We start from the raw sequence: 124807 nt of genomic DNA, 5'->3' as shown, positions 1-124807 counted from the left end.
GTAATATTTAGCAGCAGTTAATATATCCTTGATAGTTTTAATAACAAGGTTGCTGAACTGCCTAATTTAATTGTAAGAAAACAAAGACAGGATTATATTACAAGGAACTGTACTTCTCTGCTCTTTCCATAAAACAGAGCAGCAAAAAGAAATAACAGCTATATTTAAATAGCAATCAAAATGTATAACAACTTCACTACATATGTTAAACTATGCAAATCGAATTATTTTAAAAAAGTTGCACACCTTCTTGTTAGTGAACCAGGTTCATCCTCCAGAAGAATTTTTGAAATTTCCGACATATATATATAACCCTGGATAGCTGATACCAGTATGAGCAAAATGACTAATGTTGTGTAGGTTGACAACACATAATTTTTAAACTATGGAAGCTTGGCACCACGCTCTCCGATTGGCCGTAGGATTGCCCTGTTGCCAGATGCTCTGCCTGCCGGAAATCACGATGTATCGAAACCGGCCGACATGCTCGGTGGGAACGCTCCAGCCTTCCACTCTGGGGGCCTGGGGACGAATCTGCCGGGGTCCTGACACATCCATTGTAGTTTCATGGTAATACATACAGGGAAAAAACCCATCGACAGCTGTTAGTTCGCGTGTAGAAAGTCTTGTACAAATTGTGTCAGCACTGAAAATTACTTTTTTCATAGCTAGGATATTGTTTACTTAAAGCAGGTGCTCGTACTGGCGACCCTCTGACGCAACACAAGCTTGGTAACGTCGAAAGTTGTTTTGCCGAGCTCTTTCAAAGAATCCTGGCATTGTTCTGATGTGATTCGCGGCATGTTGAATGTGATCCATTAATTCCTCTGCGTTTCTAGGTGGTTCATGTGGGGGGGGGGGGTGAGCTAGAACCTCGAACAATTCCCACAGAATAATGTCCAGTGGTGTGAGGTCTGGTGATCACAGGGGCCATGCCTTACTAGCACCTCTGCCAATTACCAAGCTGTCAAAGAGTTCATTTAAATATCTGCACACAGCACGACTATAATGTGTCGGTGCCCTACCATGCTGCAACCACGTGTTTAGCCATGTGTCCAGGGGAACATCTTCCAGCAGGCCAAGTAGAGTTTCATGCAAAAAGTGAAGAGATTTGCACTGGTGAATCAAGGAGGTAGACTGACCAGCCCAGTCAGATGATCACCCACAATGCCTGCCTGAATGTTGAGCGAAAATCGTTCCTAGTGTCTGTGGACATACGGGACGTGAGGATTTCCCCTTGCCCAGTAATGAACATTACGAGTGTTGTAAAGGCCATCCCGATGGAAGGTCCACTCATCAGTAAACAACACAATGGCGGGGAGGTTGGGATATCATGCAACACATTGCAGTAGCCACCAGCAAAACACTAGCATGTGTTCATGGTCCATCGTGGGATTTAGGTCTTGGAAAGGGTGGAAACTAAATCAATGTCAGGCATAATCCCTCAAAACCTCCTAGACTAACCAATGAGCCACCTCCATGTGTTGTCCAACCCCTCGAGTACTTGTCATATGTGCTTCCTCGAAGCGCTCGAGAACAGTCTCTTCAAATGCAACAGCCCGTCAACCGATGAACGTCAACAGATGCCAATCGGAGTGCGTGGCGCCAAAATCCAGTACTTTAAATATGATATGTTGTCGACCTACACAACATTAGTAATTTTGGTTCCTACTGGCATCAGCTATCCAGACTTAAAATTAGGTGACACAGTTTTTCTCCACCCTGTATCTCTCTCTCTCTCTCTCTCTCTCTCTGTGTGTCTGTGAATTTTTATGAAATTAAATATCCTAACAAACTATTTTGCATATATCAATCCAAAATGACTAAATAAAAATCTGAATCTGAACAATTGTCAAGTTGCCACTCGCAACCACCACATAAGTTCATGAACCATAACATAACAATTTTTCAGTTAAATGAAACTGATAGTTTTGTGAACAGTGAAGTGACACAATACTAATAGTTTCATAACTGTAATAATTTTTGCTAATCGGGAAAGAAAAAGCTTTGTCTCTATTGGACTATGTTTTTTGAGATATATTATCTCACTGTAGAATCTGTTGTAGCCTAGATGTAGAAATGTTGATATTGATGTAGCTTCAGATGTGTTAAAATTAAACTTCTGTAACTATTCCACTGTATATGGTAGCACTTGAACTATTCATTCATCTAATCATAGAAGTACATCATTAATAAGTTTTTTTTCTATCCTCAGCTATCATCAATGAGTGCAACATAGCAATTAAATGAGACATAATAATATTCACATAAAGAGCTAAATGAACTATTTACAGTTCATACTGTAATTTAGAAGATGGTCGACAATTCGATATGATGCTGCTATGCATAGCAGTGTTGACAGTAAATAAATAATAATATGATCTGCCTAGAGGCATTCAAAAAGGGAAATAAGCTCAGCCACTGTGCACATTCATATGACCTCAGTGCACAGTGGAAGGCAATTCTATTGAATCATATTATTTTCTTTATTTTCTTTTGTTGTACATAAGCTACATGTAAACCAAGTGATCTATAAACCAAAGACACTGGAAAAAGTAAATTAGTGAGTTATTTTGTGTTAAGTATAATGTATGAAACAAAGTAAGTAGTACGATCTACAGCTTATTAATTCGTATACCTTCACCTTTTTGTTTCACGAAGTTGTAATGTACAGACGTATGCTTGGATCCGTCGTACCAGCATTGTTAAAAATGTGTATTTCAACCATTCATTATAAATATTAGAAAAAGTTACTAGAAAGGGAATATTTATTGACACGGTTAGAAGTTCAACTCCTATCTGTTCATCATTTCACTCGCCAGCCGAGATCCTGCATCAAGTGGTTCTGTGTTGACAAGAATACTTAACGCTATATCTGGAGGAGTGTTCCTGCATCGATATTGTCACAGTTAAGACTAAACTTAATGGAATTTATGTGAAGATAACGACTAGGACTTGATAGCCACCTATAGAACTTGGTTTACTTATACTAAAAATATTGTGCTTCGTGTGCTTAAGAACTTACAGATATATCGACAATTTCAATAGCTGCAGTAATTGTTTGATACCACACACTACTGGAAGCAGTAGTATGGAATGCAAATTATGTTTGTTGACTGTGAATCTAATGATATTCAAGGTCTTGGTATGAGTTAAAGTTCACCCAAGATTGTGCGCAGAAACCTTCAGAATTTTCCCAACTATTCTTTCCAATATATTTTTCCAAATATTTAAGCAATCATCATTTCCGTTTCTATATCCCTATTCACTACCCATACCATAACACCTGGACCACCAGAACGACTGTGCTCTGTTGTGTTGTTATTCTGGACGTCCCCTCATCTGGTGAGAGGTGGAAACACCTAATGCACCAGGAATATTATTCAACATGAGACAATTTAGGCAACTGGCATTTATGTCTCACAGCAGAATGATTCTGCTGATATCAGTGTACATTATGAGTAAGGAATGTGAAGACAAAATAAGAGAAATTAGTGCTCATATGGAGATATGTAGCCAGTCGTTTTTTACTTGCTCCCTGTGTGAGTGGATCAGGAAAGAGAGTGACTAGTAGCAGTACAAGGCACCATGCACAGTGCATTGCATGGTGGCCTGCAGATGCTCTATATAGTAGCTCTGTCACTCATTTGATCAGCACATTCATTAAATGTTGTTGTTACTTATTGGTAATTACCAGAATTTGCTGACATTTAAACTTTCTTTCTGTATGAGCTACTCATTGTTCGCATGTACTAAGATACTAATATTCTGCTATAGAAAAGTGAATTTAATTTTGCGTTTTTGCCATATAGATACTGTAGTTTATTTAATTTTCAAGGATGATGCCATTTTTAAGATTTTACATACGTCATTTTAAACATTTTTATGTATAACATTCGTTTAAGATGCAGCAATTCACTCTTTTAATGTTCGCATGAATGAAGAATGCATGTGCCTCTAGGACAAGGGCAATAATTTTGCTCAAGAATTTATTCATACACATTGAAAATAAACTAATGGTGCATCTACATATTGCCACTATGATATCAATTGGGATTGCCAACTTATACCAGGTATTTGTGGTTTTACAGCAGCTCATTTTATTCTGGAAACTTCAAAGCTATTTGAAACCCTTGCTCAGTGGATTTGAGAACGAAAGAAACAAGAATTCTGATGGCAGTATTGTTTTAACCGAATGAAGCGTTTAATAAATAAAATATTTCAGACTCCTTTAGTGTGCTTGAAAGAAGCATAGCTCCAAAATTCTGTGTAGAATAAATTTACTATTTTATTGTATGTAACTGATGTGAGATGCAAGAGTGATAATATTAGGTTTTACGCAAGTCTTTACAGTGTTACAAATAGCATCAAACATATCACACAATAACTGTGACATTGTAGCTGTGGAAGCGTGGTATGGGCCTCAGTTTTAAAAATGTTACAATGTTGTTTGTGTGTAAATTCCACTTACAAATGCAATATTTGTGCTTTCTCTTCTTTCTATTTGGTTCTTGGTCCTCAATAATAATACCAGTGTTATTACAAATAATCCCATCTGATGCTGTATTGGAAATAGTGCCACAACAATAATTTGTCAAGAGCATGTGGAAACAACAGCATACGATGCTACTGTCGTATCAGTCGTCATGTCACTTTCTGTTGTGTCATTTTTGTTGCATATGGAAACCCAACTTATTAACCGTTTGTAAAATATCGATATACATGTGTTGTTTTTTAAATTCGTTTCTGAAACTAAAGGAAGATATCAAAGTGCACACTCCATTTGTTTTCAGCAAATGCTAAAATATTTTCTAACTACAACAACAATTTTAGCATGTCTTCAAAGAACGACATTTCTTTAAAACGAACAAAATCGCAATTTTAAGTTGATTATCTTTTTGTAATTCAAGTCCAGCTCCTATAAGATTTTTAATTCCCATTAGTTCATTTTGTAACTCACTTTACACATGTTTTATATCTTTTATGTCATTTTAATTGATATTTTAATAGAGGATGTGAATGAAACGCATGTACAAAATATAATCATTCACAAAAAAACAATTTTTAGGTACATGACTGTAATTTTGCACAGTGGTTAACAATTGTGTAATGCATTTACTATTTCTTTATAATGTCAACAGAAAAATGTGAAGTTTTTTAATTTTTAAAATTTTGTGACACCATGACAAACAAAGGTATCATTTTCTCAGATGTTTTCCAACAAATTATCTTGTAATTTTTGCAGATATATCGTCGATATGTACCGAGGGAAATCCACAGAAGCGTTTTAATACATTGATATTTAATGAATTTTTGTGCTCAGTTATGTTTTCATCTTAAAAATATGCATAAAAGTTCTATGTTACATATCCAGTTTTACAGGAATAATATTGAAATTTACCCCTATACATAATGAAAATGATATGCCAAAAATCATGGCTCTACGCTTCGTAGTTTCTGAGAAAAATGTACCTGAATAATGAAAATGATAATTCTGAGAAAATGTCCCTTAAAGTTGAATTTACTTTTTTCCTTACCATTCCCTGTACCAAAATGCTTCAGAACTGTACTGAGTGTATTCTTTTTCTCTAGGACTTCTCTTCTGGCTTCTTCTTTTCTGTCTCGTGTTCTTTGCAAGACCTTCAGTGGAGTTCTCAGGTGCAGTTATTCGTTTCTAACAACAACAGTAATTTTAATCTGAGATTGAAGAATGACATTACTATAAAAAAAAGAAAATAGCTATTTTAATTTAATTATCCTTTCTGTAGTTCAGGTCCAACCTCCTAAAAAAAATTCATTACTCTAGTTCATGTTATAAATCACATTATGTATGCTTTGTTCTCTTCAAGATGTCTCGAGTGAATGCTCCAGCTTTAAAGCCCATTCTCCTCAAGACATTCATCCTCTGTGTGTTTCTGCCATTAAATACAATAACCGCATCATAAACTGCAATTGTAACTGCTGCAGCTGAGCAAAATGTTGTTTTGGGCCAACGCTTCCACATAAAGAGGTCCAGAAACTCATTAAGGTTTTGTGTTTTGCAGAGAAAACACTTCTTGGGAAGTTTGTGCTTGGACAGATACCTGAATGTTGGCTTGAGGACGCTGAAAATCGATTCAGGAAGACCTTCCTCGTGAGTGTTAGGAATATCAACCTCTCAGCCTGATTATAACGAGACCAACTAATGGGTTACTGATTATGCATAGGCTGTTCATCTGTAGATAACTATAAAAATATGTACCCTATACAGCCCCTCAAATATCTTTAATTCTTAAGAGATATTATACCTGATATTCTTACTGTAATACACTCTTTATTCCAACACCATCAATCACATGATCCACAATGGGTTTTTCTGTATCTGTAATCCTTTCTCAAATCTTCTTTACTGACATTGCTTCTAAGCGGACAGCTTTGATAGTACCTGGTCATTACTTGCATGTTAAGTACTTCACCTACAACAGCACTTATCACATTTGAAGTACTGTATAGGAATGTATGGCCTCTTTTCATAAATGTGTCAACAACTGAAACTCAAGCTTTGTATTTACAAGACTTTCATCTAGGTGATCAGTCTTACTTACTGCCTCTACTGCTGCTGCAGGCAAATTCTCTTTAAAGACTTGTAAAGAAGTTTCTCTAATTCAGTAAATTTCTCCCTTTCCTTCCTACATCAACAAATCTTTGAGCATATGACAATCTCATGTAGGCTTCATAATACTAATTAGTTGATTTTGAAGTTTTCAATGGTGTTTCTGCATAAAAGTCCTTGCATAGAATATGTACATTACACACCTCAAGTACTCTATTACCATCATCGAAAAATTCCAGATTGCTGGAACCACATATCTTAGAGATGTCAATTTAACTGCAGTGGACAACAATTCAATGTCAGTGAACCTATATCTAGTGCTATTTTGACATTCATAACTATTATCACTAATACTTACACTCATAATTTTCTGTCTTGAGTTACTAGGTGGTGAGTTCACATGTTCAAAACATGTGGTCTCATCAGACATAGCCTTGTTTCCATTTCTGGCATTAGTAGCGTATCTACAATTTAAGAAAGCGTGAACATGCTTCCTCCACATCTCAGTAAATATTTTGCTTTGCGTGGTCGGTTTAACATGGATCTATGTGAAGCATTCAAGGCAAGCAATATTTCTATTCGCAAACTTAAAAATCCTATGTTCAAAGGCTTCCTCTGCAAATATTCCTTAAATCAAAATATACCAAATGAATCAACATAGCGTAAAAATTACATACCTTCAATTTATGTAAATTTTCTGCAAGAAGTACGCCATGAAATACACATTATGCGGATTTTAGTTGAGAAAACTACAGACACCTGTTGCCATTACATTGCAAATTTAATTGTTGGTGCTTTAAAAGAAGAGCCTTCTTCTTTCTAGTTAGCGTCCTGCAAAGCATTTGAAAAAGTATACCATTATACGTTCGCCAGGGTATTAGAAAAATATTTCCAGAATCTTCTGCAGATGAAAGGGTATTTGTGTTCATTTCAGATGCTGCTCCCTATATGATCAACGCAGGAAAAGCCCACCGAGTATTTTATCCCAATTTTATTCATGTGATGTGCCTTGCTGAAGGAGTATGTTCCACGTTTGTGAATGTAAATAAACTCATTTCATCTACAAAGAAAGTATTCCTAAAGGCTCCTGCTCGCATAAAGACCTACAAAGGAAAACTACCAAATGTGCCTTTACCTCCAGAACCAGTGGTAATTCTTTGGTGTACGTTGGTCGACGCTGTGTTGTTTTATAATGAATATTTCGACACTATTAGAGGAACAGTAAACGACTTCGATAGTGCAGAGGCTTTGGCAGTTTTAAAGTGCAAGGAAGAATTTAATGATTCTGGTATTAAAAAAGACATTGTTGTGTTTAGCACTCATTTTTCCCATATACCTGCAAGTATTGAAAAGCTTAGAACTCAAGGTCTGGCACTGACAGAATCTATTCAGTTAATGAATAAAATTATTCTAGTGAATATGCCAGAGGTATTCTCAAGAAAACTTATAGAAAAGTTTGAAAAAACATTAAAAAACAATAACTTAGGCTTAATGGGATGGATGAACTTCTACCAGAAACAGTAAGTGGCAACGTAGCACCCAAATTCGAATACTGCCCAGTTACCTCAGTTGATGTAGAATGGTACTTTTATGCTTGTAAAAATGCTTTGGGTGATCGAAGACACGATATTACTAGCCAACATTTGGAACAGTGTATGGTCGTTTATGTTAACAACTGTAGAAAAATGTAAATTAAATAGTAAATGATGCTTTGGTCCAATAGTGTCAATTAAAAGCTAAAATTCATGATTGTATGGTGTTTTTTAAATAAAATGTTACAGAGTTTTTGAGCATGCACACATCTGCCTGCGATATATCGCAAAGTTGGACCTGTACATATCGACTGTTTCGCTGCGACTCACTCGCATTGCATCCGTTTGTTATCGACAACAATACTAAAAAAGGAACAATTCTTGACACACTCTATGAGCCCCCATTATGCAATTTTTAGAAAATAACACCAGGAAGCCTATTTCCTAACCTCTACCAGAAGGTATACAGAAAATGATATCAGCATTCCAAATGTAGCGATTTTTCGCGTGGCCAGCGCTCTTCCTAAAATTGATTTGCACAGCTTCGACTTTGAGATATAAGGCATGCAGTAACTACCATGTTTTCTTATTATTTTATATTGCATATTCCAACACTTTTCATGCACTTTAAGCATTTTTCATACATATTTTAAGGATTTTATGATGCATATAATCCCGTCTCTAGCAATCGTGTATGGAATAACATTCTGTTGGTATGAAACCTGTAATCAAACTACATTCAAAACCCAAAAATGACTCAGCAGAATCATCTATAACAGAAAGAGACAATAATTTAATGTGTCATCATCTGAACCTTTCATTCTTGCACACATAGAAATCAATATCCTTTATTTACAAATATTTAGCAACATGCAATGAATATCAGCGAAACACCTCTGTAAGTAGTTATACAACCAGAAACTGATTAATATTCATATCCCTCAAGACAGAACTTCTTGCTATTAAGAGTCCTTCACTGTGATACACAATTTTGAAACCATTTTCCAAATAATACCCAACTGGGAAAAAAAGAAAATCCTATTAAAAAATCTGGAGTAGTTTAGGCAGTGTAAAATTACTTCATATTGCATTAAAATATTGTATTAACATTGTATTCCATGTACTCATTGTCTATAGGAATCACATGACGTACATGTTATACTGTTCATTGTTGTTGTTGTTGTTGTGGTCTTCAGTCCTGAGACTGGTTTGATGCAGCTCTCCATGCTACTCTATCCTGTGCAAGCTTTTTCATCTCCCAGTACCTACTGCAACCTACATCCTTCTGAATCTGCTTAGTGTATTCATCTCTTGGTCTCCCCCTACGATTTTTACCCTCCACGCTGCCCTCCAATACTAAATTGGTGATCCCTTGATGCCTCAGAACATGTCCTACCAACCGATCCCTTCTTCTGGTCAAGTTGTGCCACAAACTTCTCTTCTCCCCAATCATATTCAATACTTCCTCATTAGTTATGTGATCTACCCATCTAATCTTCAGCATTCTTCTGTAGCACCACATTTCGAAAGCTTCTATTCTCTTCTTGTCCAAACTATTTATCGTCCATGTTTCACTTCCATACATGGCTACACTCCACACGAATACTTTCAGAAATGACTTCCTGACACTTAAATCAATACTGGATGTTAACAAATTTCTCTTCTTCAGAAACGCTTTCCTTGCCATTGCCAGCCTACATTTTATATCCTCTCTACTTCGACCATCATCAGTTATTTTTCTCCCCAAATAGCAAAACTCCTTTACTACTTTAAGTGTCTCATTTCCTAATCTAATTCCCTCAGCATCACCCGACTTAATTAGACTACATTCCATTATCCTTGTTTTGCTTTTGTTGATGTTCATCTTATATCCTCCTTTCAAGACACTGTCCATTCCATTCAACTGCTCTTCCAAGTCCTTTGCTGTCTCTGGCAGAATTACAATGTCATCGGCGAACCTCAAAGTTTTTATTTCTTCTCCATGAATTTTAATACCTACTCCGAATTTTTCTTTTGTTTCCTTTACTGCTTGCTCAATATACAGATTGAACAACATCGGGGACAGGCTACAACCCTGTCTCACTCCCTTCCCAACAACTGCTTCCCTTTCATGTCCCTCGACTCTTATAACTGCCATCCGGTTTCTGTACAAATTGTAAATAGCCTTTCGCTCCCTGTATTTTACCCCTGCCACCTTTAGAATTTGAAAGAGAGTATTCCAGTCAATGTTGTCAAAAGCTTTCTCTAAGTCTACAAATGCTAGAAACGTAGGTTTGCCTTTCCTTAATCTTTCTTCTAAGATAAGTCGTAAGGTCAGTATTGCCTCACGTGTTCCAGTGTTTCTACGGAATCCAAACTGATCTTCCCCGAGGTTGGCTTCTACTAGTTTTTCCATTCGTCTGTAAAGAATTCGTGTTAGTATTTTGCAGCTGTGACTTATTAAGCTGATAGTTCGGTAATTCTCACATCTGTCAACACCTGCTTTCTTTGGGATTGGAATTATTATATTCTTCTTGAAGTCTGAGGGTATTTCGCCTGTTTCATACATCTTGCTCACCAGATGGTAGAGTTTTGTCAGGACTGGCTCTCCCACGGCCGTCAGTAGTTCCAATGGAATATTGTCTACTCCGGGGGCCTTGTTTCGACTCAGGTCTTTCAGTGCTCTGTCAAACTCTTCATGCAGTATCGTATCTCCCATTTCATCTTCATCTACATCCTCTTCCATTTCCATAATATTGTCCTCAAGTACATCGCCCTTGTATAGACCCTCTATATACTCCTTCCACCTTTCTGCTTTCCCTTCTTTGCTTAGAACTGGGTTTCCATCTGAGCTCTTGATATTCATACAAGTCGTTCTCTTTTCTCCAAAGGTCTCTTTAATTTTCCTGTAGGCGGTATCTATCTTACCCCTAGTGAGATAGGCCTCTACATCCTTACATTTGTCCTCTAGCCATCCCTGCTTAGCCATTTTGCACTTCCTGTCGATCTCATTTTTGAGACGTTTGTATTCCTTTTTGCCTGTTTCACTTACTGCATTTTTATATTTTCTCCTTTCATCAATTAAATTCAATATTTCTTCTGTTACCCAAGGATTTCTACTAGCCCTCGTCTTTTTACCTACTTGATCCTCTGCTGCCTTCACTACTTCATCCCTCAAAGCTACCCATTCTTCTTCTACTGTATTTATTTCCCCCATTCCTGTCAATTGCTCCCTTATGCTCTCCCTGAATCTCTGTATAAATCAGTATTCTGTACTGACTTGTCCTGTAGATGCATAAAGGCCTATTCACACTGAATGTTAGCATAGTAGAATGAGGTTTCTTTAGATTAGATAGAACTCTCACACATCCCTTAGATTAACCCAGAACATAAAATGGAACTGAAAGTATAGTATCTGAAGTAAAGGAACAAACAATAACAAAATTCCTGAAATGACAAAGCGAATTTAATTATAGGTCTTCTTAACAAAGTTTGTATGGTGAAATGATGGCAAGTGATACAATAGAAAAAAGTATCATCGAAAAATTTCAGAAGATCGGCATTTATTTGCTAGAAGAAAATGCATAGATATGCATTTAACGATATTTAGAAACAAATACATACAGCCTTTCAGTCTATCCGCTGTATATTTTACGTACTGAATATCAATTAATGTCAAAAATAACTTGTTTTGTCTTTCCATTAAGCTGAATTTTCTGCTGTTTAAAAGTTTAATTGGTAAAAATTGTTTCATTAGTATATGTTCTTAACTGTACACATTGGTATTGTAAAAGTCAATAATTCTTCACTTTGAGACAACTGGCTAAGTTTATGGAACGAATCGCTGGGAAAAATCTCCAAGTCGTCAGGAAACATTTGCAGACTGTGACAGTAACGCAGCTAACTGCAAAGTAAAGATCAAGAAGAGACAAAAGTACAGTATACACAATCAGAACATGATAGTGTTATACCTCTTTGGAGGCATATCCGCAATGACAGTGAAGCAACTTCAACGGTTCTCCATCATGTTTTATGCTGTCAAAACAAGTGGGTGGGGAACAGACAGTGGTAGATAACATGTGGAACAACTGTAGAATTACATCCAACTACTGATGTTCGGTGGTTACAACCAGAACCAAAATTATCATTGATTAAGATGGACAAACATTTGATATGCAAGTCTTTAAGCAATTATTGTGACATATACATGCAAATACTCTAGCCCCAGACGCTTTATTGAGTGACATTGATAATAAGAAGACAGAGTCAGGAAAATTCTGTCTTCATATGGTTTCATACACCCTTTACTATATATAAGATATATCAAACAGACAAAAACTCAGTGTCAGTTGGAAATAAGTATAAGACAATTGTTGGAGAACAGAGTTAACAGAGAAGCATTCTAGAAACGTTTGATTTTCTATAAATGGTGTGTAACATGTGGTTAAATTTTTATTTGAATTTGAAATAAGTGAGTTAAATTGAGTGGAATGTGGGTCAAATACAGAAACTCTGAGTCACAGATCGGGTACATTGTGGTTGAGCCCACCCAGCCAGTCTAATAAAAGGAAATAGTTGGGTGATTATAAGTTTATGTAATTAATACTTCAGACACTACCTAGCTAAACTATCTTTTTCTGAAATTGCTTATCAGTTGCTCTTGATGCAGATCCAGACCTTGCAAAAATACTATCCATGTATCAAAGGATACCTAGATTGTTTCATGGAGTAATTTCCACTTTTTACATTATTTATAAAGGGGATGTATTACGATTTAAAGTTATAATTTAATACAAGTAACTATCTGCTCACAGGGCACTAAGAGTCTACCATCATATATAGTTAAAATATGGCTTCCCGGCCATTGAAATTCTTGACCGAAAGCAAACGCTATGCCCAAACTCGTACAGGACTTGGTAGATTAATTTGCCATGAGTAACGAGTATGATGGGCAAAAAACAATTAGGTGCACTACGAATGTAGTGGTGTGGACATGTTCGGAATGTGGGTCTCACAGGGAGCGTGCAAGGGATAAGTTCCTTCAGGCGCACTATAATCTATGCCCTTGGTGACTCAGATGGATAGAGTGTCTGCCATGTAAGCAGGAGATCCCGAGTTAGAGTCCCGGTCGTGGCACGCATTTTCAACATGTCCCCAATGAGGTATATCAACGCCAGTTTGCAGCTAGGGTGTCAATTTAATTATCAAAAACTTAATCATTGATATTGTAATAACCATACAGAGATGACTTAATTCACTATACCTTCTATCCAGCAATTATGTTTTTGTCCGAAAAATATTAACTTTTAATCTTATGTTCCTAGACTTTGAAAAATGCTATAAATTATGACGTAAATCTTTGTCAAGCTAATCCATTATCACAACATTCTCAGAGTAAATGTGGCTTATGGCATACGCCAAGGAGAACTTAGATGGACCAAACTTTATCACAATGTACACAAAATACAGCACACTTGCAGGATAGCTGTAAAAATGTGTACATCAATCTTATATCTTTTTGTGAGGCATGTTCAGGTATTTATACCCTGAGCACATGGTAAGCACGATTCTGAAAAAAGAAATCAGCATTTTTGTAGCTTACATAGCCATACACAAACTATCTTGTTTGCAGGCCAACTGCAGAATGACCACACAAAATATGGTGGCTAATAGTGTGGTGTGGTATCGCAGGCACTGCTGAATAACAGGTCACAGCTTCTCTATGTGCTCTCTGTTAATTCGGGTGCCTCTCTATAGCATTCTGTCTTAGAGATGTGCATAAACAAGAACTTAAGGATTCTAGAACAATGTCCTCAAGAACCAAAAGGAAGTGAATACACATCATAGAACAGTACACAGGAGATTGTTCCTTTTCTTTTTAGCAATCTACTCGCTTACTTGCAACCTATATGCCATTAAGTTAAAAGAAAGTTTGTGGGGAAGCAAACACTTGTTGCAGAGTAACAGTGGTCCTGTCTCAAGGTCATGTCGAACATGCCCTCAGGACATATTCTTAGCAGAATTGTGCCAGATTGTATCAAAGAAATTAAATATTTATAGAATTTTATAATTTTTTCATAAAATAGTGTAGAATGATGTAGATGCAAGAAATACCAAGCATGAGTTAAATTAATAACTAGTTTTCACAAAAATCTCTGGTTGTCGCAATTTCACATCCGGCAGGGAAAAGAGATACACAGCAGAAATTTTGAGAATATATGTGTTCTGCTGTAAAAATAAAATGTAGAAGGTTTAGTGAAATTATCTTTAATACGTTTTGAGATTTTTAAAGGAATATGAAGTTTGACACAAAAATCGCAGATAACTTAGCACATAATTGTATGGATAAAAATAAGATGATAGGAAACATAGCACATTTTTAGTAGAGTAATTACTGACGATATACCAAACTATAGTGTTGTTGATGGACTATTGAAGGATACAGTAGTAATACAACAGACATTTCAGAGGTTAGAGAACACTAAATATTGCATTAAAAACATTGTAACAGTAAGACAGGAAACAAAAATTAAGATGAGGTGTTCCTCTGATACAGATCTACAACCGGAATAATTGCAGAGGCAATATGATCACAATTAAAGAAACTGTTAATGATTTAGTATTCAAAGGAGGGGATATTGAGAACTGAATCAGGTGCAGTAGCGATTTAGAGGCCAATGTTCTGTTTAGCAGTCGGCATCAAGGTTATTTGAGCAGCCTTGTGGCTCATTCCCTCATTTGTTGCCAATATTAGGTGTCACCGTCAGTGCTGAGCTCCACAATAAAATGCCTTGTGATGTAATCTGCAGCTAGGAAGATGAACCATTGAAGGTCAATGTTCGGACAGTTTCAGTGATATCGAGAAACTTTAACATCACGTGTAGCACATCACTGGTAGAAGTGAATTTTCACTTATGTTACGTTTTACTTCCATTACAACTAGTTTTCACATATGAAAACTCCATCCACTGCAAATGTGATGCTTGATACGCTCATTCTGATCGATACAGGGGACAAGCTCAGAAATGTCACATATTAAAAGCCAAACCTACATCGTACTGGAACCTATGACCACCACTACAGAAGATTAGATTAGATTAGTATTTGTTACATAGATCATGAATACGACACTTCATAATGATGTGGAATGTGTCAGGTTAATAAAAGGTGACAAGATATTACATTACACAAAATATTACATGACACTTAATATTTTTAATTTTTTGGGGGGAGGGAGGGGTTGGGGAAATTACCCACTTACTATATCAAAAATTCATCTAATGAGTAGAAGGACTTGCTATTAAGAAATTCTTTTGATTTCCTTTTAAATGCTATATGGCTATCTGTCAGACTTTTGATGCTATTAGGTAAATGACCAAAGATTTTTGTGGCAGCATAATTTAGCCCCTTCTGAGACAAAGTTAGATTTAACCTTGAGTAGTGAAGATCGTTCTTTCTCCTAGTGTTGTAGCCATGTACACTGCTATTACTTTTGAATTCGTTCAGATTGTTAATAACAAATTTCATGAGTGAATATATATATTGTGAGGCTACAGTGAAGATCCCTAGCTCTTTAAGTCGCTAACAGTACCTCAACATCATGCACACTTGCTCAGCTCTCAAATTTCGATACCTGGGCGGATAATTACTCTTTAAGCAACTCCATTATTTTGATCACAACTTGTTTGCAAAATGTTTTACCCACTTGAATTTTCACAATCGTTTTTGAAGATCAATTGAACATTTTGTTCTGTAATTCTATGTATCTGTTGTTACAAATATATTCACATATTTCAGTGCAACACCCTAAAATTTTTTGCAAATGAATTTCTGAACAATACACATCTGAGAATCAAAATTCTTGTCTCATTTTGATCAATGGAAACAAATACCTAGCCAAGTACTGAGAAGCAAGACGCAAAAACTGAGAACTTAAAAGCAAGATCTGAAAGGTACAGTGCTTCTCTCTCTGACTTTTTCTCATGTAGCGGGTTCAATGAGCGTGTTTGAGATCAGAATGCTAACTCAGAAATAATTTAGTTGCACTCTGATTTTCATCGCTATCGTAAAGGTTTTTTAATATATAAATATATTTCTTCATCTTTGTTATGTGCTGCTTAACAGCTCTAATTATTATCTCGCTATTCCTTCTTACAAACTTCTTCCAATGAAACGAGAAAAAAGTTAACATTAATTATTGTTAAAAACGATCAAATGGCAGCCTGCACGTTCCGTTGTGACACTTGTCCTCCTAACATGTTTGGCCAGCGTGGCAGGCACAAAAGCGCCCAGTCTGCGATAGCAGTTGACGAATTCCAGTCGCCTAACATGAACTAAAACATAAACAACAAGAATCAAATCGTGGATAAACCGTCGGAAGTTAAACTTTATTTCATTTATTAAGGAAGTTGTAATGAAAGAAATTTTCTAAAGGCCTGTGTTTGTAACTTGTACTGCAAAAAAAAAAAAAAAAAAAAAAAAAAAAACAGATCAAAATACTCCATGCAATGGCTGTTTAAGGAAAGGCAGTTTTCGAACATAAATTCAAAATGTCTCAGATTGTGGGGCGAATCCGGGAATTGGCGAAATTATTTGCTGATGGATTTGGAAACAGATAATTATCTTCTGAAACTCATAACTCCTCGCATAATACGGAAAAATACTTGTACTAGGACAGCAATTTCTCCACACGAGCGGCTGATGGTGGTGTTAAGATTCCTGACAACAGGAAGAAGCAACAGGTATCTAGAATCTTCTACTGCAATTTCGAAACAATCATCGAATGAAATCTTACCCAACGCATGTGAAACTATTTCCACTGCTCTGAAGGAGGATTTTATGAAGTGCCGCAGTTGTGTAGCCTAAAATATCAATTCTGATAATTAAAAGATACTATTTTTTAAAGTTTTATATATTTTTAAAACTCAGTACATTCTTAGAAATTGTAGTTGTGGCCAATGAGCTGTAGTGTAGTTTGTCACTGAGTCAGGATTTTCAGTTCCCCACCTGAGATTAGAGAAGGTCGAAATACCACAACTTGGTTGACATGTTTCCCTATCCCCAGCTCCAGATCGAATATTTCCCTATTTTCCTTAGGGTCAACTGCTCGTAATTTCTCTATTAAGGAATTATAAGCTACTGTTTTCTTATCTCGATCGGTGTACTTCTTGTTTTTAATTTTCCAAAAACATATGTGACTCCTATGCATTCCAATAAACTTAGTGATGAATTGTCAAGAGCACTGACACGTGTCTACCACTTAAAATTCGTTGTCCACACATAGGCGAGAAAGGCCAGACTGTTGTTTCAAATACTTGTATGAGCCGTATTTGGGGCGGTCTGCTATCTACACGCTCGGATGTGTCTGCACTGATACGGTTAGTGCCCACAGGTTTGAGCAATTTTGCTTAAACCCTCAACTTCAGATTTGCGCGCATCTCACTTCTGCGCAAAACTCCTGTATTCTTGCAATGATCTGCCTGCGCAGCTTTATATCTGCGCAGTCAGAGCTGTGTGTGTGTACGATCCTTCTACTAGTAAACTTTGGACTGTATTTTTTTTTTTAACAGGAAAAAAATGGTGTGTTGTTTTGATACCAAGAGTGGGGGTAGGTTTAGAAGCAGTAGCGGGACGTGCGTGTTGCGAAATTGACAAATGTGAAATAAGCAAGTGATAACGGTATCGTCTTGGGTTTTACTTTGGTAGTGGCGCCTTCTGTCTCAGAACAGAGATTTATATCACAACAAAAATGAAATTCTGTTTACAAAACGCTACAAAGTGCGGAAGACTTGGAGTTATTACGGAGATTTCACGTTTGCCGGAGATGGCGCTAGAGACACCTCTCCTGCTCTTGTATACGAAGGTATATTGTGCAACAGATGATGCTGGTTTATAAGATTTGTTGCAAAAGCTTTGTTATGGTTGTTTTATCTTGGAAGAAAAGTGCAGTTTACAATCATACTTGTGCTTGTTGCGTTACAGAACTGTGCCGAACCCTAAGTTTTCTCATTTATAGTGCAGTTTATGGGACATAGCTGTAGCAATAAATTTTACTATAGGGCTCTGTATTTCTTTTACAAAATCATGTTGAATTTATTCATTATTTTCCAACTTTTTCTTTTTTAGGGTGGGTCTGTGCCTCACCTTACACATGAAGTCCTGGAGATGGTTTCTCATGAGAAGCATCCTCTGTGTGTTAGCCTACCAACAACTATTCACATGCATTCACCAGTTGCTGAGATAAAGAAGGGCCTAGCCTCATTCATTGGCATGAAGGTTAGTATATATTGATTTCTGTATAAAAGAATTATTTTGTGTGTAGGACTTTTATTATTGAATTGTGTGTTTGACACAGTTGTTACCGCACAGCATTAATACTATTACTTTGAGGATGAGTTTCTGTGCCCCTACAAACCTAGAAGGGAAATATTGGGATTAAGTGAAGCATTCTGTGCTACTTTGCCAAGTAACGACCAAACTTGTCTTCAACATAAACTAGAGCTCAGGATACACTATCAGTAACTCACCAGAACTGGTTTTGTATACACAGTCATTGGCTTCCCCAGCTCACACCCAAACTATCACTTTACAACCTAAGCTAGCCTTGTGCAACAATACAGGTCAGTCATCACCACAACCTGTATTCCTGAAACTAATTTCGATTCAGAATACATATAGTCACTGTTCTGTGCACTTTGTTTCCTCAAGTATGAAATTATATGACACTTTATTATTACATCTAGGAGAAAGCTAACATCTGAGATTGGTAGATTCAGTTGACACAAATGTTGAACTTAGTGGTATGTCCATCTGCTTCAACTCATGAAATAATCTAAATGGAGGACTTAAAGATCCGGCACAAGTGTGCATAAGATGCACTAACAAGAATTGTTATTCTCATAATGTTCATTAGCTTCGCCAATTTGCACATTGTTTGTTCACTTATTACATTATTGTTCAAAGCTAACACGTGTTATCAGTAGGTTTAACCCATCTTACAAAAAGAGCAATGTTTGCTACAAATTGTCAGCTTTCACCAATGATGGAATGTTAATGGCTGTTGTCATGTCACCTTTTGCTGCATATATTCACATTTTTGTTGTTAGTTGACAAAGCCAACAAATTGGAAAGAAAGGAAGAACTGTTTGTGGTGGCAGACTGATCTGTGGCTTAGCCTGTGTGAAAAATTGCCAATAACATCAGTTTAAAGTCACCATATTGTTTATGGCATTTGTGTGTTTCCTGTGTCACTGTTCGAAGCTGATGGCACATATTGAACATTCCCCTACATCCATCCACCCCTTCCAGTTCAGTATACATAAAAAAATAACTGGCATTGTCCATATCAATTCAGACAGGCAAGGAAAAAATCTCACCTTCATAGTCTTGGATGTTACTGAATTTAGCATATGTTAAAATGAAGGACTAAGTAAGGAACATTTATTTGTTTGTTTTCTCCAAAAAAAATTTCTGCTCCAAGATACGGCCCTCCAAAAATGACACTGCGCATACCATTTTGAAGAAGCGGATTTTGGAAAAAATTTTAAAATGCTGTATCTCCGGAACAGTTCTGGATATTTTGTTGGGTTTTTTTATTTGAAAGATAACTGCTTTATGATTACTAAGAAATCCACCATTTGGACCTACATGTCAAAGTTCTTTTACTATAGTGCTCTGAACTTTTTTTTATAATTTATAGAATTTTTTTTTTTTTTTTTTTTTTTTTTTTTTTTTCAAAAATGCCAATACATAGAATTTTGATTTTTTTTTTCTGTTGATTAGTACCATATAGTTCTACATTTCCTGAAAAGGAGAACTTTCACTTTTAGGTCGTACAGGTTTTATAAACAATTGAAATATTTGCCATGCATAAAACCTGTTTTATTACCACATAACGGGCTCATCAAAATCAAAACCTAGCTTTATTTGACTTAATTTTAGTTTTGAAAGATGAGTAAGAGACTCATTTTCCAAGCATTTTAAATGGTTCCAAAATGTATGTGAAAGGTCCAAAGATTTAAAGGTTTCATTTGTACAACTTCTGTGCACTCTGTTTTGTATTTAAATTAGCCAGTCAATGAACTAAAAATGTGTTACACTGCTTATAGAGTGATGTTTTGCTGTTGAACCAATAGTAACTGGAGCACTTACAATCTTCAAAACATTGTGAATAGGAAGTGAATATTGATGGTATTGTTGCTGTCCTTCAGCTGGAAACCCATAATGTGTAGTGGTCCATTGGGCAATCCACAATAGTTGCGCCTCTTTCGGCTGCCGTGTCAAGGAAATGACAGTGATAAGCACCACACTGAAATTCTAAGGTGTTTTGGAGACATACGCAGCTTTACTGCCTCTGTATGTGACATGGCTGTGTGATCCTGCACGGGGGACCTAATGATATGTCTGCTCTCTCGTGCACTTTTTGTGTTGCTGAAATCCTGAACAAGAATTGAGTGTGCCCTTTTGAACTCATCAATTCCATATTCGCGTAACACTCGTGGGATATTAACCACTGCAAGCATCAGTATTGCAGAATGCATTCTCAATAGGGCGACAATCTTGCCGCTGTCAAATTCTGACACTTGCTGATATTCATTTCTCCTTTCTGCAGGAGTTATAACACAGTCTGTCACAAACCACCAACTTTCTAATGTGATTTCTAAACCAATAACCTACTGTGCCTAATCTTTCCTTGTGTACAAAATGTAGGTGGTGTTACTCCTTCCAGTACTGAATGGTTACACAGCAATACTAATCATTTGTGCAGCCAAGCATGTTGTATACCTGGTGTCAATTTGACATTTTTTCGTGCGTTGTCTTAATGGTGTTGCTATTTTAATGGTTAGCTGTTCATTAACATATGTCTTTTTCTGCCAAAACATAATCAGTGTTCAGCAGTAAACACAGGACAATATAACTGTACCAATTTGAGCCACATACATTCATACTCTCCTTAGTAATTATTATATTGTTACCCTAATCTGGCTTTAACCTCATGTGTTTTTTCCAAAAAAACTGATGAGATGGTGCAGTGATAACACCCTGGACTCACATTGAGGTGTGTGGCAGTTCAAATTCTGTCCAGCCTTCCTCATTTAGATTGTCAGTTGTTCCCCTAATCTGTTTACGGCAATTGCCTGAACAAGTCCTTTGAAAGCAACATGGCCAATTTTTTTTATTCATCTTACCCAATCAAGCTTGTGCATTGTCTCTAATGATCTTGTCATAGACAGTGTGTTAAATTGTAATCTTATATGTTAATCTTGCATTTTAAATTCAGGAAGTGAAATGTATGTTTGTACTGCTATAAAAGTAGAGGGGCAAACTATCTAGCTTTCAGTACTAATTGCTGCTTTTCGGGTAGGAAAGTGTGTTGTGTTGGGGAAAGTTAAAAAGGAAAGGCATGTTACTCAGACCCCAGGATGACACAGACTCACCAGTCATGAGGGTGATGGTACATTCATTACAGCTAGGTCTCTCTCATCCTTGGATCTGAATGATCTGTCATTCCTGTGTAACCAACACACCCCTCTCTCCTCCCCGATAAGTAGCTGTTAGTTCCGAAAGCTAGGTAGTGTGTTAGCAATACCATTAATGTTATTTCCTGAATGTATGTTCTGACCAGCAATTATTTATTACATTTTCTCAGTTGAACTGTCCGTTACTCCAATAAACCAACATTGTAGATCATTTAGTGCCCCTAAAAGTGGTTGTTTTGCTTGGTAATTGTTCTTGGATAGTCTCCCCAAAGAGGCATGTTGTTGGACCACTAACCATCAGCTTGAGACATTGCATTAGCACATACAAATTGAAGAAGGTAGTGTGAAGGACTTTTGTATTTTTTAAACTTTCAGAGTAACACACATGATCATGTCTTAGTTTAAAGAGAAAACACAAGAAAAAGAAAAAGCAGAATTACTAATTCATATTAGAAAAAAAATATTGATTGCTAATCATTTCCAATGTGCATTTTGTAATTATAGTTGTCCTGTCCAACAGATGTTTTTATTGCTCCACATGCCATATTTCTTGGACAAAAGTGTGTGATTCTTTTATTTTCTTTAAGTTTTTTATTTATTTTTTATAGGACTACGTGATCTACTGTGGTGTTCAGGACCCAGCAGTAGTCAGTCCCTCAGGATACAACGAGAAGGGAGCGGTCTCTGTGTGGCCCAGAAGTGGTAATCATTCCCTGACACCGGATATGTAAGCGCTGATTTGAGACAAAATTATCTTTTAGCCTAATGTTAAAATTTATATATGAGAACACAGATCTGTTTAACAATTTGTAATATTGGACAAAATAAATGTTTAAGAATGGTAAACATATAAAAATCTTCATTTGGAATCTATCTTTAGTTTCATGCTTGCAAAACACTTGCTATCGTCCACCCCCCTCCCCTCCCCCATTTGCCATTCTAATTGCTTGTATCCCTTCAGCAACCTACCTCTTTACCACGTAAATGTGGCCTGTCATGTTTCCTCCCATCGGTAGGATTATACTCATCTCTCGTGCTCTGTCCTCCATATTCCCACTTACCTCTGTGACTAGGCAACTGCAGCTTTAAAGAAGTGAAACCAGCTACAGCACCACTAAATATGGTGTTACATGCAAGTGACAACTGGAAGATAGAATTGAGAGTATGAGAGTCCCAAGGTATTTTGTCTGTTCAGCATGCACTCTTTATCGTTTACAGTTTCATAGGATGTGTCTTTGTATCAAGAATATGTCTAACAGATTCTTCAGTGTTATATTTAGTCCCTTACACAGTACTAAATAGTATGTGATATCAGTGGATTAAAAAGAATGATGTAATTCTAATGTTTTAGAAAGAAAGGTTTTCCAAACTTTGAAACATAAAATCATACAAATAGAGGAGAATCTTAAACTGAATATTTTGAGATAAGGAGCTGATCATTGGAAATGAATATTTCAGGCAGTATAGGGACGTGAATGAGGTTCTTGTGATGGGGTTTGTATTTGTAAACTGCTGTTTTAATTTTTTTTATTCATGTCGGAACCATCAGTACAAAGAAAAACAAAGAGGAAATACAATGTACATAAAACAAGACACTTTAACTAAGCATTACTGTGTGCGAGTGTTAATGTTTCACAACAAGCAACTCCTTCCACAGAAATGTTGGTGTAGCTGGTCAAGCTATACACAATCAACTGAGATGTGAGTGATATTAAACACTATTTCGAGGCTGTTACTGAGATTACCGTTAATATTGTCTGCCTGGTCATTAATCCTTTCGTGGCTGTGGGTATACATATATGCCCAACAGGCAGGGCACCCTGATGGCTTTGGGCATACATGTACGCATGGCAGGTGAAACAGCCATATGGCTAAAGCATTCATTTACACCTGACAGGCAGGAAGACCTGATGGCTGGGAGTGGGAGCAGGTAAATGTGCACAAAAGAATGGTGACTCACTGTTGTCTGCCAATGTCATCGTTAACTTGTCTTCTTTTTAATGTTGGAAAGTGCTACAGCTTTAACCTGCTCCTGGTGCCTTTCTGCTGACAAGACCATCGAATAGATATAGTTTTGTTTCCTAACATACACAAGACAAATAACACAAATATATATACTCTGAAGGACATGAATTATCCTAATGAATTGATGTATCAGATGTTACAAAAGGAGAACTGTGTAGCAAAATACTTGCAGTTTCTTAGCAACTCTCATGGCCATGCTGAACAGAAAGCGGCACACACAGCCAAGTACCTTTAATCTGATTTTCTAATTTACAAAGTATACATGATCCAAACACACAAAGTGTGAAAGGGCACGTATTATAGTGCAGAACTGATATATCAGATGTTACAAAAGGCAAACAGTGTAGGAAGATGGCTGGCCGTGGTGGTCAAGCAGTTCTAGGCGCTTCAGTCCAGAACCGCGCGACCGCTACGGTCACTGGTTCGAATCCTGCCTCTGGCATGGATGTGTGTGATGTCCTTAGGTTAGTTAGGTTTAAGTAGTTCTAAGTTCTAGGGGACTGATGACCTCAGATGTTAAGTCCCATAGTGCTCAGAGCCATTTGAACCATTTTTTTTGTAGGAAGATGCTTGCAGTTTCTCGGCAATTTTTGCGGCTGTACAGAACAGAAGACGATCTGAGTTTTGGGTGTCTTCATTAGAAACTGCTCACTTCAGATTTATATCTTGACACATATTGGTCTGAAGTTAATGAGACTGTAATGGGCTATGGGCACATGTATTGCTAGTGTAAATCTCAAGTTACAGAATTTCCCAATTGCAAAGAGGAAAGTTTCTATCATTTTTCTAAACTAACTGTTTCTTAACCCAGGTAAATGTACAACAGAAAGCTTGGATTAGTTTTGAAGTTCTATTTCGTGGCTGTACAGTGTGATACTGATTTTATAAAGAAAAGATTGGAAAGTGGTTTTGTGCACACTGGAACGAGGGATTAGCCAACAATGGACACAGTGTACAGTGGTCGTATGGCTAAGTCAGCTGCCCCCTTTAGCCAGTCAGGCAGGATGGACACTCGGCCCTAGCAGCTGTGAAAGGGTCAATATACATTAACTGCAAGGGTCCCAGTCCACTTTCCTGGGTCGCACCTGAATGTATTTCATTTGCTGATGACAGTTCTTTGAAGATAACTTGTTTCATTCTATCTAGAAATCCTTAGTACAGTCACAAAATCTGTTTCATACCTCCTCCATCCCCCTCTCCACCCCCTCCATATGATTGTAAGCACACTGTACAAAAAATTAGTAACCCTCAGGAGATGTGACACTAATACCATGTAACACTGCCACTAGTGTTGATCATGAATTCAGTTCAGTGAGAAAGGAAGTCCACAAGTTTGTTCAGATGTGCCATATCTGCCTGCTGCCAATCATAGATGATTAGATCCCTTAGAACAGTGGTAGTCAACCTGGTCCTACAGCCTGCTAGTGGTCATTGCAAATTTCATGGTGGATGGTAGGTGATAGAGGATTTAAAAAAAATTTCTTTAGGTTTTCATAAAATTTTACATGAAGTATTTGATAAGTAATTGTTATTATATGCTTTAATTTGCTGTAAATATACCACCAATTTTGTAAAGTAAAATTACTTCCCTCTTTTATAAATCATCATTGCTTTGGGACTGGTGGGCAGTTAGAAAATTTTACTACTAATGGAGATAAAAACAAGTGAATGGTAGGTATAAAAGATTGACTACCCCTGCCTTAGAGCTATGAAATCACGGGAATGTTGATTGCTACTTTCCACCCGATACCGTATTTACTGGAATCTAAGCCGCACCTGAAATTTGAGACTCGAAATTCAAGGGGAGAGAAAATTTTTAGGTCGCACCTCCAAATCAAAACAAAGTTGGGCCACTGTAATATGAGACACAATTTAGGTCGAATGAATGACGGTACAGCTATAGTAGTTTGGTTCGAGTCGTAAGCTTAGCAGTTAAGCTTTACCAGGTAGCCATTGCTATGCGTCAGGCGCTCCGTCCATATTTATATGGGTACCCTTCCTTTTTCACATGCTTCGTCTGGTTTGAATTGATTGCTTATTTTTCTTTGGGCCATCAGGGCACTGATGCATCACTTTAAAAGAGAAGAAATTACAACTCATCGATATGCACTTCAGTCAGTTATTTCTTAGAAACAGTTTGAGATGTACCAGCATTAACTGATGGCAGCAATTCCAGTCAATCTTGAAACTCATTGTCATTGAAAATGCGTTAACACTAGCCTCTGGCCCCTTTCAGTTAGGATCTTTCTGTAACCACTGTTCTTATGTCAAGTTAAATTCCTTATGAAAGCTAGACAGTCTCTGTTGATACACAAGCAAATTGAGCAGCTTCATTCACGGGCATTTCCAAACACAGTAGCTCCTTTCTGTCATTCTGTCATGTTGATCCATCTCACAGTGCTCCCATACAACTGACTGTTATACATACATCACTCCACTGTGTAGTAGACTAGCTCCTTAAGTACCTTAAAGTTCAATGCAGCTTAATTGTGCGTGTTTGGGCTGAAATGGCTTTTATTTGTGGTTTGTGTAATGGAAGAGTGACTCTGTTGATGTTATGCAAAACTACCTTAAACAGAAACTGTTGCAACTACTTGTGTGTTGAATACTTAGTATACTGCAGTGCAGTGTCACACTTTTTAAACTGTTTCCCTCCAAATTATTATTCACAATTAACTATTAATTGGACTGGTTGTGACCTATACTAACACTGCTACACATCCAATGACAAGACACAGAAACTACTAGCAAGTACGACAAAAGAGAGAAACACATTATTTCATACATTTGCTTCAGCACAAACATACTACATTCATATGCTTGCAGTCATGCAGCATTGATACATAAAATGGTAATAAGAATGAACAACTAAATAAGTGGAGTGTCAAGGCCTAAAATAAATCTTAATTTCAACAGTAAACTGCCATGTGCAATGCTGCCTGATTCTGATTCGAACCCACAACCTTCAGCATACCAGCCAAACAACTTAACCACTAGGCTGTGCCACCATTTTCAAATTGGTGAACTATAGTCAAGACTCTAATGGTTCAGAAGAAATTCTTTTTTATCAGTTGCTTGAAAATGAGACACCTTTATGGTGAATAGTTGCAGGGTTTGATATCTTGGACTCTAATCTGCTCCACCGTATAGGTGGTTCCAGGACATCGATCCCACCTATTGGGATCTATCCTTGTAAGTACATGTCTGTCCTGTGCTTCATCAGTTTTTCTTCTTATCTTTCCAGTGTCTCAACCTTCCAGTCTCACTGTCCGGCCATAGAGGAGCATTCCCCCCGTAAGTTAGTACCATCCAGGACTGGAGCAACTGAATTACATTCTCCACCAGGGTTTCGACTACCTCTCTTTGTGCCCTGAAATGGGAAATGTCCTGACCACTATCCTTCACACCCCTCCCACAGTGGTATTCCGCTGTCCATGGAACCTACACAATATACTCGTCCATCCCTACACAACCCCTGATCCCAAACCTTTACCTCATGGCTCATATCCATGTAATAAACCTAGATGCAAGACCTGTCCCATACATCATCCCACCACCAACTACTCCAATCCTGTCACCTATCCCATCAAAGGCAGGGCTACCTGTGAAACTAGTCATGTAATCTACAAGCTAAGCTGCAACCACTGTGCTGCATTCTATGTGGGCATGACAACCAACAAGCTACATTAGATACATTATGTTAGACACTGGCACCAATGAAGAACAGGTAAAATGTTAGAGTGCAGTATATTACTTGTAGGCAAAATACTATAGTGGAAAAAATGTCTAATATTAAATTTAATTTTTTAATTAAGTCAGCAGTGTCCAGATTGTGTTTCAGAAAGTCATTAGCATTGGTTGGATATTATGTTAAACAACAGTCTTGCATAATGTGTTGGACTTAGTTAACCAACCAACTGCAATCTGCTGGATAGTTGTGGGTCTCAGTGTAACTGCAAGATGTATCATGCACTTTTTTTCTGTTTGAGAAGGAAGTCCTTGCCTAGTCTATGGTTTGAATGGGTTGTGTTGTGTGTTTTCCATGAATATCAATCCAGGTTGATGCCTTCTGGTTTAGTGCATGTATTTATGCTAGTTTGTACTCTTGATGGTACTTGCTGGATACATATTTGCTCCTGTTTATGGCACATATCAAGTCCTTGATCAAGAAGTTCTATAGCAGTTTTTATTGGTAGTTGTAAGGCTTTCAGCATATCAGATGTAGCACTTGGGACGTAGTCGTGCATAGGAATATTTTGGTTATCCAGTTTCTTCATATACTCATGTAACAATGTTTCCTGGCTTCAGATTTCAAGTGGAGAGGTATGTCTGAGGTTGGGAGCCAGTAAGTTGGTGTAGCTTTTAGAAAACCTGTGATTGTATGCATTGTTGTAAAACAGAGTGTAATACCGCATCCCCATGTAGTACTACACAACATTTGGAGGATGCTGTTTATGTTGTGAATTTGGCGCTATAATCAGTTCATCATAAGATTAAACCTGATGTAAAAAAACACAAATGTAATGATTGGTCAGACACCATAGCACATGTACACTGGCGTTGTTACGCTCTTGGAAGTAGATCCTCCTTATGTATTAGATATCTCATTACTAAGTTACATTAAAGGAAACTCTAAGATATTCAAATGCATTAACAGCCATCAATGTTTTTCTTAATCACACTATAGCTGTGTAGTATTTATTTCAGAAATTGTGTACAGTCACAGCCTTTGCAGTTTTGTGCTCTGATTGTCACACTGTTAATGTGCAGTATAAAAATGACTGAGGCTGCTCGCTGTTCCGTAGTGAAACATGCATGTGGAACACATTAAAAAGTTCCAAGAAATAGGCTGTTCTTAATGTTTTTCATAAATTTATGGAGATAATTGGCTTTGGAAGTTTCTCCAGCTCTGTTTTTCCAGCTCCATATGTAATGCAGTTGAGTAACAAACAGGTTGAATGTTCAGTGTAGTCGGTAGTGTGTGGCAATGTCAACGGAATATGGTTATTCATGCGTTGGTTCAAATCTCGCCAGAAAAAAAAAATTCTTGTTAAAATTGAAATACCTACATCTCATAATTATAAAACTCATCATCATTTCTTATGAATAATGCACGTCTTCTTGTTTCTGAGTACATATTGGAGGCAAAATTTCTGTTTCCATTTCAAATAAGAATTGTTTATTATTGATGTTTTATGAAAGACTGTTCATAAAAGTTGTTTAAATTAAGAAAACAAAACAATTTAATTTTTTAAGGCAGAAATGAGAAATCAAATCCTCTCTATTTGGGCTATGTCCATCGTTTTGTACCACAGAGGTACAAAAGTATCAAAGAAACATGAGAAACAATCATTTTCACAGCATCGAGCACATCATACAAATGCTGCATTTTTACATTTGCTACTGTACCATTACAATATGAACACAACAGAACTGATCTGGAGCCAAGCTGCTGGATTTGGCCCGAGAAGTAACAAGACTGTTAAGCTACCAGACGTACTGGAACTAACACACACAGCTTTTTCACATGTCACTGCCAAACGCTGGAGGGATATAGGACGGCTCGTCATAAAAGAAGAAAAGAAAATGCTACACCGGGTTGGCTTCGTGTATTCTGTTGTCGATAGGCTCATTATCAACGTAGCAGGTGACACTCCCAAAACTGAAATGTATTTCTCGGATTCGGATAAGGAAGGAGTTAAGAGATTACCAGATGACTGAGTGTAAGTAATACCATCAGTGGCTTCAATATTTAACTATACAGTGAAATCCTTCAATACTCTCATATGTTACACTCAGCTTATGCAGAAAAATTACCCTGTAGGTAAGTCAGGAATTTTCATCTTTCTTGTTTTTAATTACAATAGTACATTAGCTAAAAATGATAACGTGTTGCGGTTTTCATCTAGTCATCTAAGGAGTGTATTGTGGGAGATCTGCAGTGTATTATTTCATTCCGCTTATAAATTAATTGACATTCGAAGCTGTATTGCTTCTCTGCTCGTCCCTTTTTACATGTGAACTGCAGCTGGCCACGTCACTGCAGGCTAGCTGTACCAGCTGACTGGCCAGTACTGTCAAAGTTAAATGCGCCGGTAAAGCTGTTGCCCCATATTATCGTTAAGTCAATGTGTGCGTAATGCACAGCACAATACATACCCTTATTATCGTCCTTGACAGTACTCGAGAAAGCTTGGCTGCAGTCCCACGTGAAACGGAAATCCATTGAGGTTCCAGAAAATGTAGAAGAATACGTAGTGCAATGTTTACATCAGGTTCATTCTTAGATGAACACATTATAGTATTATTCAAGTGTGATGAACAGATGAAGGCTCTGTCAAGTGTGACCAGAATGCTTTGGAGGTAGATAGCAATAAAAGTATCTGTCTGTGCAAGCAGCATTTCAAACAGCTTCTTCAATGTTTTTGAAGTTGCAATATCCTAAATCAACCTCAAGTATAGGGTTTTTATGGTTGTCACGTTCAGTGTTTCCACAGCCCTTCCTTGCTGAAGAATTTTTCTATTGTTAACCCTTTAACTGCTCTGGACGTGTTAACGCGCACACCTTTGTACCTGTCCCTGTGTGCTCTGAATGTGTTTACACACGCCACCAGTCCTACCTGTTACTCTGATCGTGTCTATGCGTTGACACATTCAGAGTACCAGGTAGGACTGATGGCACGCGTAAACACGTTCAGAGGACACAGGGACAGGTACAAAGGCACCTGTCCAGAGCAGTTAAAGGGTTAAGCTGACCATAGCATCTTCAACAGAATTCTTCACTGGAATTATATTCTTCAAGGGTAGGATTTTAAATTGAATGGCTTCCAATAGTGTATGTAGATTATAACAGGGTGTATATGCCCCAGGAAATCTGGGAAAAACCCAGGAGCTGTTTCATTTGGAAAAGCTTGGGAATTTTTCATTGTTTTAATTTTCAGTTTAAGTTTTGTAAGAATTGATACTCTAATAAAGAGTTATACTTCAGTCCATTACTACAGAATAATACTCCAACAATAAACATAAATGAGAGAATAGCACCAAAATAAAACTTTAGTTGCAAGAAAATATGCCATTTACGACAACAAAACACAGTGCCCGTGCAGGCATCTACTGACAACAAAATGTGTCAAAGGCTTTAGGACAAAGACTATGCAATAATTTGTTACTACAAACTACTTTTGATGAGCATGACATCACAACTGTTTATGTTTCTAACAGGCCGTGGAAAGATTTTGCAAATGGTGGTCTGAAAAGAGTTACTTTTGAAGTAAATTTCCTTTTACGCAAGATGAATTATGTTACATGTGAGAAAGTGTGAAGAATTTCTTAAATTACAGAGTGACCACCTGCTTGGAAAAATTTCAAACCCAGAAGACCAGCCATTTATGCCATTTATAAATTGCAAATCTGAAAATACTGAATATTTCAAAATGTGTTCATTATGTGAATATTATTCCATATAAATTATTGATGTTTAAATACTGGAAACTGCTGGCAAACTACTGCCTATGGCTGATATACAGTGCAGCTGAGAGAAAAGAAAAATTATTGTGGTGCATTGCACCTCTCCCTCCCCCCACCCCCACCCCCACCCCCCGTCCCACAACACACACTCACCATTAGTTTATCAAGAGCTTCTTGACACCAGCTTCCTGCTCACATCTGGAATTCTCAGGGAATTTTATTGCCAAGTTTGAGTAACCACCCTAAAACTTTAAGTGTGCTATTTCCCTTCTTGTCAACTTTTAACTTTAATGAATAATGTGAAACAGTTGTTATATGAACTGAGGAGGCACTAATGCATTTACTTACGAGGTGTGCTGGAAAGTAACGCTGAATTTTGTGCTTGAAAACTCTGTAAGATTTTTAAATAAAACAAATGTTATTAATATTCTACATCTTTTTTCTTTATGCCTACATATTTGTTTCTCAACTTAGTCACCCTGGCGACAAACAGACCACGAAAGACCAGTTTGTTCATACCATCACTGTAGAATGTGTGACTTTGTTGACGGAGCCACAATATTACCTCTCTTTGTACCACTTCGTCACTATCAAAGTGAAGTTCTCAAAGGCGTTCTCTAGGTTTTGGAAAAATCAAACAACGGAAAATCTAGTATGATGATGACAATATTATGAAAGATAAAAAAAATGACTCTGAGGACTATGGGACTTAACTGCTGAGGTCATCAGTCTCCTAGAACTTAGAACTACTTAAACTTAACTAACCTAAGAACATCACACACATCCATGCCTGAGGCAGGATTCGAACCTGCGACTGTAGTGGTCGCGCGGTTCCAGACTGTAGTGCCTAGAACCACTCGGCCACACCAGCCAGCCTTATGAAAGATAGATTGGTATTCATTGTATAAGAGGAGGAGATGTTGAGTTGCAGACAGCCTCGACAAAAAGAGAGACTCCTAAAAAATGAGCTTTCGGCCAAAAGGCCTTGTTTTAAAGTAGATAACACATCTACATCTACATTTATACTCCGCAAGCCACCCAACGGTGTGTGGCGGAGGGCACTTTACGTGCCACTGTCATTACCTCCATTTCCTGTTCCAGTCACGTATGGTTCGCGGGAAGAACGACTGTCTGAAAGCCTCCGTGCGCGCTCTAATCTCTCTAATTTTACATTCGTGATCTCCTCGGGAGGTATAAGTAGGGGGAAGCAATATATTCGATACCTCATCCAGAAACGCACCCTCTCGAAACCTGGCGAGCAAGCTACACCGCGATGCAGAGCGCCTCTCTTGCAGAGTCTGCCACTTGAGTTTATTAAACATCTCTGTAACACTATCACGGTTACCAAATAACCCTGTGACGAAACGCGCCGCTCTTCTTTGGATCTTCTCTATCTCCTCCGTCAACCCGATCTGGTACGGATCCCACACTGATGGGCAATACTCAAGTATAGGTCGAACGAGTGTTTTGTAAGCCACCTCCTTTGTTGATGGACTACATTTTCTAAGCACTCTCCCAATGAATCTCAACCTGGTACCCGCCTTACCAACAATTAATTTTATATGATCATTCCACTTCAAATCGTTCCGCACGCATACTCCCAGATATTTTACAGAAGTAACTGCTACCAGTGTTTGTTCCGCTATCATATAATCATACAATAAAGGATGCTTCTTTCTATGTATTCGCAATACATTACATTTGTCTATGTTAAGGGTCAGTTGCCACTCCCTGCACCAAGTGCCTATCCGCTGCAGATCTTCCTGCATTTCGCTACAATTTTCTAATGCTGCAACTTCTCTGTATACTACAGCATCATCCGCGAAAAGCCGCATGGAACTTCCGACACTATCTACTAGGTCATTTATATATATTGTGAAAAGCAATGGTCCCGTAACACTCCCCTGTGGCACGCCAGAGGTTACTTTAACGTCTGTAGACGTCTCTCCATTGATAACAACATGCTGTGTTCTGTTTGCTAAAAACTCTTCAATCCAGCCACACAGCTGGTCTGATATTCCGTAGGCTCTTACTTTGTTTATCAGGCGACAGTGCGGAACTGTATCGAACGCCTTCCGGAAGTCAAGAAAAATAGCATCTACCTGGGAGCCTGTATCTAATATTTTCTGGGTCTCATGAACAAATAAAGCGAGTTGGGTCTCACACGATCGCTGTTTCCGGAATCCATGTTGATTCCTACATAGTAGATTCTGGGTTTCCAAAAACGACATGATACTCGAGCAAAAAACATGTTCTAAAATTCTACAACAGATCGACGTCAGAGATATAGGTCTATAGTTTTGCGCATCTGCTTGACGACCCTTCTTGAAGACTGGGACTATCTGTGCTCTTTTCCAATCATTTGGAACCCTCCGTTCCTCTAGAGACTTGCGGTACACGGCTGTTAGAAGGGGGGCAAGTTCTTTCGCGTACTCTGTGTAGAATAGAATTGGTATCCCGTCAGGTCCAGTGGACTTTCCTCTATTGAGTGATTCCAGTTGCTTTTCTATTCCTTGGACACTTATTTCGATGTCAGCCATTTTTTCGTTTGTGCGAGGATTTAGAGAACACACACACACACACACACACACACACACACACACACACACTCGCGTGCGGACGCAAACACAACTCACACATACATAACCAGTCTCTCTGGCCTCAGAGATTGGACAGTGAGCAAGTGCACATGATGGGAAAAACAACTGAGATTCTTGGGTAAGGCCGAAGCTGGTGTGGGGAGGGGCAGAGATAGCAGAATAGGTGTGGGGGACCGTAAAGTGCTGCTTGTGGGAGCATACAGGGACATGATGGGGACAGGGTAGGGGAGCTGGGTGCTATCGGGAGGTTAGACGGGTAGGGGAATGGAAAAGGAGAGAAGTAAAAAGACTGTGGATGTGTTGGTGGAATATAATGCTGTGCAGGGCTGGAGTGGGGCAGGGAAGGGGCTGCAACCCCTCCTTCCACAATAACCTCCATCTTTTCCTTTGGGCATGTCTGAAAGAACAGACACCACACTGAATTCACAGCTGTGATATATGATATGTAAATTGAAGGAGAAGGGGTAGAAAGAAAAGGAAAGGAGAGGGACTAGCTATGTCAGCTGCATTGGGATTTTTTGCGGAATCAGCAGTGCTGAGTGAAAATTTACGCCATACTGGGATTTGAAGCCAGGATCTCCTCACTGCTGATTCTGCGAAAAGTCCCGATGCAGCTGACATCACTAGTCACTTCCCTTTTCTTTCCTTTCACCTCCCTTCTCCTTCAATTTACATACTTTTCAGATTCCATTGGTCGTTAGCTCTCATCAACCTAGTCCTGCCAAACTATGTAAATCAGGTGCTAACCTCCTTGCAGTACCTTCTCTTCATCTGTAAATTTCTCCAATTTTATAGTCCCAAATACAGTGAAACCCCTATTTTAGGTTTTAGTGCTGTCCATATTTAAAAAACGTAAAATTGAGAAAAATGTGTAATCAAGGAAAACATTAAAACCCCCTAAATTTGAGCAAAAACATATATAATTGGCATATACGATTAAAACTCGTAATCCTCTCCAATATATCATATAAAATCTGTATAAGTGAAGGAAATTAAATGTTCAATACAATATTTATACAATAATTTGTAGTAATGAATGTCCTCAGTTCTTAAAAAATCACAGGTGTGTAACAGCAAGAAACGCTCGTCAAAAAACTGAAATTTTTGTCTCGGTACTAGGTAATAGAGCTCTTTTCTGACATGCTATGACCACACATTATAAGTCAAAACACGGGTTTTTTAGAGCTCTTTCCTTTGTGCTCACCCAGAAAAAAGCAAAAATTGATGAACATGGTGAATTGAATGGAAAAGTGAAGTACTGAGAAAGGCATTGGGATCTAACATTTGGGGGTGTGTGTTTTCCTTCTGTAGCCACTGGCAATGGTGACCAGAAACGAGGCTCTCAATTTATCGATTGTTGTACCGCCGAGTTGATGTTTTGTTAAGCTGGGGTCACACACACGATTAAAGTATCTCCGATTGCAGGTGCAGTGCAATTGCAAGTGTGAACTTCCAGCTTTTAATGGTGCAAATTAAGATATACAATTTTTGTCATGCCACAAAAAGTTCAACTTGGTTGTACTTTGTTGCGGCCTTTTTCTTCCATCACTGCTCCCTGGTGGCAGTATTTCGAAATACGAGCGTTCTGTCACAGTCATCATGGAGTAATCGCTGCTATACTGCATTCGATTTTAGTGTTTTAAATACTGAAAAAGTGAAAACGGTGGTCAGCAGGTGCACTTTCGTAGCTTCTGGAATGACAAGAACAGCAACCTACGTTGATTTTTTGCAGCAGAGTGTGTGTGTGTGTGTGTGTGTGTGTGTGTGTGTGTGTGTGTGTGTGTGCGCGCGCGCGCGCCCGTGGGCGCGCACTATATTTGGATGTACGCGCTCACGTGATATTTGCAAACCAATGGCATATCTGACAATCTTTTAGATTTCTGGATGAATAAATAAATAAATAAAATGAAGATGTGTAACCAAAAAAGCGAGTTGTATAAACATCCTGTGTTTCAGACCAAGAATTGTCTAAATTGTGGATTATATGCAGGAAATAGCTCCTGAATGTTATGTAGCTGCTTTTAAACTAAATATTGGTTTTTTGAAATGCCTATACCAAGTAATACAATAGGATTCTAAACTCCTGGGAGAATAGTGTGTCTGCAGGTGATATTTATGTGCCAGGTGTTGGCTAGCTTGCTATTGTACACAGTTTTTTTGTCTCTGGGTGTTATTTCTTTCACAAATGTGTTTGTGGCCCCTGATTTCTCCCTGTGCAAAATCTATTTTTGGATCCAACTTTCGGGTTTCATCTTCATTCTATTTAAGTCTTGTCATAGCTCTAATGCCATAAGCTACACTATAACATTCATACCCAAAAATATGATTTCAACTGATGCCACATTGAAAGCTGTGCAACTATGTAGAATTTATAGCGTCCTATGTGAATGATATCTCACAATACAACTACAGATAGCCACAAGCTGTTGTGCCCCATCAGTTGCATGTGTGAACCCGACTTTAGTGACAGGAGAATCGTAGTTGTAGCTAGAGCTCTTTACCGGAATGTGTCTGTGGTTGCACAGTGTGCGAAATATTTGTAATAAGGAAGAACATGAATGTTTTTGTTTATTGTTTCACTTGCAGTAATTTAGGCTGTCCTCTTAGGTTCCTGCCTAACCATACACTCAGAAATCATCAGAAATTCCTAAACAAAGAGCCAGATATTTGGTTAGAAGGATGAATATGAATTTTGTTGCTACTTGCTTCAGTCTCAGCAATTAAACTAGCTAACTACACACTCAGAAATCGCAACATATTCAGAAATAAACAGAGAAGAATTTGTGACAAGGAAGAATATGAATTTGGTTGCTGCTCATTACACCCAGAGCAATATGGGTTGTTCTCTTAGGTCCCTGCATAACCACACAGACGGAAATCACCATATATTCGGAAATGGACATCCAAATATTTATTTCATCCTTTGTTTTCTAATCAGACAGAAATTTTAAATAAGATCAAATATTGCAGAACATACTTGTATTACTTTCATAACAAAGTCTCAGAATGTGGTAGCAACGCTAAGAAGGAAAATTTTTTTTGCGTATAGCAGGATGCGAACCTACCACTCCTAAATGTGTAAGTCGCAGCATTATTCATTATGTTACAGATTAATTCATGTCAGTTGTGTCTTATCTTTGTTGTTATAATATTTCTTGAAGCCTTATGTTTTTGATGCTTTATTAATGGACAATTAATGATGAAGGTGATGTGTTTGTGATACATTTGCAATGTGCCACTGCTTTGAAACAGCATATTGTGGCATGCACACTACAAAGGAAATGAATAATTGAAATGCACACAGTTCACACTAGGGTCATTCACATGCACTCGCAAAAATTGATGGTCTAAAGCCCACTAGTGGCATCACGACTGCAAAAAGTAGTTCGAAATCTACTCCATCCTAAGCCGAGTGGTCGAAGTGGAACATTCTGCAGTATTTACCAATGTGCAGTGTTTGCACTTCGAACTCTTCACTTGCTGTAGTGTAAACACAGCATGTTTCGAGAAAGTGTCTATATACACACACAAGTGTTCCTTCATGTGTGGTACTTATTTATACTAATCAATATGACATAAAGTTAAGCTGCTGTGATTTCAGCATGTCTCTGTTCCAGCAATCCGTTACGTTTATAAGTTAGTGGAAGCCATGGTCACTCCATTTGCTATAAACCGATCGCATCAGCCATACTTTGGGAAAGGCTGCCAAGTAAGCTTGCTGTTTATCGCTCTATATTCTACAAGCCACTGCATTAGCATGACATCACCATGCTATACAGTTAGTGGCTGCAGCTGGGAAACAAACATATGAGATGTTATATTCTGGCAGTTTTCACCATATTTCACAGTTTTCAGTTTATTTCATCACACAGGCTATCAATTTTTGCTATTTTTGAGGTGAACATATAATTAAATAACCCCCAGAACTGTGTTTTTTTCAGGTATATTTTGTGGCAGTAGTGGGTTGGGAAATGGCTCAATTACCGTGTACATCATTAGCAAAAGTGATAGTCTTTTCAATTACATACTGTACTGTATTACTAGTGGCAAAAACCATTGATTTTCCTAATGGATATATTATATGATGTAAAATTTTGAAATTTCTTTCTTGTTTGCTACCTGGGAGGAGAAAAGTGACATTCTCATACAAACTTTCATTTATAGCTTCCATGCCTGTGTGTACTTTATAATACAGTACTTTTAGTAATTTTGAATGAGGTCTGTGAACTTATTACATAATGAGCTAAACAAAGGGGCGAGCTTATTTTACATGTATTTATTTGATGTTGTGGCTGCACTGGCTGTTAGGGTGGCGTAATAAATCACCAGCCAACAATAGCTCACTAGCTAGAAATGGCCAACAGGCCTTGATTCTGACCAAGCATATTCTTCGAGAATCAGTGTTTGAATTTAAAAGGTTGGCACTCTGTATTGTTGTTGAATACAGTACATCGGAAATACATGCAAAAAGATGAGACTGAGTTACAAGTGGGACACAAAGATGGTGGACGAGACTGAGTTATAAGTGGCACAAGAAAAAGTGGTGGCTGGTGAGCACCTTCGTCATGTATTGGCTTGGTGCGGAACACTTTGTGTAGACTGTCATGTTTTTCCATTATTTCCACAATCTAGCAGTACTTGTATCATAATTGCATTGTGAAGCTAAATGTTGCAAGTTGTATTGGCAATGCGGATTGTAGATTATGTCAGCATTTCCTCTCTCACATCTCCACTTCCCGCAATGGCCTAAAATATGCCTTTAACTCTGCCACCATCTTTGGTGCAAACTGTCTTTTATGCTACTTATAACTTGTTCAGTCACCACTTATAACTCGTTCAGTCACATCAAATGTCAATGGGAAGAAAACAGGATGAAGTCAAGTGAGATGTCGAGTAAGAATGTAGAATCGAGTTAAACCTTACTAGGAAGAATTGTAAAATCAGGGAATTTTTAGCATTGGTATTATGAGTTTTTCACAGGGACTATGAATTTATGGCACGAAATTGCGAAAAATGTAAAATTGGGGAGATGTAAAATTGAAGTTCCACTGTAGCTGTATCCTATGACTCACATTGAAACTCTTATCCTTCAGGACCTAGAGCAGCATATACAACGCCACCTCAGCTCTCCCATGTGTTCACCTTCTACTCCCCACCTTGCACTACAACTGACTACCACCTCTACAACAGTCTCCAAACCTCTTACCCCTTACGCCATCCCCTCGTAGCTGATAAACCCTGCATAGACCTACATGTACCACAGCCTCAGAAACTCCCTCTCACCATCATACTGAATCCAGAACCTAAACCGGCCTGAAACACAGACATGAATCATTCCTCCAAAAGCCTTAGTCCCACAAAAGTATCAGTTCTTTCTAAAGGCCTCAACCTTTGCCCCTCTCCCAAATTCAGTCATGCTGGACTTGGTAAAAACCTTCTCTTCTTCTCCGGGTCCCAGCAGTGGAAATACTTTTTCACCATCAACCCTACTTATCAGGCTCGCCCCCAAACCGATGTTGAATCCTGCCTGACTGAGTTCACTCCTCCGTCCAACCATGATCCACCCCCATACCCCCAAATCACCGTCTGTTAATATTTCAGAATTTCTTAACCTGAAACCTTACCTCACCATCATTCCACAAGCCCCTCAACATGTGAGCTGACCTTACATCCACAGAAAGAACTGCAATCCACCACCTAAAAACTTATCCCAATCTTATAAACCTATCTGCTGACAAGGGTTCCGCTACTATGGTTTTGAACCGCAGGGACTGCCTGACGGAAAGACTCCACCAGCTGTTAGATTCATCCACCTACAAACCCTGCCACAATGACCCCATTCCAGAAATCCAACAGGATCTCCAGACCCTCCTCAAACCTTAGGGCCATACCAGAATCTCTCCCCTGAGTCTGCCTCTTTCTTCACCCCTAGCACTTCCCGCACTCCTACCTTCTACATGCTTCCTAAAGTCCATAAATCCAACCAGCCAGGACACCCCATTGTGGCCAGTTAACCGTGCTGCCACTGAGCGAATCTCTACTCTCGTAGACCAGCACCCTTAGCATATTACCAGCAACTTATCCTTCTATGTAAAAGACACCAACCATTTCCTTCACCCACTCTCCTTAGTTCCTGTTCTTTTACCACACAGTCCCCTGCTCGTCACTGTTAATGCCACCTCTCTTTACACTAACATCCTTAATGCCCACAGCCGTACCGCTATTGAACACAACCTTTCCCAGTGCCCAACAGATTCCAAAACCACAACCTCCTTCCTGGTCACTATCACCAACTATGTCCTCAGCTTCCATTACTTCACCTTTAAAGGTATTACCTACAAACAGCTCTATGACAGAGCAATGGGCAGCTGCATCGCATCATCCTGTGTTAACATATTCGGGTGCCATGTAGAGGTATCCTTCCTAACCTCCCCAAATCCCAGATGCCTCACCTGGTTCAGCTTCATTGTTGACATCTTCATGATCTGCAACAAGAGTGACGACACCTTACCCACATTCCTCCAGAACTCATTTTCTCCCCCATGGCTCCATGTGTCCCTCCTCAACCCAACAAGCCACCCTCCTCAACAATGACCTCCAACTCAAAGATGGCTGCATCAGTACCTCTATCCATATGAAACCTACCCCTACTTTGACAGCCACCACGCATTCCATACCCAAGAAGTCTCTTCGTGTGGCATAGCCACCAGTGGTCGTCTAGCCACCAGTGGTCGTCGCATCTGTAGTGATGAGCAGTCCCTCTTGAAATATGCCAAGGGTCTCACTGAGGTCTTCACACACTGAACTTACACTCCCAACCTTGTACAGTAACTGACCTCCTGTGCCTTATCTCTCTAGTCACCCACCACCTCCCAAACTCTCACTGTGCAGTCACAAAGGAGCATTCCCCTTGTGGCTCAGTACCACTTAGGACTGGAGCAGCTGAATCACACTCTCCGCCAGGGTTTCGACTACATCTTGTTTACCCTGAAATGAGGAATATTGTACCCACTATCCTTCCCACCCTTCGCACAGTGGTATTCCGCTGCCTACCAAACATACGTAATATCCTTGTCCATTCCTGCCCCACTCCTGGTCCCAACCCCTTGCCTCATGGCCCATATCCCTTTAATAGACCTAGATGCAAGACCTATCCCACACACCCTTCCCCCACCACCTACTCCATCCCAGTCACAAGCATTCATCTATTCCATCAAGGCAGGGCCTTGAAAGCAGTCACGTGATCTACAAGCTAAGCTGCAATCACTGTGCTGCACTCTATGTGAGAATGACAACCAACAAGCTATCTGTCTGCACGAATGGCCACTGACAAATTGTGGCCAAGAGACAGCTGGACCAAATTGCTGAGCACATTGCCCAACACAATGTTCTTGATTTTAGTGACTGCTTCATAGCCTGCACCATCTGCATTGTTCCTACCAACACCAGCTTTTCTGAAGTGTGCAGGTTAGAACTCTTCCTGCAGTATATCCTATGTACCTATAAGCCCTCTGGCCTCAACTTTTGACAGCCGCTGTCCTTCAACCACTTGTCCCCTTCCCTGCTCCAACACCAGCACTACACAGCCTTCTATTCCACTAATGCAACCACAGTCTCTTCACTTCTCTCCTGTTCCGCTCCCCCCCCCCCCCCCCCCCCCCTCCACCCACCCACCCCACCACCCCACCTCCCAACACACGCTCATCCCTGTATGCTCCCAGAAGCAGCACTTTACCATCTCCCACCCCGGCCCTGCTATCCATCCCCCTCCTCCACCATGCAAATTGCCTCTACCATCATATGCAGTTGCTCGCAGTCTGGCCTTGGCAACCAGAGACAGTGTTCATGTGTGTGAGTTGTGCTTGAGTGAATATATATGTGTGTGTGTGTGTGTGTGTGTGTGTGTGTGTGCGCACGCGCGTCCACATGTGGGGGGGCGGAGGGGGAGGGGTGCACGCGTGTGTGCGTGCGTGTGTGCTTCTTTGCTTCCTTTTTTTCCTACTTTAAACTGACTGAAGCTCACTTGTTAGCAGTCTTTTTGTTGTGCCTATCTGTGATGTATCATCTCCACTATACGGTGAGCAGTAATCTGTTCTTTGCAATATTGTCATTGAAGCAGATGAACATAAGATAGGGCCAAGTTGGGACTGTGTGGAGGATGATCAACGACAGTGAACCCAAAATGTCAGATTGTGGCAGATGTCGCAGTGCTCGTTGTGGTCTGGCATTGTCATGCTGAAGGAGTGGGTGTTTCATGTGTGGGTGAAGTCTTTGAATTCATGCTTTAAGTTTTCTCACATCAACGTACAGTAGTTATGTTGCACACAGCCATGTTACATGCTGCAATTCTCAGCCCTCTAACAGCAGAGGGTTGCATCTTGCATAAGCAAACTGGGGGTTGGACTGATAAATATACATGACATGTAATACCTAGTCCATATTGAGAACAGAATAAAAAATTTAGCAGCATTAATTTTCACCGCACCCTCATACTATATAATATAGATGAAATTAACTGTTAAAACATTCATAAGATTTGTGCTTAGAACCTTGATCCCCCACACAAATAATCAAATGATTGTTATGAACTAATTCATGAATGCATTAAAATATAATTCTTGTATTTACAAATAAATTTTCTGTGATTTTATTTTGAGTGTATGATGCTTTAAAAAGTTTTAAAAAAACAGAGCGATGAAGTTTGTATTTTCAAAACATTTGTAAGAAATCAGAATTATTCCAACAGAATATAACACTGTAAGTAAGTACAGGGCGTGTTAAAGTGGCCGCTCACTTGTTAGAATCTGTTAACACATGAAATAGTAGGTACAATCCTTTATAAATTCTGCAGTACTACACCATTGACAATTCCTTATCAAAAAATTAAAGAATAATTAAACAGTTTTCTAATTTCATTATTGAAGTAATGTTTCCTGCAACATATGATCTATTTATAAAGTGTTATGATCATCAGCATCCCTGCCAACTGGATGATCTTCTGTATAACTATGTGAATCATTTATTGAAACTATCAAAAGGAATGCTACGAGGACATTCCTTCCATTAGTTGCAATAAACATTTCTCTACTTATGTAAGAGGTCATCCAGTAGTCTTATCCAGATGACCACAGCATTAAAACATCATCATATGGCAACTCTTCCAATTTTTGGCTCAGAAACGGGCAGTTTGGGCTATAAGCGGTATAAGTTTGTGAACCTCTTGTCAACCCCTGTTCACTAGTCTGGGTATTTTGACGTTGGCCTCTCAATATATATATTCTTTACTTTCGTTTCTTGTTAACAATATCATCTTATTCCCAAGAATTAGTGGCTTTCACTCAGTTAATAATCGGCAGAAATCCAATCTGCATTTGGATCACACTTTATTAACTCTTGCGCAGAAAGGTGTGCAATATATTGCTGCATCCATTTTCAATAAGCTACCACAAGAATTCAAAAATCTTAGCAGTAATCCACACACTTTCAAATTGAAACTGAAGAGTCACTCTTTCTATTCTGTCGAGGAGTTCCTTGAAAAATTGAGCTGATTCTTGTGTTACATTGTTGATTGCGTTTACTTATACTTGTGGCTTGATTTTTTTTTTTGGGTCATAAACATTTTATTTTATCTGCTAATACTTTTATGTTGTAATTTCATGTATTGACATGTTCCATGACCTTGGAGTTTTGCTCCTTAATTTGGTCCTACAGAACTAGACGTGAAAATAAAAAATAAATTAATAAAGGAAATAGCAGTCAGCAGTGAATTAATTTTGATCTTAATTAACTCATTTGCAACTGTGGTAAAACAAACCACATGATTCTAAGACTAAATAAAGGAAAGGAAAGTAAATTAATGTATCTGTAAGATATTTATTTCAAGTTAAAATTAGGCAGATGTGTTAGTCATTGTCTGCGAAAGAATAACATGACTGTGTTCTGCTTTCTGCAGAAACTAAAGGATGCAGTCATTATTGGTCATCTAAGGATGGTATACATGGGGTTATTCCAGTCTCAATTATTTTTTAGCATAATGATTTGCAGACACTTTTGTCATTTTGGTGAAATTCTGAAAGCACAGGAAAAAATGGCCAGAATAATCAGCAGAGTTAATCCTAAGGAATGTATGTACGTCCTCTATCATGCTGAAGAATCAATGCAAACATAGTCATTTATGTTGCATTACTTCATGCAACAACAATGTTTGAGGAAGGTGCCAATAAAAACATTTATTATCGCAACACCAGGAGAACTTTGGACATTCATATTCCAGGATAGAGATTCTCAAAGACTAATTAGTCTTAGAAAATTACTTATATAAATATTTTTTGATTAATTATCCAAGGCTGCTCAGTCTGTCTTTTAACTTCTAAGAACCGTAATTTTTTTTTAATGCTCGATCTACATTGTAGCAGATATTTATATTTATAAAATAAAATAGCATTGGCATTAAGTTTTATTAATATCTGTGTAACAGTAGCCTGAGTTTCCTGGAATTATGTTAAAAAATACCCTTGTCATGTATATGTAGCTTACTTAATGACAAAAGGTAACTGAAAGTGGTCAGTGACAAATAAAAAATATACCTTTGCTTTCTCAAGCAAATCAGGAGTACAATTTGAACTAGAAGTAACACTTCACTGTTGGAAGTTAAGTGTTTATTTACAAGAGCATTGATTTACTGTTGTGTGTGACATTATCACAACTCTGGAGGGAGAACGGGGTAAATCTAAAATACCATTCAGTAACACTACCTTGTTCATCTTTTGCAAAATTTAAGCCAAAATAGTGAAAGAGAGAGATTCATTTTTTGTTGTGGGTGTCCATTTTAGTTAAATTTTATATATTGATCTGTTAGTAAAATTGGTTTTATTCTGTAATAAATATTCATTCATGTGTCTGAAATACATATAGTGATCATTGTAAGTGTATGTTTAGCTTCAACAGTAAAATTGGTTTCAGGTACATGGATCTGATTGAAGCCTTCCAGCCTGACATGTACCAAGCACTCTGTGATGGTGATACGGATATCCATAGCAGCAAAAAACGTACGCGGAAGTGTGTTGATCGCACATCAGAGTTTCTTAAACACTGTGTTCGGAGGCATAAGGCATCAAAGGTGTGTGCAGTTTGTGTCAGCTTCAGTGTCAAAGTCTTAGTCACATACACAGGAAAGCAACCCATGTTCAGCAAAATTTAAGTGTTTTGATCCATTAATATATAGGTAAAGTACATTGCATTGCTCTGATTTTCAGCATTCACTGTGGGAATAATTATCTGCTGTATCCTCTATACACAGGAAGAAAGCAATCCTTAGTTTTCAGTGTGACTATTTGAGCATTGAATGGAAATGAGATGGAGTTTCATTGCTGTTCCATAAATCAGCAAACAAGGAAACAAATCCTCACTGAAGCATAAGAATAAGACACTGATAAGTTTCAACGTGCCTGATATTGAATAAATTTGACATATCGGTACCGGCCAACTTGGGTGAGATTCTACTTATACCTTTGCAACTTGCAAAATGATTGTGGAACTGCTTGTATGTGATGACTTTTTTCAAAACAACAAGCTCCTTAGTAGGAAGCAGTGTACACTAAGGCAACAAAAGTCATGGGATACCCCCTGATATCGTGTTGGACCTCCTTTTCCTGGCATAATGTAGCAACTCGAAATGGCATGGACTCAAGTCATTGGAGGCCCCCTGCAGAAATATATCAGCCATGCTGCTTCTATAGCTGCCCATAATTGTGAAAGTGTGGCCAGTGTAGGATTTTGTGTATGAACTAACCTCTCAACTCTGTCCCATAAATATTCAATAGAATTCATGTTGGGCAATCTGGGAGGCCAAATCATTTGCTTGAATTGCCCAGAATATTCCTCAATCTAGTCGTGAACAGTTGTGGCCTGGTGACATGACACATTGTCATCCATAAAAATTCCATCAATTTTCTGGCAACATGAAGTCCATGAATAGCTGCAAATGGTCTCCAAGCAGCTGAACACACCCATTTACAGTCAATAATTGGTTCAGTTGGTTCAGAGGACCCAGTACGTTCCATGTAAACACAGCCCATACCCTTGTGGAGCCATCATCAGCTTGCACAGTGCCTAGTTTATAACCTGGTTCCATGGCTTCGTGGAGTCTGTGCCACACTTGAACCCTTCCATCAGCTCTTACCTGCTGAAAACTGGAGTCATCTGACCAGGCCACAATTTTCCAGTTGTCAAGGGTCCAACCAAACATGGATCCAGGAGAGACACTGCAGGCAATGTTGTGCTGTTAGCAAAGGCATTCACACTTGTCATCTGCTACCATAGCCTGCTAACATCAAATTTCACCACAGTGTCTTAACGGGCACGTTCATCATACGTCCCATGTTGATTTCTGTAGTTCATTTAGTGTTGTTTGTCTTTTGATACTGACAACTCTATGCATACTATGCTGCTCTCGGTCATTAAGTGAAGGCCATCAGCCACTGTGTTGTCTGTGATCAGAGGTAATGCCCGAAAGACAGTGTTCTCAGTACACACTTGACACTAATAATCTCTGAATATTGACTTCCCTAGCGATTTCCAAAATTGAATGTCCCATAAGTCTAGTTCGAACTACCATTCCACGTTCAAGATCTGTTAATTCCCATTGTGCAGCTGTAATCACATCATACATCTTTTCACATGAATTATCTGAGTGCAAATGTTAGCTCCACCAGTGCACTTTCCTTTTATACCTTGTGTACATGATATTGTTGCCATCTGCATATGTGCATATCACTGTCCTGTGACTTTTTTCACCTCATTGTAGTTCCACAAAGACTTGAAACTCAGTTTAGTCTGCTTGTTCACAAGGTTCAGAGTGCCGTATGCAATGGAGTCAAAGTTGATATTATATTTTCTGACATCTAAAATGCCTCCAATAAAATTCTAAACCATTGCCTAGTTAACTAGATATGTGCCTACAGAATATCTGAGCAGATATATGAATGAACTGAAGACTCCCTAGCAAGCAGAACCCAATAAGTCATTCTTAAAGGGGTAACATCATCAGAAGGGAAAACAGTGTCTAGCATTTTTTTCAGAGAAGTGGTTTAGGACCATTGTTGTTCACAATGTATGCAAGCAACCTAGCAGGCAATGAGCTTTTTGAAGCAGTTTTCAGCAGACGCAATTGTGTATAGGGAGATTTCGCTGTTAGAAAATTGGTACAAAAGGCTTCAAGTTCAAGATGGACTGCAGTCAGTGCAAAGGTGGACATACAGCCATAGTAAATAAATATAATGAAAACTATGTTATTAGTCAAAAAGACCCAGTATTACATGGCTACACAATCAGTTATCACTGGAATCATTGACACCTGTGAAGTATTTGTTCGCTGAGATATGGGAAGGTAAACATCGTAGATATTTATTGTAAGAACTTGTAAAACTACACTGTCTGACAAAAAAAGTGCTGCACCTAGAGGGTGTGGTCAGATGTCAGTGTAACTTAATATACATCCACACCATTGATGGATGTCGAATAAGTAAAGCTACAATTCTCTGTAACAGATAGAATGGTCACCAGAGTGCATTAGTGTCCCCATTTGTAGCATTGTCACCAGTCCTGGTAGGGTTATAAGGGGCATGAACAGTGTCACATGTTATCACTGTGAAGGAACTGGTGTGAGACAGCATTATCAGCTCCGGACAGAGTTTGAATGGGGTGTCATGGTTGTGTGCCTCCATTTGGCCGGTTGGTCGAATCAGGAAATATGCAGATTTGTGGGGCGTTTGGATGTGACACTGGCTAGATGATGGACGGCATGGGAGCTTGTGGGGGGCATAATCGGTGAGGTTCTGGTCGACCGTGTCTGACCACCATTAAAGGAAGATCACCATATTGTGCACCTTACACTGCCGGGAACCCTAGACCATTCGAGAACACGTAATGGACTCCCTGCAAGATTCTATGCCATCCCATTCCATTGGCCAGAGAGTAGCAGCAACCAGACCAGGTGATAACCATACCGTGAGTAGACTGCATTTAACGTAACAGTGCAAATGTCTTTATTTAGAGTGGTGCTGTGACTGATGAGAAGCATGGCTTGCTGATGAATGATGTTGCACTGTGTTCAGCAGTGAATCACAGTTCTACATTACCCTGTATGCCTGTGTCGACTAGTATGGTGGTGACCACAGAAGATTCCCATCCTTCCAATGTTTTGTGGAGGCACAGCGGTGTTACTCTTGGTGTCGTGGTGTGGAGAGACGTAGTATGTGACATTAGGTCACAGCTGGTAGTGACTGAGGGAATTTCGATGGCACAGTGGTATGTCATGGATAGCCTACAGTCTCATGTATTATCTCTCGTGCTGAAAAATGACACCATGATACTGTTGCAAAATGCTGCACATCCATGCGTGCCAAATGTCTCTATGAACTGACTACATGATTTGGACATACTCTCATGGCCAACAGAATCCCCATATCTGTCCCTGATTTAACATGTGTGGGACCAGCTTGGATTTCAACTTCATCTCAGTGCTAGTACCCAGGATACCAAAGACCAGTTACAACAGTTGTATACCAGCTTGCTTCGGGAAAGGATACAATGTCTTCACTGCCGAATCAGTGCATACGTCCAGTTCAGAGGAGGTGCAATGCCATACTGATATGTGGGCTGATACTGACAATTTCTTTATATATTTTGCTCGATAATGTAAACACTGAAATAATTTCAAGTCCCCCTCAACCTATGAAGTTCCATTTTTTTCCCTCAGCCACTTCCAGATGCTTAACAGTTTTTGTCAGACAGTGTATTTTTAAAGCAACTGCGCTTTTTTGTGTTTCTGGAACTCAGTAAATTTCAGAAGTTTGGTTCTATGCACCCCGTAGAGACTCTACTCTCAAAGGCTGTGATGTGTTACATCCCAATAAGAAGTAAGAAGTGTACTGCTTCCTCCAGTTTTACCATAATGACCATGACAATAAAATTGAGAAATTTGAATACAGACAGAGAGGTACCAATTTTTTTCCTGCACACCATTCTCAAACAGAATGAAGAGGGAGGGAAATGATTCTGGTACATGTCCGCTCCATCAAGTAAGTTTGAGAGGTGGAAACATTTGAAAAAAATAAGTGTGTGAAGAAAACAATACCAAAATTTACTTTTTGTGGGTATCACATTTGTCAGTTAAGACAACAGGTAGTATAGCAGTTAAGAAGTGAAAAAACATTTATAAGCTTTCAAAGATTTCTTAAACTGGTTGTGTAGTTCAAAGGGGGGAATCGCAAACAAAGATGGTTACTAATGCAAATATATTATTCGTGAAGTAATGACAGATGAGATATAGAAAGCTATTCGAGGTGTGAAGAAAGGAAAGTTAGAAGAAGATTATGGTAGCTCAATAGAAATGGCTGAATTGGGAGGAAAATTAATGAAAAAGGAGCTTGCAAAATTATTTATTGAATGTGCATGCCAGATGATACTTCTCCAAGACTGGAACAATGCAGTAATTGTTTTACTTTAAATTTTCACAAACATTATCACCAATCACCTAGAAAAAAACTCTTGATGTCAGTCTGGCACAGGAACAATGTGGCTCCAGATGTGGATATAGCACAACAGGCCATTGCTGGCTTCAGTTGAATTGCCAGAGACTGCAGTCACGTGCGTGTGAGTTGCGTTTTCGTGTGTGTGTGTGTGTGTGTGTGTGTGTGTGTGTGTGTGTGTGTGTGTGTTTTTTTTTTGTCTATTTTCGATGAAAGCCTTGATAACCGAAAGCTTATTTGTGACAGTCTTTTTTGTTGTGCCTATCTGCAATTCAGTGTCTCCGCTATATGGTGGTAACAACAGGCCACTTGTGAGTCATGAGCAAATTGTAGAATGGAGCATTGAGTCTGAATTGCTACTATGCCTGTGGGTCATAACTTCTGAGAAATATTTTGACCCCATTTTGAATGAAATCTGTATTAACAGCACATGAGTAACAATGCAGTTGATTCTCCTTATGGTAATACTCTGAAGAAAGTTCATGTTCTTACTAGATCTTCCATTAGACTTCATCTCCGTAGCCAGAATTCTCAGTTGAAAGAGTTTTGGAGTATTCAGAGCATTCTTCTTCTTATGCCTGTGCCTTTATCCTGCAGTTTTGCAGGGTCGGCATGGTTAGGGTTGGATTTGGCAAGGTTAATGTTAAGGGGTGGCTGGATGCCCTTCCTGTCACCACCCCGTACCCCCTGGGACGGAATTCGTGTACCCCAGCTGTCTGCATCTAGTGCAATCCATGGAATAGTGTGAACGTGTTGAGATGTATGCGAATCATGTAACTGAGGCAGGACATGGGGGCTGTCCCGGTATTTATGTAGTGGGATGTGGAGAACTGCCTAAAAATCACATTCAGGCTGGCCGACACACCGGCCTTCATTGTTAATCCTCCGGGCGGATTCGATCTGGGGCCGGCGCGCCTACCCAAGTCCAGGAAGCACCACATTAGTGCTCTCGGCTAACCTGGCGGGTATTCAGAGTATTAGACTGGGAAAATGTAGACAGAATATGTTAGTGGAACATATATGAACCACCTTCATTTGCTGATGTTTCTTGAGCAAATAGAACAACTTAATAAAGCAAGTTTAAAAGTAGACCTGGAAATCAGTTATCATAGATCTAAAATAATCTGTTATCAGTGCTTCAGGAAAAAATAGTACAAATTAACACTGAAGTCTCAGAGCTAGTTGAGGAATTTTTATATTCAGAAGACTTGGCTGAATAGCAAAAGAAATGAACAGAATAGTAAAAATGTCTTTGAGGGAATTAGGTAAACTAAGTAGGGTTTTACTAGTTTTTGCTCAGCAGGCAATTTGAAGGTTCATATTGATATCTGTGAGAGATAATAGGCAGTAGACTGGAGTAAAAGGTATTAATGTGAGAGTAATGAACATGAAATGGACGTTGGTAGGCATATAGCCATGTGAATAGATGGTAGATAGATCACAAAAGTTCAGGGTGTCTGTATCAAAATGCTATATTCAAATTGCTCTCAACACAAGATTAAATGAAATCAATTTATTTCCTTCACAAAAATAAGTTGTATGTCAAGTTAAGTTAAAAAATCAAATCAAAACACTTACACTTGAGCCTCTGCAGTGACACTTAGAATGTGTAGTCTGTATTCAGTTTCCATCCAGGTCCTTTGCAGTATGTCTGGAGGGATGGTACCTATGACTTCCACTCTTGAATAAGGAAGTCTTGAAGGTCCTGCACTGCAGTGGCAAACATCCTGCCTTCCACGTAGCTCCAGGAAAAACAAAAATGAAAAAAGAAAAAATAATCGATTGGAATGATATCAGGAGATCAAGGAGGCCAGTTCATGGGTCCATCTCATCCAATTCAGTGCCCTGCAAATGTCTGATTGAGAGTTGTCCAAACAGCCAATGACCAGTGATGTGGTGCACAATGTTGTTGAAACCAAAGGTTTGGTTACAGGCCTTCAGCCTCGGGGAAAAGCAAACATATCCAACACGTCTAGGTACGTCATTCCTTAGCAAAGAACAGTCCAGTTACATTGTTGCACAAAAGTCTCTCCAAACATTCACTTTCATGCTCTCACACACCTTTTCCCAGTGAATTCAGTGGCACCCAAATGTGAACGTTATGCTTATTCACAGTTTCAGATACATGGAATGTGGCCTCATCAGATAACATAACACTTGATAAGAAAGCACATTTCTGGTCGATTCAGTTAAACATTTCAAGTGGAAATCCATATCACTGTTGCAGACTTTATGGCTGCAGAATGAGCACCTTGTATGAATATAGATGCAACCACTTTTTGAAGACCTTACAAACAGTTGCACATGGCATGTGAAGTTCCCATGAAACCTGATGAAATGATTTGCATGGACTTGGCAAACATTCTCAGCTTGTTTTTCAGAGCCACGGCGACCCTCTGCATGCTGCTTCAGAATGTTGCCAGTATCCAGAAACTGCTTGCGCCATGCTTTTATCCTCTTTGCATTTGGTGCTGTTTCTCTGCAAAAAGAACAAAACTGCTTTTGCACCATAACAGTAGGTTTAAACTCTGCATACCAAAGCACAGTTTGTACCTTTTCCTGAACTGATGCAATTTTCACTTGGGCAGACAACAGTGAAAATGTGTCAAATGTTGATAAAAATTAGGCAGCTACTTTAGATCCTTTCGCACCCAACAGACAAGTCAGACCTGAAACGAAGAAAGATTTACTATTTTTAAACTGCGTCAGCTAACATGGTATTTCAGTGTAGACACCTTGTATTTCACTGGATGCCAAGATATAACAAAAGACTAAGAAGGTGACCTAGTGAAATGTGGGTGGATGACACTAAAAACATGCAACAGTAACAAGAAGCATACAATTATACACAGAAATGCATGGCAAATTCTGGAGGAGGCTATTACCCAGCAGTGGATATAAAATGGACAGTACTATGATGATGTGATGAGCATTGCGATGTACCACTTATTAAACAGACAGTAGTTTTAAAAGAAACTGCTTAATTTAATTAGTGCTTATTTTTGTTACTCAGATGGTTTGGCCTGGCATGTAATATCAGAAAAGCCACTGCTGCTCATAAACATGAAGACATTCAAAATAATTGGAGTTTGAACTGTTGTAGTTATGGCTTTAAAGTTAAGAATACATTGATGGGCAGAGACTGATGGATCTGTGATACTTTGTTAATAGAGTAACAAAAATAATCAATTTTTGACTATATAATGAGCCATGGACCTTGTTGTTAGTGGGGAGGTTTGCATATCTCAGTGACACAGATAGCTGTACCGTAGGTGCAACCACAGTGGAGGGGTATCTGTTGAGAGGCCAGACAAATGTGTGGTTCCTGAAGAAGGGCAGCAGCCTTTCAGTAGTTGCAGGTGCAACAGCCCGGATGATTGACTGATACGGCCATGTATGGTTAAATGATGATGGTATCCTCTTGGGTAAATTATTCTGGAGGCAAAATAGTCCCCCCTTCGGATCTCTGGGCAGGGACTACTCAGGAGGATGTCGTTATCAGGAGAAACGAAGCTGCCATTCTACGAATCAGAGCATGGAATATCATATCCCTTAATTTGGCAGGCAGGTCAGAAAATTTAAAAAGGGAAATGGTTAGGTTAAAGTTAGATATTGTGGGAGTTACTGAAGTTCAGTGGCAGGGGGAACAGGACTTCTGATCAGGTGGATGCAGGGCTATAAACACAAAATCAAATAGGGTTAGTAGGTTTAATAATGAATAAGAAGATAGGAATGTGGGTAAACTAGTATGAGCAGCATATTGAACACATTATAGCCAATAAGCATGAAGCCCGCATCCATCGTAGTACTACAAGTTTATATGCCAACTAGCTCAGCAGATGATGAAGAGATGGAACAAATTTATGATGAGATAAAATAAATTATTAATAAGGGATACAAAAATTTAATAGTCATGAGTGACTGTAATTCAGTAGTAGGAAAAGGAAGAGAAGGAAAAATAGTACGTGAATATGGACTGGGGGAAAGAAACGAAACAGGAAGCCACCTGGTAGAATTTTGCACAGAGCATAATTTTGTCATAGCTGACACTTGGTTTAAGAATCATGAAAGAAGGTTGTATGCATGGAAGAGACCTGGAGACACCGGATGGGTTCAGATTGATTACATAAGGATAACACAGAGGTTTCAGAACCAGATTTTAAATTTAAGACATTTTTAGGGGCAGGTGTGGACTCTGAGCACAATTTATTGGTTATTAACTGTAGATTAAAACACAAGAAACTGAGTAGAGATTTAAGGAGACAAGACCTTGATATACTGAAATAAACTGAAAGAAGTAGAGGTTGAAGAGAGTTTCAAAGGGAGCATTAGGAAACTTTTTGACTGACAAGAGCAGGGGAAAGGAATACAGTAGAAGAGGAATGGATAGCTTTGAGAGATGAAATAGTGAAGGCAGCAGAGGATCAAGTAGGTAAAAATGATGAGAGCTAGTACAAATTCTTGGTTAACAAAGAGATATTGAATGTAATTGAAGAAATGAGAAAATATAAAAATGCAGTAAATGAAGCAGGCGAAAAGGTATATAAACTTCTAAAAAGTGAGATTGACAGGAAGTGCAAAATGGCTGAGCAGGAATGGCTAGAGGTCAAATGTAAGGATGTAGAAGCATATATCAATAAGGGAAAGATAAATACCACCTACAGTAAAATAAAAGAAATCTTTGGAGAAAAGAGAACAACTTGTATGAATATCAAGAGCTCAGGTGGAAAAACTGTCTTAAGCAAAGGAAGGAAAGCAGAAAGGTAGGAGTATTATAGAGGGGCTATACAAGGGTGATATACTTAAGGGTAATATTATGGAAATGGAAGAGGACGTAGATAGAGATGAAATGGGAGATACGGTACTGCGTAAAGAATTTGACAGAGCACTGAAAGACCTATGATGAAACAATGTGCCGGGCATATACAAGGACTACTCATATCCTTGGGAGAGCCACCCATGACAAAACTAGTCCGTCTGATGTGCAAGATGTATAAGACAGGTGAAATATCCTTGGACTTAAAGAGAAATGTAATAAATCCAATTACAAAGAAAGCTGGTGCTGACAGGTGTGAACATTACTGAACTATCAGTTTAGTAAGTCACGGTTGCAAAATACTAACACCCATTCTTTATAGAAGAATGGAAAAACTGGTAGAAGCCAACCTTGAGGAGGATCAGTTTGGATTCTGGAGAAACGTTGGAACGCACGAGGCTGTACTGACCCTACAACTTCTTATAGAAGGTCGGTTAAGGAAAGGCAAACCTACGTTTATGGCATTTGTAGATTTAGAGAAAGCTTTTGACAAAGTTGACTGGAATACTCGCTTTCAAATTCTAAAGGTGGCAGGGGTAAAATACAGGGATGTAAGACTATATACTGTCTGTACAGAAACCATATGGCAGTTATAAGAGTCAAGGGGCATGGAAGGGAAGCAATGGTTGAGAAGGGAATGTGACAGAGTTGTAGCCTATCCCCTGTTGTTGTTGTTGTTGTGGTCTTCAGTCCTGAGACTGGTTTGATGCAGCTCTCCATGCTAGTCTATCCTGTGCAAGCTCCTTCATCTCCCAGTACCTACTGCAACCTACATCCTTCTGAATCTGCTTAGTGTATTCATCTCTTGGTCTCCCTCTACGATTTTTACTCTCCATGCTGCCCTCCAATACTAAATTTGTGATCCCTTGATGCCCCAGGACATGTCCTACCAACCGATCCCTTCTTCTAGTCAAGTTGTGCCTCAAACTTCTCTTCTCCCCAGTCCTATTCAATACCTCCTCATTAGTTACGTGATCTACGCAGCTAATCTTCAACATTCTTCTGTAGCACCACATTTTGAAAGCTTCTATTGTCTTCTTGTCCAAACTATTTATTGTCCATGTTTCACTTCCATACATGGCTACACTCCATACAAAACTTTCAGAAATGACTTCCTGACACTTAAATCTATACTCGATGTTAACAAATTTCTTTTCTTCAGAAACGCTTTCCTTGCCATTGCCAGTCTTCATTTTATATCCTCTCTACTTCGACCATCATCAGTTATTTTGCTCCCCAAATAGCAGAACTCCTTTACTACTTTAAGTGTCTCATTTCCTAATCTAATTCCCTCAGCATCACCCGACGTAATTCAACTACATTCCATTATCCTCGTTTTGCTTTTGTTGATGTTCATCTTATATCCTCCTTTCAAGACACTGTCCATTCCATTCGACTGCTCTTCCAACTCCTTTGCTGTCTCTGACAGAATTACAACATCATCGGCAAACCTCAAAGTTTTTATTTCTTCTCCATGGATTTTAATACCTACTCCGAATTTTTCTTTTGTTTCCTTTACTGCTTGCTCAATATACAGATTGAATAACATCGGGGAGAGGCTACAACCCTGTCTTACTCCCTTCCCAACCACTGCTTCCCTTTCATGCTCCTCGACTCTTCTAACTGCCATCTGGTTTCTGTACGAATTGTAAATAGCCTTTCGCTCCCTGTATTTTACCCCTGCCACCTTTAGAATTTGAAAGAGAGTATTCCAGTCAACATTGTCAAAAGCTTTCTCTATGTCTACAAATGCTAGAAACGTAGGTTTGCCTTTCCTTAATCTTTCTTCTAAGATAAGTCATAAGGTCAGTATTGCCTCTACGGAATCCAAACTGATCTTCCCCGAGGTCGGCTTCTACCAGTTTTTCCATTTGTCTGTAAAGAATTTTTGTTAGTATTTTGCAGCCATGGCTTATTAAACTGATAGTTCGGTAATTTTCACATCTATCAACACCTGCTTTCTTTGGGATTGGAATTATTATATTCTTCTTGAAGTCTGAGGGTATTTCGCCTGTCTTGTACATCTTGCTCACCAGATGTAGAGTTTTGTCAGGACTGGCTCTCCCAATGCCATCAGTAGTTCTAATGGAATGTTGTCTACTCCCGGGGCCTTGTTTCGACTCAGGTCTTTCAGTGCTCTGTCAAACTCTTCACACAGTATCGTATCTCCCATTTCATCTTCATCTATCCCCTATGTTATTCAATCTGTATATTGAGCGAACATAAATGAAACAAAAGAAAAATTTGGAGTAGGAATTAAAGTCCAGGGAAAAGAAATAAAAACTTTGAGGTTTGCTGATGCCATTGCAATTCTGTCAGAGACAGTGAAGGACTTGGAAGAGCATTTGAATGGAATGGACACTGTCTTGAAAGGAAGATATAAGATGAACATCAACAAAAGCAAAACTAGGCTAATGGAATGTAGTTGAATTAAATCAGGCAGTGCTGAGAGAATTAGATTAGTAAATGATACAGTTAAAGTAATAGATGAGTTTTGCTATTTGGGCAGCAAAATAACTGATGATGATTGAAGTAGAGAGGATATTAGATGTAGACTGGCAATGGCAAGAAAGGCATTGCTAAAAAAGAAGAATTTGTTAACATTGAGTATAGATTTAAGTGCCAGGAAGTCTTTTCTGAAAATATTTGTATGGAGTGTAGCCATATATGGAAGTGAAACGTGGACAATAAACAGTTTAGACAAGAAGAGAATAGAAGCTTTTGAAATGTGGTGCTACAGAAGAATGCTGAAGATTAGATGGGTAGATCATGTAACTAAGGAGGAGGTACTGAATGGAATTGGGGAAAAAAGAAGTTTGTGGCAGTGTCTGACTAGAAGGAGAGACTGGTTGGTAGGAAACATTCTGAAATGTCAGTGCCTCACCAGCTTATCATTGGGGGGAGTGTGAGGGGTAAAAATCTTAGAGGGGGGCCAAGAGATGAATACAGTAAGGAGATTCAGAAGGATGTAGGTTGCAGTAGTTACTCGGATGAAGAGACTTGCACAGGATGGAGTAGCATGGAGAACGGCATCAAACCAGTCTTCGGACGAAGACAACAACAACAACAACAACAACAACAAAGTAATTGGATAGATAAAAACATCTACCCACCAAACAGTGGCAGGAGAACACACTTATAAAAGAAGGTGTAATGTATGCAGGTTTTTGGAGCCAGTGCAGTCCCCAACAGTCATTCTTTCCTTCTTATCCCTTGTGGTAAGTCTCCCCTGACCTGGGGTTCTGGATGGGTTTTGAACTCCAACCCTTTTCCTAATCCTCTCCAGGCCTTCGCCTCCAACCCTTCTGTTGAAAGAAGGAGCCACTGGCTCCAAAACCTTGCACACGGAAAACAATTTTTGATTTGCGTGGCTTCCTGGTTTATAAATAAGAGTGCAACTACCAGTTGCTGGTAGTAATGAAAATGCCAGCCAAGCTACCTCTGTGTGTCAGTGTTTTATGAAATGGCTAGCTTTTGAGTGATTAATACTGAAAGTGTTACTGGAGCAAAACACTAGTTAGTTCATTGTTGGATCCTGCAATCAGATTGTTGTATTCTGGGCTCAGCAGCATAAGAATTCAGTACTTTTAACAAATCACATTAGAGTAAAATATGTCTTTCTTAATTTTTTTGAAATGTTACTTAGTACTGACATTAGCCTGTGTTGTGATATATTTACTCATAGCTGTGTCGTTTCATCACGCTTCGTGAAATGTGATGTTTTTCAGACATTACAAAGCAGTAGCCTCTTCGCAGTAATTGAAGGAGGATACAGCGTACATGCAAGACAAGAATCAGCCAGAGCTGCAGCTCAGCATCCTGTATCTGGCTTTGTTATTGATGGCCTACATACCAATGGACCAGATGTGGAGAAAATTACATTCTCTAGCATCAGAGAAGTGATCCAGGAGACTGTGGTAAGTCTGAAAAGTATTTCGTTTAGTGAGTAGTAATGCAGGTTTTATGCTTTATGAGTAAGTATGTTTTTTATATGTAGCAGAACTAAATAAATAATCCCAAAGTCTTTATACTGTCATTGGTATTTTTTGTTAGAAAATTTGTTGTATGCCATTCATCATCAGTCCTGCAATGTAAATTTGACAATTTGGACTCTCTTAAATTATCTTGTACTTGTTTCTTTACTGTAAAGAGTTCTGTTAGTTGTTGTGTTCCTTTTTGTCATTTTTAAAATTCATAAGTATCATCCCATGGTGTGAATTGCCTTTCTTCAGACTAATGAAATTAAACTTTTCATATCTAGAAATACATGGTGTCTCAAAATGTACTTACAATTATAATGTGTTATAGTATCCAAACTAATTAAAATGTTCAATCTGTGTTTGGTTTACACGACACACTATCACACATAGTTTTTATGATGTTCAGTCAATTTCAACATGTATGCGTTTGGTGGCATGCACAACATCTAGTTTGTATTCGGGCTCTACCAATGCCTGTCACAACATGTTCACATCAACTGTGGTAATGGCAGCAACTATTCAGTTATTTAAATCATTTATGTGTGGGACAGGCACTTAGAAGAAGTCCATTAGTGTAATGTCATGAGGCCTAGGAGGCCAGGGAATTGGATCACTCCTGGCAATCCAGCGATCTGAAAATACCTGGTCTAGAACATCCCGCACTGACTGAGCTCCATGTGGAAGTGCAACATCTTGTTGGAAAAGATTGTTTCTTAGCAGTCAGCCAGTTGTTGCAATGCAAACGGCTCTAGCATCTCAAGGTAATTGTTAGAATTAATGATTTTTTGTTTTTGCCCCTTCCCCCGAGAAAGGAAATGGTCCTACAATATGACCACTCATCAAACAACACTACACATTCACATACCCTTTCCATCACAGTATCCAGATTGGTTGTCCCCTGGATACAAACATTGTGTTTGTTTACCATACTCCACATGTGGAACATAGCTTTGCCAGGAAATATTTGGTTATTTAGAAAATTTCCATCTTCCCTCTAATCAGTGAAGAACGTCCACAGTGAAAGGCGTACATTGTGGCTTGTCACCTGGTTTCAATATGCGCAACAGTACATTTGTAAATGTTTCTGAAGGACCGAATGCACAGTTATCCCTTGGGATTTGCAGTCCTGCGGCGCCCTCTGAACAGACTTCTGTGGTGAATGTTGGAAAGGCAACTGTATCCATTCTGTGTCAGTGTCATTTCTCCCAGGTGAGCTAGTATGATGCTTCACATTAACACTTCTTGTCTGCATAAAATCCCTGTACCATTGAAGTATTGATATCTGGAAGGGTGGATACTCCCTTAACATGTTTGGGAGTTTGTATGAACCTGTCTGTCTGATTTGGTCTGAATAAAACATTCCATACACTGAGCCTTATATTGAACTGTTGTCATTATGCTTCATTCACAACAATCTGGAACACACCCAAACGAAACTTTGCATGTCAGTCTCATAAGCCAAACATGGTGTGAATATCTTAATTAGTTTATGTGCTATAATGCACTGAAGTTGTAGCATACCTTTTGAGACACCCTGTACTTGTTATGATCAATTTTATCTACACCACCTTTTTACTACTACTTCCATGCTACGTCAGCTTTTCTTGATAGGTTTGCAAAAATGAAATATTTTAGATGCAAAAGAAGCTAGCAATGTATGTCAGGTTCATCGGATGACTGGTTTGTTGAATTGTCACACTTATCCTTTATTGTTATAACAATTATGCTTTGAGATCAACACTGCTAACATTGATAAAATTTGCGATTTTTGCATAGTGATTCACACAAATTACATGTATTTTGTCACCCTCCACAATATTGCACTGCCTATTGGAAAAAGATGGAATGCTCTTCATGTTTCTTATGTTCAGGACTTAGCTATAATTATTTTCAAAATAAATTCTTTTCTGTGCTCACTACAGTTCATATATTTAATATATGTTCAGTTGACATAATAAATTGTTGTATTATTATCTTCATTGATATTTTCTCATATAGTGATGTTCGTTTACCATTACTGTTTCAGAAGCTACTTCCAGAAGACAAGCCCCGTATTACTCATGGTTGTTGGAATCCAGATATGGTTCTTAAACTGGTAGAGTCTGGAATTGATGTATTTGACAGCTCATACCCGTTTATCGTGTCAGAGAGAGGATCAGCTTTAGTGTTCTGCAACTCATTGGATTATGAGCACACCAAACAGCACAGGTTTCAGATTGTCTCTGATCTTTTTCTTAGTAGTCTTCTACGTAATGTCACTCAGGATACTTCATTTCTATATTCGGTTTATTGGCAAAGCAGTATTTCATTTAATTTTCCATTTCTGTTCATTACATGTCATTAATTGTTGTACATCCAGCAGATTTGGGCAAGAAAGTGCAATATTAAAATCTTCACAATTGCTGACAGGGCTTAAGAATGCTCTTCAATACTTGCAGGAAAAAGGTAGTACGGGGAACTACTTTCTTAGGATCGATCATGTCCCAAAGTGGGATATCTTTTGATGAAAGATGAATATAATAAAAATAGAACATTTAGAAGTTTTAAATGATCGCAAGCAGATTCTTTATCAGTTAGTTTAGTAGTCAGTGCAGCATATCTAGAATATTAAGCCAAATAAACTTCTTGTAATACTGGGAGTTGTGAATTGTTGTTATCACTTATTCCGGTCTTATTTATCTTAAAGCCTAAATAAGGGAAGGACCATATAGTTGATGCATTGAGTGGTCAAGAGGTACAAGATTGAAAATAGTGCTGACCTATAGGACTATGGTCTTTTTCAGAGATAACTATCAAAACACACATCCATTTACAGTTGTCTCGTGTATATTTGTCTTCCTGTGTTTATTTCACTTTAATCCTCCTTTGTTTACTTGTCAGTCTTCTCCTGCTGTACCTAACCTCCAATTGTCATACTTTAGGATTATATAACTTCTCTTTTCCTCCCTTTTGGGTACATATCACTTCTATTGGAACATGGTTCCATCTGAACTGTGCCTGTTCAGAAAAGCATCTCTATCCCTAGCTACAACCCATCCCAAATACTATGCCTGAAATGCAGACAATTCCATAAAATCCTCCAAATGATCTTGCCATAAAAATTCCCATCATTGGATGCCAGATATCCTTCCACAATGACTTAAAAATGTTCAGATCCCACCAGTTCCTGTTACTCTCAAATAATAGAAAACCAAATTTTTGCGGCATAGACATCTCTAAACTATCTCTGTTCTCTCCTAGAAGAGCATGCACACCATCCCATAAAAGTTGTCCAGTTTACTTTCACCTTACTCCAATACCAAAACACCATTGCTCAACAAGATGATATACCCTGCCTTGCTGTTATACCACATTATACCACAAAACCCAGAACCCAAACACATGCAAGACACTGTCGGCAATATGTCCACTGCAACCTTAATCCTGCATAAGTCCTATCATAAGGTCCCACCTTAGCGCTGCTCCAAAATTCAGTCATGCTAGGCTGGTCAAAAATTTGCCACCCTTCACTTGGTTCCTGCATTGGGAACACTTTTTCGATCCGTGCAATGGAAACAAATTTTTACCATTGACTTCTCATAATCAAAGCTAACATTGAACCTTACCTCTGCCAGGTTATAAATCTGTGCAGCTATGAAACTCCCCTACTCCCAAACAACCACCCACTGGTTACCTAAAAGAAATTCCGTACCCCCAACCTGGCATTGTACTCAGTTCACAGATCCCCTCACAAAAACATAGTCCCCCAAGGTGGAGGAAAGTGATACCATCCACAACTTAAAACAGATCCTGATCTAATCATCCTCCAAACCCATTTCACTTCCTGCAATGCATAAATCTAACTGTCCTGAAAGGCCTGATGTAACCATCGACTGTTCTCCTCTTGATGACCAACATCTCCAACACGTTACCTCTTGTGAAACTTCCAGTACTGAGGACACAAACCAAGCCCTTCATCTTGTTTACTATTCTCACCTCAGTATGACCCGGAGCCTTGCTCATTGCTGTTGTACACCAAAACTGCCCCTGCCCTTGACCTTGCAGCCATAGTAACTACCTCTCCCAACATCCTGCTGACTCCAGACTCATCACCTCATCCTTATGGCCATGCCCAACTATGTTCTTACCCACAAGTATGTACCCTTTGAGAGATGGTATAAAACAAATCAGAGGCACTGCTATGGGCATCTGCTTAACATCCTCATAAAACAAGCTGATTAAGGGTCATCTAGAGAAAACCCTCCTAGCTACCTGAGATTATGAACCCCTTGTATGGTTCAGTTTCATAGATGATATCAACACGATCCAGATCAAAGCATTCTATCCTCATTACTCAACAGCCTTAAAAGCTCTTTTCATCTTTTTCACGTGGTTCTCATTAGCCTAGTGTACCACCTTCGTGGACGTTGACCTCCACTTCTCATATGGCTCCACAAAAACCTCTGTTCATATTAAGTCTATCAGCCATCAATAGTATCTCCTCTTTGTAGCCACCATCCTTATAGTCCGGCCACACATGAATGGTACATCCGCAGTAGTGACCAATCTGTTTATGTGCCTGTCAACATTTTGAGTGGTTCATGTATACAGTGAATATTTGTTATTTGTATTCTATCCAGGAGTAGTTTCAAAAAGGTATCTGAAAGTGTTTTGGACTCTATTCAAGACACAATGATACATTACTGAAATACAGGAATTATAAATAAATTTCAGAGTACTTCTAAAGCATGATCATAAGCACTCAGGAGTTAGGAGTTTTCAAGATTTTTGATGTATCACATGGATTCGTCATTTTAGGGAGGGAGGAATAATATATTTTCACTTCTTCATTTCAGTTTGATTGTTCTGAATTAGAGATTCACTTGTCAGGGTATTAACTCTTATCTTGTTGTATTGTTTTTATTTTTTCATTTTTGCTTGTGACCTGTCTTCCCCCCCCCTTTTTCCAATTTTCGCATTCCATCTTTTACTTGTATAGTTAGTATACCTCATTTATTATTAATCTGGAATTTGAGTTATAGCTGCTATTACCTCTGACTTCTTACCTGTGCCCTATATTTCTTGTGGCACATTATCTGTGCTATATTCTTATCACCACTAATTGTACTTCTCTGTTTGCCCACACATTACCTAATTTTCCCATCCTGTGCAACAAATATTAATTTTTATAGTCAAGATTTTATATTCTGTGCTCTATATTGAATCAGCTCTGCAGATGTTGCTACTGTTTTCTTTTCTGTTATTTCATACATCTATAATGTATTCATGTGGTCTGTTTCTAATTTGATTATATTCTCATGGTTTACGTATTACTTTTGCGCATAATTAATTAGGTGCTTATTCATAGCCTATCAAAAAAAGTGAAGCACCCAGGAGACATAGTTGGATGTCAATGTATTTTAATACAATACACGCCACTGTCAGTATGTATGAGGTGTGATCAAGAAATGCAGTGAATAATTTTATTAGAAACAAAGTAATAAGCTTACATGGAATTTGATTTAATCTCCTTCAAATTACTGCCCTTGGCTAGCAATGCACTTATCCCATCGTTAAGTCTATGACTGGAAGCATTTCTGGAGGGCTTCTTTTGGAATGGTGCCCAGATGCTGTGTTGTATCCCCCTGAAATATTAGGAGTGGTGTAAAAATTTTTTTTTTTTTTTTTTTTTTTTTTTTTTTTTTTTTTTTTTTTTTTTTTTTTTTTTTTTTTTTTTTTTTGCAATATGCCCTTGAAAAATTTGGTGCTCACAGTTGTTCCCCTTGTAACGAACTCTGATTGCACTATGCCCTCTGTGAGGTCCTGCCCACTCGTCACATATAGGGTGCCTAAGGGATGCTGATGTTCTTGGAATGATATACGACAATTCAACCAAATAACATTAGTAGTTTTATTTCAATAAAGCAGATTGACAATACTTAACTTGGAATTTACAATGTTATTGCAAGTGATGGGCGATGTGCAACATTAATCTTAGTCCTTCGCTATATACAATGTTTATGCAAGTTTGACACACCCTCAATATCAAAAACAACAATTAGTGTGACTTTGATATTTAGTTTTGACTTGTGTGTCTGTTTAGTGTGAAGAGATACACTGGTTTTCCATTGGAAACTCTGAATTTGCATCTCATTATCATACCCATAGACGCAAGTTTCATCTCCAGTTGCAGTTTTGGACATGAAGTCCAGATTTGAATGAAAACAATCTTTCAACTCTTTGCAAACTGACACATGATTTTCGTTCTGTTCATCATCCAAAAGTCTGAGAACAAATTTCACACACACTAAATCTCATATTCAAATTATCAGTAAAATGTTTTTCAAGAATCCTTCTTCGTCAAGCTCGAATACTTATTCCCCTACTTAATGAACAATTTGTGCCACTTTTTGCATATTTTCTTCTGTTTTTGAGGTTAATGGATGCCCCGAATGTTGCTCGTCTTCTTCCACTTTTTTATGGCTCATACCACTTGTTAACAGTCTTCAAGAGCATTATAGCCATACACAAAGTTGAAACAGAACTTAATGTGCATGCGTTGTTTGAAATTCGTGGTGCGCGACAGATGTGGTAAACACCGCCTCACTCTAGCACTTTTGTACACTGACTGACAATTCAGAACGTTTTCCAACTTGATGCTGCCTGTCTCAACAGATCAGACTATCAAACAGATAACATCAAAAGGTTGTAATGTCTGCTGTTGCTGCTAAAAAATTCGGTCACATATGTTTTGATCACACCTCGTAAATGATTAGAGTTGCTGTTCTCTGTGGCAGGTAGAATCGACATCACAGTGGATTATTGTTTTTCATGTTTAGTATTGTTGCCAGACTTGCTAGGAAATACAGCGATTAGCCAGAACATTATGACCACTGACTCACTATTGATATAAACCCGTCCAGGTTATAGCAGTGTCACTTAGTGCTGCACTGCTAGTCAGACACATGCACAGTGCATGTAGTATCAGTGAGCATGTTGTCCATGTGTAGGATGGGGAAGGCGAGCAATCTATCTGAGTTTGACTGAGAGCAGGTTATGGTGGCCCGAAGGCTTGACATGAGCGTTTCGAAAATTGCATGACCTTTCAGGTGTTCTAGGAGTGGTATGGTGAGCATTTTCATCATTTTGCGAAACCAAGGTGAAACCACACCCACACATCATGGAGCTGGGTAGCCACCCCCCGTTACAGATGTCGGACGTCGTAGGTTGGGCAGACTGGTAGAAAAGGACAGGCGGTGATCTGTGGCGGAACTAACATTAGACTTTAATGCTGGGCAGAGTACAAGTGTGCCTGAACACACAGTGCACTGAACATTCCTAATGATTGGCCTCTGCAGCTGATGACTCATGCATGTACCAGTGTTAACACCCTGACATAGGTAACTATGACTGAAATGGGCACTTGACCATCGGGACTGCATGTTGGTGCAGGGGCAGAGTGTGGTCTGATGAATCCCAATACTTTCTTCATCATGCTGATGGGAGGGTGCGAATCCATCATCTTCCAGCGGAACAGCTCCTTGATACCTGAAGACAAGCTGGTGGCAGCTCCATTATGCTCTGGGGAACGTTAACATGGCATCCGTGGGTCCAGTGGAGTGCGTACAAGGCACTATGATGGCCAAGGAGTATTGTACACTGGTTGCAGACAGCATACACCCCTTCATGACTATCATGTTTGCTGACGGCAGTGATATTTTTCAACAAGATAATGCAGCGTGTCGCAAGGCCAGGAGCGTGATGGTATGGTTTGAGGAACGCAGCGACGAGTTACAGTGGGTACGCTGGCACCCCAGCTCGACAGATCTGAACCTGATAGAACACACCTTGGATGTGACTGAATGTGATTTCAGAGCTCATCATGCCCCTCCCTGGAATTCATGGGAAGTAGGTAACTTGTGTGTGCAGATGTGGTGCCAACTGCCTCCAGCAACCTACCAGGACCTCATTGCTTCCATGCCATGATGTATTGCTGCTGTTATCTGTGCCAGCTATTGGGTAGGTGGTCATAATGTGCTGGCTGATTTGTGTATAAGGGATATGAACAATGTCGCATGTTGAGTGAACACTTTGAAGGGCATGAAGGTGGGCTCTCCATTTGGCTGGCTGATCGAATCACACAGTATCCAAATTTGTGGGGCATTTGAATGTGTCAGTGGCCTAATGTAGGACTGTAGGTGACACGAGGGCCAGCATATTAATCATCAGGGTTCCAGTTCCCTATGTCTGACCACCACAAGGTAGAATCACTGTGTTGTGCGCCAAGTACTTCATAACCCTTTCACACCCCTCTGCCTGCCACCTGAGAACAAGTAATGTGCTCCCTACAACATTCCTTGTCATCCTGCTCTATTGAATGGAGACTGTCAGCAGCCAGACTAGGAAATTTCCAACCCGTGTATGTTTTCTCCCATTAACACCACAGTATGAACTGCTGCAGTTGGGGTAGTCCTGTGACTGATGAATAGTTTTGCATGGTGTTCAACAATGAATTGTGGTTCTCCACTATCCTAGATGATCATCATTAGCGAGTATGGTGGTGAATGGGGAAAGACCCCAGTCTTCCAATGTTTCTGAGAGGCACAGCAGTGGTACTTGTTACATCATGCTATGGGGAGTCATCTGATATTACTTCAGGATATGGCTGGTAGTGATTGAGGAATCTCTGACTATACAATGGTATCTCATGGACATCCTCCCTCTGTATGTGTTACATGCCGTAATACAGTATTGTGGTGCTGTTCTCAACAGGACATGCTCTTCTGCATAGGACATGTGTCTCTATGAACTGCCTGTGTGATGTTGGGGTACTCCTGTGGCCAGCAGGATCTCCTGATTGTCACAGATAGAATGCGTGGGACCATCTTGGACATCAACACTGTTCCAGTACCATTACCCAGAATATCAAAGGCTAGTTACAATAATTGTGGGTCAGCTGGTTCAGGAGAGGATTCAGCAGTTTATGACTCCCTTGCCAACCAAATTGTGCATTCATCCAAGCCATAAGAGGTGCAATATAAAACTGATATGTGGGCTCATACTATCAAGTTCTTTGTAAATCTGATTCGATTTTGTATTACTGCAGTATCAATCCCTCCAAGCCATAAAATTTCATTCTGTTTCCTCCTCCCCTAGTGATTCCTTTCCTTTCTTTGTCAGGCATTATATTACAGTAAAATCTTACTTGTATCCTATGCAAAGCCCCATCTGTGTACCTATGACTTACTTTTATGAACCCAGAATAATCCATCTGAAAAAAATTGTATTTATTTTTTAACATTAACTTCTCAATCTATATAGTTTCATTCCTGCTGCAGGTACAAATAGTCACACTGCACAGAAATCCAGTGGAACTTAATTTCTTTTACAATAGCTGTGACTCAAGCTATACAGAGATGTAATTATTAACGTTAATACTACTAATAAAAACACTTAAGTGAAAAATGCAAGGAATATGGCTATCATAATACATCAAGACTTTCATGTAGTTTGTCGTAATTATTGCATAGTTACTGGGGAAAGGGTGTGTTTGTCATTACAGCAATGAACTGTTTTAAAGGGAAACAAGAAACTATTTTAACATACTAGAACTTTGGATGGGAAATATTCAGAGATACATACTTGATATATCGCAATAAATGTTTGTTGTAACCCAAGAACACTGTGAGTTTATTACATGGAAAGGCAAAAACACATGAAAGACAAAGTACATACAACAGACTACAAACAGATGGTGAGTTTATTACATGAAAAAGCAAAAACACATGAAAGACAAAATGCATACAACTGACTACAAACAGGTGCCCAGCAGAGCCTGCACTCTGGCCTATATAGTCGTTAGTTCTAAAGGGGTGCAGCTGGGAGGCCGTACATGCAACTGCTCTCTTACTAGCTAGCAGGCCGGATGACCTCTAGTGGCTGAATCAAGCATAAACTTAACGCACGAACTATGATGTGGTTGGTTGGTTGGTTGGTTTGGGGAAGGAGACCAGACAGCGTGGTCATCGGTCTCATCGGATTAGGGAAGGATTGGGAAGGAAGTCGGCCGTGCCCTTTCAGAGGAACCATCCCGGCATTTGCCTGGAGTGATTTAGGGAAATCACGGAAAACCTAAATCAGGATGGCCGGACGCGGGAGTGAACCGTCGTCCTCCCGAATGCGAGTCCAGTGTCTAACCACTGCGCCACCCCGCTCGGTGAACTATGATGTGGTGCACAAACAGATTTGGTAGTTACAGCACTCCTTTACTTTGTGAAGAAGTCCATTTCCTCTGTCATTGATGTTGGTTGTTGAGCCATGCAACGCACTGCCATGGGGCATAGGATCAGAAGTGAAGTGAGCATGAACAGGTGCGGCACCTGCCCCCCCCCCCCCCCCCTCCCCCCTCTGTAAGAGATCATTTGGTAGGACAGGTGGTGTTGATGTGGCTTCCATTTCCCCTGAGTCCAACCTCAGTGAAGGAGGCTGTGGCAAAGGTGGCTGAACAGGGAACACCAGCTGCGGTAGTGATGGAGGTGTCTGCTGCGACAGCATGGGACCTGGGGTTCTGCCTTGGCCCCTGACAGCTGAAGGAGACGGTTGAGAAGGCATCGCCAATGGTAGTCGAGGAAACGAAGGCACAAGCCATGAGGCAGGAGGCGGCCAGGCAGACAGAGGACGCAAGGGCAGCAGTGGTGCTCCCGGTGTGCAGCTGTCACCACGAGGTCATAGCTGGCCGAACTGTCGTGACACCCTTCTCTTAGCAGAGCAGAAGATGCAGAGGCATCGACCACAATGACTCTCAGTGACTGCCACCACCAATTGAAGGTGGCAGCCAAAACTGTGAACACCACAGCTGTGCCAGGCCAGAAGTGCTGCAGTGGCAGTGACAGTGGATGTCCTGGTATTGGTTGAAACAGATGTAGCAGAGTACGGGGCTGATGGCTGTGCAACAACTCTGCTGGGCTCTTACCTCCAACAGGGGTAAACCTATAAGAACTGAGGAATCGGTCAAGAGCCACGTCAGGTGACACATCCAGAACATATTTTTCATTCGATCCCTAAATGTTTAATTGAGGGTGGAAAAGAGGAGCTGTGACATGGTGAACACCACATTTTTTTTTTTTTTTTACAATAATCTTCAAATTCCTGAGGTACGCACTGGGGGCCATTCTCTGTAACCAACATATGTGGAAGACCTTCCATTGCAAAAATTTTGGACAAAGCTGAAATTGTGCAGAAGTAGACAGACAGTGCACCACATATGGAAACTGAGAATGTGCATCAAGTACAAGAAGTACAGTAGAAATTAAAAAAAAAGTCCTGCAAAATCTACATGAATTCATTTCCAAGGCCACCTGGCCGTGTTGACAAAGATGCACGGGGGTCGCCTGATGAGTAGCACAATGTGGACAGGCTGCAGCAACTCGCACTGTTTCCCATCAGTGCCTGGCCAGAAAACATGTCTACATGCTAATGCTTTTGTATGTGCTCACCCAGTGGTCCACATGTACTAAATGCGTAACCTCACTCCGAAGGGCAGGTGGGGCTGCAACACGCAGAGCGATGTCCTCTGAAGCTAACAGCAGAACTCCATCCCAAACAGAAAGATGATTTTGTAATGCAAAATAATTCCTTAGGGGATCAGAAGCACATCCAGGATGTTTGTCCAGCCAGCTGTGTTGGACAACTTTACTTAAAACAGGAGCTGCAGTTACTGCAACTGCAATTTTAGTGCTTGTAATAGGAAAACTGTCAACAAAATTTTGATCTTCCACACCTAAATGAAAACAAAGGAATTCCTCTTTATCAAATGCTGGATTTGGACCAATTGACAATCACAATAAGGCCTCAGGATTTGCATGTTGCGCCATACGTTTAAAATGTTCTCATAATTGTATTGTGATGGGAAAAGAGAGAGCCCGCTGCTGTAAGCGATGTGCAGTTTTATTCGTCAAGGTCACAGAATGGTTAAAAAGAGACACTGGTGGTTTGTGTTTTTTGATCAGGTGAAACTTAGACCTTTACATAAAAACATGAAATATTTTTAGATGATACATGTTTGCTAAAGCTTGTTTCTCTATCTGAGAATAACACTATTATGCTGAATTTAAGGTTTTAGAAGCATATGCAATATGGCACTCTGATGCATCGACATACATATAAGCGAGGATGGCGTGAAGGTCAAACTTGAGATTCACCTGTGGCTAACAGAAGGTGCTGGCATGACTGGAAAGTGACCAAACAAGGGGCCGGCTGCAGCTTACATTTCAACAACTTGAATGCCTGGTCACAAGCTGGGAACCATTGGAAAGAAACATTTTTGCCCAGTAATGCATGGAGTGGTTGTGCCACAGTAGCGCTGTCTGGTATGAATTTGTGGTAATACACAATTTTGCTTAAGAATGTCTGTAATTCCATGATGGTGTGGTAATGCAGCAACAGCAACAAAATGCTAAGGGTTGAATGCCAGCATGTGACACTTCCAGTAAATAAGATGGTTGCAAAAACTATATCTTGCCCAAATTGCACTTTAATCCTGCAGAATGTAAAACAGAAAATAAAGCATGAAGTTTCTCCAAATGTTCCTCTGTAGAACCACCAGACACTACTACGTCATCTAAATAGTTGATGCAGCCTGGAACTGATGCAATAAGCTGTGTAATTGAGATGTTATTTTATTTTATTTTGACCACCAGTTTCGGCGTACCACTATGCCATCTTCAGGCCCCATACGCATCTCTCAAAAATAAACAGTTTTGGCATACAGTGCCATATATTCCTGGATGTCATGAATTCAAAACTGTTTCACAAGTGTTCCATTCTAAGACATGATAGCAACTCAAGTCTTCAAATGAAGCACTTGAAATGGTTTCGAATTCACGACATCCAGGAATGTATGACACTGTATGACACTGTATGACAATATTGTTTATTTTTGAGAGATTCATACTGGGGCCTGAGATGGCGTAGTGAAATGCTGAAACTGGTAGGCAAAATAAAATAAGATAACATCTCAATTAGACAGCTATTGGCGAATTTCATTGATAATTTCTTGACCAGCTCCTGTCCATGATGGATCAACAGAGATCAGCTGGTGTATTGTTAACCAGAAGGCATTTAGATTCCTTGTCTAGTGGCAGCTGTAAATGTGCATCTGCTAAGTCAATCTTTGAAAAATAATGGTGCCCCGATAATTTTGCTAATAGCTCATCAGGATGTGGTAAAGGATAGGTATCAGTGATGGTGCATTAAGTGATTTTATTTTAAAACTATGGCAGGGGCATAATATTTATCTGTAGGTTTTTTTACTATGGCCAGTGGTGTTAACCATTCATTGGGAGAAATAGGTTGAATGACATAAAGTGATTGAAGACAATCTAACTCTGCTTTCATTTTTCGCAGCTAGGAATGCTAATGAATGAACCACAGCCTTATAAGCCACAGGTGCAGAAAACTGTGCAAGAATGGGAATCTGTTGTTTGTTATCTCATGAGCGTCTGCGACATTGGAGCCAGTAGGAGAGAACCCAAACCCACATATGTTTGAGGACTCACCAGTGTTGCTGCTTCACCTCTGTCCACCTGCATTCTCAATAGTTCAGTGTATAACTTGCTTTGAGACACCATCACTGCTGACACGCTGTTCACATCCATGTTCGTTTCATCCTCACTCAGGTTTGGAAGGGAGTTACACACAGAAGCAATGTGTCGTTTTTTTATGACATCTATTATGCATTGCTTAACTCTTGGGGGATGCAGTCTGTTCAAGTTGAATGAAACAGTATGGGCATGAAGGCAGCAGAGTGCAAGGCTGTTGCTGTTGTTACTCGGACCATTGTTGTCATGAACAACTATTACCTATATGATACTGAGACGTATGTTGGAGTGCTGCAATAGCTTCTCCATTCCCTTGCAAAGTGACTGAAGGCTGGGAGGGAGGGGGGAGAGGAACCGATTTCTTAAACGTTGGACCAGGCTTCCATTGAGCTAAGTTTAATACTTCTGTAAGTGTAGGTTTTCATGCTGTGGAGCTTGCTCTTGAACTTCCGTATGTAATGTTGCAATCTCAAACCATTTGATTTGTGTAGGATTCCTTAAGAACATTTTCACAAAATTATGACAATGACTAAGTCTGTATAGTTCTGCTGCTCATGCCCTGTACGACTGTTTTGCTCACTATTGCAACAGTAAAACTCCACATGAGTAGCAGTAACATGAGTACATTTATAATGATTGGTAGAAAGTATCTTCCACATCTGATAAAAAGAAAGACTTAAAAGTTCCTGTAATGAGTTGAGCTGGCACAACAACTGATACATAAGAAGTGAGATCCATAACAAAAAAAGAAGAGTCTTGCACGAGTTTAAGCCTGTTACCCCAGATGCCTGGAAATACTGTTGCAGGCATTTTCATAACCATTCCAGTCTTCTGCTGCATCATTGTACACAGGGAACAGTGGTGGATATATCATTGGCAGGAGTGCATGTCATCACAATGTAGATATTAAACAGGAAATAGCAACTGTCAGCACATGCTGTTGCTCGAGAAGAGATTTAAGCAATGCCTATATGGAAATTAAACAGAAAGGACCAATAATTGAAGTGGGATACACGGAGTGGAATACAGTACTTGTCGTGAAAGTGTTCTAATGCAAGAACACTGTAACTTTATTACTTGATAAAGCATAAACACATGAGAGACAAAGTACATACAACAGACAACACAGTAGTGGCTGGCAGAGACTTGTGCTCTGGCTTATATAACCATTAGTTCTAACAGGGGGCCCAGCCGTCAAGCTACATCCGCAACTGCTATCGTACCAGCAGGCTGGGTGGCCTCTAGTGGCCGAATAAAGCACAAACCTCATACATGGACTATGAAGCAGCAGACACACAAATTTGGTAGCTACAACAATGTTGACCTTTTCAGCAGAAACCTTTGTGGTAGACAATTTCTGTGCTGCATTACCGTATCTATAAGTTGTTATTAATGTTAGCAACATTTATGTCCCCAGAAGAATGTACTGTTGATATAGCAACTGGGCAAAATCATATGAATAACTGCTTCATATGTCTTTGTCACTAATACAATCTGAATCATCCTGCTCCTGCAGATTAGTCCAAATAAATTTTGAATGGTCACAATAGGATTTTGTACCATTGCTTGCAAATAAATTGTCCTAGATCCTACAAAGATACTAACAGAGTGTAAAAAGTACTGAAATGCTTTTCCAACACAGACTACCTTGAATTAGTAACATCAAACCTGGAAATTTTGGTAGGCAAGATATCCTATTTTATCCTCATGCTGATCAAACATCTTTGACATCTACTATATAACAATAATGGAAATTCTCGGGTGGAAAAATATGTAAAATAAGAGAAAGGCAAGTACTTACCCTTAGTGAACTGGTGTGTGGTGCACAGAAATATGTAATAGGAAACAGATAATGCTGACTTTTGAGCTCTTGTTCTTTTTCAAGTAAGAGTACATACAATCACAATACTCTTGCTACAAAAAGACCAAGAACTCGAAAGCTGGTGTTAACTGTTTTCTTGTGTTAGTTTCTGTGCATCCTACATCAGTCCTCTGTAACTATGTGGCTGCCTTTGCCTTATACATCAGTATTATCATGGGGAAACAAATCCCACATGGGGAGTGAACATAGTCTCCTAAATTGGTTTCGAATATCATACTTGTTATCTTTCCTTGCCGTATGACCATGGTACAGTATTTGCCCCAGCCAGTATGGTCTCCCATTGTTTGAAGAAGAGAACTTGGTTGAACAGTGTACATCAACAGTAGATCACAATGTAAATGTATACTTGCTGGACTGATTTTCATTGGCTATGAGTCAAAATTTTGCACTCCTTAAAACAGTGAAGCTTGTTGCTTGAATGCAAGAATTGGGGAAATGATACCATGTAACACATTAAGCTGCTGTTCAGTTTGTTCTTTATTGTGTGACCAGTACCAGTCAAAGACCATTATCCAACTAGATTTTTGTTAACAGCAAGAGTTGCAAATGTACCTACATTTAAAAAGTGTCTGTAGTATAATATTTATAAATCATGAAGAGCCTGATGCATTCACCCATCTCTGCATGACTAAACATTATTCATAAGTGCTACATTTTTTGCTAGCTATTAAAAAAAAAATCTGTGCTAGATAATGGTCTTTGAGCGGTACAGGTTGCACCTAAAGAACAAATTGAAGACAAGCTTAACATGTTACATGATGTCTTTTCTACAATTTATTAAAGCAGTGAAACACAACCAACAAAAATATAGTTTATGTGAAGTTTGGCAGTGGCAGCATTACAGTTAAGCTAGATTTATTAAAACTATATTGCACTGTGTTTGCTACGTCATGTTCATTAGTGAATATTAAACTCGCCAGCTGTTTTCATGGCAGCGATCCTCTTCCATGCCACCCTGTCTATCAGTAAGTGTAGTTTTCTTGCACTATTGTGTTTGGCGTATGAAGTTATCTCATGAATTTTCTATGATACTAGGTGCAGATGCTCTAGGAATGCAGAGATAAAACACTTCATGAAAGAGAATGACAACATGTAGCTAACTGATGTGTGGTGCATGCACAGCAAGTGACACAATTAACAGCACAGATGTGTAACTATTTAACTGTTCTTTCAAGCTACTGCCTGCTCAGAAGTGAGAAACGCCTTTGCTACTATATTTGTGTCTCATATGAATCAGCTTAAGGTGAATGGCTGCATTTCCTCATTTTTGTTTATTGTTTATGTTCTGAAATTTCCATTATTCCCTGGATGTAGCATTACTTCATTATGTACATTTTGCCAAAACTAGACTCTTCTCTGAGTTGTAAATAAGAACATAAGATTTATATGAAAATTGTTCTTCGGTTACTACAATATCATTCGTAAATGCCCTAAAATTTGTCATCGGCAGTAAACACTTGCAAAGAGTGGATTCATGTGGACATTTTATTTAGCTACTTCTTTTCTATAATAAGTTTAGGATATATTATGATACTTTTTACAATCTTGTGCCATTGTAGAAAGGACCTGGAACTATCAGACGGGGCCTGTTCTAAACATTTTAACTATCAACCGTTTAACCCTTGAGAGGGTGCGAGGGTATGTACTGAGTGCGCCAACAACAAAAAAGATTGTTTTGTTACATTCCATTGTTTTACAGTTGCAAGCCCATATGTATTTCTTCATTACTGCTTCAGCTAACACAGTGAGAAGTTGTGTTGACAGACATCCAAGTGAGCAGCAGTAATATAAAATAAACAGCAAGCTAGGTGAGAAAAAAATTACAATCTGTGCAAGAAAATTACTCAGATTCTGAGCTTGCAGCACAATCCCACACTGAGGTAGTTATTTATGAAATAATTAGTAATGAAATAAGTGGATGGCTGAGGCCTCATTCAGCTGCACTGTTTAGTGCTTCAAGTGGGTCATTTGTGTGGGTTAACACTTGCTCGCGACAACCAATTATTGTTTAATGAAACAGCGATTTAGGTCATATAATGTAAGTCTATTTTATTGTTGTTCAATTAAATTAGGATTAATTTGTGATTTTGCTCAACATGTTTACCTTGGTTACATAAAGGTAGCTGTTTCTTACATGCCTACAAAGTACACCGCATGCTGCTCGTGTTACGAAAAACGGCACACCGACTCAAGGATTAAGTGACAAAAGACTTTTTCAGGATAACATAATTATCAATGAATCAGGAGGAAAAAGTTACATACCATTGTTACTTAAAGTGTTAATATCACATATGTGGTTTTTCAAAAATTCTTTTGTGACGTCTGGTGGGAATTCCGTATTGGCATCATACTAATCTATTATTGTCAATACACAACAAAAGGAATGAGTTCTCCTATGGAAATAATACACAGAATAAGCTAGTTGGACACAAAAGAATAAAACATAAGATGTGTGAGAAAAGTAATAAGGCTGACAACACTGCGAGTGATCTGGCCACACTGTGTTGTTCTTCTTGTGTAGACCCATGCGTTTATCCATTCTGGATGCTCAGAGTTTCAGCTCTGTATAGCCATAATGTAATTTTTGAGAGTGTCATCAGTGAAGTTGTGTTTTAGTCGTGTGTTACGAAAATGGAACTGCAGAATTTAAAGCACCGTTATGCAGCCAAGTTTTGGGGAATCCATGCATGAGACCTTTGAAAAATCAATGAGAAACATTACTTTTAAAGAGCACAGGTTTTTTGCTGTCACAAATCATTTTTGGAAGGCTGAGAACATGAACCAAATTCAAAAACTGACAAAAATGTCAAACATGAGATCAGACCAACGTTTAATGATAAGAATGATGAGTGACCTTGTGACAAAGGAAGCTGAGATATTTTTGCTTCCTCCCTTGTTTAGCCATCTGCCTCCTTAAAACTCATTTCTTCACTTTTAACTAATTGCCACTGACATGCGTGGGTGTAGTCTGCATTTTCATAAAAGAGAAAGGTTGGCTCTAGGTTTTAAAGAATATAACACCAGGTCTGGTTTTTTGCTGAGTTTTATGTATGTGACTGATTTTCTAATTTATTTCGACTCTTCCTGGTTAATACTTTTGTTATAGGGTGAAACCTGTGATGGTTTCATGACTTAAATTCTATTGTTGACTTACAAACAAATATGGGTTCTGTACTAATTATAAACATTTGGAGGAGCAACTAATAGTATTCTTGAGCGATCTATTTAGTTCTATTCGAAAACATGTGAGTAAAGCCAGCCCTTAATTAATTCCAAATTAATTAACGGTTTTGTCAAAAGTATTGTTTGCGTGGTGATATTTGTTAATTTAAGAACAACGAATTTTTCGATGTATTAATTTAATTTAATGAGTGATGTTTTAATTGTAATTTATGTAACTTAAATGTTGAACAATGTGTAATTTCAGGACCTATTATTGTGAGGATATGCAAAGACCAAATTTTTGGGCTCGAGACAGTCAGTCCACGGCCGAGTTTCAGATGGGAAACATGTAATGGTTAGATCAACAGCAATGCATCAACTTAACTGTGAAGTAACTGTAACACAATTAGGCCATGTGTTAAAACAATGACAGTGTCTATTCCATATGTACCTTTTTATTCTCCAAGAACTGTGAACTATGTGGTTAGGCTTTTACTGATTGTAGATGTTCAACAGTAAAATATGTTTGCCTGCAACCTCTTAACAAGGCTTATCAAAAGTTAAACAATAGTTAACTGGCCATATTAAATGTGTATATTGGGTGGTTGTGAACTGTGAAAGTAAAGAACTGTGAAATGCAAATGTACACCTGTTGGCTACATCATTTAAAGTAGTCAGTGTTGAACTTCCACCCCCATTTTTCAGCCAGTGTAGCAACGCAGTACATCAACACTGAGGACAGTCAATGAGGAAATAAAGCAGGCAAACATCAAAACCTGTTAAACTTAAACACTTTCACCATACATTTCATTTTTACTAAAGATTTGCACATGCGAAAGGTTTGTGCCAATATAGTGTTGACAAACTTCACAACTGAGCAGGAGGACAATTGAAGAAGTGCGTATGTTGATCTTCTCGAGAGGATTGCCCATGAACACAAATGGCTCAGTTGTGACATCACAGGTGATGAATCGTGGCTTGTTGAGTATGATCCTGAGACAAAGCAGCAACGTGCAGAATGACACAGTGCGATATCTCCAGGAGCGAAGAAAGCTCAAATGAGCAAATCAAAGATCAAAACAGTGCTGATTTGCTTTTTGACAGTAGGGATATTGTGTATAAACAATTTGTTCCTGCTGGCCAAACTGTCAGAGCAGCCACCACTCAGTTAGTGTTGTGTGGGAAATGACTGGAGAGGTAATGGGAGCTGCAACGGAGTGGGAGGTGGTGGCCAGTTGTAGAGACTATTGAAGATTTAGATCAGAGGATCACCTGAACAGAAGGCATAATACACAGTTCTCACCTGCACACATCAGGAGAGTTAGTGTTGAGAAATATTGTGGGTGGTGGATAGGCTCCAGTCAGCATGAGTATTGAGCATTTTTTAAAGTAGTTAGTGTGGCTATGTGCAGAATGTTCTGTTACTGTTTGATGGATAGTTCTGGATAAAACATCAATTTCATTCTGAACATTATAAGAAGCAGAAATCTCCATACAATCCAAAACTTGTACAAATTCCTGTAGTTAATTGACATTGACATCAATGTTGTAGGAATGTTCTTGTAGAATGAAAGTACTTTTGGATTAAAGGAGTCACTTACCGCAAAGCAGAAAAGTGTTAAGTTGTCGAAAGGCACACACCAAAGAAAGAAAACTTGTCAGTTTTTGGACTTATCCTTTGACAAACTAGAGCAAAATATCCACAATAATGGGTGAATGAATTGGGCAGGTTCTGCACCTTGGTCTGCCACAGGGATATGATAGCTGTGATGGGGTATTGGGAGTGGGAGTGACAAATCTGTTTGTGGGCTAGGTTTGGAGGGTATAGCCTGTCTGTGAAGGCCTTTGTGAGGTCTTCAGCATACTGTGCAAGGGAGTTCTCCTCACTGCAGATATGTTGTCCGTGGTTGGCTAAGCCATAGGGAAAGGTTTTTTGGTGTGGAAGGGATGGCAGCTGTTGAAATGCAGGTGCTGTTGGTGATTAGTGGGTTTAATGTGGACAGAGATTTTCCATAAGAGAAGTGGAGGTCGATGTCCAGGATGGTGGCACATTACATAGAAGAGGACAAGGTGAAGCGGATAGTAGGAAAGTTGTTGAGGTCGTGAAGGAATATGGATAGGGTGTCATGACTAGACCTCAGATTTTAGGTAAAAACCTATTTTGTACCTCATTAAACAAAGGCAAATAACTGGACTCGCATTCGGAAGGACGACGGTTCAATCCCGCGTCCGGCCATCCTGATTTAGGTTTTCCGTGATTTCCCTAAATCACTCCAGGCAAATGCCGGGATGGTTCCTCTGAAAGGGCACGGCCGACTTCCTTCCCCATCCTTCCCTAATCCGATGAGACCGATGACCACGCTGTCTGGTCTCCTTCCCCAAACCAACCAACCAAAGGCAAATAAAATTTTTTATGACTGATGTTCTCTCATGGTCTTCCCAGCTAAGAATTACGCAAATATTTTAACGAAAATTGTTATTTTGTAGTACCTAAAATACCTAATTTTATGTTAGAACCTGATTGTGCCTAATTTTTAAAAATCCTAAAAATACCTAATTTCATGTTAGGACCTGACTGTACTAACTTTTTAAAAATCCAGTCAAATAAAATTTGTATGACTAAAAATACTCTTCTGGTCTTCCCAGCTACTTAGAAAACAGCAATTCAATGATAACTGATTTGTTTGCATGCATTAATGCCAATTGTGTGTCAGACAATGACAGCATACGCTAAGCTGTTCCAGCCCACCCTGCTTAGTGGAGTGTTGTCACTCGCTGTGAACCGTCAAATGGGCCGGCAGAGCATGGAGGAGCCTTGTGATCTGCCTCCAGCGTCTTCCTGCCCCATCTGAATGGCCTGTTTAAAACACGTTCACTGTCTTCATTCAGTCGGTCAGTGTGCTGGTTAGATATGGTGAAATATTTCACAGCAACAGTGTATTTGTGGAAAGTCAAGCATGCTGAAAGTGGCCAGCTCCAAATTATCTCTGATTCGTAAGTGGTTGCAAGAATTTCCTGGTTTATCTACAGACAAAAGAGTTATTCACTGCAATGTGTGCAACAAAGATGTAAGTAATTTTAATATTTTATCTGCTATGCCCACTCAGAGAACAGTGATGCCACTGTTTTTCCCAACTTAAATTGGACCAGACACATGCGAATGCAAAAATATTGTCTCTAAACCCTAATTTTGCGAAGTAGATCTCGCACATAAATTCTTCCACAAAGTGTTTCTAATTTCTTTTTGTTTTTAGGTATGCTCTGAATAGGGGTCTCACTTAAGTCAGCATGTTGCATGGATTAAACATCAGGCAAATTTAAAAAAATGAATCAGACGTGAAACAAATGTTTGTAACTAAACCAGATGCAACAAACAAAAACAAATTTCATCTTGACCTGTGTCGAGCCATTGTTGCAGCAAATATACCATTCAATGCAGCTGAAAATAGCCAACTCAAGAGTTTTCTAGAGAAATACTGTCACCACAGCATTCCATCAGGAACCACACTGAGAAAGAACTATTTAGATACTTTATATGAAAATACGATGAGCAGGATAAGGGAAGATATATGTGATTTATACATGTGGATCTCTGTCAATAAGACAACTGGCAGAAAGGTCTACACATGGCTGATTTGACTGTTGTAAAGGTAGATCCTGACACTCGCCCTGTACTGCATCTGATCTGCAGGAAGGAACTAAAAAAGACTAACCACGAAACAATTGCTCACTTTGTTAATAAAGCCCTCAAATTACTTTTCCCCAATAGTCCAGATGAAAATAAAGTACTTGTAATCTAGACTGATGCAGCTGCATACACGATTGCTGCTGTTAAATTGTTGAAAGTATTTTACCCAGCCTTGCTCCATATCATGTCGTGCCCATGCCATCAATCGTGTAGCTGAGCTGATACGTCTTGAGTTTCCACATGTAAGTAAGCTAGTTTCAACCATCAAAAAGGTTTTTATTAAAGCACCTACAAGAATCCAGTTATTTCAAGAGGAACTTCCCAAGGTACCACTTCCACCAGAACCTGTACTTACTCGCTGGAGAACATGGAATATTAACTGCAGGAATTTGTTCAAGTTTTGGGTTGTATGAAGATTTCTGCGTCTTATAATGTTCAGAATGAAATTGATGTTTTATCCAGAACCATCCACCAAATAGTGACAGAACATTCTGCACATCGCAACACTAACTACTTTAAAAGGTGCTCAATACTCATGCCATCTGGAGCCTATGTACCACCCACAATGTGGAATATTACAGCGAGTATTTGGAAGACATTAAGAACATCGTTCTTAAATTGCGGCAGGAGGCAGTGAGCATTCTTCTAAAGGACCCATCAATTTCCAACGACATTGCATACCTAAAATCTCATTGTGCATTTTTAGTCCCTATTATTAAAGCTCTAGAGTGTCCAGGGAAAGCAGTCTACAGGCAACTGCGATTGATAGAAGGGGGGAGAGAAAAAATCTTGGTCCCAGGTTCTATTGGTATGAAAGTTAGTGAGAAACTAAAGACAGTGCTTTTTTAAAAAATACAAAAAAACAGTACTGACCACCCTCTGCACAGTGTCTGACATCTTATCAGGTAAATCAACAGAACATGAGTGTGTTGTCCCATTGAGCCTAATACCGTCATTTAAATATGCTCCGGTAACATCTGTTGACGTGGACTGCTCATTCTCGGCATATAAGACGCTATTAACAGACAAGAGAAGCAGTTTCTTAATGGAAAATCTGGAGAATGTGTTAGATATTTAATGTGACTGTAACTATGGACATGGATAGTAATATAATGTGGATTTTTGTCAACCTCTTTATCTTTCTAGACAGTAAAATGTCAGATTTTGGTCACCTATTTTCTGATTTTTATAACCTATTTTTGTAACTGATAGAACCTATTTTAGGTACCTAAATTAAGATTTTTAGAACCTAAAAGTCTGAGGTCTAGTCATGACCCTGAATCCAGATTGTGGAGAAATCATCAGTGAACCTGAACCATGTTAGGAGTTGGGAATTTTGAGGGTTAGGATGGTTTCCTTCAGATTACCCATAAATAGCTTGGCATAGGAGGGTGCCATGCTGGTGCCATGGATTTGTTTATATACCTTCCCTTCATAGGAAAAATAGTTGAGAGTCAGGATATAGTTTGTAAAGTGTATAAGGAATGAGGTGATCAGTTTAGGATCTGAAAGATATTGGGAGAGGTAGTGTTCGATTGCAGTAAAGCTATGGACATGAGGGATGTTGGTGTATAGAGGGGTGGCAAGAACAGTGATGAGTATGGATATAGGAGGTAAAGGGATGGTGGAAAGCCACTGAAGAAAGTGGTTAGTATTTTTGATATAGGAGGCTAGGCATCGGGGAGGTGGTTGGAGGTGTTGTTCAACAAGAATGGAATTTTTTTCAGTGAGAGCACAATAGCCAGCTACAATGTTGTTTGCAGGATTGTTGGGTGTGTGGATTTTGGGGAGCATGAAGGAGGTGGGTGTGCAGGACATTGTTGGGGTGGATAGGGAGGTAGACACAGGCGAGAGTTTCTGGGTGGGGCCTATGGATTTCAGTAGGAATTGGAGGTTATGTTCGACTTCCAGGATGGGATCACTCTGGTAGAACAGTTGGAGGAGTCAGACAGTGGCAGAGGCCTCCCATCAGGTAGTCATAGCGACTCATCATGACATGTATGGAGTCTTTGTCTGCACGGAGGATGACTAGGTCTGGGTCTGCCTTCAGGTTGTGCATGGCGAACTTTTCTTCTGCCGAAAGGTTAGTGTTCTTAGGAAGGGACCTGGGGAAGGATTGTGAGAAGAAGTTGGAGGTAAGGAATTGTTGGAAGCTGATAAAATTTTCTCGAGCTTCCAGCCATGTCCAGTGGATTAAAATCCATGAGCTATCGGCCAAGTTCTCCTCGGCCATTGTCAAGTGGTGATTGTTGAATGATTGCTGCTGCTTTCCTTATATAGCCATACTGTCTTCAGTGATTAGGTGGGAGCAGGGGGACGAGTGGGTGGGGGGGGGGGGGGTTGTAGTTGGATGATGTTATGAACTGGGAGAGGTGAAGTTCAGTGTTGGCATTAAGTTGGAGGTTGATGGCAAACAAGTTTCTCCACTGTAGAAATTGGGAGTCTGTCCACATTAAATCCACTAACCACCATAAGTACCTGCATTTTGACAGCTGTCATCCCGTCTGCACCAAGAAACCCCTCCTATACAGCCTAGACACCCATGAGCGACATGTCTGCAGTGATGAGAATTCCCTTGCCCAGTTCGCTGAAGGCCTCACAAGAGCTTCACAGACAGCTAATACCCTCCAAACCCAAACCTAGCCTACAAACAGACTTCCCATGCCGAACCCTCACACAACCCAATCCTCCCAATCAGCTACAAAGGAGCACCCCGCCGTCACCCTCTATCACTCTGGACTGGAACAGCTGAAGTGCATCCTTCACCAGGGCTTTGTTTCTCTCTCATCTTGCCCTGAAATGGGAGACATCCTATCCAAGATCCTTCCCACCTCTCTTAAAATGTTGTCCCATCACCCACCCAACCTAAACAACATTCTAGTCCATACTTATACCACTCCCATTCCCAACTCCAAGCCACAGGATTATCCTTCACCATCAAAGGCCAAGCTACCAATGAAAGCAGCTGTGTCGTATACCAAATCTGCAGCAAAAACTGCACAGTTTGCTATGTTGACTACCAGCCAGCTGTCCACCAAGATGAATGGCCACTGCCAAACTGTTGGCAAGAACAAAGTTGACCATCTTGTTGCTCAACAAAGAGCTGAACATAACAAGCTCAGTTTTAATGGATGCTTAACCTATTTGTATTCTTCCCTCCACCACCAGCTTCTCTCAGATATGCAGATGGGAATTATCCTTACAACACATCCTCTGTTACTGTAATCATCCTGGTGTCAGTCTGTTACCTCACTGTCTCCACACCCTCCACTCAAAAGTTTCCCCTTCCATCATCCTGTCAACTCCTCCCACATGCACATCCCCATGTTATCTTCAATGTGTGCTGCTGCCCACTGGCCACTACAATCATGCTAGTCCATATACCTGGCACCTCTCCCTCCCTCCTGCATTCCAAAATGACAAACCGGCCTTCTCCCAGCTCCTGTCCCTCTCCCTGCCTTCTGCCTCCCTCTCCGTCTACCCGAACCTCTACAACCTGTCCACCTGTTGAAAAATATCATAGGCATGTTAGTTCTGGTGGCAGCGCTTAAGGGCATAGGTGTGTCTTAGGATAACAACTCCTGTCCCTCTCCCTGCCTTCTGCCTCCCTCTCCGTCTACTCGAACCACTACAACCTGTCCACCTGTTGAAAAATATCATAGGCATGTTAGTTCTGGTGGCAGCGTTTAAGGGCATAGGTGTGTCTTAGGATAACTCTGAAAGCTAGCAAGTTTTCTTTTTTAATGTGTGCCTATCGACAGCAAATGCTTTTACTTTTTAGTAAGTGGTGTCTTTCAATCCAAAAATATGAACATTGACATAGTTAGAGATAGTGAAAGAATGTCTAAGTACTGTGTAAAATCCAAGATGGACTGTAACAATATTATGAGAAAGAGTGTTGCTACTCACCATATAACGGAGATGCTGATTTGCAGATAGGCACAACAAAAAGCCTGTCACAAAGTGAGCTTTCAGCCAACTAGGCCTTAGTTAGAAATACAGAAAACACACACACTCACGCAAAGACATCTCACACACACGACCACATTTTCTGACTGCTGAAGCCTGGCTGTATTTTATGTGACAAATAATGTTAGTACTTATATGTTTTATTTACTCTTAAGAACTATACTTAATGTACTTTTTTCAGTCCTGATTCACCTATAAAGGAAGAGGAAACTAACAAAAGTATTAATATTGATAGTCAGAAGCAAGCAGTAAAATCAGACAAGGGTGAAAACTGTAAAAATCTGAACTCTGATTCAGAAGCCATCGTACATTCCTCAACCACAGGTGCAAATGGTGTACATGACAGTAATGACACTGTGTATGAAATATCTCTGAAGGATGATAGGTGAGTAATGGTAATTTGTACTTGGTTAAAATGAAACATATTCTTGCTCAGCTATTTTGTACCTCAGAATATGAATATAAGTTATTCTTTTGTCACTTTTTTCTGTATACTATGGCCTCTGCTTTTAGGCCCAGAGCTGTAATGTACATGAGTGTTTTTCTTAAATTGTGGCTTATCATGTAGACAGAGAGAAATAACAGTCTTGTCAATGATAAAAACAGTTTTCTTCCACTATTATTAGATTTGTGTGACTTGCTGACTCTTTGGGGAAGTGTCAGACAACTATCCCAGAAGTCCATGGTTTCAGTCCCCAAGTGATTTTTTTCTTTCAATTATCACTTCGTTCACTTCTGGTAATTAAATTTTAATGTGAAAAATATAATTTGAATTGGGGTTTATAGTCCATGTTAAGCTTTAAGTTCACCTGTAATTATCTGGGTGCTTCTGTTCAAAGGCCAGAGGAAGCTAGGGTTCTTACCACCTCCAGTAACACCACCACTAGTAACCTTTGGGTTATGAATAAACTTTTTTTTTTACTTCATTAGATTTTTATCTTTTTTCCTGAATAATCCTTACAGAGAAAACATGTCACTATTATATGTTAAAACAAAAGATACTGTATTTCTTTCAAATGTACATGTTCATCACTGATGCTGCTGCTTAAGTGTCAGTCATTTTGTACATTAGAGTTGAGGAAGTGAAGATGTCAATTTGAAAGCAGAAGGATTTTGGCGCAGACAGAAAATGCCTGTGTAAAAAAACTCTTAAGAGAAGTGAAGAGGCAAACTATCTACACTCCTGGAAATGGAAAAAAGAACACATTGACACCGGTGTGTCAGACCCACCATATTTGCTCCGGACACTGCGAGAGGGCTGTACAAGCAATGATCACACGCACGGCACAGCGGACACACCAGGAACCGCGGTGTTGGCCGTCGAATGGCGCTAGCTGCGCAGCATTTGTGCACCGCCGCCGTCAGTGTCAGCCAGTTTGCCGTGGCATACGGAGCTCCATCGCAGTCTTTAACACTGGTAGCATGCCGCGACAGCGTGGACGTGAACCGTATGTGCAGTTGACGGACTTTGAGCGAGGGCGTATAGTGGGCATGCGGGAGGCCGGGTGGACGTACCGCCGAATTGCTCAACACGTGGGGCATGAGGTCTCCACAGTACATCGATGTTGTCGCCAGTGGTCGGCGGAAGGTGCACGTGCCCGTCGACCTGGGACCGGACCGCAGCGACGCACGGATGCATGCCAAGACCGTAGGATCCTAAGCAGTGCCGTAGGGGACCGCACCGCCACTTCCCAGCAAATTAGGGACACTGTTGCTCCTGGGGTATCGGCGAGGACCATTCGCAACCGTCTCCATGAAGCTGGGCTACGGTCCCGCACACCGTTAGGCCGTCTTCCGCTCACGCCCCAACATCGTGCAGCCCGCCTCCAGTGGTGTTGCGACAGGCGTGAATGGAGGGACGAATGGAGACGTGTCGTCTTCAGCGATGAGTCGCTTCTGCCTTGGTGCCAATGATGGTCGTATGCGTGTTTGGCGCCGTGTAGGTGAGCGCCACAATCAGGACTGCATACGACCGAGGCACACAGGGCCAACACCCGGCATCATGGTATGGGGAGCGATCTCCTACACTGGCCGTACACCACTGGTGATCGTCGAGGGGACACTGAATAGTGCACGGTACATCCAAACCGTCATCGAACCCATCGTTCTACCATTCCCAGACCGGCAAGGGAACTTGCTGTTCCAACAGGACAATGCACGTCCGCATGTATCCCGTGCCACCCAACGTGCTCTAGAAGGTGTAAGTCAACTACCCTGGCCAGCAAGATCTCCGGATCTGTCCCCCAACGTCCAGCACGAACGCTGGTCCAACTGAGGCGCCAGGTGGAAATGGCATGGCAAGCCGTTCCACAGGACTACATCCAGCATCTCTACGATCGTCTCCATGGGAGAATAGCAGCCTGCATTGCTGCGAAAGGTGGATATACACTGTACTAGTGCCGACATTGTGCATGCTCTGTTGTATGTGTCTATGTGCCTGTGGTTCTGTCAGTGTGATCATGTGATGTATCTGAACCCAGGAATGTGTCAATAAAGTTTCCCCTTCCTGGGACAATGAATTCACGGTGTTCTTATTTCAATTTCCAGGAGTGTAAAATGTTCCAGAATGAATCTTTCACTCTACATCATATTGTGCAGTGTTTTTGAACTTTCTGCCAAATTAAAATCGCTTGCTAGACCAAGAGGCAGATCCTTAATCTTGCCTTCCAGAGCCATTGCTCTTTTACTGAGGTTTCAGGCACAGCTATACAGGTTGTGGCTGTAGTCATGTAACTGTAAGAAGATCCTAACAGTAGCATTGGGCTGGACACAGCAGCTTTGTTTGCCTACTGCAACCAGTCACATTATGTGATTTTGTAAATATCTCTGTGGCAGTGCCTCATTGTTGGTGGATCTCTATAGATGGCTGTTGTTTTCGCCTGCAACCATCTACACTTCACAGCTGAAAGCTTACAACAGTGCTTCCAGCTGTCAGGAATCAACTTACAGCGACTTGACTAAAGTAGTCCTAGTTCTGCAAGGTATGCAGGAGAGCTTCTTTGATGTTTGTAAACTAGGAGAGAACTTACAGCAGACATAAAGTATTAATGTCAGGCTGTGAGTCATGGTTGGAAAGGTCAATCGGGAAGAGCATTTCATGCTAAAGACAAAATTCTGCTTTTTAATCCTGGTACAGCACACAGTTTCATTCTTCCAGGTAATTTCAATGTACAAACTTATTGATATTGAACTCAAACTACTGAAAACTCATTTGTTTCAGTCAGTGTTGATCTGATGAACACTCCCTTTCTTTTACAAATGTTCATCTCCCCATTTCTGTCTCCAGCTTCTCTCTTTGCCTCCTGAAGGAAAGATATGTAATGAACTTTTTTAAAAAAATTTTATTATTAGAATTGATGTCTTTGTGGATGCACACATTTATGGATCTTTGGTTAACTGATGCACTACCTGCAGTCACATTGGTAGTGATCAACCCAAAGATCGATTTATGGTAGTTCTCTACTCTTCTTATTTCTATTCAGTTTTTCGTAGTTGTTGCCTCCTTTGTCTCTTATACTTTGCTGCAGATTGCATAATTACAGCCTTCTCTTTGCTTTCTTGTGGTTAGGATGTCTGTGGGTTAGTGTTTTTAAACAATGTATTATGTGTCTAGAAAGCCACTAACACATATTTATTTGGTTACAGTGGATTTCAGTAGGCTTCAGCTTACACTTAATTTTTGAAAAACCACATTCTATTTGTTGTAAATCCATGTTTTCTCTTTCACAGTTTTGTAGTGCCATTACTCAGATGAATTTAGGTTCCTTTCCTTTTCAGCTTTCAAAGCATTTTTGTTAATTTCATGGCTGCTGTATAGGAATATTTAAAAAAAAATTGTTGGAGATTAAATGAAAAATTCTAATTCACACCTCTGTTTTTCATTATTTTATGTAAGTTAATGTTGGTAAACTGTTCATGAGTGTCATATTCCTTATACAAGTACATTAATCAGCCTCCTCCAGGAATTCATTTACGGTATTAATTCTTATCTCAATTTGCTCTTCTTTTATCACAGGCCATCATATGTGCTTTAGCTGTATTTAAGTTTCAAAAATGATTTTTTTAGCTTGATACCCTGATTGTGTCATACATTTTGCTTTTCTCAACAAGAACAGGAGCATCATTAACATCTCTCAAGATAGCTATTCTTTTATCACTAGCTTTTATTTTGTTGTGATGTCTTCAGTGATTTTGATTAGACTTACAAAAGATGCAAATTAAAGGTGATAAGTAATAGTGAATGGGCTTGTCATATTTCTGTACCAGTTCCGTATAACTCTACCATTTTTCAGTTAAATCAAATTGTATGTTGAAAGAAAAGATGGCACCACAGCAAGGCAGCTACTTTGTATTGCAGGACACACCCTAAACATATATTAAAATCCATGAACAGCATCATACTAAAAAATAAATTACAATAGCAGATCTTTATTTTTGTTTAGCAGTTGGTGTACTCATTCATAATGATAAAACAACTGTTTGAGTCCTTGCTGATGTTACAACAAGCTGTTAAGAAGTGTAAGATCCAAAGTCTGACCTACCCTTTCATAAGTGTTGCCTGACCTATCTGACCTATTGAACTGGAACCCAAATCCTGACCGATAATTCTAATAGAGAGAGAGAGAGAGAGAGAGGGGGGGGGGGGGGGGGGGGAAGCTAGTATACAGGGTGGTCCATTGATAGTGACCGGGCCAAATATCTCACGAAATAAGCATCAAACGAAAAAACTACAAAGAATGAAACTCGTCTAGCTTGAAGGGGGGAACCAGATGGCGCTATGGTTGGCCTGCTGGATGGTGCTGCCATAGGTCAAATGGATATCAACTGCGTTTTTTTAAAATAGGAACCCCTATTTTTTATTACATATTCGTGTAGTACGTAAAGAAATATGAATGTTGTAGTTGGACCACTTTTTTCGCTTTGTGGTAGATGGCGCTGCAATAGCCACAAATGTATAAGTACGTGGTATCGCCTAACATTCCGCCAGTGCGGATGGTATTTGCTTCATGATACATTACCCTTGTTAAAATGGACCGTTTACCAATTGCGGAAAAGGTCGATATTGTGTTGATGTCTGGCAATTGTGATCAAAATGCCCAACAGGCGTGTGCTATGTATGCTGCTCGGTACCCTGGACGACATCATCCAAGAGTCCAGATGTTACGTTATGTAAGGAAACAGGAAGCATTCAGCCACATGTGAAACATCAACCACAACCTGCAACAAATGATGATGCCCAAGTAGGTGTTTTAGCTGCTGTCGCGGCTAATCCGCACATCAGTAGCAGACAAATTGCGCGAGAATCAGGAATCTCAAAAACGTTGGTGTTGAGAATGCTACATCAACATCGATTACACCGTTACCATATTCCTATGCACCAGGAATTGCATGGCGACGACTTTGAACGTCGTGTACAGTTCTGCCACTGGGCACAAGAGAAATTACGGGACGATGACAGATTTTTTTTACACACGTTCTATTTGGCGACGAAGTGTCATTCACCAACAGCGGTAACGTAAACTGGCATAATATGCACTATTGGGCAACGGAAAATCCACAATGGCTGCGACAAGTGGAACACCAGCGACCTTGGTGGGTTATAATGTATGGTGCAGCATTATGGGTGGGAGGATAATTGGCCCCATTTTATCGATGGCAATCTAAATGGTGCACTGTATGCTGATGTCCTACGTAATGTTCTGCCGATGTTACTACAAGATGTTTCACTGCATGACAGAATGGCGATGTACTTCCAACATGATGGATGTCCGGCACATAGATCGCATGTGGTTGAAGCGGTATTGAATAGCATATTTAATGACAGGTGGATTGGTCGTCGAAGCACCATCCCATGGCCCGCACGTTCACTGGATCTGACGTCCCTGGATTTCTTTCTGTTGGGAAAGTTGAAGGATATTTGCTATCGTGATCCATCGACAATGCCTGACAACATGCGTCAATGCATTGTCAATGCATGTGCGCACATTACGGAAGGCAAACTACTCGCTGTTGAGAGGAATGTCGTTACACGTATTGCCAAATGCATTGAGGTTGACGGACATCATTTTGAGCATTTATTGTATTAATGTGGTATTTACAGGTAATCACACTGTAACAGCATGCGTTCCCAGAAATGATAAGTTCACAAAGGTACATTGTATCACATTGGAACAACCGAAATAAAATGTTCAAACGTACCTATGTTCTGTATTTTAATTTAAAAAACCCACCTGTTACCAACTGTTCGTCTAAAATTGTGAGCCATATGTTTGTGACTATTATGGCACCATCTATCACAAAGCGAAAAAAGTGGTCATATTTCTGTACATACTACACGAATATGTAATGAAAAATGGGGGTTCCTATTTAAAAAGCACAGTTGATATCTGTTTGACCTATGGCAGCACCATCTATCGGGCCAACCATAGTGCCGTCTGGTTTCCCCCTTCAAGTTAGACAAGTTTCGTTCTTTGTAGTTTTTTCGTTTGATGCTTATTTCGTGAGATATTTGGCCCGGTCACGATCAATGGACCACCCTGTATAATATCTGATAGTAGTGTTTCGTACTTAATTGAAATATTTTTCTCAAATGAAAACTGATTTTGTATACAAGGCTGTTTTTTTATATGTGATTCTGATCAGGTTTCGTGAAGATTTCGAGCCTGTGGTAGCATCGTGTCAGTGCCTTTGCTGCAAAAAGCACACAAGAGCCTACATACATCATCTGTTAATGACCAATGAGCTGCTTGCACCAGTACTGTTATCAGTGTGAGTATCATCTTATTCCTTAGTTAATGTTTACTGTACATTGCTCTGTGGATGGTAAGATTTTGTATTATCTGCCTGCTGATGAGTATTTAGGTCTCTATGATCTGCTCTCTAAGCAACTCAAATTGATCCCAAGGTTTCCATATTCCCCTGTAATATTTTCAAGGAAAGCAGCACAAGATGTATAAAAATTTATCATATTTATGAGAAACTACAGGTATGTACTGGATGAGGTAAAAATCTTACACCAGCTAAATAACAGAGCCCCACATGCACCATTCACTGAAATTTGAAATGATTATAAATGTAGAAGAAATAATTGACTCAGAGAGCCATCTCCTTTTATAATTATTACAAATTTTAGTGAGTGGTACACAAGGGGTTTGTTATTTAGTTGGTGTAAGACAGGGTTTAATAACTGGCCGGTTTTGAGTGCGAGTACTCGCATCTGCTCAGGCACGTGCTCGCGAGCAGGTGCAAGGTCGCGGAGTAGGATGGGAGGGGAGGGAGGGGAAATGCGTGCGCACGTATGATTAGGACCGCAGCGTGCCTATTGAATTTGCGCTGACTGTGTAACGTTAAAAGTACTACGATCAGCTCTAACAATCACTTCGCTGGTTAAGAATCATGTCAAGTCGCCGTTGTGTAACCCCAACCATGCTTTTACAGTTCAACCCCCATTGGGAGGAATTGTATCTGTTTACAGAAAAAGATGGTGTTGCAAAATGTTTAGTATGTCACAAAATGCTGAATTCTTTTAGGAAATGTAATTTGCAGCGACATTTATATGTCGTACCACGCGAAAGACTACGGAAGTGGAAAATGTGATGGACTAGATCGTGCACAGGAAGTTATTAAACTTAAAAGGAAGCTATCCGAAGAAGACCTGGATGACGAAGAAAAATCAACTGAGGCAGCTCTCAGAGTGAGCTACAAAATTGCTTTGTTTTTAGCAAAATCCCTGCGCCCCTTCACTGATGGCGATTTAATAAAAGATGTTTGGTAGTTGCAGCGGAACATTTGTGTCCATCTCAAGTTGAATAGTTTCGGATTGTGCTATTATCTGACATGACCATTATGCGTCGCATACAGGACATGGCAGACGACGTCCAGAGCCAGCTTGCAAATATCTATAAAGATTTTATGGCATATTCTCTAGCTCTGGACAAAAGTGTTGATATCACTGGAACAGCGCAGCTTTCCATATTTATTAGAGGTGTAATAGAGATCTTCAGGTGAGGAAGGAGCTCCTCGATGTAGTAGCCATGAAGAACACTACAACTGGAGGTGATATTTTAAGTAGTGTTGAAAATATAGGATTGTCGTGGAATTCTTTAGTTTCAGTGTCTACAGACGGTGCACCAGCGATGACAGGGAAAAAATTAGGTTTCGTTGTGCTGTTGAAGGAGAAAATGCAAAAACTGACTGTGCCGAATGAAATAAGGGGTGTTCACTGTGTGATCCACCAGGAAAACTTATGTGCAAAGAGTATCACTCTAAAAAATGTGATGAGTGTTGTTGTTCGTACAACCAATTAAATAAGGAAGCATGACCTACAACACAGACAATTTAAAAGCTTTCTTGAGGATGTAGAAAGCCAGTATGGTAGCTTGCCTTATTACAGCGAGGTCCGCTGGCTTAGTCGTGGCGAATTATTAAATCGAATTTTTGCCTATTAGATGAGATAAATATGTTCATGGAAATAAATAACTTGTGTGTTCCTGAATTGAAAGAGCCTTCATGGAAATGTGATCTCGCGTTCTTAGCAGATTTAACTAGCCATCTGAATGCTTTGAACATTTCACTACAAGGTAAAGATCTGGTAATTACTCATTTCATAGATCGAATACGAGCTTTTAAAATGAAATTGTCACTTTGGGTGAGTCAGCTGGAAACAGTAAACCTAGCTCATTTTCCTAAATTATCTTCCATGCAAGATGTTCACAAAGACTGTGAACATTATTCACATAGTTTAGTTGCCCTTAAGGAAGAATTTGATCAACGTTTTCAAGATCTGACAGCACTAGACAGTGATTCTGATCTGTTCTCCTCTCCATATTCAGCGAATATTGAAGAGATTCGTCCTGAGCTGCAACTAGAAATTATTGACCTGCAGTGTGACAGAGAATACGGAGACAAATTTCAGAACAAGAAAAACATTTTGGAATTTTACAGACACTTCCCTCAGGATAGATTTCCTCATTTGCACAAACTGGCGGCTACAATAATATCAATGTTCAGTTCCATGTATGTTTGTGAATAACTGTTCTCTGCAATGAAATGTAACAAGACACGCCTGAGAAACGCATTGTCTGATCGAAATTTAAACTGCACACTGCACCTACGATGCACAAGAACAATTACTCTGAACATAGACGCAATTGTAAAGGGCAAAAAGTACAAGATAACAGAGAATCCCACACTTCAGTGACACCTTTTATTGTGTAACAGTTCACAAATTAATACGAATGTAGAGGCATACACTAAGCTAATAAAATTATGTGGCACGTGTACATTCTCCTTTATTTGTTTCATTTGTCACAGTAATAATTCGTGAGTGATATCCCTGCAGGTGGCCACGGATTTACATTGACTGGCGGCAGCTGTTGTGTGCCCCACGTGACTCTCCCCACTCTCCACTCTGGTCCGGTAGTTGGGGGTAGCGTGCTCGCGCTGCTCCATGCTCGCGTCTTGCTGCTCACAGCTTGCTCTGCTAGCACGTATGTTGCGAAGCCCTGGTGTAAGATTTTTACACCATCTGATGTATACCTGTAGTTTCTTATAAGTATGATAAATTTTTCTAATAATGTAGATGCTATCTGTATATAAATTGGTGCAAAAACTACTATCGCTCAATAAAAGTGGTTCCATTAAAATGAAATTATTATTATTATTATTATGAGATTGGTTGATGCTGAGTGTCTTATTATCGTTTACAAAAAAATACTTCTATTCAGTAGGTGGTAGGATTAGACATATGAGGAAGGCACTGCAAATCATTGGAATGTTTAAAGAAAGTGTGGTTTTATTTTACAAATTATACTTCCAGGTAACAATATTATGAGAAGGAAAGTTACCAGTCACCACATAGCGGAGATGCTGGCAGTGTGGTTTCAGCTGCACGAGACTGCAGTCGTTTGCGTGAGTTGTGTGAACACATATGTGGGACTGTTGTTGACAAAGGCCATTGGCCAAAAGCTTTAAGTGTGAAAATCTTTTTGCGACTCAGTATCTCCACTATATGGTGAGTGGCAACATTCCTTCTCATAATATTGTTACATTCCATCCTGCATTTTCCATTGTTTAATACTTCCAGATAATGTTCATTTGATGCTGTGCTCCAGTTCCAATGACTTTTTTACTCCTTGAAGGAGAAAAAAAGAAATCTTGTGTGAACTGGGATGGCCTACTGCAGATTTTTTTCAAGTTCTCCCAAATTAACAAAATGGTGATCTATTAGCTAAAAACAAATACAAATTTACAGTCATAGAAGATAACGAGATCCTTAAATAAATGTTCACATTTGATACCGAAGGTAGTGACATCATAAGCATTCCTAGTAGCATATATCTGATTGTAAATGGTGGGTTCTCAGTATGCTTGGCGAATTAGATGGAAAGGCATCCTGAGAGTCATCTTTGCTGTGTCGTGTGCCAGCCATAGGGTCAGGGATAAGAAAATGTCAGTAGGGGGCAAGGTTCAGAGAATATGGTGGATGAAAAATCACAGATGTTGTTTTCTGCCAAAAACTGTTGGATTTGTAACCTGTGTTGGACAGGATGATGATGATGATGATGATGATGATACTGTGTTGAAGCAGACAATTCCCACTTGGCCATGGGACTAAGGCTATAACTGTGTCACATTCCTTTTTTAACACTTTTTCATAACATCCTGGTAAAAATTCTGGTTCGTCCTCTTGTAATAAATGCCTTATACACAATTTCCTTCAAACAAACAAATGAACACCTTCTCCATGTTTTCTTTCACATGGTGTTCCTTTTTTGACATTGATGACAAAATGCTTGTATTGACTTCTACTCATTTGCCAAATTGTGACTATAACATGAAGTGGCACCAGCAGTTATAAATTCAGAAAGAAATTCCATTTAATTTTGGAGTTGGTCTTTCTGATTATATTATTTAGCAGTATTATTATTTTGAACTTATTTCATCAACTGCAGCAAAAATTTCACAGTATCAAATTTCATGTTCAGTTCATGTGACAAAAATGCACTGGCTTCTGCTCCACAAAACAGTAGTCAACTCAAAAATCTCATAAAACTTTTGTCACAATATTGTAGGCAGCACTTTTAATTCACATAGGTTCATGATTTAGAAGATCAACCTTATGTTTTTGTTTGTTTGTGTTATGTAAATGATACTTTCAGTGGTTAAATAGTAAAGTCACCTAGGTTAGGGAGACCCAGAAGAATAGGACTAGAGGGAAATTAAGTAACTTGTTAGCAACAAAAAATGTTCTGAAAGCGTTACACTGTAAATTGCTTAAGAAGCAAGCACCTGGCAGAGTGAACATACATTTGAAGATGAGGCAAAAAAGGAGCTACATCAGACAGAAAAGAAATTTGGTAAAATGTAGAAGTAGTAAACAGGAAGAAGAAACAAAATGCAAAAAGATAAATTCTGATATAATGCAAATTGAAGGTAGGAAAAAATAAGTGAATGGGAATCTGTGTACTGTCTGTGCCATTAATATGATTTTAAAAACATTCTCATTGGATCACCACCATTGTTCAGAAAACATCTTTCTGCATAATGATTTTTCACTCTGTGAAGTTTGGAAGGTAGGAGATGAGGTACTGTGCTGTGATGGCAGGTCATGATTTGTGCTTCTTACATTGCTCGTTTGGTAGAGCCCAATCAGTAAAAAGCAAAGGTCACAGATTCGAGTCCCAGTCTGGCACACAGTTTTGACTGCCAGGAAGTTTCATCTCTCTGCTGCTGTGACACGACATACACTGAAGGCCATGAACTGCTGCTTGCAACGTAGGAATTACCAAACCACTAATTTGGGGAGGGGGGTGCATTCGGCAAATGTTTCAAATTGTCTGTCTGTTCCTGCGGCACTGTCTAGAAACACAAATAGTCTGATGTGACGAGATGACTGGTAACATATCAATTTAATCCATTTAGAATAGTAAGTGAATTATGCTTTTTTTCATTTGCCATTTTTTGACATTTTCACCTTTTTTTACTAAAAATGTTTTAACTGTGTTTTTTCAGGCACAACATGCACCACTACTTGGCGTTTTTCAGAAGCATAAGAACTGCAGTTACAAAAGGAGACCTTGAATTGCTAAGAAATAACATAAAATTAAAAATGTAAACCGGCATTTCCATGAAGTAACTGTTCCTATTTTTTTACGTTATAAAAAATGACACCAAATTTGTACAATAATTTTAGTACATCACTCTTTTCGTAAGTTGTAACTATGTTATAATGAAACATCACATTTTTATGTTCCCCTGCTTTAAATTATTGTATTACACTTACTTAACAGTGGTCATGGTGGTCTAGGGATTAGACACTTTGGCCCTGGAGTTCTCGGATTCGATTACAGGTAGGAGCGGGGATTTTTCCTCATTCTAGTCCTTCCAGGATAGACCCAGGTCACCAAGTCTGCTATCAAATGAGTACTGGGGTTCTTTCTTGGGGGTAAAAGGCGGCCAAGGCAACGAGCCTGGAGGCCTTTCCCTCCTAGTGCTGTGGCGGAGACGGTCTGCATTCTGTCTGCAGTTAGGCCAGTAGCTGGGCGACGGGCATGTACCACAGACTTGATCTGTATTATACTTAATTGCAAACATTCCTATGTAATTACAATAATGTAAGATTGGTTGCATCTAAAATGTTTCAGCACTTGTACACCATTTTATTAAAACAATTTTGTACTTAAGCACTGACCATGAAGTTATAAGCTGAAGAATGATTGCAACCGAATATTGATGTTGTGGTTTACGCACAGTTTACGAGTTAGGTATTCATGTGATTTGAAAGTAACAGTATTAAAAACACAAGAAATGTACGAGACATTTGTGTGGTGAATATGGGCCTGTTCTCTCCACTGATGTGAATACAGTCATACCTATTATAATGAAATTGTAATATCACCAAAATACAAACCATTAAAAAGTAAAGACAAGTGTGTAAATTCCTTATACCATTTGTGTAACAGTCACTTTTATTGTATACTCTGATTAAAGTTACCCTGTGGCTGACAGATTGCAATGGTGGGGGGGGGGTGCGGGGGGGGGGGGGGAGGTGTGGGCAGGGGGGGGGGGGGCCAGTGTTGCCAGCCACACATCACAAGGTGCTGCATGTACCTACAGAACAGGCAACACAGCGAGCATATGGCGCTCGAGAAAGAAGTACAATTGGATCCTGGCTGGTCCTCTACAAGTCGACTTGCTGAAATGTCAATCAGACAGTAATTTTAATTGGAGTATAAACAGAATAAGTAAAGCAGTTTGGCTCTTCATGAGCATTATGTTGTACTTCAAAAATAGCACGAAAATAATTTATTTGGTGGAGAGAGAGAGAGAGAGAGAGAGAGAGAGAGAGAGAGAGTGTGTGTGTGTGTGTGTGTGTGTGTGTGTGTTATTTGCGGTTCCGCGGTGTAATGTTAAGCTCTCTCTATACAGCTTAAGCGTTTTCGTGGACTTACTTGTTGAAGAATGCTGGTTCTGCTTTCTTGCAGTGCCCATGTCTTCTGCAGCTCCGGATGCTTCTTCGAAGATTTCACTGCTAGAAGGGGAAATTTTTCACTCTCTCACTCTCTCTCTTCTTATTTAAAAAATACGCTACTCTAGGAATATCGTTCAGTGCACCAGAACATATTTATTTCTACTTTGTACAAAAAAACAACTAAACTTTATGACGTAAGCCCACACATTACCGGGCACCCAGACTCAGTTAATTACACATTTTTGAACACAATTAATACATAAGCTTTTTTGTGGCTGACTATCCATGTCCAGTCCACGTATTCTCAACAGCAGTTCAACGCCTACTAAACAGTCACTATTTCAAGTCTCTCCATTTGTTTTTTAACAATACAATGCTACATTACTCTTTGCAGCCAGCCACGGAGCTTCCGGACCATATTTGCTTATTCTTGGCAGGTCGCGCTGAACACTTGCCAGCGCCGACGAATTATCTCCCTTCCAGTTTTGCCTGCACAAACAATAAATGGGTGCAGTATCCCATGCTCATCCTTATGCCCTGCTTTAACATACACTGATGAGAAACTTTATTTATGACCACATGCTTAATAGCTTGTTTGTCCATTTTTGGAACAAAATACATCCTTGATTCTGCAAATCGAGGTCCAACTGTGGGTGAGCATGTGGAGGTATGTGGCATCGCACAGATCATGTATTTCACGTAAATAAGAGGCTGCTGATGTGCATGTGCAATGGTGGTGCCCGACATCGACCCAAATGGGCTCCATAGGATTTACATCAGGTGAATTTGGTCACCAAGACATCAGTGTGAGCTCAACTGTAATGCTCTTCAAACCGCTGTAGAAAGGTTATGGCTCCAAGACATGAACAGTATACTGTTGAAAGATGACATCACGGTTGGGGAAGACATCAAGCATGAAGGGATGAATATAAATGGTTTTCAGCTGTCAGAATGTCTTCAATTACTACCACAGGTCCCATGCAAGTGCAGGAGAATGTCTCCCATAGCATTATAATGCTCCCGCTGTGGCACGGTGCATGTTTTGAGCTGCTGTTTCACCTTGATGATAGCGTTTGGGGAGATGACCATCAACCTAGTGTGGCAAAAATGTGATTCACCCGAAGAGCCGACATGTTTCCATTGATTGATGGTTGAATCCTGATGGTCCCATGCGCACTGCAATCATAATTGATGATGCCGTTGGTTCAACATGTGAACATATAAGGCTGGTCTGCTGTGGAGTTCCATGTTCAACAGTGTATGAGGAGCGGTGTACTCCAAAACATATATGCATGCACCAGCATTGTGATCTTTCAGCAGAGATGCCACAGATCAATTTACAGAGTGGACAAGCCTCTGAACTCCATGTTCTGTAAAGAGTCATGGACGTCCAATCATTTAGCACCTAGTGTTAGTTTCACTGTCCTCCTACCTCTTTCTGTAGATGTTCACGGCAGTAGCATGTGAAAGTTCGACCAGCTTTGCCATTTTCAAGATACTTGGTCACAAACTCTGCATAGTAAAAATCTGTCCTTTGTCAAAGTCTCTTATCTCAAAGGATTTCCCCATTTGCAGCTCATGTCTCCGCTTGGGTGATCCCCCGTCCATGTCTGTTCTGGTAGTAGAATTACGAAAGTATGTGCAGATGGGTTGAATCTAGGTAAAATTCCAATCTCATTTTTGCTTTCTGTTATTGTAAAAGTAATAATTATATGTTCATTGCCTTATGAATTTGGATATGATTCTATATTAGCCTCTTCTCTTTCAGCGTATTCTACCAACTAACATGAGTGGTTCATTACGTTATGGACAAGACCAAATTTTTAAAATGCATACAACCTCATTGTCATGTTCTTATGTAGACAAAGTGATTTCAGATGTTATGTCTCCTGTATAAAGTACTACATCAGTATATTTGTTCTTTCTGTTTTTCACTCTAAGCAAGAATTCTGAGTAATTATTTCCTCTGGGTAAACAATGATTTTCCAATCATGTGTAAGTGAAACATTTTCAAATGAAGATGACAGCTGCAAAATATTGAAAGAAGCCAACTACTCATAAATATGCACAACAAGCAGTACACGAGGAATAAAAGCCTTATACATGCATTAATGAACAGAATAAAGAAATCTTAAAATTATTCAAAATTCATAGCCATTCACAAAAAGTAAGGTAGTTTTATTTAATTTTATTTAATCGTATTGTGATTTTATACAATATACAGTTGATATAAGGCAAATGATTTTATACAATATACATATGAATGGGCAGGTGATATACAATATGCCCGGTGAGGTAGAGTAAGTGTCTCAACTACACATATATAAGTACATTAAAGAAGCTTTTATTTTAGGGTAATCCATTTTGCCAAATGAAATTCTTGGGCATTCAGCTGTGTCCATTACATTTATATTATATTTATTACATTTATATTTCACATGTTCATTCAGACGTGTCTGTTTTTTGTTGTCTATGTGCCCACTGTATTAGAGATTTCAGAGTTCTGTAACTGCATCTTCAGAGATGCATATAATTATCAAATTAATTGTGTATGGAATACTGCAATATTTATTTGCTTGCTGTATTCCATAGATGACTAATTGGACAGTCATATGTATGTCTGAAGATGAAATAATATATCTCTGCAATGGATAACATATTGTACACATAAAAATCAAAAATAATGTCAGCTGACTGGAATATGCCAAACATATATTATTAAACTTAATGACACAGTAGAGCAATGTGGTATTAAAATATTGGCAATGCCTGAAAAGAAATTTTCTTCGCCAATGACAAAACCACATGAAACCTAAAGTTTCCTTCTGCCTATAAATCAATAAGGTCATATGGTGACATGTACTGCCGTGAACTTCTTGGACTGTAACCCACTGAAATGCAGTGAAGGTGGCTATTTATAGCTGAAATTTGGATCCGCAAGAATAACAAAAACTAATGCAGTTGTGGCTTAATTGCTGTGTTCCTGTGCTCCCTTAAAACCTAAAGGAGCCTAACCATTTGCAGTGTCATTTTGAGTTTAGAGACCTGACCAAGAGTCAACAACTTCTTGCACTCCTCAACATACTTCCTTCCAAGGAACCTTGAAGACATCGTAATGGGTGGGTGATAAGTGATATATGGATTCTTGAAACTTGTAAGCCATTTGCAGATTTTCATTGAGTTATCATTAGTTTCTTGGCATGCATGCACATTGTTTGTCATCTGTCACATTGCCCACATCATATTCACTGCACAGCCACCCGGTGCATCTGTTTCAGTTGTCTACATTTGCACTGAATTTTGGTGTGATTATTAAACATTGTAATCTTTAAAATCTAATATGTGTGAAGATGTAAATAACTGAGGAGTAAAGCAGACTACTCACCAAATAGAGGCATTGAGTCATTGACAGGCACGCAAAAAGGATGAGTGAAGATGTGCAAGTTGATTTACAACATCAGTATGAATAATGATGTACGCAGGAAGCTTACACTGAATTTCATCTTTATATGATTATAACTTTTTATCTAAATAGCAGATGCTTGCTCAAAATCCTGGTGTCTCTTTCCTTTTCCTGGTGCATAGTCAGATGGAATGGCAGTGAAACCAGCAATTTGGCACTCAGTCAAGATGGGAACTATGATTGTTATATTTGCTGTAACTGCACATTGTAGATGGATGGGTGATTCAAGGAAAACTGACAAGGGTGATAACACTTGGCCATGTTTCCATTAACCTGTGCAAGCTTTGTCTTACATAATTGTCAGTTTTCCTTGTTAGTGGATGGCACAATGGTTCACAAATTCTATGGCTTTTAATCAACTTTGGAGGACTAAAATGTGAAAATTAAGAAATGGAAGAAAGTATTTTAAATTTTATTAACTTGTAAAAGAGAACTTGCTTTTGCATGAATTACACTGAAGAATATTTAGAAAAATAAAAATCCTACCCTCATATTGGGTACATTTGGCAGTGCTGTAAAGAATGAAAGTCTAGCTTCAGCAGGTAATGTCGGTCAGCCAATATGTGAAACAGAAAGGTAGAGGCTTTCATAGTTGACTTTCAAAAAAAGGTGGTACTTTCTTTCTCAATCACAATACGGACTGTTATGCTTTGGCATAACTGTAGGGAGATTCATGTTGAAGGAAGAGTTTGAAATGAACAGTACATACAAGCTCTGGCTATAAAATAATGGGACTATTGCTGTGAAAATTTACATTTGACACATATTTCATATTTAGTTATTGTCACCCTCAATATACTCCTCTCCACTATCTCTCTGTGCAGATTTTCCATTGATGGAAATAATGCTGGAAGTCTTCGACTGTGAGCTCATTGATGAAGCGTACTGCTTTTCCTTTTTACTGCTTCAGTGGAATGAAGCCTTTTATCTTTTAATGCAGATTTGATCTTGGGAATAGATAAAAGTCACATGGTGCTAGCTTAGGGGACTAATGTGGGTGGTCTAACACTGGGATACTGTACTTTGCTAGAGATTCTGTAACAGACAATGCAGTATGAGATGGTGCGTTGTCTTGATACAGAACTCATGACTCATTCTTCCATCGTTTGGGTCATTTTTTTCTTATTTTCTGAAGGGGTTGGGAAAGAATGTTATCACTATTTCAAAGAAATTTGGATTGTTTTCAGGAGGATTCAAAGTATCAGTACAGACATTTTTGCAAGTTTCTTTTTGTTCGCTCTTGAGAATTTTCAGTGCTAGTTTTGCATATGGTTTTCTCATTTAAAGCTGCTTATGTAAAATTTGTCTTACACATTCTTTGTCAATTCCCACAGTATCAGCAATTGATCTAATACTCAACCGACAGTCAGATTGTATCAGATTATCTGCAGATTATTTGCTTTTTTTTTAATATATTGTCATCTATCTTTGTTCTTGAACACCATCCCGGGTATGAGTCATGTTCAGTGTCTTCTCAACCATTTTGGAAATGCTGGTATCACTCAAAAACTCACGTATGTGATAAACAGTTTTAGGCCATACCATTCTTTTAGTAACAGATAGGTTTCAGTAGCAGCTTTTCGAGTTTCATGTGAAACTTCATGACACTTACTTCTTAGTTATTAGTCATCATTTTTCCAACTAAACAAAATAACAGCTCTTACAGAAACGAAGGCCCTGGCCACACTGATTTCCAGTGATGTTTCATTCGACTCAGAAGGCTGTACGATTCATAGCTGTTGGTCATTCATCTTTGGCACACATGTACTTACTACTTACTCTGTTACAGAACCAGTGCTGTTGTTTTCTAGCCACAGCTTGTAAGCTTATGAAAATAAATTGATCCCACCAAGAGATATTTGGTGTGGGGCACATGAGAATATTCTTGTGCTTCTTGCAAAACATGAGAACAGACTGCTTCTTGCAAAACATGAGAACAGACTATGGAATGAACTAATTTTTTTTACAAGTAATTAAATCTGATTTGAAGATGGAGCATCAAAATGCATGCCTGACTGTAATTAATGGCATAAATAAGTAATTAGAGTATTTCATTTGGCCAGAAACATATCACAAATCAGCAAAACTGAAAAATATCTGGTCTCTTAGTTTGAAAAGAATTTTGTCAAGAAACTGTGACAGTGGATCTTCATTCTAACAGTTAAGTCACCTGTATTCTCTTTGGTGAATCTCCTGTAAATATTTTTAAAAATGTTGCTCCAAGTCTTCATGAGCACCTTATCTGGTAGTTTTGTGTGTTAACAAATTTTCCAAAAAATTTTTCAGGATCCCATTCAAGTTATTCTGATCATATAGCCATAATATTACAATCATTACAAGTTTTAAGTCTATCATTATCACTATTTTCCATTTAATGTTACCCAGTTTCTTGGAAGCAAGAGTGGAGAAACAGTATTTGGTTTGGCTGCAGACTGGTTGAATCAGTGTTACTGTTTCTGGCCTATGCATCATTAGTAGAACAAAGTGTTTTGTCTCATGTGGTCATCGTAAATAATGGGGAGGTTTTCTCCACATTATGTCCCTGTGGAAAATGTAATCGTATGCTTCCTCCATGTCCAAGGATACAGATTGAGCAATTTTATAATGACAGCAAAAGTAATGGCTCTGGCTTACCTATCTATTCTAAGAGTTGGTGTAAAAGGTCCATTCAAAAAATTCCAGGATATTCATAATTTCACACCAGTGGTGTGTTGGAGTGAAATGCAGTTGGCAGGCGTACAGATGCCTGTGTTTAATGTGTAACTGCCAGAAGTTTCATTGTTGTAGGTCTTTAGTTATTGTTCAGTGGTGTGTTGGGTAGGACGTTGTGTCGCACAGTTTGCGAATTTCAAGATGGCAGAGGTAGAGAAGCCATGCATGTGCATTATAATTTTTCATGAAACTCAAGAAAACCTTTGTAGAGACACACCAAATGTTGCAGGAAGCCTACGGTAATGAGTGCTTACACTGTACTCAGTGCTACGAATGGTTCACACCATGCAAAAACGGCTGGATAGACGATGAAGATTCTAATGCAGGACATTCTTTGATGTCTACTGACGACACTAACATCAGGAACGTCAACAAAATTGTGCATGCCAGTCGAAGGCTGACTGTCTGAGAGATTGCAGAAGAATGTAACGTTTCAGTAGGATCATGTCACAAATTCCTGACACAACACTTTGGAATGCATCATGTTGCCGCCAAGTTTATCCCACGGCCCACAAAGACCTTCGCCTCGCAGTCTGATAATAGCTTTCGGATCGTGCAAATGAGAACGAGATTTTCGTTAAGAGAATTATAACTGGTGATGAGACATAGGTCTACAGTTATGGTGTTGAGACTAAGGTTCAGTCTTCACAGTGGGTCAGGAAAGGTTCTTCAAGACCAAGTAAAGTTCATCAGGTCACATCAAATGTCAAAGCCATGCTGATAGTTTTCTTGGACTTTGAAGGATTACTTAATAATGAATTTGTGCCACAGCGACAAACTTAATGGGTGTACTATCAGAATGTGTTGTGACACCTGCAAGGAAAATGAGAGAAGGAACGGCCTGAAATGTGGCAGACAATGCATGGCTCTTGCATGATGATGATGCACCTGCACATCCATCCCTGTTGTGCGACTACTGCACAAAAAATGAAATCACTATGCTGCCTCATCCTTCGTACTCTCCAGACCTGGCCCTTGCGGACCTTTTTTATATTTCCAAAGTTGAAAACCCCGTTGGAAGGACAAAAATTTACAACAAAAGACGAGATAAAAGAAAATTCACAGATGGCACTTTGCATGATCCAGCAAAATGTGTACCAAGACTGCTTCCAGAAGTGGAAATGTTGGGAGCAGTGTACCAATTATGGAGGAGAGTATTTCGAAGGAGACCATGCACAATAAGTAACAGGTAAGTGTAGAAAAATATTGTGATAAAGATCCAGAATTTTATTTTGCAACAGATCTTGTATTTTCAGGTAAACAGTGCAACAATGTTAAAAATAGTGTAACATCATAGCAAAAGTACTTACTCCTTCAGTCTACTTCCAGCAGCTTGTTCCCAGATAGAGCTCTAAACATATTATTATATGGGGTTACTGCAGCTGAAATTTGTTGTTTTCATTGCCCAGTCTAATCTAGTCTTTGCAGGTTTAGGTTTAGGGAAGTTTTAATTAGCAAAAGCAGCCGTGAAGGCTATTTTCTAGGCCAACTGGTGCAACTTTGCATCACTGACAAAATGATCAAAGTAACTCCGTGTTGTTGTAAATCTGATTCTGCTTGGGATGAATCTTATAACATTCAAAATGAATACTGCTAAGAGACTACTGTTGTTATAGTATGTTACAAGTGTAACTGGAAGCTAGGACCTTGCCAATATGGAGATTACAGCATTGAAATATTGAACGAATCCTGAAATCCATATGAAATGGAACAGTTACTTAAAATGTCACCCAGCGCCTCTCAGCTAATGCCAGGTACTAGTAAACAAAGAAGAGAAAGATCCTGACAATGTTTGGTTAGTCTAGTCATGAAGGCTTGTTTGTTGTTGTGGTCTTCAGTCCGGAGACTGGTTTGATGCAGCTCTCCATGCTACTCTATCCTGTGCAAGCTTCTTCATCTCCCAGTATCTACTGCTACATCCTTCTGAATCTGCTTAGTGTATTCATCTCTTGGTCTCCCTCTAAAAATTTTACCCTCCACGTTGCCCTCCAATACTAAATTGGTGATCCCTTGATGCCTCAGAACATGTCCTACCAACTGATCCCTTCTTCTAGTCAAGTTGTGCCACAAACTCCTCTTCTCCCCAATCCTATTCAATACCTCCTCATTAGTTATGTGATCTACCCATCTAATCTTCAGCATTCTTCTGTAGCACCACATTTCGAAAGCTTCTATTCTCTTCTTGTCCAAACTATTTATCGTCCTTGTTTCACTTCCATACATGGTTACACTCTATACAAATACTTTCAGAAACGAGTTCCTGACACTTAAATCTATACTCATTGTTAACAAATTCCTCTTCAGAAACGCTTTCCTTGCCATTACCAGTCTACATTTAATATCCTCTCTACTTTGACCATCATCAGTTATTTTGCTCCCCAAATAGCAAAACTCCTTTACTACTTTAAGTGTCTCATTTCCTAATCTAATTCCCTCAGCATCGCCAGACGTAATTCGACTACATTCCATTATCCTCGTTTTGCTTTTGTTGATGTTCATCTTATATCCTCCTTATAAGACACTATCCATTCCGTTCAGCTGCTCTTTCAAGTCCTTTCCTGTCTCTGACAGAATTACAATGTCATCGGCAAACCTCAAAGTTTTTATTTCTTCTCCATCGATTTTAATACCTATTCAAAAATTTTCTTTTGTTTCCTTTAGTGCTTGCTCAATATACAGATTGAATAACATCGGGGCGAGGCTACAACCCTGTCTCACTCCCTTCCCAACCACTGCTTCCCTTTCATGTCCTTCGACTCTTATAACTGCCATCTGGTTTCCGTACAAATTGTAAATAGCCTTTCACTCCATGTATTTTACCCCTGCCATCTTTAGAATTTGAAAGAGAGTATTCCAGTCAACATTGTCAAAAGCTTTCTCTGAGTCTACAAATGCTAGAGATGTAGGTTGGCACTTCCATGATCTATTTTCTAAGATAAGTCGTAGGGTCAGTATTGCCTCACGTTTTCCCACATTTCTACGGAATTCAAACTGATCTTTCCCGAGGTTGGTTTTTCCATTCGTCTGTAAAGAATTTGTGTTAGTATTTTGCAGCCGTGGCTTATTAAACTGATAGTTCGGTAATTTTCACATCTCTAAACACCTGCTTTCTTTGGGATTGGAATTATTATATTCTTCTTGAAGTCTGAGGGTATTTCGCCTGTCTCATATATCTTGCTCACCAGATGGTAGAGTTTTATTAGGCCTGGCTCTCCCAAGGCTGTCAGTAGTTCTAATGGAATGTTGTCTACTCCCAGGGCCTTGTTTTGCCTCAGGTCTTTCAGTGCTCTGTCAAACTCTTCACACAGTATTGTATCTCCCATTTCATCTTCATCTACATCCTCTTCCATTTCCATAATATTGTCCTCAAGTACATCGCCCTTGTATAGACCCTCTATATACTCCTTCCACCTTTCTGCTTTCCCTTCTTTGCTTAGAACTGGGTTTCCGTCTGAGTTCTTGATATTCATGCAAGTGGTTCTCTTTTCTCCAAAGGTCTATTTAATTTTCCTGTAGGCAGTATCTATCTTACCCCTAGTGATATAAGCCTCTACATCCTTACATTTGTCCTCTAGCCATCCCTGCTTAGCCATTTTGCACTTCCTGTCGATCTCATTTTTGAGACGTTTGTATTCCTTTTTAACTGCTTCACTTGCTGCATTTTTATATTTTTTCGTTTCATCAATTAAATCCAATATTTCTTCTGTTACCCAAGGATTTCTACTTGCTCTCATCTTTTTACCTACTTGATCCTCTGCTGCCTTCTCTACTTCATCCCTCAAAGCTACCCATTCTTCTTCTGCTGTATTTCTTTCCCCCATTCCTGTCAATTTTTCCCTTATACTCTACCTGAAACTCTGCGGAACCTCTGGTTTAGTCAGTTTATCCAGATCCCATCTCCTTAAATTCCCACCTTTTTGCAGTTTCTTCAGTTTTAATTTACAGTTCATAACCAATAGATTGTTGTCAGAGTCCAAATCTGCCCCTGGAAATGTCTTACAATTTAAAACCTGGTTCCTAAATCTCTGTCTTACCATTATATAATCTATCTGAAACCTGTCAGTATCTCCAGGCTTCTTCCATGTATACAACCTTCTTTTATGATTCTTGAAGAACAAATTCTTGACAGAAGTTCACGGAAAGACTGGGAATCATATGGAAGGAATCTAAAGGAACTGATAACAGCATTTGCAAAGAATGAAGAGGCCCTATCCGACTCACAGGAAAAACTGAAACCTATCGAGCGGCTGTGGTTACACAGGATGACATTACCATGGTATTTCTGAATTGTGCCACAGCCCAGGGTGGCAAAATGTTAAATTTAATATATTTCCAAAACAATAAATTAATAAACAATGAAAGTTTTGCATAAATGAAAAAGTGTGTGAGAGAGCTGGGAATACAAATCATTCTAAAATCTAGTGTCATACTAGGAACTGTCGACAGTATTGTGAAGCAAGTGACAAAGGAAGTGTTGGAATTGATTATCTTTCGAAACAGCAAGAAGTACTAATGGCATTGCTGCAACCTCGATTTCTACCATGCGCCTACGTGACACTTGAAACGTACCTACGTCAACGGAAAGTTTCTATAGAGGCGAAAAATTTTATAATAAAGAAACTGAGATAAATGTCAGCATATGATAGTCTAACGGTTCCTATACAGCAGCTTTACATACCTATAGCAGTATTGCTGAGAATCAGTGTGGAATAAATAAATAAAAAGTAAAATATCCACTGTCTGTCACATGCCACAATCTTTTGTATCCAGACACTGTCATAAAGTGGCGTTTACACTTCCCCTTGGATCTGCCATTAATACCATTTACATGCCTCCTCTTCTTGCCACGATCCTCTTCATTTTTTCTGCTTTGGATGTTAATATGAAGTTCATATGGAAAAACCTATCTAATATTATTTTGTAGCTGAAGCAACTAATCTGTACTGTACAAACTGTTTATCCAGGTTTGCAATTTATGACACTGTGTTTCAGCAACTTTATTTAGGATTTAGCTGTTACTTTTCGCTACAACAAATATAAGTGCTTTCAAAACGGCTTTTTTTAGGCCATAAATCGTGGTTGTTGCTGTGTACTACGATTACATTAAACAGACAGTGGCGATTTACACACTTTTTTCAACAAATGCAGCATTTATATTTAAGTCACTTGCTGTCCTATGACTTTCCACTTTGTGCAGAAGAAACTCTGACAATTACTGCCTTTCGCATCTCGAGCATATATTTTGCTTGGGACTGAGCCACGTGGTTCTTTAGCCGCTTGATTGTTGTGGAAGGGAGACTTGATCTGGCTATGATACTAAAATCCCTGATGTGAAGGTAAAGGACTAGGAGAAGGCTTGAAATTAAACCCGTTAGAAGCTTTTAATAAGTTCTAAGTGTATCACTGAAATAGTAAAAGCTCAACCTATCTGAATTGACAGAGTTGTCTCCACGTAGCCACCAAGTACGAAAACGACAACCATCGCTGTTCCGTGTTCTATAAAGGCCGCGGTCTGCGACTTTGAGTAGCGGCGGGCAGCCCGCATCGGTGAAATGCTTGTTAGTGCATCGTGTCTGTCACACACAGGGCGGGCGGTCTTGCAGCCGCGGCGAGTGCTTTTGTCTCAAACACAGATTCGCCGCTGCAAAAGGCGGCTTTGAGCGCCTGCAGCCGCATTTTTTGCCGTGTTCTCACACCGGCCGCTGAGCCAGCAGCAGTGGCACGCAGATCTGTCGTATCGGCGAGCGTGCAGTGCACTAAGTGGAAATCATGCAAACAGAAAAACTTATCGAACAGGTGAGGAAGTACAACTTATAATCAATACAGCTGACTCAGAGTATAAGAACATTTCGAAGAAGGCCTAAGCATGGAGCGATATAGCTGCTTAACTGGTTCAAAATGGTAAATATTTTTGCAGATATTTTAATTTTCACACATGTAATAAGCTGCACAAATTGAAGTACAGTGCAGTGATAAGTACTGGAAATCAGTTAGTGAATATTACATCTTAAAGCACCTGAAAGATATTACAGAAAGTATGTAAGCACCATAATGGATCTAAATGGAAAGCAACACATAGAAATTCGAACTTACGTAAGACAACTGACTGTCGCATTAAAACGAAAATTGTATAGCTTCACATGGTATTCCTGATGTCAAAAAGAAATATTTCCATGCTTGTTTCTAACACCAACAACCAAAAATGTTTCATACGCTTGTTTCATGATACAATTCAAAGCAATACCTCCTATATTACCAGAAATTTTATGCTTAACATTTGCAATCAGTAAAGAGATTACCTACTCGTTAAAATTGAACAAAGCGCCAGAGCCCGATGGAATCCCTACCAAATATAACTACCGATCGATGTTTTTCACGTAAATTTGTTGTATCTTGGAACACATACTGAGTACAAACATAAAGAAGTATCTCGAAGAGAATGACCTCCTCCATGCCAACCAGCACGGATTTCGAAAACATCGATCATGTGAAAACTAACTCGCATTTTTCTCACATGACATACTGAAAGCCAAAAATAAAGGCAATGAAGTAGATGTAGTATTTCTCAATTTCTGAAAACCATTTGACTCACTACCACATCTACGCTTATTATCAAAAATACGAACGTGTGGGGTATTAAGTGAAATTTGGACAGGAGTGAGGAGTTTTTGCTGTCGAACATGCAGCAAGCTATCTTGGATGGAGAGTCATCAAGAGATATTGATGTAACTTAAGGTGTATCCCAAGCAGTCCGTGTTTTGTATTTATGACCTTGCGAACAATATTCATAGTAGCCTCAGATTTTTGCAAATCACGTAATTATCTTTTGTGAATTACTGTCTGAAATATTCATTGAGGTATAGCTAAAATTTCAGTGTGGTGCAGACATTGGTAACTTGGATTAATATTCAGAAATGCAAAACTGTGCCCTTCACAAAAAGGGAAAACGAAGTATCCTATGACTGCAATATCAACGAGTCACAGTTAGAATCAGACAAGTCGTACAAATACCTGTTTGCAATACTTTGTAGGGCTATGAAATGGAATTACCCAGTCATGGGTAAGGCAGGGCAGATATCAGAGTTGGGTTCGTTGGTAAAATACTGGGGAAATGCAATCAGTCTACAAGGGCGATTGCTTAAAAATCACGCGTCTGACCTATCCTAGAATATTGCTGAAGTGCATGGGGCCCATGTGAAACAGGACTAACAAGGGATAATGAACGTATAGGGAGAGGCACCGCGAATGGTCACAGGTTTGTTTGACCTGCGGGGGAGTGTCATTGAGTTGATGAAAGAACTGAACTGGTAGATACACGTGAACTTGCCCGAGAAAGCCTACTAACAAATTTTAAAGAACCGGCTTTAAATGACGACTCTAGGAATACACTACGCCCAAAATGGTTCAAATGGCTCTGAGCACTATGGGACTCAACTGCTGTGGTCATTAGTCCCCTAGAACTTAGAACTACTTAAACCTAACTAACCTAAGGACATCACACACACCCATGCCCGAGGCAGGATTCGAACCTGCGACCGCAGCAGCAGCGCGGCTCCGGACTGGAGCGCCTAGAACCGCACGGCCACCGCGGCCGACACACTACAACCCCCTACGTATCGCTCCCATGTGGGTCGTGTAGACAACGTCAGACTAATTACACCACGCAGAGAGGAATTTAAAGTCATTTTTACCACGCTCCATACGTGAATGGAACGGGATAAAGCCCTTACAACTGGTACAATAGGACATACACACAGCCACGCACTTGACAGCGGTTTGCTCACTATAGATGTAGAGTTATGTTTGGATACACAAAAAAGAAACTAGATCTCGAATACAGTTTTGCAGATGTGTCGCTTGGTGCTCTTTCCTTTAAAGGTACTGATTTATTCAAATGCAACACTAGTAGTATACGGGACTACCCATTACTAAAAATGCAACATATTAGCTAGGTGAGCAGTTAACTGCGTTATGAGCTACTAGAGAGAACGTCTCTGTGGCTACGACAGGCTCAGCTTGATACGTGTTTGCACAATTCAGATAATTTGTAATGTAGTTATGCAAAACGTGCCATATCTTAATGCAAACTAGGTTTACTGTCTTGAAAACGGAGAACGTTCTACCTAAAGTGAAATTGCGACTGTACTGCTTTTGTTCTTATTTGCCATATATATGGAGAAGCGCCATTTACAACAAATGTATGATAAATAAACTAATGTAGTTTTCAAAGTATTTTGACTTTTTTTGCTTTAGTGCTGCGGACATTTTAGCGTCAGATGTTGGATACAAATATCTATTTGATGAATTCTTCCCGAATACTTTTTTGACCAGATCTAGGAAATAGTTAAACTGGGAAATATTTAACCCGGAGAACTCACAGAACTTTGGCTTCGTTTAATAAATAACGATAGATGTAGATGTAGGTGTAGATAAGTGTCGTAAACATTTTTGTCAAGGCTTGTCTTAAAGGTGGGATATGTTTCAATTTTTCTATTATGAAACTGTTGGAATAGAATGTCTTCTTCTTCACCATTTTCTTCCGGTAGTAAATACAATAATAATTCGTGATCACCAATCTGAAAAAGGTGCTTGTATTTCCTCGAATTGGGCCGATTGAGCTGCAGGCTACGGTATTTGACTGTACCGCGTTCAGGCAGCACGCTCGGCGCCAGCGCACACAAATAAAGAAGCTTTACTTCTATTTTCTCCATACTGTACTGAGGTACTGTACTGTACTTACGTTCCAACTTAAAAAACAATTTCGTTACGTTAGCTACATTTAGTTCACAGCAACAAAAAATGGTTCAAATGGCTCTGAGCACTATGGGACAACCTCTTAGGTCATCAGTCCCCTAGAACTTAGAACTACTTAAACCTAACTAACCTAAGGACATCACACACAGTCATGCCCGATGCAGGATTTGAACCTGCGACCGTAGCGGTCGCGCAGTTCCAGACTGTAGCGCTTCACAGCAACATATTACCTAATACGAACTAAATGTACAGTAGCCAGCGACTACATTTTTCACTGCAAACCCTTCAACATTTATGCTACATAGTACTTGGAAAGTAGGTATCACAGTAACTATGACCAACATTGAAAAATAGCTATAAAGTGAAACTATAAGATATGCAAATATCAATTTTTGAGCCAGTTAGTTTCTTCAGAATCAAATGAGAAGTATTTTATAATGAAGAAAACGCACGAATCCGATAGAAGTGGTTTTTAATATTTTAAAAGAAGATGAGAATCTCTACCGAAAAATTATTTACAGGAGTTGACATAGTTCTGTTCCATCTACTCACAGTATTTTTTACAGCAAGAAATTCGGAAAACTAATTTTTCCCATGTACCGCCATCAGCCGCTCTGTAGGAACCGCTTCCTGTGTGGCGTCCGTCGCCGCCGAAAGACCGTGCCAACTGCCGCGCCGCCAGATCGTTTTCTGTCTGAGCTGCACCCGAAGCAGAGTTGCTCACATCAGCCGTCACTATGAATGGCTTCTCGAAGTCTGGATGCTAAAGTAGTGGTGGATTAACCAATTCTTCCTTCAGTTCCTCGCACACTAGGGTGTCTGTTTCATTTTCATTGAAACAGGGGACATTTAAAATAAATTAGAGAAAAACCTGGGACAATGAAGAAAAAAAACGGAACATAAATATTTTATTGACTAAATTTAATACACATACAAGTTTACCTTTACAACGTGCACTCAGATGATCCCAAATCACTCTTTACAATTATTCTGCAACACTATCACCGTACTTTTCACTTTTATGTACTTTATCAAGAAGTGCATTTTCATTTGAAATTGTATCATAAAAGTCAGTACATGACACACCATGAAAGTGCGTTTTGACAATGATCAAGGCCCTCACTGTTTCAACTTTCATTCTGTTTTTTTCATCTGACCACAAAGAGTTCACTAACGAAAACACACGTTCCACAGCAGCATTTGACCCAGGAATTGCCAGACAAAACTCCACCAAATGAATCATGTTTTTCATGTTGACGTTTTTAGTTTTGAAATAAGCAAATATTTTACACCACATTGGACTAACACTTTCTTTGTCTCCTTCTTCACTTTTTATGAAGATCTCTGCACATGAAGAGTCATCGAACAGTTCGTCTTCATCAACAGGAAAATTTGGTACAATACTTTTAACAAAAACACAACAGTCCTCAATATCGTTCCACTGTAGCTGCTCCTTTTCAGTATTAACCCAGTCAAATGCTTTAAAGGGTGTGAGAAATGGTAAACACCATTTTTTAATATACTCAATGCAAGAGTCATAGAAGATGTCAGCATAAATATGAAATTGTTCTACAGTAATTTCACCCTCTTCTTCCAGCTTTCTTAGAGTGTCATGTACAAAGGATGTGAGAAATCTTTCAGATTTTCTACATTGTAATTTGCCCAATAATTTGTTTATTTCTTCATAAACTTTCACTATTGTGACTTCTTGTTTCTCAATACATTTAATTGTTGTGGAGAAATGTTTCAGCTGACTAACAAGAAAATGTAGAAGAACAATAGACACAGGTTTATCAAAGAATTGTTTAAGGATAATAGGACACTTATCAAGGGAAATGAAATATGATTTCAAAGCAGGAAATATCCCTATAATTCTTTCCAATGCTGGTAGCAGAGATAGCCACCCTGTCTTGTTGTGCCCAAGTACAGTTCTGTATTCAGTTTCAGTAAACTTACAGAATGACTTCAGAGATTCAACCCTTACTGCATATATATGTGGAAATGCTGGTAGATTTTGTTTACAGTTAATTGGCATTCGATGGGTAGGCAATCTGAGCCAGTTTGTAAGGAATTGTGCACCACATGTGCTGGACAGCCAACACCTACTATATTATTCACTGTGTTCTGTCGCAGTTTATAGAACAAATTGTTTTTTCCTTTCCTCTGCTTACCACCAAAATTGGTGTTAGTGTTGTCTACCGAAACTGCAATCACCTTTCCTTGAAGATCATATTTCTTTAAAACCTCTAGCACATAATTCTGAAGTAAATCTGAAGTTTGTCCAGCTAAATTAACCAATTGGAGCACTTTCACCGTGATGCCATTTTCAGGGTGAAAATACCTGGTAAGGAGAGGAACCAACTTCAAATCCAGATGATTCGATGTATCAATAATTACAGAAATGAATCGAGCACTTTTCAGTTTATTTAAAACCTGCTGAGCTGCATATGGTGCAATAACATTTGAAATGATTGCATTACATTTTGTGTGTCCACATGTGAATTTAGGATTGAAAAGTTTGTAACAACTGCTGTAGTACAGTCCATTGACTTAAAGCCATGGTTATGCATTGCACTGTGGTATGCAAACGTAGCTTCTTGTGGCGCCAACTGCCTACCCATTTGTGTTACTGATTTTAAGTTTACATAGTAGTCACTCACGCATTTATTTGCTCTTTTCGAGTGATCACTCATGGGATGTTTCTTCGTCTTAATGTGATTCACAATCTCAGACCTTCCACCATGACCAATAGCAAATTTTGATCTGCACAACGTACATTCTACAGTTTCTCCACTACCAGTGATAAAAGGAAACTCGCTTTTTATATTTCTGTTAAAATTACACTTTCGTTTTGGCATAATGGAACAGTGATTGCACAGTGCAAAACATTAACAGTGTGGTAACGAAATCCAGAGAGCAAGTATCAGTGGTGTAGAGTATCTCTGGACCGAAAGGACGGATTCAGTGGATCGATTTAGAAGAGAAGAATCTTCGGTGTTATTCGTAACCTATAGTGCGTTTAAAATTACTTGCGATTTTTGACAGTTCGGTACATGTTTGGGATATGCTGAAAGTCATCACACGCTTCCTAGAGCAAATAATTGCGCAGTTAATAGCAAGACAAACAACCAGTAACGTAAAATACTCTAGCCAAGCGGAATCATGAAAAAACGGGACATTTGAGCGTCCCCAAAAAAACTTTCGGGACAGCGGGACATTTTGGTAAAAAACGGGACTGTCCCGGGAAAAACGGGACGAATGGAGACCCTATCGTACACATTGTTTTGTCGTTTGCCCCATTCTTTTATATCTCATGGAGAGGCCTTACAATTTTGATAAATTTAGAAATAAATCGTCGGTAGTGCCCGAATAATCCTAGAAATCCTTTTGATTCCTTTTTTGTTCTTGGCTGATGGAAGAACTTTACCTCCTCCACCTGCGCCATGTCCAGTGCTATTCCCTTGTTCATAATACAGTGCCCTAAAAAGATCACTTCTGCCCTTAAGTACTTGCACTTATCCAGCTGCAGCTTGAAATCATACTCATGCAACCTATCAAAGATTATATTCCTGCAGGTTTCTTCCATAGCACACTAAATCACGTAAATACATGAAACATGCAGACCTGCCAATACAGTGCTCAGCCGCTGAAAACACCATGAGGTTCCTTTCAGTCTCATTTGCATTCTCTTGCATTCTAATGCTGATAATTCAAACTGAGCACAGCCGTCCCTCTCCCTTTCTCATCTAGCAATATTTGATGGTATCCACTGGCTAAGTCAAGTGTTGAGAAGTGCTTGGTCTGCCTTAATTGGTCCAAGATATCGGAGATATTCGGTAGCGGGAATGCGTGGCCTGCAGTCATATCATTTAGTTGTCTGTAGGTCCATGACGACTCTCCATTTCTGGTGTCTTATCTTCTTTGGAACCAACCAGGCACTCTTACTTCCAATGATTATGTCATCTTTCAGCATTTGCTCAATTTGACCTGTTACAACTTCTTTCTGCACTTCTGAAACTCTGTACGTTCTGGCGTTCACTTAAAACCTTCCCTGCATGTTCCGCTGCTGTCGGAATTCTGTGCGAAATCACTGCCCTTTGATGCATCTTGTTGCCCTTGTAGCCTTAACACTTCACCTGTGTAGTCTAACTTTACCTTGTGCTGCATTAGGATATCCCTTCCGATCAACCCGTTGTATCGAATAGTAGCCAGCCCTGACCCTTACACCTGATACTAATGCCTGATTTTTGCAGCACCTTCTACCCTTAAATGTATATGCCCTGCACCTACTGTACTTACTACTTCGCTGGTGATTTCTTTCAGCCAAAGCCTTTCTGCCTCATTTATGCTAATAGTACAACTAACTGGAATATTTTCTTTCTTCAACAAGCACAACTGCGCTCCTGTGTCTATCAGTAATTGAAGTTCTTTCTTAATTCTACACAACATAACATAGAACATCCTTTTCTATTGCAGAATCGATCACCCAAACTGTGGGCTTATTTAGCGCGACAATACTTGGCTTTGCCGCCTTCTACACTGCTGGCGATTAAAATTGCCACACCACGAAGATGACGTGCTACAGTCGCGAAATTTAACGGACAGGAAGACGATGCTGTAATATGCGAATGATTAGCTTTTCAGAGCATTCACACAAGGTCGGCGACGGTGGCGACACCTACAACGTGCTGACATGAGGAAAGTTTCCAAACGATTGCTCATACACAAACAGTAGTTGACCGCCGTTTCCTGGTGAAACGTTGTTGTGATACCTCGTGTAAGAAGGAGAAATGCGTACCATCACGATCCGACTTTGATAAAGGTCGGATTGTAGCCTATCGCGATTGCCGTTTATCTTATCGCGACATTGTTGCTCGCGTTGGTCGAGATCCAATGACTGTTAGCAGAATATGGAATCGGTGGGTTCAGGAGGGTAATACGGAACGCCGTGCTGGATCCCAACAGTCTCGTATCACTAGCAGTCGAGATGACAGGCATCTTATCCGCATGGCTGTAATGGATCGTGCAGCCACGTCTCGATCCCTGAGTCAACAGATGGGGATGTTAACAAGACAACAACCATCTGCACGAACAGTTCGACGACGTTTGCAGCAGCATGGACTATCAGCTCGGACACCACGGCTGCGGTTACCCTTGACACTGCATCACAGACAGGACCGCCTGCGATGGTGTACTCAATGACGAACCTGGGTGCACGAATGGCAAAATGTCTTTTTTTTGGATGAACCCAGGTTCTGTTTGCACCATCATGATGGTCGTATCCGTGTTTAGCGACATCGCGGTGAACGAACATTGCAAGCATGTATTCGTCATTGCCATACTGGCGTACCACCCGGCGTGATGGTATGGGGTGCCATTGGTTACACGTCTCGGTCACCTCTTGTTCACACTGACGACACTCTGAACAGTGGACGTTACATTTCAGATGTGTTACGACCCTTGGCTCTACCCTTCATTCAATCCCTGCGAAACCCTACGTTTCAGCAGGATAATGCACGACTGCATGTTGCAGGTCCTGTACGGGCCTTTCTGGATACAGAAAATGTTCGACTGCTGCCATGGCCAGCACATTCTCCACATCTCTCACCAATTGAAAACGTCTGGTCAATGGTGGCCAAACAACTGGCTCGTCACAATAGGTCAGTCACTACTCTTGATGAACTGTGGTATCGTGTTGAAGCTGCATGGGCAGCTGTACCTGTACACGCCATTCCAGCTTTGTTTGACTCAATGCCCAGGCATATCAAGGCCGTTATTACGGCCGGAGGTGGTTGTTCTGGGTACTGATTTCTCAGGATCTAAGCACCCAAACTGCATGAAAATGTAATCACATGTTAGTTCTAGTATAATATATTTGTCCAATGAGTACCCGTTTATCATCTGCATTTCTTCTTGGTGTAGCAATTGTAATGGCCATTAGTGTAGTTTCCCTGAAATTTTGCCGGTTTCGTTGTATGTGATACTCTGCACTTTCTTTGCGCATCCCACGCTCCTTCATGGCAATCTTTGTGCGTAGCGCCCGTTTTCCTACTTGCAAAACAAGTCCCATTTCTTATCCTTTTACACGATACGTCACAGTTGCCTGGTAAATTGCACGAGGATACTTCCATTCAATTAAACCGTCGAGCTCCATACAGTTCTCTTTAAATTCACTGATATCTATAGCATTCGCTTTCGTTACCTTACACTATTCGTACGTGGGACCCTTGTTGTCACATAAGTAACAGAAATTTATAAACTCTTTTGTCGTAATAACACGGACTCTGCCCTCTGACTTATTCCTTCCCCATTTACTACAGCCTGCATCACTTGAAGACGAAGCTTCTGCGCATAGAGGCGGAGCGATAGGGAGGCGTGGAGGGGATGAGGTTTGCCCATGAGTCGCCGCAGAGCGCGGGCAAACGAAGTCCGATTTGCCGAACAGTGTTGCTGTGGACAAGAACCATGGTCATTTGCCTTCCATACATCGTATTACACGTTCAACTCTATGAGACAATAATACATTTTAAAACCAATTTCGATCATTCGTCTACATGAGAGAAATCTTACTTTTGAATCTTGTGGTTGTGTCCACTGCTCTACAGCAATTGTCTGTGTGATGTCGGAAGGCGAGAACATCTGATACAGCTTTGTGAAGACGTCAAGAGCAATTTTTCACAAAACGACAATTATCTAAACGACAAGATCCTCGAAAATAGTTGCAATCATTGCCATTTATTGCGATTTGGACTGTGTTATAAGTAAAAATGTAAAACGTAACAAAATAAGCTTCAAACTCAAACCGAAATCATTATATTTGTTTGACAAATGCTTCTACTCCACATAATTTTTTAAATGTGTAGGCTATAATGCGCGTATGTGGGAGTGTTTCACTGCTGCTCAGCGTAAACCGTTATGCGTAAAAAAGAATTACTGGTAGCAAACACTAGTGCAAAAGACTATCCTAAAAAGTGTCAGTATGTTATCAGATTTTTCGGTGTCAACAGACACTATGAGTTTAAACTAACGCGTTCGACATTACAGTGGGAGAACGCATTTATGATCCATTGAATAAGCTAACAATTAACCATCTTCTGTGAATAAATCGACGGAATGCTGACCGATAACGTTGAAAACCATCGATATCTCGACAGGTAAGCCTCCCTTTCATTTTAAGGCATTTTCCAATTCGTGCCATGAAAATGACAGGGGTTTGCGTGTCGAAATACTGGAGTTTTTCACAAATTTATCCAGCCATATTCTCGCAAGCAATACAACAGGCTGGGAAAAGCTTAACTTTTCCTTGGGCAGTGTATTGAACATAATAGTCAGAATACTTCACAGGCTACATATTCATAACCAATAAAAGCTATGAAGTTCTCGTGTACTGTATATGCAACTGATATGTGTCGACAAAAACGTTTTTAAACCATGGGTCTTTAAAACCTAGAAAGATCATTACTTTATTTCAAAGTCTAAACCGTAAAACCACCACTATCTGAATCCATGTCCGTACCATCTGATTGTAGAATTAGGATGATACGTTCAAGGCTTTTATCCATCTTCACCTCCCTGTGAAAGTCTTTATTTTTGAAACTTTCCAGCGTGACACACACACGGTGCCCACGCTGAAGGGGGATGCTGTCTATTGCTTCAAGCACAAGCCCTTCAGTGTCTGTTATCTTGAATGTTTTGTTTTTTCCCCCACATAGCTTGTAGCCTGTGCGCAAATTAATTCTATCGGATTATACTGGCAGTAATATGTGAGTAAACGCAAAATTCCGACCACATTCACGTACAAGAAAGTCAAATTTGAACATTCTGCCGTTGACTTTTATAAATTAACGAGCTGCAAGAGTTCAGCACGAGTCTGCCATATACAGGGCGAGTCAAAAGTCCTTGGACACCTTCATAAGTTGGAAGATTAAAGGGAAAATTGAAATGTGATGATGGGAATATAGATTTGACGTGGGGCCGCAACTTTTGGGAGGATGCTAAGTTCACCCAACCTGGATATGATGTGACGTCATTATGACGTATATACGCTTTAGTCGATTAACACACCTATCGACTTTTACGAACGTTCGAGATTCTAAACTGTCGTCAGCTAGTGGCTTGTTTTGACACGTGCGATTCTGAAAACAGCTCAGTGTGGTAGCGTGTATGTATTTCGCCAAAATAAAAGAGCTGGATATTAATAGAAATATTCCTGACCGTGGCCTTGAAAACATCACGTAAAAAAGTGAAGTCTTCTTATGTCTCGACCAGATTAGATTGTGTGATTGTTGTATTGAATGCTTACGCCGAAAATAATATTTAATTATTATCAACATTTCAGTATGGTTTCATACAATGTCAGTACATATTAGATTGTAGCAGCATACTCTTGCTGACTTTTTTTTCTTAATTTATATAGCTGAAAGAGAACTCGTGCAAGTTTGTTAGCTAAGTAATTTATATGTCCATCCCACGATAGTCTTTTATTAACCATGATTCCAAGTAATTTTACACTCGGACAGGTGCCTTAGTGTCCAGTAATGACTGATGTGTAGAATGATTGAATTTCGAACTTAAAAAGAAAAATATGAGGCATTGTTGAAGAAAAATCGTCGACCGGAGATGATATACGAGGGGAAGTGGATCTCTCAATGTAATCTTAACCAAAGGTTAGTGTCTAGTACTGATTGACGTATGAAATGATTGAATGCAGTGTCAAAGCATTCCATGGTGGTAAGCTTTTCTCTCATTAGTCTCTCGAATGGTGAACACATAATCAGAGACGAACAAACGAAAAACAACGCACAGGACACAAACACAGTACAATACACGATTTAAACGCAAAACACATTTAAACGAATGGCGCAGAGCACAGCGCTACCATGTCACAATGTCTAGAAAGTTCACAAAAGTCGAATAGTCGATATACGGTTTCTATCGTTTTTGATGTAGCGTGTATGCGTCATAATGACGTCACATCGTATCCAAGTCCGGTGAACTTAGAATCCTCCCAACTTTTGTAGTGAACGTCATTCATGGCCGCCATCTTGAAATCCGCCATTTTGGATTCAAGTCTTTCTTTCTTTCTTTTTTTTTTTTTAAATGGGAAGAGGGTGTATGGCACATCAAATAACACTCGCTTGAGCTCTGGAATTGAGTGGTGTAATTTGTTTTTGCCTATCTTGTACAATTTAGAAATTCCGGTTGGAGTTCTGCCTGTGGGCCACTGAATGACACAAACTGGATCCTTCTTTTGCCAAGGGCATACTGTTCAGCTACGAGGCGTATTTCACTTTGAATGGGGAGGTTAATCGACATAATTGTCGATACTGGAGTGACGCAAATCCGAACTGGGTTGCCTCAATTCGAGAACATAGGCCAGCGAAAGTGATGGTGTGGTGTGGCATATGCGACACCCGCATCATTGGGCCATTTTTCATTTACAGCACCTTAACTGCACCACAGTATCTGATGCTGCTGCAGGACATTGTGTTCCCTTCCACACTGAACGCTGACGGCATTTTCCCATCTTATTTTCAGCACGATGGAGCCCCTCCACACTATGGCATTGGTGTCCGTGAATGGTTGGAGGAACAACTGCCAGGGAAGTGGACTGGTCGCCGTGGTCCCGTGGAGTGGCCGCCCAGATCCCCTGACTTAACGTCCCTTGATTTTTATCTATGGGGACATCTTAAGCAGATAGTGTATGCTGAGAGCATCCATGATTTGAGACACCTGGAGGAACGCATACAACACGCCTGTGACCAAACTGCAGGCGACACTCTCCTCCGTGTGCAGTCAGATTTGTTGTGGCAACTACAGTTGTGCATTGCACGGGATCGACAACACGTAGAACATGTGTTGTAGCAGTCGGTACGAAGATAATTTCCCAACTTTGAACATTAATAACCTCTAAGTTGTACAAGATAGACAAAAACAAAGTACACCACTCAATTTCAGAGCTCAAGCGAGGGTTATTTGATGTGTCATACACCCCCCCCTTCCCATTAAAAAAAAAAAAAAAAAAAAAAAAAAAGACTTGAATCCAAAATGGCGGATTTCAAGACGACGGCCATGAATGACATTCATTCCAAAAGTTGCGGCCCCACATCAAACCTATGTTCCCATCATCATATTTCAAGTTTCCCTTTAATCTTCCAACTTATGAAGGTGTCCAAGGACTTTTGACTCGCCCTGTATTGTCCGGAATATTTTTATTTTTCAGCCAGAGCACTATGTTCCCTTTCTTGGTGCTCGTACTTCGTCATTTCTCTGTAGCAGCTGAATGATAACTGGCATGGTAATTACAATGACCGACTTCGAAGCTAGGCATGGCAAGAATTGTTCAGTGAATCACTTCTTGAAAGTGACAGCGCTCGTTTCCGAGTGGTAGTCACAACTGTTTTTTATTACGTCTAAATACAAGTTTACTCTCAGGAACCAAATCAGAAGAAGAGCCAGCATGCAGAATAAGTATCCGAGAACCTTTTCCTAAGGGAACTTTAAAACCGCCTGTACCATCACTCATTTTCGTGCAGGTATTTATGGAATGATTCTGATTCACCCATGTTTCATAAATGTGATATATTGTAGAACTGTCTCCTCCTCTTGTATCGTGCATTTTCATAACCGGCGTGCTTCGTGCTGCTTCTATGTCACTTCTTTCAGTTAAAAACTCTCTCTTTAAAACCGATGTATTTCAAAATTCTTTACATTGGTGCAGCGGATGGTGTTGAGGCTTCTCACTTATGCTCCCTGTGTACGAATGCATGCTTTTGTGGCGATATCCGTTAATCAACATTCTCGGGTTTCAAGCCGCGTCAAGTGGTTTATTACCCACGAGCTTTCGGCAGAGATCTCCTCTGCCATTGTCAAGTGGATGACTGTCGTGCGGTTGTCACTGCCGTGCTTATATAGCCGTCGCTCGTGACGTCACTGGTGCTCGGTCCCACACCCTATATGCTAATGTTTTGGCCGCGCGACCGCCGGGCCCGCTTCAACTCGCTCAACACCGCATCCCACGCTGTACTCAGCTGCAGTCCACCGTCTCTATTGAAGGTGTTGTCAGAAATTCTAATCTCTATGGCCTCGTTTATCTCGCTATCCCAGAAGCCATTAGTCCGTTTAATAGTAGACGTCTCATTGAATGCAATTCGGTGTCCGTTTTCCAAAGCATGTTCTGCTACAGCTGACTTTTCAGGATAGCGCAGACGGTAACACCTTTCATGTTCTGCGCGGCGCTGTTCAATAGTGCGAACAGTCTGGCCGACATAAAACTGCCCACATCCACACAGTATCTTGTAAATTCCTGACGTTCTGAGGCCTACATCGTCTTCATGATTGAAGATTGATTGACAACCTGGTTGTTGTAAGTAATTATTCCAAAGCGTACACCGCTTTGTCAGCCCTCTGATGTATACTAAAAACTGCAGAACTGCTTCCTTCTGTGGTCAGTTTCGAATGTCGGTTTTGGTTAGTGTTCCTGGTGGGAATTAATGAAGTTTGGTGGCAGGAGGAACAAGGTTCAAATGGTTCAAATGGCTCTGAGCACTACGGGACTTAACATCTTAGGTCATCAGTCCCCTAGAACTTAGAGCTACTTAAACCTAACTAACCTAAACACATCACACACAGCCGTGCCCCAGGCAGGATGCGAACCTGCGACCGTAGCAGTCACGCGGTTCTGGACTGAAGCGCCTAGAACCGCACGGCCACCGCGGCAGGCAGGAGGAACAAGACTTTTGGTCAGGTGAATACAGGGATATAAATACAAAATCAAATAGGAGTAATGCAAGAGTAGGTTTAATAATGAATAAAAAAATAGGAGTGTGGGTAAGCTACGACAAACAGCATAGTGAACGCATTATTATGGCCAAGATAGACATGAAGCCCACGCCTACTACAGTAGTACAAGTTCATATGCCAACTATCTCTGCAGATGATGAAGAAATTGATGAAATGTATGATGAGATAAAAGAAATTATTCAGGTAGTGAAGGGAGACGAAAATTTAATAGTCATGTGTGACTGGAATTCGAGAGTAGGGAAAGGGAGAGAAGGAAACATAGTAGGTGAATATGGATTGGGGGTAAGAAATGAAAGAAGAAGCCATCTGGTAGAATTTTGCACAGAGC

The 124807-nt window shown here is 39.6% G+C and overlaps 2 protein-coding genes across 2 annotated transcripts; both read left to right on the top strand.

Moving 5' to 3' along the window:
* The first annotated feature begins 17653 nt into the window (after positions 1–17653).
* Positions 17654–97201, top strand: LOC124612911 (queuine tRNA-ribosyltransferase accessory subunit 2). The gene is made up of 9 exons (XM_047141400.1): positions 17654–17965; positions 18229–18378; positions 22190–22308; positions 44636–44792; positions 57748–57936; positions 60026–60207; positions 84459–84662; positions 90920–91045; positions 96290–97201. The coding sequence occupies exons 1-9, from the start codon at positions 17852–17854 to the stop codon at positions 96390–96392; spliced, it is 1344 nt and encodes a 447-aa protein (XP_046997356.1). The 5' UTR covers positions 17654–17851; the 3' UTR covers positions 96393–97201.
* LOC124612912 lies at positions 82671–84452 on the top strand. Its single transcript, XM_047141401.1, has 2 exons — positions 82671–83867; positions 84007–84452. Exon 1 carries the CDS (start codon positions 82970–82972, stop codon positions 83531–83533), a length of 564 nt encoding a protein of 187 aa, XP_046997357.1. The 5' UTR covers positions 82671–82969; the 3' UTR covers positions 83534–83867; positions 84007–84452.
* Positions 97202–124807: the final 27606 nt, after the last annotated feature.

Source organism: Schistocerca americana, chromosome 4 (genome assembly GCF_021461395.2).
Source record: "Schistocerca americana isolate TAMUIC-IGC-003095 chromosome 4, iqSchAmer2.1, whole genome shotgun sequence".
Taxonomy (NCBI): Eukaryota; Metazoa; Arthropoda; class Insecta; order Orthoptera; family Acrididae; genus Schistocerca; species Schistocerca americana.
Note: the sequence above shows the minus strand (reverse complement) of the source record. Positions and strands in the feature narration are given on the sequence as shown.

What these genes read in the sequence shown, in the direction of transcription:
- LOC124612912 (XM_047141401.1), top strand. Translation starts at nt 82,970, where the DNA reads ATGCCGAACCCTCACACAACCCAATCCTCCCAATCAGCTACAAAGGAG.
- LOC124612911 (XM_047141400.1), top strand. Translation starts at nt 17,852, where the DNA reads ATGAAATTCTGTTTACAAAACGCTACAAAGTGCGGAAGACTTGGAGTT. An exon ending in TCCTGCTCTTGTATACGAAG is followed by an intron (nt 17,966 to 18,228) that starts GTATATTGTGCA and finishes TTTCTTTTTTAG; the next exon opens with GGTGGGTCTGTGCCTCACCT. An exon ending in GCACCAGTACTGTTATCAGT is followed by an intron (nt 91,046 to 96,289) that starts GTGAGTATCATC and finishes GTGTTTTTTCAG; the next exon opens with GCACAACATGCACCACTACT.